General features: G+C 37.8%; 1 protein-coding gene and 1 non-coding gene across 2 annotated transcripts; one reads left to right on the forward strand and one right to left on the reverse strand.

Moving 5' to 3' along the window:
- The first annotated feature begins 2,589 nt into the window (after positions 1-2,589).
- Positions 2,590-2,693, forward strand: LOC124906356 (small nucleolar RNA U13). Its single transcript, XR_007096324.1, has one exon. It is a non-coding gene; the product is annotated as a small nucleolar RNA U13 (small nucleolar RNA).
- IMPG2 (interphotoreceptor matrix proteoglycan 2) lies at positions 23,304-121,333 on the reverse strand. The gene is made up of 19 exons (NM_016247.4): positions 121,046-121,333; positions 120,342-120,590; positions 104,904-105,070; positions 92,237-92,268; positions 77,422-77,471; positions 76,421-76,503; positions 74,339-74,500; positions 70,273-70,331; positions 68,269-68,289; positions 58,287-58,531; positions 54,454-54,539; positions 46,560-46,863; positions 44,287-45,545; positions 43,446-43,665; positions 33,539-33,749; positions 31,715-31,903; positions 30,138-30,348; positions 29,555-29,634; positions 23,304-27,739 (listed from the first exon to the last, which is right to left on the reverse strand). The coding sequence occupies exons 1-19, from the start codon at positions 121,128-121,130 to the stop codon at positions 27,727-27,729; spliced, it is 3,726 nt and encodes a 1,241-aa protein (NP_057331.2). The 5' UTR covers positions 121,131-121,333; the 3' UTR covers positions 23,304-27,726.

The raw sequence follows: 121,896 nt of genomic DNA on the forward strand, positions 1-121,896 counted from the left end.
CATGCCTATGTCCTGAATGGTATTGCTAGGTTTTCTTCTAGGGTTTTTATGGTTTTAGGTCTAACGTTTAAGTCTTTAATCCATCTTGAATTAATTTGTGTATAAGGTGTAAGGAAGGGATCCAGTTTCAGCTTTCTACATATGGCTAGCCAGTTTTCCCAGCACCATTGATTAAATAGGGAATCCTTTCCCCATTGCTTGTTTTTCTCAGGTTTGTCAAAGATCAGATAGTTGTAGATATGCGGCGTTATTTCTGAGGGCTCTGTTCTGTTCCATTGATCTATATCTCTGTTTTGGTACCAGTACCATGCTGTTTTGGTTACTGTAGCCTTATAGTATAGTTTCAAGTCAGGTAGCATGATGCCTGCAGCTTTGCTCTTTTGGCTTAGGATTGACTTGGTGATGCAGGCTCTTTTTTGTTTCCATATGAACTTTAAAGTAGTTTTTTCCAGTTCTGTGAAGAAAGTCATTGGTAGCTTGATGGGGATGGCATTGAATCTATAAATTACCTTGGGCAGTATGGCCATTTTCATGATATTGATTCTTCCTACCCATGAGCATGGAATGTTCTTCCATTTGTTTGTGTCCTCTTTTATTTCATTGAGCAGCAGTTTGTAGTTCTCCTTGAAGAGGTCCTTCACATCCAAAAGGAATGATTTTCTAACAGAGCTCTCCAGAGTGAGAATGATCAGCTTGATTCAACCCTACCCCAGTAAGTGAACTCTACATTTTATAATATCTGAAGTATCATCACAGCTAAAAATAGGAAAGGAAGAAAATGTTCTCAGAAACTCCCTGATAACAAAACAATAAATCTTAACCAATCATTATAAAAGTGTACTATTATTTTACCATTTGCCATAGCTTACACATATAAATCACAAGGAATAATTATTGAGTTGAAAGTGCCTATGATATTTAAGACAAGTGTAATCCTTAAGTAATACAGTGATAATTCTATTCTTAAAAATCCATTTGAGTATCATTTGACGTTGTACCTGCACTTTAAAAGTTTGAGTCTTTTTAACTGGTTTGTTGAACAGGCTTGAGACAGTAGGTAAAACATAAAATAATTTCACTTTACTTATTTTACTCCATGTCATGAATGTATGAATGTGTGCATGCCCTGTATCTCCCATTAGCTTTAGAGAGAAAGCACCCCCCCTTACACATATCCCCCACCACACACACGAACACAAACACACACACACACACAGGCTAATGGCTCAACTCTAAGGATTTTCCCTCCTCCAGTATTCAGACTAAAGAGATTTGGGTTGGGGTGAGAAGAGTCTGTATTGATTTGGGCAGAGTCAGATTTGTCCCCCCTTCACAAGCCCTAGAGGGTTATCTTCTCCAAAGCTGTGTTTTCACAAGCCCTAGAGGGTTATCATCTGCTTCAAAGCACAACAGAATTTGGCAACTGAAGTGTCCAAACTGTCAACTATGAAAAACGGTTTTAGGCAATACTTGAATTGCCATGTGACCTTAACACAGCAAATAACATAGGAAATGTAAAAAATGCATTTTCTGACATTTACAGCTATTAAACTTTAAGTTTAGTAACAAAGTGATTACAAGTGATTGCGACCGTCTTTAGAGGCTTTTAAGATCAGAAAAAAAGTCTTATCTATTTGAGCAGAATATTCCTTTTGACAGCAATAAAACTAAAGAAATTATCTAAGCTCCTTCTGGCTAAAATTTATGTTGCTAAGTTATTTCATGCAGACTTTCAAAGAGTGAGAATCTTCTTATCTTTAAGAATCTTTTCTTAAGGGTATTTCTTTCTATATTAGGGTGCAGAATTTGATTGGACTGCTGAGATAAGCGCTGTTCTATCAGTTTTAGGGCCAGGCACTCCAGGATACCTAGTTTGATTTCCTAAAGAAAGAGCAAACAATTCATTCTTTTATATGAGTGGGGAAACACAGCAGTGAGGTTTCTCTGCCAGGCACATGACCAAGTTCTCTGACCACCTGTAATCACAGTAGAAGTAGAGACTTCTCCTCATACTGTTCTACCAGAATTTGGCCCAACATAATTGAATAATTTTTAAAAGTTTGATACAATGTAGCTCTTTGGTTCTCACACTTAGCAAGCATCAGAATTACATGGAAAACATATTAAAATACACAGTGTTTGACCCCATCCCCCTAGCTTCTGATGCAGCAGGTCTGGGGGACATCTGAGATGTGCACTTCGGGAATGGACCCAGACAATGCTGATGCTACTGGTCCAGGGACACAATTGGAGAACGACAGATCTACATACAGATAATTATAACGAAGAAGTGCAGAGAGAAACCTGAGCAAGAGCTGTTCTTTGAGAATTCTGATTGAGGACTCCTTTCCAAATACAGATTTAAACAACTTATTGAGGTCATTCTGCAAACTATTAAACCTGAGCATAAAAATATGGCCCAGAAAGATGGGTTTTCCATGCCTGATTAAATGAATAACTTGCTAATGTGGAGCATAACATTTGACTTAAAATATAGCCATTATGCAGGGTGATCATTTCCAGCAGGGAAAGCCCTAGAAAAACAAACCGTATTCCTCAAACTTCAATCAGTGTAAAAAACAATTCTCAATTCTTTTGTGGTTTATAAGCATAATGGTTGGGTTTTTATATGCATGTGTGAAATGTACTTCCCTCAAACCTTGTTACAATGTCAGCACATTACCCACCTGACATGAAAATAATAAAGTAAAATAATTATCCTTTCATCATTCAGTGGCTCTTTTTGTTTCCGTAATATATATTTTATGCTTAAGTATACTTAGCTTCAAGTATCTTCATTTTTTCTTTTTAATAACTTAATCAGTACCAATGCTTCAAGTAACTTTACAAGAATAATTTTGCAATACTATCAAATACCTAGGATTTATATTTAAAATCTGGTTCACCTTGAAAATCTAATGATCTTCTAAATTATGTAAGTTTTTGCAGTGGTAGTTAGGATAGGACTTGTAACTTTTATAAGACTGGATATTCAAGTTTTTAAATCTTAACTATCACTAAAATATTTACACAGGTCCCAAATGAATATTAATATGACTAATATCACCAAAGGAATCTCTAATTAAGGCTTAAGCAATCTTTCTAAAATGGTATTAGGAACATGCCTTTCAGAATAAGGTGAATTGAGCATGTTCCCAAAAATCCTGCAAATAATGTATAAATTTAGTTAAGGGCAAAAAAATTAGCGGGGAAAATAGACCTATGAGCTTTCTTGACAGCAAATTGAAAGTCAAGAATGTGATGTGGCTGCCACTAAAAATGAATACTTTCCAGGTAAAGAGATGCGACATCCATTTTATTCAGTGGTAGACAGACCACTTCTGAAATGCTGTATTGATTCTGTAGACATCTAAGAGACTCATCAACAAACGGGAGGCTTCAGAGATGGCTAGGATGGTAAAGGGTCTGAAAAACATGTCTTTTGGGGAACATTTGAAAGAACTTAGAGTGAATGACTAGGGAAGAGTTGGATGTCACAGGTAAGGGTGACACAGACACACGAATGATCTCTGGAAATATTTGAAGAGCTGTCAAAAAAGAGAGAAATTTAACTTCCTCTTTTTCTCAGCAAATGGCAGAATAGAAACACATGAGTGTATCAGGAAGGTTAAGAGCACAGCTTTGAAGTCAGACTGTGGAATTAAGACTTGGTTCCAGCCATTGTTGGATATGTAAACTTGGCAAACTAGTTGTTCATTAGGAAAAAAGCAATATTAGAAGTACCCATCCTTAGGTAAGGACTAAATGAGATGATAGATGTGGCAGACTCAGAACAATGCCTGACAAATGTTCAGATAACCGTTTGCATCAGTTAATTTAATAGAGACGCCTGAAAATGCATTGAGCCACTTCTAGAAGGAAATTTAGCAAAGACTAAATGACCATCAGCCAGGGATGCTGTGGTAAGTATCCCTGCATTGGGTAGAAGAACTAGGTAACCTGTAAAAACCCTCTCAACTCAAAAATTCTTCACTGTTGTTAACTAGTGCTTCACTCTCCCTCCCCTGTGCTCACAGCACTTTGTTCAACCAGTATTACAGAATTTATCACACTTTCTCATCAGTAGTTATGAACATGTCTGTCTCCCACCTAGTTGGTGAGCTCCTCAAGGTCAGACTATGCTTCATCCATCTTTGTCCCCTGTGCATCTTGCCCAGTGCCTGGCATACAGCAAGATTCAATAAACACTTGTTGAAGAAAGAAGATGCTCAGGGCTCAGGGCTAATGTGGACTCCTGGCTGCTTCTCTATCTGTGTGACAATTCCTCCAGGAAAGGGCCCAGCTAATATTCAATCCAGGAAGCTTTCGAATTCTTGTGGTTATGCTAGAAATATGACTTGGCGGGCATGACTTTTCTAGGTGAATAAGCATTCTAACTGCACAGCGTTAAGTACATTGTGAATTTATGACATTTGGACCGATTCCTGATCCCCAACATGTGAAGTCTCCTCCTGGCCGCAGGCTGTGGCTCTTTCAGTTGATGCACATACTCTCTGCTGTCCTGTTCTCCAGCTGATGAAGTGGTTCAGTCCACACTCATGGAGATCCTTATGGACATCTTCCTTTTTCTGTACTAGAAGTTCCTAAAAGTGGTAAGAGGCTTAAAATTGCACTCCAGCTATAATATTCAAAATTAAAAAGACACCTGGTCATCTATCAGGAAACTATGCTTGCATGATTACTAACTCTGATTCTTGTAGTGTCTAACTTCTTCTCTGGATAAAACTGAGGCATCTTTCAGATCCCAGATTTATTGATCTTTAATGCTTGCTCAAGTACTTACCAAAATATTATTGTTCCTTCAGCCACTCAATAAATACTTGATGAGTAACTAAGAAGTATCCTAATGCCATGACAGCTTCCAAACTTGCCTAAATTATAACCATGGAGGAGCTTATGTACTCAGAGAAAGTGGTTTAACTGTCATTCAGTGGAGGAAAAATGTTTTAATACTTTATACATTGAATTAAACCTGTTCTTAAAGAACCAAAACTCGCCAAACTACCTAAAAACTCAGGATGGGAGATGAACAGAAGTAGCAAATGAACTGCCTGCCCTGGTAACCCACAGCGTTTTGCCATGTGATTCTAAACAAACTGACAGTGGGTCTGTTCCAACACCATGTGCTCCCCTGTTCTGGAATGTAGTGAAGGGAAAATCTGAAAGGAAAGCCAATCTTGGCAAAACCTCTTTTGTTCTCTCACATATTCCAAAGATGTGAGGCTCAGGGAGCACTCAAGTCCCCAGACCTGGGCATGACTAAACCTGACTTTTACAAACTTCACAACAATTTCCCTTCTGTTTCCAACAGTGTGTGCAGCACTGAGAACACAGAACCTACCCAAACTGCAAAAACAAGAAAGTACATGTTTTCCATCAGGACCAGCTTCTTCAGTAATAATTGGTTATTTCTTTCTGATATTCTTAAAGCCCGTTCTCTTTCTATTAGCATGTATGAGGTTTTTGGTAGGAAAAAAAATATTTCCCTATGCAGCATTCATCCATACAACTTTTTAATTCTTTCTGTCATTTGTTTTCATTTTTTATGTGATTTACATCCTAACTAGTATATTGTCTACCCCCACAGGAGTTCATATATCTATATACAGTCCATTACCTTTGACCAGTGAGGATCAAAAGGACTTTTATATACTTTCCTGATAATTAGCAAAAGAATGGGTGAGGAAATGTAAGATATAATGGTAACCACCCTAGTACCTAGCGATTCTTGTTACTATTTATTACTTATTATTGTGATGTATGCAGTGAATTGTTTGTAGATTTAACAGTTTTTACCCCTGTTCCTCAGTGCAGTGAATTTAGGTTTGGATTGCTCACAGTAATTTTTGCAAAACTGAGACTTTCTTAGAAAATATTGTTAAGGGGTTATCTTGTATCCAGAGTTCATCAGTCATGGCCACTTGGCTAAACAATCTTGACATTTGTAATGACCTGAGAAAAAGCCCGAACAAACTTTACACCTCACAGAAATTAAAGGGGAAGGACCTAACATAAATGTTACCCAAAAAGCCTGGTAAAGTGCTTTTCTCAGCAGGGTGATCAGAACAGAGGAACTGCAGGATATCTGAAGATCAATTAAGAAACACCATCCCTGTTCCAACTGAGCAAAGTCATAACAGTGTTCTGCTTACATATGCAAGGAAAGGAATCTGAAAGGAAAGGCGACTCTCTGAAAGACGACTTTCAGAGAGGTATGCTCTTTACAGTCACCGAAATGATGTCAAGAATTTTCACAGCCAGCCGTTCACCTGACAGATAGTGACCTTGAATGTGGAGAAGCAGACTGGGCCCAGCATGACGTGGAATTTGTAACAGTACTCATAAATGTCCATAAGTAAAATAGAAGTCACTCCAACCGTGGTAAACACTAATAAAGATAACTTTCACAATATTTTTTCACAAAACGCTGTATATCCAAAATGTTAAGATCCCCAGCCATGCTGCAAGATGATAAAGATCTTTATGTTTACATGGCCAAAACTGGGTGTGCAATTATATCATATGGCTCGTCTGAATGGAAGAGCCTCCTTATAAAGGGTGTTTCCACAACTCCCTTGAGAAGGATCAATTTCATGATAGTAGAACTAGTGCCACTGTGTAGATACTGCTGAGATAATCCAGCTACAGAAACTAATAACAAATTCCCCATGGTATTCGAGAAGGAACTCCAAATATATAAAAGAAGGAAATGGTGTCAACCCATGAGAATCAAACTTTTTCTTCAATCCATTTAATTTTTTAAAAAAGGGAACAAAAAAAAGACACTGAAGCAAAGCCTGAACATCAGCTGTATACTTAGAGGATCCCACTGGTTATACCATCAACAAATAATGATGGTAAACAAGACTGAGGGAATGAGGTGTGCTCTGGTAATGTGGCCCTTAGGTAGTAGACATTCTCAATGCACCAAATCTAGATTGTTCTCCTTGGAATCTGCAAAACCTGATCATGCCCAAGTACATCAACAGATACAGGACACTATATTGAACAAAAATATTTCTAATTCTGTGAAGAGCATTCCTAGTTAAGGAATGCTTCACTTGCAAATTCTTATTGTCCCTTAAATAAATTTCATTCCTTTATAGAGACCTTGCTTTCTAGGATTCCAGATCTGCTCATGATGTAATGAATAGTAATTATAACACAGCATTTATAGTTTAAGATATAATTTTTCATAAATATTATCTCATTCAATATCTTTGAGGTTGGACTTACTGTTAATTTTAATACAGAGATGGAGTCTCACTCCATCACCAGGCTAAAGTGCAGTGGCATGACCATAACAAACTGCAATCTCAAAAGTCTGGGCTCAAGCAATCCTCCTGCCTTAGCCTCCCGAGTAGCTAGAACTACCTGCATGCACCACCACACCTGGATAATTTCTTTAAAAATTTTTTTGTAGAGACAGGGTCTCATGATGTTGCCCAGGCTTGTCTTGAATTCATGGCCTGAAGCAATCCTTCTGCCTTGCCCTCCTAAGGTGTTGAGATTATAGCATGAGCCACACTTCTGGCCAGGACTTATTATTATTCCCAATTAAAAGATTAGGACATTGAGGCTCAGAGGGGTAAATTTTCTTCCCCAATATGACACAGTCTATGAAGAAGCCCAGATTTGAATTCCTATCTTCCCAGACTTTTTTTTGCCTTTTTTCTATACCATATTGTCTCTGACCAATGATGACATGGATCGGAAGGTTTAAAAAGGAACAAGTTAGAAGCAGCCATACAATGTTTCAAAACACAGGTGAAAGCAAAAGATATATAAAACCATAGCTATGCAACTTGTATTTTCCTTTCACAAAAGGCAGCTACTACTGAGTCTTCATCACCTATAGGAAAGGCAATCCTTGACAGGTCTTTGTCTAAAGACAGTCTCCAAAATGTCAAGTAATGTTTACTTCAATTTTGAGCTAGCACATTAGCATAAATATAAATTTCTGTTTCTTACCACTGACATTTTATCTAATTATTTTGGAACTGAGCTTAGCCATAAAATACCAGCTGTCACAGAGCAACCTGTGTTTACTACTCATTTATTATGTCCCATAGAAGAAAGATTTGCACTCAGATTAACAAAGAAGCTTTGGGGGTTACCATGAAAGGCAAGAATTTCCAAAATAATTATAATATCAAGCCTTGACAGTTTTTTCTATCATCAAGCTATTGTTAGATCTTTTTTCCAAATATAAGCCTTTTTAGTATCTTTGGTTACTATGTAGGTTGCCCCTAGAGTTTAACTCAGTGCCCATGACTTCCTGCTTATAGGTAGAATTGCTTGCTGATGCTACTAACTACTGCCATAAGTGCAGCCTTTTGTGAAGATTTATATAAGAAACACTATCCAACTCACCTTTGCAAGCTGATCAAATCATTGGTTGACTTTTTCATATCTTAAGCTGGGTGTGGATGGAGGGATCTGGACGAAAAACTGATGGAAAAACTTAAGTTTTTACAAATAGTGAGCATTAACCATCTATCCATAAAGGGTACCTTCCCTCCAAGTCCCCAAAGTCCATTGTATCATTCTTATGCCCTTGTGTCCTCGTATCCTTGCTCCCACGTATCAGTGAGAACGTACGAGGTTTGGTTTTCCTTTCCTGAGTAACTTCACTTAGAATAACAGTCTCCAATCTCATCCAGGTTGCTACAAATGCCGTTAATTCATCCCATTTTATGGCTGATAATCTCCTTACTTTTTATATGAGGAACTCAAAATTCAGAGAAGTAACTTGACCAAGATTACTTAATTATTTTGGGGTTGATCTATGGCTCCACAACTGAAAGTTAAGTCCTAACCACCCTCTTTCCTCAAATAGTGCTTTTTCCACTCTGCCCCACAGCTCTTGCCATTTGTAGTATGAATGTCAGATAGTTTCGTGTTAATAGGAGTCCGTATTTCTCACCATGAACCCTGGACCCCATTTGAATGGAAGGGATTTATGGTCAGGAAATTTATCTGGACTGTCACTACTGTATCTCTCCATTACCAAGCAAAGAGCCATTATTAATGAATGGTACAGAAGATTAAGGACACCCTAGTCTGGATGGTGAAAACACCCTGGCCAACTAAGTTATTCAAGATGCCCCTCTATGTTTAGCAACAGGAAGTAATTCTGTTGACATATTATAAGGCAGTTTTGCAAAAGTTGTCTTAATATCTTTTCAGATCGAAGAATATTTAACACAAATCAGAATACCTTATCCTGTTTTGTTTTTGTTTTTGTTTTTCTACATCAACTCTTTACTTAATTTTAACACACATCTGGAACTATGGAATCTAACCGAGGTAGCATTATGTCATTAAAATAAAGTTTCTGAGTCTTGTGTTGTCCATCCCATTCTTTAAATTATACCAAACTGCTCATGCAGCATTCAGCCAGCAGCCCATAAAAGCAGGTCACAGGCAATCCTACTCTGTAAACCTGGAATCCCCTTGTTTTGTCCCTAATCTTGCTCTTGCTCCGCTCTATCCTAGTTTGGTCCAATTTCCAATCCCTCTCTTATCATTTGCATTCTATGACTCACTTCGTCTTTACCAATTAATTTTTGTTGCTCTATCAAACTGTCTTTACTGCTCTTTAAAGTATCAGCTCCTCCTGGCTCCAAATGCTTCAACTCACCTTCTCTCTTGCCATTCCTTTGGACCCCAAAACTGCACAGACAAGAATCTAGAAATGTGTCATATGAGGTCAAAGCTGCAGACAGGTCAGTGTGTGGCAATGCCATGTTTACAAGCTATGAAGTCACTATTCCCTCCCAGGGAAACTTGGCTACCATTGCTATTCGATGATGCTTTTCTCTTAGACCAACTAAGAACTCATGTGTCTGAAAAACTGAAGAAAGATATCATTGTTTTCTGAACTTTACAACTGTTGAAGGTGATGGAAATACTTGATGCCTCTTTTATACTCATCTGAGGACCTAGGAACAGCTTTGAAAATGGATTCCAACATGCTTATTGAAAGAATGCTTGTGCTAGTTAATTTCCCTGCCAAAGGGTTCAAAATTAGTAGTTTTGTTCCTCTTAAGTTTATGCAATGATATGCTACGGTGATTTAAGGTAAAATATCCGAGTAATGTTTACAGCAAAAGAAGACTTGTTTATCCTTATCTTGTCTTCTAAAACCCAGGTCAACATTTTGAACATTGAGACACACTAATCTGTTCACTTTTAGTCATTTATTTTTTCTTTGACATTTATTGTTAAAGAATAAATTAGTGCATAAAGAAATATATGGTCAGGGTCCTAAGAAAGCATGAATCTACTATGGGCAAGGCATGGATCTGAAGGAGTGTGTGTGCACATACACATATATGCATGTTTTAATAGCAGAAACTGATTTGCATCGATCCATTCTCTGAAATTCCCAATACCCCTGGTGTCAACAGCATGAATTTGCAAACTGGTGAGTTCACAATTAGGAGCAAATTCTGTTACCAAAGAACAGAGCAAGTTAAGTAGCTCATATTTAAATAAAGGGAAATGAAATTTGTGATATTTGTCTTAGTAACATTATGCTAATTAGCTAATTAGGCTTGAATATAAACGGCTCATGAAACTTAGAAGAAAACTGTATATTCTTCAAGACTAAGCTATTAGCCCACCATTCAACTTTCTGCCCACCCTCAAGTTTACCACCTAGCATTCTAATACCAACAAAACAAAAGAAAAACTCAGGAGAGACCCACGGAGAAGAAAAAAACATTTCTAAAACTGGATATGTAATACTTTCTGCCATAAAGTGAGAACAAATCTAAGCTTCCTTGTTTCTTTTTTTTTTTTTAATTTTTTATTTCCATAGGTTATTGGGGAACAGGTGGTGTTTGGTTACATGAGTAAGTTCTTTAGTGGTGATTCGTGAGATTTTGGTGCACCTGTCATCCAAGCAGCGTACACTTCACTCAATTGGTAGTCTTTTATCCCTTGCCCCCTTCCCACCCTTTCCCCCTGAGTCCTCAAAGTTCATTTTGTCATTCTTATGCCTTTTAAGCTTCTTTGTTTCTAATTAAAAACTCCTTAATGTTCCTCGTGCCGGGTGTGTAATAGGCTATACCATCTAGGTTTGTGTAAGTACACCATAGGATGTTCACACAATGACAAAATTGCCTAAGAATGTACTTCACAGAATTTATCCCCGATGTTAAGCGAACGTATGACTGTACTTAATTTTATTCTCTGAATCATTTCATGCATTTGTGTCCTGACTTCCCAACTAGATAATGAAAGTTATTCATCTTTCCATATAGATATTAAGGTAAAATATCCAGAGTAACGTTTACAGCAAAAGAAGACCTGTTTATCCTTATCTTCTTTTCTAAAACCCAGGTCAACATTTTGAACATGAAGACACACTGATCTTCTATTCACTTTCAGACATTTATTTTTTCTTTGACATTTATTGTTGAAGAATAAATCACTGAATAAAGATACATGTGCTCAGGGTATTTATATAATAATTACCAGCTTCTCATTTTGTGTAGTATTGACAAATCTCTATTCAATAGGGACTTTTATCACATAAAGCAAATATTTTTTATAAGCACTAAAGTATAGTAATACACTGAAACAATCCCCCAAAATTTGTAACTGAGAATAAAAAGAATATCTTTAATAATTAAAGTAAAAATTCATTGTTATAGTGACATTATATTCCAGTACATTGAATAAACATCACAAAACTCACTTGTGGCTGGGTACAGTGGCTCACGCCTGTAATCCCAACACTTTGGGAGGCCAAGGTGGGTGGATCACCTGAGGTCAGGAGTTCAAGACCTGGCCAATATGGTGAAACTCCAGTCTCTACAAAAAATACAAAAATTAGCCAAGCGTGGTGGCACATACCTGTAATCCCAGCTACTTGCAGTGGGTGGGGGTACTGAGGTAGGCTTGAGCCCAGGAGATCGAAGCTGCAGTGAGCCATGATCACACCACTGCACTCTAGCCTGAGCAACAGAGTGAGACCCTGCCCAAAAAACAAAACAAAACATAAAACAACCTCACTTGTACTAACTCATCTTTGATTTTTAAAATAATAAAGGAGACCCTGGCCAGATTAGTTTGAGCAAAGAGGTGAGTGGAAAGCCAGGCCTGGGCACACTCTCTTGCTGGCTGCTGAGAGCCCCTCCATCCCAGACAAGCAGAAGGCCTGGTCCGGCTAATGCCCATGCAGTCAGTCTGAGACCCAACTTAGCTGACAGTATGAACAGATTGGCCAAATGGAAAGAAGGCTGTTGTCAGGTGAATGTCCAGAAAGTATAATTAAAAAAAAAAAAAACACTTGAAACCTCAATGAAATCAATCTACTTCTGAAATCTTTCTTAAGGAAACATTCAGAAATGCAGAAAATATGATAATATTCCTTATAGTGTTCATTCTGACAATTTAAAAATTGAAATAATCTAAAACAGATCACTATATGTAAATAGCTAGAGTAAGTTTTGGTAGGGCCATCTCAGAACTCTGAAAGAATATGCCAAGGGGGGCCAAACCAGTCACCTAGACTAGTGAAGTTGGCTAGGGGATGTGAAATCTCCCGATTTTAAAATACTGACAACTAATTCAAACATTTTTAATATTTTAAAGTCCAAAGAAAATATGTCTATGGGCCATACTTGGCCCCCATATCATCAGCTTGCTACATCTGATCTATGTAGTGAAATGTTTTTGAAAATTGTTAAATAATTTTAATGAAAATGCTCTTTGTATAATATCTGGAGAAAATGAGTATTATTCTAATTACTTAAGATACATATGGGTAGAAAAAAAGACTAGCAGGAAAGACATCAAAACAATAATAGCTATATGTAGAGAGAGACTATTGATGATTTGTTTTCTTCACACTTTTATGTAATTTCAAAATTAGTTTCAAATGAGGATTTCTTATTTTATAATAACTTTTTAAAACCATCATAAAGAATGAAAAATACTTTTGCTCAGTCTTTCATCAGGGTTCAGCATTAATGCTGCATTACTGATTGGGTGATGTTCTTAAGAAGGGGCACCTCAGAAATGATAATGTCTATTCATTTTTCCAATCAGTAATGCTAAATTTTGTGTGGAAACAACTGTGAGGCCCCACAGCTGTGAATTGCTGGAAGACAAATTTAACATCTTTAACAGATTGAGAGCACTGCTGAAGGCAGTTGTAAAAATAATGCCATGAAATATTGCATATAAAGTACTTAACCCATAGACACACTCAATAAATGGTAATTTAAAAATAAAGTATTCAGAATTAGTAGGAAGTACTGGTGCCTCGTTCTCAAATGAAAACTAAAAATGAGGGAACACATTACTTTTTTAGTCCAAAAATAGGCATTTAAGAGTGAAAACAGAAATAAACTTGTAAAATGGATAATTGACAACAAAAATACAATTCCTATAAACATAAAAGCAATCATTCTCACTAAAAAGAGAGTAGCAACAACATTCAGTGGCAGTTTGCTCTTTATGCTGATATGGTTTGGCTCCATGTCCTCACCCAAATATCAGTTCTAATTGTAATCCCCACATGTCGGGGGAGAGACCTGGTGGTAGGTGACTGAATCATGAGGGTGGACTTCTCCCTTGCTTTTCTCTTGATAGTGAGTGAGTTCTCATGAGTTCTGATTATTTGAAACCGTATGGCACTTCCCCCTTTGCTCTCTGTCTTGCTCCAGCATGGTAAGATGTGTTCACTTCCCCTTTGCCTTCTGCCATGATTGTAAGTTTTCTGAGGCCTCCCAGTCATGCTTCATGGTAAGCCTGTGGAACTCTAAATCAATTAAACCTCTTTTCTTCATAAATTACCCAGTCTGAGGTAGTTCTTTATAGCAGTGTGAGAATGGACTAAACAAAAAATTGGTACCAGGAGAGTGGGGCACTGATATAAAGATATCTGAAAATATGGAAACGACTTTGGAACTGGGTAAAAGGCAGAAATTGGGACAGTTTAAAGAGCTCAGAAGAAGACAGGAAAATGTGGGAAAGTTTGGAACTTCCTAGAGAATTGTTGAATGTGTGTGATTAAAATGCTAATAGTGATATGGACAGTGAAGTCCAGGCTGAGGAGTTCTCAGATAGAGATGAGGAACTTATTGGGAGCTGGAGCAAAGATTACTCTTGCTATGGTTTAGCAAAGAGACTGGTGGCATTGTGTCCCTTCTCTAGGGATCTGTGGAACTTTGAATTGGAAAGAGATGATTTAGGGTATCTGGTGGAAAAAAATTCTAAGCCCCAAAGCGTTCACGATGTGACCTGGCTTCTCCTAAGAGCATATAATCATATGTGTTCACAAAAAGGTAGTCTGAGTTTGAAACTTATGTTTAAAAGGGAAGCAGAGCATAAAAGTTTGGAAAATTTACAGCCTGACCATGCAGTAAAAAAGAAAAAACTATTTTCTAGGGAGGAATTCAAGTTGGCTGCAGAAATCTGCATAAGTAATGAGGAGCTGAATGTTTCTTTCTTTCTTTCTTTCTTGCTTGCTTTCTTTCTTTCTTTCTTTCTTTCTTTCTTCCTCTTTCTTTTTCTTCTTTGTATTTTTGTTTTTTTAGGAGCTGAATGTTAATAGCCAAGACAATGGGGAAAATGTCTCCAGGGCATTTCAGAGATCTTCATGGCAACACCTCCCATCACAGGCCCAGAGGCCTAGGAAGGAAAAATGGTTTCCTGGGCTGAGCACAGGGCCCCGCTGCTCTGTGCTGCTTCAGGACATGGCACTCTGTGTCCCAGCCACTCCAGCTCCAGCCATGGTTAAAAGGGGCCAAGGTACAGCTCAGCTTGGGATGTGGCTTCAGAGGGTGCGAGCCTCAAACCTTGGTGGCTTCCATGTGGTGTTGGGCCTGTGGGTGCACAGAAGGCAAGAATTGAGGTTTGTGAACCTCCACCTAGATTTCAGAGGATGTATGGAAATGCCTGGATGTCCAGGCAGAAGTCTGCTACAGGGAAGAGCCCTCACGGAGAATCTCTGTCAGGGCAATTTAGAAGGGAAATGTGAGATCGGAGCTCCCACACACAGTCTGCACTGTGGCACTGCCTAGTGGAGCTGTGAGAAGAGGGCCACTGTACTCCAGACCCCAGAACAGTAGATCCACCAACAGTGTGCACCATCTTCCTGGAAAAGCCACAGGCACTCAATCCCGGCCTGTGAAACCAGCCATGGGGCCTATACCCTGCAAAGCCACAGGGTCAGAGCTGCCCAAGCCCTTGGGAGCCCACCTCCTGCATCAGCATGCCCTGAATCTGAGGCATGGAGTCAAAGGTGATTATTTTGGAGCTTTAAGATTTAATGACTCCCCTGCAGGGTTTCAGACTTGCATGGGACCTGTAGCCCCTTTGTTTTGGCCAAATTCTTCCTTTTAGAATGGGAGCATTTACCCAATGCCCATACCCCCATTGTATCACAGAAGTAACTACTTGTTTTTTTTTTTATTTTACAAGCTCACAGGCATAAGAGACTTGCCTTGTCTCAGATGAGACTTTGGGCTTGGACTTTTGAGTTAATGCTGGAATGAGTTAGGACTTTGGGGAACTGTTGGGAAGGCATGGTTGGTTTTGAAATGTAAGAAGGACATGAGATTTGGGAGGGCCCAGGAGTGGAATAATATGGTTTGGCTCTATGCCCTGACCCAAATCTCATGTCAAATTGTAAACCCCACATGTCAGGTGAGGGGCCTGGTAGGAGGTAATTTGATCATGGGGGCTGATTTCCCCTGTGCTGTTCTCATGATGGTGAGTTCTCACAAGATCTGATAGTTTAAAAGTATGTGGCAGTCTCTCACTCACTCTATCTCTCTCTCCTGCTCTGCCATGGTAAGACATGCTTGCATCTCCTTCGCCTTCTGCCATGATTGTAAGTTTCCCCAGGCTTCCCAGCCATTCATCTGTACAGCCTGTGGAACTCTGAGTCAATTAAATCTCTTTTCTTCATAAATTACCCAGTCTCAGGTAGTTCTTTGAAGCAGCATGAAAACGGACTAATACATATGCCATCAAGTAGACATTAAGCTGTGTTTACTTTTCAATACTATGCCTAGAGGTTATTACTATAAGGCAGAATTATATGCATATACTGAATGTTTTCCATTGCATTTCAGAGACTGCATTTGGTATGGTTTTATGTAGACTAATTTACAAAAAAGAAGAATCATTAGACCAAGTCTATGTATATAGCCTAATATAAATTTCAGAATTAAAAACCAGCTGAGTAACTAGGTGGCCAGCACAGTAGGGCTTCCCCTGGGAAACTATGCATCCCTGGGTCATTTTCACACTACCATTCCTTTCCTTCACCTCCCAGCTCCCACTAGGCCCTTCCAATTGCCTGCTTCTAATGCAGAGCCTAGGCAGCAGCAGGACAGAAGTTCTTGCCTCTCAGCAGCCATTTAAACCTGGGAGCAGGAACAGGAAACTTCCTCATGATGAAAGCCAACCTCTACAGTGTGCCTTTTGCTTACTGATTTTTTATCCGTTTACCTGCCATGGACTTTCCATACCAGGCCCCAATTTAGACTTCAGTACTCCTGTGTTGGACTCTCGCATTCAGTAGCAGCTTCTGGCACCCACTGACTTGACTTGAGAAATATTCACCTTTGTCTTGCCTGCGTTGATGCTGACCTCGGCCCACCCTGACTTTGAAACCATTATCTACAGCTCAGTTACTAGCGTTTCTGAACCCTCTCCCTGCCTTCTTCTGCACCACAAACCTACCTGTGTCTCAGATTCTCATCAGCATTGTTGACTGGAACCACACCCTCGTCCCTCCAGGTTCTCCTTGACCATGCCCCTAACACCTGATTTCTTACAAGTCAGCAATAAAATGTGAATCTAAATGTAACTCATTAAGGAAAGCATAGGTCAAATAGTGGTTTTTAAAATATATGTTTATCATAACCTATTTCCCCTCTTCTCTTTCTGATCCCTATTTAGCCAATATTTGTGGTTCATTGTAGCCTTTATTTTTACACTCTGCACTGTTCTAGAACTGTCTGGAGAAAAGGTGTTTGGAGACTTAGAAGAGCATGCTCTCTTATGTAATCAGCCCCAGAAAGTAATGAGTTGAAATATTAATCGTGAAGTAATCAGGTGACTTTTAATGAAGCAAATTCACCCATATCTACTTTTATGTTTTGATTAGCCAAATATGAAAATTATTTTGCATTCTCCTAACTCAGATTAAATAACAGTGAGAAGAAATTGACCTCCCTGTCAAGAAGATATAAAATTTTACCATGGGTAAATGAGGGGTGATTGTTGTCATATTTTTCAATAATTTCAGAATCACATAGGATACCCAAGCAAGTAGCAGACCAAAGATAGGCATATAAAAAAGAATAACAATATCCTCATAAAAATTTATCCCTTTGGAAATGTAAATTTGATAATATTCACAAACAAACAACTGCTTTTATTTAGCTACTCTTCTTAACAAGAGTGTCTAGCTTCTGGACAAGGAAGAAAGAAGTGGTATTGTTTATCTGCCACTTTCCACTGGCCACTTTAACAACAGATTGTACCTTCAGCCTCTGTTTGTGGCCACTCAGTCCAATAGGCATTGGGCTCTCATCCACTCAGCACTGTGTTGCACAACCTCAGACACAGCCTTTTGAGAAGTTATGACTTTGAAACTCAGACACTGAGCTCACATAGTAACCATGAGTACACACAGGTCACCATGGCCAGAAGAGAAGAGGATGCCAGAGCTGGAAGCCACGAGCAACTCAAAACATGCAAAGCAACAAGACGTCACTTAAAGGGGAGAGGCAAGATAGAGACATTGCATGTGCCCATCAACACAACTCACTTCCCTGCTCAGTAGCAGCTGGAATAGGAGTTAAGTTTCTAGGCCTGAGTGGGCTTGTGAGTTCTATACCATCACGGCTTAGGTTTTAACAAGTAGATTAACACTAGCAAACTGAGTCTTACCTGACCACTTCTCTTGGATAGAATTACCATATTTTCCAGTCTTCTAGATAACAGAAGGAAACTTGAAGTGGAAACATTTTCAAGATTTTTCACTTCCTCTTTCTGCTCCTGAGGCACAGTTTTATAATCTGGAAAGAAGTACTATTATCTCCTCCTTAAATCAGTATAAAAGTTGAGAGGTTAAAAACATTATGTTTTGGTTCACATCATTTGGCCATAAAAGATGATCTCAACAGTGAATATTTTAGGTAATAATTTAACTCAACACTATTCTCTAAATCAAACAGTACTGGGGACAAAATTTTCTAAGACACTTAGATGGAAACATTAGGGCAACTGAATTGCAAGTTAACATGTTTATCTCTGCAGGTTGCCATGTAACTTTCTCCTCTGTATCCAGAGAGTTCTGAAACAGATAGCAAGGACTTTCACTTGGTGCACTGTTGAGACATCTCAAGAGAGGGTCACTGTGAGGTACTGATGTAAACGTGTCCACAGAGAGCAGCACAGTATATCACAGGCCAGGAACAAGAAGAAACGATTCAATGCCGTCAGTCAGTGTGGCTCCTGCCTGGACAGCACAGAAATACTGGCAAAGCTAGTGTTTTATAGCATGCTCATTAACATTATCAGATTCCTACTCTCTCCAGCATGGTTTAATAAAACTGAGAGGAATCATTTGATTTTATAGATCTTTCCAAGCTATCACTTTTATGTTTTCAAGCCAAAATTAAGACTGTCCTCAAAATAGAATGTCTAAACCTGTTCATTAATGGAAAGTCCATTTAAGCTTGAAGCTTTGCCATTCCAAGTTGAATTTTGACTTTGAAACATCACTGGCAAATCTGAAAGTAAAATAAGAAAAACTGAAGCAATGGAAAAATCTCCCCTGGCCCACAGTATTGAATGGAAGGTATTTCTAATCCTCAACATGTGTTTTAGAGCTTTCTTTTATGAAGAAGAAAGATCATCCACTACTGTGTCATGGATATCATTTCATAAGGAAAATAAATTTCTGTAGAAATAAAATTACCTTTACTTTTACATTTTTAAAAGAAACAGGCAACGTTTTAAAAAGGCAATTTCAACCTAACAGTCTCCTTCTCTTCATACTTCGAAGAATATCATCTGCTCTGGAAATAGGCCACTCAATACTTTTTCCTGGTAAAAACTGCAACATGAATTATTGATTATTTGCCAGAAATAAAATTGTCACTAAATGACAGAAGGAGATGTAGGTGCTCATTTTATTTGTGGCATCCCAAATTCAAATAGTATTTCAAAAAGAAAATGTAAAAAATAAATTTTTCTTTAATTTAGATCATTAACCTTCCCTCATTTATAGTAAATATGGTACTGAGATAGCAGAAAGCATAAATTCTTTGAGGAAAAAATTATTTCTCAAAAGTTTCCTATATGATAACTTTAAAAGTAGAAAAGTGGTGTCCATGGCAAAAGAAAAAAGGCAGGGGAGGAGACATCCCAACCAATTATCACTACAAAGCAAGTAGAAAATTAAATCAGGCTTGGTGCAATGGCTCACACCTGTAATCCCAACACTTTGGAAGGCCGAGGCAGGCAGACCACTTGAGCTCAGGAGTCTCTCAAGAACAGCCTGGGCAAAATGGCAAAACTCCATCTCTACAAAAAAATACAAAGATTAGCCAGGAGTGGTGCCAGGTACCTCTAGTCTCAGCTACTTGGGAGGCTGAGGTGGGAGGATCACCTGTGCCTCAGAGGTCAAGGCTGCAGTGAGCCCTGATCATGCCACCGCACTCCAGCCTGGGTGACAAGGTGAGAGTCTGTCTCAAAAAAAAAAAAAAAAAAACCAATATCTGTTTTCAAATCACTATAATATAGTTTTCCCTCAAATTTTGAAGAATTTCTAATCTATTATATTTTCTGTACCTTCCAAGCGAGAGCAATTTAAAATCTGAATCAAAAATGGGTTTTCTTCATTCATTATAGAAAATAGTTAACAATTGTTATTACACAAACCTTTTTATAAAAAATTTTTACATCAGGCAGCCCTGCTGATCCAGAATATGTTCAGAGTGCCTCCCTTACATAAACCTTTGATGGTTTCATAGTAGCAGTGACAGTGACAGGAGGCAGTCAAATGCCTAGGCAGATAGGGGCGGGTCCCCAGTGAAACCCCACCTTCAAGCCAAAGACCGTTTAAAGCCTAGATACAAGTCCTGGGTAAATCCACAGACCGGATTGAGAAGCTGTCTTCCTGTTTGGCATGCTTTCCTCTGACTGATCCCCACCCTTCACCTATTTTACGTATACTTACCCTTTCCTAATTGGTTTTCTGCATTGTTGTGCCCACCTTTGAATGGTGTCTTTACTTTAACCTTTTTTGCATAGTCGCAAACCAATCAGCATGCACTCCCCATTCTGAGTCCATAAAAAGCCCCAGAACCAGCCACATTGAGAGAGAAACCACCCAACTGTGGGGTTGGGGAACCACCCCTACATCCCATCTCTGCTGAGAGCTGTTCTGTTGCTCCATAAAATTCTTCTCTGCTATCCTCACCCTTCAAATCGTCAGTCTATTCTCATTCTTCTTGGACATGGGACAAGAGCTCGGGAACCACCCAACATTGGGTACAAGCTATAACACAGGTGGGCCAAGTAGGCAGGGTGCCTCCAGTGGCAAGCCTGGTGTTCCGTGAGGCCTGAGTGGTTGGGGGGCATCACTGGCCATGGAGGTCGCCAGTTGGCAAAGTGGCTGAGAAGAATCTTGTGTCAGCACCAATATAAGTCTTGTTGAGTATTTGCCAATTATCTAACACTGAGCAAAACTAATACCTGTTCTCTAGGAGTGTAGAATCACATAGATGCTTCCAAATACCTACATCACATTAGGAGTAGTATGTCCTGGACAAACCTGGCTTGAAGGCTTCTCTCTTAAGGGCCTTTCCTTTGGAGCACCAGGATACCTGCCACTATGTGAGGGTAGAGTTACAGAAATAGGAAGTCAAGCAATTTTCCCCTTAGGGAAAACCCTGGGAAACTGAGGGGAAATACCAAAATCAGTTGCTGCTATGTTCAGGACAAACATGATCAATTTTGAAGGCACATCGTCACTAACTTTCAAAAAAGGTAATTACAGAAACTTGAATAAAACTGAAAGGTGTAACCAACTACTCATCTCTCAGGTTTTTTTTTAAGAAAGGGAAGAACTGAGTCACACCTTGACCCATGTCTTGCTTTCTGATGCCTTTTTTCTGCCCTACATGATAAAGAAATAGACAAAGCATGAAGTCACTTTATAGGAACATTTTTCAAGATTAAACAAACGCCTTTATATGCCTCATACTCCAAACTCTACAAGCAGAAAATAAGTTGATTATTGTTCCCATCTATCCCCACAAGCTCCTCAGTTTTTACCCCTCTCTGAGCCACAGCACCTAAATTTTTCCTACTATCCTACCACCAGTCCCCAAACCATTCTACCTCTTCATCCTGCCTTCTTCATTGAGTCTATGGTTAGGAAACTCGGAAAGGTTACTACATGTGGACATACAATGTATGGAATGTAGCAGTCCATACATTCTATGAATTACCAGAGGAGAATAAGGTAGATATAAATGTATCAATTTTATCTCGTGAAATATTTAGTGCTATTTTTAAATCTCTGTAAACCATCTCTTTAAAAGTGATTTTTAAACCATTCAGGGTCCACCTAATTTGTTCCTGGTATACAAGGTAACCATTTGCTTGCTGGTGATAAAACAGATACCTCCCATTATTTCAAGCTAACTGAATTGCTCATTATTGTAAACCAACTCTACATCAAGTACTCTTTGGTTTTGCAAATAGCAAATGAATAAGGCATGGCCCTAACATCAAAAAAAACTCAGTTTAGTGGGAAGTTAATGACATGAATAAAAAATTATAATACAGCTTTAGTGAATAACAGAATGGAAGCATATACGTGTACAGAAAAAGGCATGAACGAATAATTTTTTGAGGCTCATTGAAAGGCCCACCTGATGAAAATATGCACACTCTTCCCGAAACCTACCATGGTGTGTGCAATATTGACAATGAGAATTATTAATCTGAGATAATGAGCTGTTTCCCAAAAGTCCACACACAATGTTGGTGTTACTTGGAAAAGACTGATTTCTGAACACCTATTATCATATTAGCATCAATTCATTTGTTCTTACAGACAGGGGGTGCGGCGGGGGGACAAGATATGTGAGTTTTGGTGAGAAGATAATTTCAAGATTAGCTCATGAAGCACAGCCCATAAGGACTAGTTCATATGGGACATAAATTCAGAGGAACTAGAAAGTGGACCAGCATTGTGAGAGCATGAGCTAAAAGTGACTAGGGCTTGTCCGGACCAGACTTCTTAAAAGCAGGGTTATTACTCACTGTTTCTCCTAAAACCAGGTCACTTATTAATCAATCAACAGATATTTATTAGGCATATTTCCCCTACTTTTTGTTTTTATAATATGGTCTTTGGAGTCAAATCAAGACCACCCTCCTATTTTTTTTCTTTTTTTATATAATACTTTAAGTTCTAGGGTACATGTGCACAACGTGAAGGTTTGTTACATATGTATACATCTGCCATGTTGGTGTGGTGCACCCATTAACTCGTCATTTGCATCAGATATATCTCCTAATGCTATCCCTCCCCCCTCCCCCCACCCCACGACAGGTCCGGGTGTGTGATGTTCCCCATCCTGTGTCCAAATGTTCTCATTGTAAGACCACCCTCCTATTTTCTAAGACTGATTTACGATTTCTTCATGTCCTGTTGCCAGCAAGACATCATGCAAAGGTAGGAAGGAATAAAACTGAAAACTGAGGTTTCTGATGGCCAACGCACTGAGGAATCACCTGCTTGGATAACTGGTAGCTGATTTTCCTCCTGCCCCTCCCATGCAAGATTGCTTTAGATCGTTGCTACCATGTTTATTTCTTCTCTTTTCTCTTTAGACAGGTCACCCATTTCGCCTCTCCTTACAGACAGCTGGTGCTAGCTATACCATCAAATCTTTCTTTAATCAGCTTCATCAGTTTTCCTTCCATTCCTACCTTAAGCAGATGAGGGGGAAAAAAAAGAGAGTTTCTAACAGTTTAAAAGAGTAAAGTTTAAGAACGGCCAAATAATGACCCATCATCATTAAATACAACAAAATTTGAGGCAAGACTGAGGCTCCAAATTCATCTCCAGTTCTCCTAATCTTCACTTCGCAAAGATAAATCAAAGAAAGATTTTCATTTTCACACAATGCTTACATAGCATGTGTCTTTAAATGGTCATTACAATTCAACTGTTGCTAAGATCTACAATTTTCCTCTAATTGACAAAAACAAATGTAGACAGGTTCTTGAAAGTGATGTTTATTACTAATGAAAATAGTACAGTTGTATACATAGGAAAACATCCTTATTTATTCATAAAGACTTTAAAATGTTTATTTCTAATTATCCAATAATAAGACTAGAACATTTCAATAAAATAGTACAGTTAACATGAATTTATTTGATTCAAACCCTGGATAAAATGTCATTATAAACAAGGTGAAAAAGAAAAGTCCTTCATTATCCATACTCGATATTAAACATATATTACTGTATGTACACTATTGCTTAAGTATCATCACATAGTCCTGATATATGAAAAATTATACCTGTATTCTCTGATACCACAATTATTTTTTCTATATATAATCTTAATCTTTAAAGAAGTAATTAAACATGAGAATAAAAACACCAGGATGAGGAATCATTTAACCTAGGCTGTAGCTATAACTGTGTGGGCTGAGAGCAGTGTTTTTAACCAGTCTTACTATCCTGAGGGGAGTGGTTTAACCTGTCTCTTATTAACTCATAGCAGTAATGTAAGGTTTTACAAAATGCATGACTCAAGGAAATTTCCAGGCAATTCTTTACATCATGGTACCCTCCCATATTTCCACCTTCCGCCAGGATATCCTTTGTGGAATACAATGCAATGGATTTGAGAATAGTGACCGTCACATCATTTTTCTGCATTTATTACACAATTGGGAGAATAAGCTAGGATCTTGACTCACTGCAGCTGGATTGTAAATGAGGAAGGCTGGCCCCACCCATTCCTACTGGGAATTGTTAGAAATGTTTTAGAAAAAAATAAAACAAAACAACCCGTTTGGGGTTTGTGTTTTTGTTTTTTTGCTAAAACATCTCAATTTAATAGTTATTCTACTTCATTAGCTCTTTCATTATGGAATAAATATGTTGTCTTCTCTTCCGTTGCAAAATGAAAATTCAATTCAGAGACAGAAAGATGTCAAAGTACCCATTGCTGAAAACAGAAATAACATAAAGCTACCAAAAAAATCATGAAATGGAAGTCAAACTTATAAAACAAGCATACAAATGAATAATTAGTTCAGGTATCATACTTCAGCCAACCTACTTTTAGAGCCTACAAAGAATATTTGTGCAGTTTCCAGCTTTTTGTTAGAGGTAATATTAAGTCAGAGTTGTTCAAACACATTACAATTTAGTGTGGCAAAAAAGAGAGAAAAGAATAAAAAAGAGAAAGTGGGGAGGAGCCAACCCATGGTGACAGATAATGCAGAAGAAGAAAACAGAAGGTGAGAATAAAATCAGGTAAAGCCTGCACTTGTTTTATTATATAAATTAAATGGGGCCAGGTGCGGTGGCTCATGCCTGTAATCCCAGCACTTTGGGAGGCCAAGGCAGGTGGATCACCTGAGGTCAGGAGTTTGAGACCAGGCTGGCCAACATGGTGACGGTGAAACCCCATCTCTACTAAAAATATAAAAATTAGCTGGGCATGGTGGTGGGTGTCTGTAACCCCAGCTACTCAGGAAGCTGAAGCACGAGAATCGCTTGAACCCAGGAGGCAGAGGTTGCCAGGAGCTGAGATCGCCCCATTGCACTCCAGCCTGGGTGACAGAGCGAGACTCCATCTCAAATAATAATAGTGATAAAAATGGGACTTCAGGCCACATAAACGTGAACAAACACCCTTAAACCATTGCAATGGTGAAAATGGAGCCCTATTTATCAAATAAATTCCCCTTTATCCATAACCCATAAAAAAGGATAGTGTATATAATTCAATTATAAAGGCTACATCTGTAAAACACCACAGTATCTTACAACCTTTTATAATAACATTTTTAAAATGGTTATTTACCATGCATTTTATTGCTAACTGCATTTTAGTATTTTCACATAAGGTGATAGTCTTGTTGAATATTATATTGCTAGGTTAAGAAGAACGTTCTAATACTCAGAAAATTTCATTCCTCAATTGTGCAGTGTAAATGACAGTTCAGCCTAAGACTTTTAAATGATGACATGCCATTAAATCACCTTCGAGGAAGGTCTTTTAGAAAGAAGCTCTTTAGGGGTAGTTTTTTCCATCAAACTAATAGCTCCTTTAGTGCTTTGCTTTGTACATGAGTGGATGGATCTTTGCTGGGCAAACTGTGTTCTTCAACCTTTCAACAGTGGTTCAGCTATAGCAAAGGCAGGACAAAAGTTGTATTCCTCAACTGAGGCCTCCTGTTCTTTCCCTGATAGTTGAGGGGCTCCTTTACTCTTCCATTTCATTGGTGTGGAGCAGACATTCATGAAGAGCTAAGTGTTTTGCTCTTGCATGAAAAGGTCACGCAAAAGGAAATCAGAGATGGTGACGTGTGTCAGAATTCCCAAATTCCCACTTCACTGCTTAGTTTGTGGAAAACAACAACCCTCCTCTGGCTCAGTTCGTGCTTCTCCTAAGTGTTCTGCATGGTGACCTGCCCTAGAGGGATTTGTGTCCATCTGGAATTCTTCCAGCAAGCACACATTCAAAGAGTTGCATTCTAAGGTTAATTTGTGATAAAATACACTTTCATCTAACACGTAGTATAGGAAAACAGTTTACAGTCTTAAACAGAAAACTTTGAAAGTTTTATAAATAAAACTAAGCACTTAGTAGTGACAAATATCATTAACACTTAAAATGTCTTAAAGGTAATTATCAATTACTTTTCAAATGGGCCCAGTGGAAAGTGTCTAATTATCCAATATTAAGACTAGAACATGTCAATAAAATAGTGGAAAGTGTACCTATACTGAACTGTTAGAGGATCCATTATGTGAGTAGGGAATGAAAGGAAATGCTAGGATAAGGGAGCCACCTTGGCGCGGGCGCACATGCGCATTAGCGCGCACACGCACACACACATACACGCACACACACATTCACACATACACACACACAACCTGTTATCCATACATACTTTGCAAAATACCTGGCCATCTTCAAGGCTTTCACTAGCTTTACTGTGGCATGCACTGAGCCCAGATATTTAGTTTCCGGTGTCCTCATAATGAGCAGAATTGGCAGTCATCAAGTTGAGAAAAAAAAAAGTGAACCAAGTATTTTATCTTATGGTCAGTTTATACTGGTTATTTATATCTGGTCAGAAATAAATCAAAATGTTCAGAATTGGTTTTGGCAAGCATGAAGACATCTAGCATAAAGTATCTGCATTAATAATAACCTATTGCATATGCAATTTAATATCATGATGATGATGATTTGGCCTCCTCCTCTCCCCCTCCAAAGCAACCCATTCAAAAAAAACACTAGGGGGAAAGAGGAAAATTTCCATTTTCTGTCAAAATTTATATAAGGTATGGACTTCCTATCTGTTCAGTTTTTAAAATATTTTAATTGTAATAAAAGCTTTGCCCTGTTTTGTATAAGCAGGAGTTAATTTAGACAGGAGGTATTACACAAAGGAGAAGCAATGAAAATGAGCTCATCTATATTATGTGAGGTAGTTAAGTGCTGTTTTCCAAATTAATACACCAGGAACTAGAGGAGAGACAGGATTTGCCCAAGACATCTTTAGATTTCAGAAGCAATCAGGGAACCTCAGTCCAGCAATCAAGAAACAAAATATATTCTCAGCACTGGGGTCTTGACCCGACACTCACTCCCTCCCTGCCCATGTGATTAAATTTGTCTTTAGATTAATGGGAATCTTCTAAACTTTATATATATATATATATATATATATATATATATATATATATATATATATATATATGCATTCATCCTGAAAACTAAGAAAAAAAGGATATTAACATAGTTAACATAACAATAACATGGTCTTGATTAATATGCTCAGGAAATGCAAGACACTGATAGAAGCATAAAAATACAACCCGAATTCTATCCTGCAGCAAAAAAGTTTGCTTTTTCTTTAGCAGTTTGATCAAAAAAAAGAAAGAATTTTATTTAGATGAATGCCTGATTATAAACTATCCATTAAGACTATTTCAAAGGTTTCCCCTTCTACCCAACAATAACAAATATGCTCCAAAATATTCCCTTACTAAGCCAGACTTCTCCATGGAAGAGTCTCACCTTATTTTCCTATTGAAAAACCCGAGGCACAGTTCTTAGGAGACACCCCCAGTGATTCAGAAGCAGACAGCAACTGCAGCCCTAAATCCTAGGTCCAGCTTTTTCTTATAGAATACTTTCCAGAGTTTACGTAGTTTTCAATTTATTTAAACACAGCATTCAGTCTTTATAGAAATAAAAATGGTAACATCTCTTACTACATTCTGAAAACTTAAGCTGAAAAAAAAACAGTGTGCCCTATATTTAATTTTTTCATAGAAAACTCTTCTTCCAACAGTGTTTAAAATCCAGGTTAATTATATGACATAAGTAACAAGTAATCTCCATCTTCTCCAGGCTTCTAATCAGTTTCAGAACAGGAGTTTTGGTTAAACCTCTTCCCTGCCATGAAAACACAAAGAGCAATTCAGTAAAAAAAAAGCAAGAATGTAATAAAATGCAATTACTGTCATACATCACTAAGCTATACTCCTAAAATCATGAATACTTTCTATTTTTTTCTTTATTTGAAGGAAAGTTGTTCTGTTCTGTGCTAAAAATTTTTTTAATCCACTCTACAAAGATCATGTGATGCTTTAATCCTGAATCAACTCCATTAACATTTTTTCGGCTACCTGATAGATGAAAACTCTGAAACTAAGTGAAAACTGAAAATGCTGTTTGGATTACATGCCTGACATCTTTCCAATGTCTTATTCCTTCTGTGAACCTCCTAAGGTTACAGAGCCTGTGTATACTTTCTTTTGTCTCACAGGGTCTTCTAGTTCAAATCTTCTTTGTTTCATAGACTCTGTGTGTGTATTTTAATGTTAGACAGTGCACCAGAAGAAACAGAAACATGTAGTCAATCTGCCTATTCCTATAAGGCTCTCCTGAATCCTTCCTTTGCATGTCTTAGCCTAGAAAAGATGCATTTTTAATTCAGTGAACACATTCAGGCAGGTAGCTTTGAGAGGCTTCTAAAGGGTTGAAACATTCCTGTTATTTCTATTGGATACTACTGAAATGGAGCCGTGGGTCATCTGCTGGCTGAAGATGCAGAGATGAATGGATTCTCTGGTTTAAAAGGCAGACGCCTGGTGATATTGCTCTGGCTGCATTCAGCAAGACTGGCAGCACCTCCTAGGAGCCAAGTCAGATGTTCAGAGATTTTTAGAGTTATCTCTACCATGCACATGGAATTAGAAAAGCACCTTTCTCAGTTTCCTCAGTTATCAGTTTGTCCCTTCTCTTACAGAGGAACCACGAGCAAAGGAGCCACCTATCAGAGAAAAAGAATTTTGAGTAAAGGGGCAGGTGTTCCACTCAGGGCCATGGGTGTTATTGTGACCCTTCATTAATTTCTCTTATAAGCATGCATGAATTGCTCTGATTTTTCTCTTCTAAAAGCCAAGCCAGAAGATACTTATCTGGCCCTCCACGAACAAACACTTCCACGAAGGCAACAGTAGGACCAAATATCAATACCAAACTGTAATCCTACCCAATACACTCAGCTAACGCCCATTATGGCCTCTTTTCAAGATAGTTTATTTTGTAACCTATGTCTAGTTATGGATTGTGGGAACAAAGAAAAAAAGTACAGACATTTGCCCAAAATGCATCCTGAGAAAAGCAAATGGGAAAATTAAGATAAACTTGATAGAGGCAAGAGATACAGTTTAATGAGATTTGTAATTCAAAGCATACTGAAAAGTATCTACAGAGATAGAATTGAAAGAATATGTTGAAATATGTGAGGACTTATGGCTACTCAAATGTTCTTCAAAGGAACTATCTATGAAAAATATTTTATGGCATCAGATCAATCAGATCACTAGTGAGATCTATGACAACAAGAGAGAAAATATGAAAAGACTATGTGTAGTCCAGGCGTCTCTAGTCCAAAACAGACAGTATCTTAGTTTTAAATCTTCTCTGCCACTGGCTATCACTGTCATCTTAAGTAAGTCCCTTCATGTCTCCAAGATTTCCTTTCCTCAAATAAGAAACACTCAATTTACAAAGCCCTTATAAGGAAGAAATGAGATAATCTGCCTGGACATGCATAAACTTTGAAGAACTCAACAAATGTTGGTTATCACGGAGACTCCTGTCACATGGACAGGAAATTATGTGCTCACTCAGGTGTGACATTACTCTAGAGTAAACTGTTAAGTCTGTAGGTCGGGGTGGGGGGCTGTTTCAAAAGCTTACACTTGTTGCTCTCTCACAAAAGCTGCAAACTCAGGATCATTGGCATACAGTTCCAAAACTCTCATTCTCTCTTGAATTTCCTTAAACAAAAAAGAAACAATAGGCCACACATTGCATTAGAAAAACCTCAACAGCCTTTTAAAAGGGGTTCTAATTTTCATAAGGAATTGTTACATTCTGGGCTATTCAGAAGTATGCTATAAGAAAGAAGTGCAGGAGTGTGCACTTTCAGAGAAATGGAAGGATCTACATACACTACTCTGGATATTACATGTCCTGCTCTAAATCAGACATATTTCTAAGGAAGAAAGGGAGGAAGGAGAGAGTACCAGTTAATAACGCAAAAAAAAAAAAAAAGCGCCATTGTGGGGGAAATAAGGTACCGCTTAGAATTTAATACTCTGTGCATATCATAGACTAGGAGATACGAGGTAAAAACCAATTACTAAATATTTTTTACACTTTCTTAAAGTCCATGTGCATGCACACATACACTCATACACACCCCCACCCACCACCCCCTGCTCCCCCACACACACACCAGCAGTAGCTGCGACAGCAACATAAATGCAAAGTTTCCCACCTCTCTGGAAAGCTCACTGCTCTCATACATCTGTCTGATTTCTTCTCTGCTCAGCCCACCAATCACGTCTCCGCTAGCAGAGCTGTAGAAGGGATGCTGAGGATAGGGTCCCTCATACTTCTCACATCCAGCCCTGTGACTTTCATACACGGGGTTGTACTTCACAGCATTCTCAATAGATGAGAGGCTGTCAGGCTGCCTGCTGGAGCCACTAAAAGAAAGATATGATGGATTCAGGCTCTTGTTTGGATGCTCAACTATGTGGAAGACTATTTACCTGGGACAATATTTCTGTTGAAGAAAAACAGGTGCACTTTACACAAATGGTGGGACATAACTGTGAAAAACATCTAGATCAACCTCAAAAATTATTTGTCAGGTGTTATCATTATGATTTCCTCACACCCATGGCAAGTGCCCTGTGGACTTGTTCCATGTCTCATTCATCTTATTTGCCATGGCGCCTGGCATTCATAAATGTTGGAAACTATGTCTGCCAGTAGATGGTGCTTCATAAACTGTAGCTTCATCATTCCCAGAGTTATACACATTGAAAATCAGTGTGTAGCCACGCAGCAAATCTGACTGAAATATAAATATTACGGTCTAGGGGAAGCAGAGCCTCAATTAAATTCAACTCAGGTCTACACATATTTACCGAGCATTGATCATGTGCATAGGACTGTTCTACACACTGCTGACACAAATAATCTTTTATCTCTGCCCTGGATGAGGTTACAGTCTAATGAAAAGTCAGACACAATAAGAATATAATAACAATGACGGAGGTATGTCCCAGGTGCTCCAGGACTTAGCCAAGTTGATGGTGAGAGAAGTAAACTAGACCTCAAGTTGTAGCTCTTACAGACTTCAGACGCACAGAAGCAAAGTACAATATGTGATTATGATCCTTGCATCCTGAGTCTAGCAAATGGACCAGGTTTTATTTCCCCATCAATGAAGCAACACCTAACTAAACAGAGAATGAGATTTCATTTATTGACAGACCCTTACCTAGATTTAAATTCTGGCTTATTACCACTAGCTTGAGCCAAAGAGGAGCAAGTTGTAACAGATCTGGTCCTCCCTGAAGGGAAATTCACCTCTTCTATCTCATCTCCAACATTGCTTCTCCAAATTCTTTCTGGCCATGAAATAGGCATTCTGGTCACACTCAACCATGCCTTTCCTTCGATGAGCCTTGAAGTTCACGCATGCCTCCCTGACTTTGCTCATGCTCATTCAACCAGCTAGAAAGCATCCCAGCCCAAACATAGCAAATGTCTACTCTTTCTCTCCAGCAAATTACCACAGCCATCATTAAAACTTTTAAGACTCTTTCCCCAGGCAAAACTTATTTGTACCTCATCAAGGCTCCTTAGCATCTTATTCTTAGTGCTACTTCTGTTTTTCTTCAATTTGACACCCCTTTGAGGACAAGGACCATGTGTTTATTCAAATTCATAGCTCTCTTCCACCCAGCCAGCTCCTTGTCCAATATTTGGCACCTGGTAAGTACTAAATAAATGTGTAAATGGAACATTGTATTCCATTAGAGAGCTCTTTTCCTTATTTACCTGAAGGGACTCTCTCTTTCACTCCTGTCATGGTGTGCTTGGAGAGTCCTGATGAAGAAGTAGATGATAGCAGAAAAGATGACAAGAAGTCCAACCACGGAGGCAATAGTGATGCCTATGATCACGGGCTCAGACACAAATTCCTCACAGTGCTTGCCTCGGTACCACCAGTTCTCACCCACCCGGCACCTGCAACCAACAGTCACCAAGTCCGATATCTGAATCACTCTGCTCACACTGACAATTAACAGCAGAACCTTCTGAGGGACTAGAGGAAAGTAGAGAAATAAATGCTGACCACGTGAAGCTTCATAAAGAGTTGAATAGACAGATTAAAAGATCATACAATTTAAGGCAGTGAATAAAGCCCAGCACAGACCTAGTAGGTCCTCAATGACTGTTTGAAAGAAAACTGAATAAAAAGCTAAATAGGTTTAAGGAAATTATTCTACTTAACATCCTTATTTATAGATAACCAAAAAACAAGCCTAGGAAGGAAAGTGACTGGCATTAGGCCATACAATTAGTCTGCTGCAGAACTGGGCCTAGAACCCAGGCCTCCAGACGCCCCATGTCCTTTCAGTATGCTAAAGATATCCTTCAAACCCTAAGGCCACAGGGAAAGGAAATCACTGCTTTTCTAGGTAATATTAATTTCTCTGGACATGAAGGGACTGTTTTTCTCCTTATAAACTTTATCCTTCTTCATATAGAAGAGTCTGGATTATTTCTACTTATTTCCTGTTTCTGGCATCTATGCCAACATTTGCCCATTTTGACCTTGCAGACTGTCCTCTACTTTCTGTTTCTCCTCCTTATTCTCAGCATCCTCTCCTCTTCAACCACGCAGCTTTGGTTGTGTATGGTTGGAAAGTTGATTTGTTTGACTTTGTTTAAGGGGAGTGGGCAGATGACAGTCGGGCTAACTGAATCTGCTCATCTTCTCATTGGTTCTACCTTTAGAAAATGGATCTCAGATGTACTTAAAGAAAAATATTTTTGTCACCACTTTGAAAACTTTAAATACTTTAAAGTTTTTAAATGTTTGTCTTTATTTTTGAATGAATACTAAGTATGAATAAGAGGGGCCCAAAACCTTTAAAAATATAATTCAAGTATAACAATAAAACTCATTTTCACTTTCAGATATAGAGGAACGTGATCTTATGCCTAAACCTCATTTGAACACCAGTTTCCTTACCATCACCATTAAAAACTACAATACAAAGATCTCCATCTGCTCCAAGTAGTCTCAGTAGGATTTTTATTTTTTTTTTATTTATTTTTTATTTTTTTTTGAGACAGAGTTTCAATCTTGTTGCCCAGGCTGGAGTGCAGTGGCACGATCTCAGCTCACTGCAACCTCTGCCTCCCGGGTTCAAGCAATTCTCCTGCCTTAGCCTCACAAGTAGCTGGGATTACAGGTGCCTGCCACCACACCCAGCTAATTTTTGTATTTTTAGTAGAGATGGGGTTTCGCCATGTTGGCCAGGATGGTCTCAATCTCCCGACCTCAGGTGATCCACCCACCTTGGCCTCCCAAAGTGCTGGGATTACAGGCGTGAGCCACTGCACCCAGCCAGTAGGACATATTTAGACAATTTTTTTTTTGCAGTTCCCTAACAGCATAAATTACTGAATTGAAATTCAGGCCTGTTAAACAACTCATCCTCACATGACAGTTAGATGGCTCCCATCTATTGCCTAGATATAACTTCTATAATGCATACTATAATAAGTATCCTAAAATTATAGGTGCAGGCCCCTTTTCTTTAGAGGAAATATCTATAGCCTCTAAAGTCAAAATCTGTAACTACAACATACCTACAAATGGCCCCGTGCCCAGGCATAATGTCACACTTTCCATCATTCAAGCAGAAGTCAGGCTGTAGGTCACAGAGACTCTGACAGGGCCGTTCTTCCACACTCAGGTATCCAGGGAAGCATCTGCACTTTGCTTCTCCACTCCAGGGGTTGACCAGACACTCTGAAAATTCATTACAGGCCTGAAACTTGCAAGGGTTGGCTTCATCACCTAAAACATTAAACAAAGAATAATGCAAGAAAAGGCAAAACACAGAAACTGGGGTATACAAAGCCCTTCATTAAAGTTCTCCCCCAAAGTATATGGGACAACTCCTTTCCAGAACCATTAAAGTACACCATCGCCACCAATACCACACACAAAAACTCTCACTCATCATAGATCAATAAGCTTTTGTCAAATTTTTGTGCAACTCAGAGCCAAATCATAAAACCCTATGACCTATCTAAGCCTTAACATATTTTATCTAGGGAGCATGTAGAAGCTTTAGAAATCCATGCCATGTAATTGCAGATCTAAGTTAAACACAATAGTAATTGTAGATCTAAATTAAATGCAGTTTTCATGGACCATTCATTTCCACCAACCCCAACCTGCTGCAGTTGACCTCCACTCTACATACACTGCTACATGCCTTGCACAACACTGAGAACATGAATGGGGAGAGAGAGCTCAGAAGAGAACTGGTAGGAGCCTCAGGGATGGGTATAGCCCAGTAAGAGCAGCCTAGGAACAGTCAAGATTTGTGAAAATCAATGTTAGGAAAATAAGTCAGCCCTGCACTTCCTGAGGCCATTTCCAACAAAATATTTTTGCCTTCATAACTTAATTTTTCATTGATAGGGTGAGGGAAAATGACTATTTTTAAAAATGAATTAGGATAGTAATCAGTCAAAAAAGATATGACATTGACCATGAATGGGCCTTCCATCCTGCCACAGTTCCCACATGTTCTTCACTGGTCAATGGTAATCTGTGAATGGTAAGTGGGCAAATGGTGACACAGACATTGAAAATAGAGAAAACAGGTGGAAATGATCCATAGACTCATCTGTATTAAAAAGTATAAAGTTTAGCTAGAAGGCTATAGGGAATAAAAAGAAATAGCATAGCCTCTTGGTTTCCAGAATAATGGAAGGATCTACATACATAATGTTTTGAAAAGCAATGATTTCCTTGCTGCTCTGGAAATTGAAGACAATTTTGCACAAGTCTGTGCCCTTGGAGTTTGGAGATCACTGAAGTTGATCTCCTTTGGCTGCATGTGGTAACAGGGGAAATGTACTGAGTTGAATAGTGTCCCCAGAAGTTCATGTCCATCCAGAACCGCAGAATATGACCTTACTTGGAAACAGAGCATTTGTATATGTAATCAAGTTAAGAAGAGGCCATACGAGATTAGAATGAGCCCTAATGCAATGATTGGTGTCCTTATAAGAAGAGGGAAATTTGGACACAGACAGAAACACACAGGAAACAAGGCTATCTGGAGACAAAGGCAGATATTAGAGTGATACACCTATAAGCTAAGGGATGCCAAGGGATTGCTGGTAAACATCAGAAACCAGGAAAAGGTAAGGAAAGAGTCTTCCCTAGATCTTTCAGAGGGAACAGGGCCTGGCCAACATTTTGATTTTGGACTTCTAGCCTCAAGAACTGTGGGAGAATAAATTCCTGTTGTTTTAAGGCACCTAGTTTGTGGTACTTTGTTACAGCAGCCCTAGGAAACTAATACAGGGGACCACTGCCAAGATGCTCACATAACAGGAAAAACATACAAATGTGTTGACAGGTGGGAAATTTCTACAAGGGAACTGCATGGCCAGATTTCACTGTATATTTCCTAAGTCTTCACATCTTTATCCGGGTATTCGTTTTGTGACTTTGTAATCAGAAAATAATCTGATCCTTACCCAGCAGTGAGGGATAGGAGTGTCTATAGGGGTGAGGAAGATGGTACTGCATAGCTCTCCTTTGTTAATGGAAGTTCAAGAGCTTCTGAGACACTGCATGTTAAAGTAAGTTGGGCAAGAGTCAAGTCAATCTTGTCTCTAGCCAATCTTGAAATAAAGTACTTTAATCTGAAGGCCTTTAACTAAAAATATAAGATTGAATATCCCTTATCTAAAATTCTTGGGAGGAGAAGTTTGGATTTCAAATTTTTCAGATTTTGGAATATTTGCCTTTACATAATGAGATATCTTGGGGATGGAACACACGTCTACACAAAAAACTCATTTATGTTTCATATATACCTTATACACATAGACTGAAGGTAATTTTATACAACATTTTAAATAATTTTGTGCGTAAGACAAAGTTTGTGTATATTGAACCACCAGAAAGCAAAGAGGTCACTATTTCAGCCACCCATGTGGACAATCTGTGGTTGTTCGGCATCACCATCATGCTGTGCATGGAAAAACTGTATCACTCCGAAGGAAAGTGTGAGAGTCTTTTTTCCCCTGGGCCCTCTGAATAAACTGTTGTGCATCTGTGTTTTGACTGCAACCCATCCCATGAGGCCAAGTGAAGAAATTTACCCTTGTAGCATCATGTCAGTGCTCAAAAAGTTTCAGACTGGAGCATTTCAGATTTCAGATTTTCATATTAGGAATGCTTAACCACTATACATGTAGTAAAATGATTCTATTTAAAAATTTTGAAACTTTGTAACCATTCTGCAGGTATATGTGTCTGAGGTGAGAAAAATAGAGTCTATCTTTTCTATACATTAGGAAAAAGATATAGCCATAGGAAAAAGATAAAATATAGCCTTTTTGCTTCCAGGCCAAGGAGAAAGACAAAGCCTAATATTTTAATAATGTAAATAAAAGGCTGTGGTTTCAAAGTCTCTTTCCACTCCTTTGTGCTAGTTAAGAAAGGGTGCCCAGGTAGCTAACTGTATGTTTGGAAAAGTGCCTTAATGATTCTATTGGGGAAACAAAGGTAGAGTTGGAGGTAAATTTAGGATGGGAGACAGGGATCTAAATGGTGGAGTTAATTACAATCTGGTTTTCTAGGAGCAGCTTAAAACAAGGATAGATGGGTCTAGAAAAATGAGAGTAGAGGAAAGATGTGTAGATGGTCTGGAAAGACAGCTTTATGGCCTGAGCAACATCATAGCTGGCTGGGTCCTGGGAAAAAAGTTGGCCAGTAAGAGATGCCCTTGAGAGGGTGGCAGAGGAATTTAAGGATGGTTATGCCTAACTAATATTTTTAAGCCATCTGCCGTGCTGAGATAAAGCCTTCTCCATTACCTTCATTCCATTAGCAAATGCCTGATAGAATCAACTGCCTTATGTTGGAGGTGCTTTGAGCAGATCAAAAACAGGATTGTGATTTGCATTAGGTTAACACCACAAGAGTCAAGACTCCCGTGAGACTGAAAATCCAGCAAAGAAAACTCAGAACTGGGGAGGATTAAGAGATATTTAAGTTCCTTAACAATGCCCAGAAATACTGAGGAGTTGAGGGAACATAGATGCAGGTTTTATACTGCACAGGGGTGGGGCTAATGCCAGCTAATTTGAATATTAAAAGTAAAGGTGAGCTTATAAACCTTGATGATATTGCATGCAGCTGACATGTGAGTTACATACAAAACTGAAGTAAGGTGGTGGCTGCCAAGATGGCCAAATAGGAACAGCTCCAGTCTGCAGCTCCCAGCGAGATCAATGCAGAAGGTGGGTGATTTCTGCATTTCCAACTGAGGTACCTGGCTCATCTCATTGGGACTGATTGGACAGTGGGTGCAGCCCACAGAGGGTGAGCCAAAGTAGGGTGGTGCGTCACCTCACCCGGAAGTGCAAGGGGTTGGGGTACTCCCTTCCCTAGCCAAGGGAAGCCATGAGGGACTGTGCCATGAGGAACAGTGCATTCAGCCCAGATATTATGCTTTTCCCACTGTCTTCGTAACCTGCAGACCAGGAAATTCCCTTGGGTGCCTATACCACTAGGGCCCTCAGTTTCAAGCAAAAAACTGGGCGGCCATTTGCACAGACACCAAGCTAGCTGCAGGAGTTGGTTTGTTTTTGTTTTTGTTTTTCATACCCTGGTGGCACCTGGAATGCCAGCAAGATAGAACCGTTTACTGCCCTGGAAAGGAGGCTGAAGCCAGGGAGCCAAGTGGTCTAGCTCAGCGAATCCCACCCCCACGGAGCACAGCAAGCTAAGATCCACTGGTTTGAAATTCTTGCTGCCAGCACAGCAGCCTGAAGTCAACCTGGGGCGCTCGAGCTTGGTGCAGAGAGGGGCGTCCACCATTACTGAGGCTTGAGTAGGTAGTTTTCCCCTCACAGTGTAAATAAAGCCGCCCGGAAATTTGAACTGGGTGGAGCCCACCACAGCTTAGCAAAGCCTCTGTAGCCAGATTGCCTCTATAGATTCCTCCTGTATGGGCAGGGCATCTCTGAAAGAATGGCAGCAGCCCCAGTCAGGGGCTTAGAGATAAAACTCCCCTCTCCCTGGGACAGAGTACCTGGGGGAAGGGGCAGCTGTAGGCGCAGTTTCAGCAGACTTAAACATTCCTGCCTGCTGGCTCTGAAGAGAGCAGCAGATCTCCCAGCACAGCACTCAAGCTCTGCTAAGGGACGATTGCCTCCTCAAGTGGGTCCCTGACCCCTATGTCTCCTGACTGGGGGACACCTCCCAGCAGGAATTGACAGACACCTCATACAGGAGAGCTCTGGCTGGCATCTGGTGGGTGCCCCTCTGGGACAAAGCTTGCAGAGGAAGGAACAGGCAGCAATCTTTGCTGTTCCGCAGCCTCCATTGGTGATACCCAGGCAAACAGAGTCTGGAGTGGACCTCCAGCAAGCTCCAGCAGACCTGCAGCAGAGAAGCCTGACTGTTAGAAGGGAAATTAACAAACAGAAAGGAATAGCATCAACATCAACAAAAAGGACGTCCAGACACAGAAACTCCATGCAAAGGTCACCAACATCAAAGACCAAAGGTAAATAAATCCCTGAAGATGAGGAAAAACCAGCACAAAAAGGCTGAAAATTCCAAAAACGAGAATGCCTCTTCTTCCACAAAGAATCACAACTCCTTGCCAGCAAGGGAACAAAACTGGATGGAGAATGAGTTTGATGAAGTGACAGAAGTAGGCTTCAGAAGGTGGGTAATAACAAACTCCTGCGAGCTAAAGAAACATGTTCTAACCCAATGCAAGGAAGCTAAGAACCTTGAAAAAAGGTTAGACGAATCGCTAACTAGAATAACCAGTGCAGAGAAGAACATAAATGACCTGATGGAGCTGAAAAACACAGCACGAGAACTTTGTGAAGCATACACAAGTATCAATAGCTGAATCAATCAAGCAGAAGAAAGGATATGAGATTGAAGATCAACTTAATGAAATAAAGCATGAAGACAAGGTTAGAGAAAAAACAATGAAAAGGAACAAACAAAGCCTCTGAGAAATGTGGGACTATGTGAAAGACCAAACCTACATTTGATTGGTGTACCTGAAAGTGATGGGGAGAATGGAACCAAGTTGGAAAACAGTCTGCAGGATATTATCCAGGAGAACTTCCCCAACCTAGCAAGACAGGCCAACATTAAATTCAGGAAATACAGAGAATCCCACAAAGATACTCCCCAAGAAGAGTAATCCCAAGACACATAATTGTCAGATTCACCAAGATTGAAATGAAGGAAAAAATGTTAAGGGCAGCCAGAGAGAAAGGTCGGGTTACCCACAAAGGGAAACCCATCAGACTAACAGCGGATCTCTCTGCAGAAACCCTACAAGCCAGAAGAGAGTGGGGACCAACATTCAACATTGTTAAAGAAAATAATTTTCAACCCAGAATTTCACATCCAGCCAAACTAAGCTTCATATGCAAAGAAGAAATGAAATCCTTTACAGACAAGCAAATGCTGAGAGATTTTATCACCATTAGGCCTGCCTTACAAGAGCTCCTGAAGGAAGCACTAAATATGGAAAGGAAAAACCAGTACCAGCCACTGCAAAAACATACCAAATTATAAAGAACATTGACACTATAAAGAAACTGCATCTACTAACGGGCAAAATAACCAGCTAGCATCATACTGACAGGATCAAATTCATGCATAACAATATTTACCTTAAATGTAAACAGGCTAAATGCCCCAATTAAAAGACACAGACTGGCAAAATGGATAAAGAGACAAGACCCATCAGTGTGCTGTATTCAGAAGACCCATCTCATGTGCAAAGACACACATAGGCTCAAAATAAAGGGATGGAGGAAAATTTACCAAGCAAACACCAAACACCAAAAGCAATGGCAACAAAAGCCAAAATCGATAAATGGGATATAATTAAACTAAAGAGCTTCTGCACAGCAAAAGAAACTATCATCAGAGTGAACAGGCAACCTACAGAATGAGAAAACATTTTTGCAATCTATCCATCTGACAAAGGGCTAATATCCAGAATCTACAAGGAACCTAAACAAATTTACAAGAAAAACACAAACAACCCAATCAAAAAGTGGGTGAAGGATATGAACAGACACTTCTCAAAAGAAAACATTTATGCAGCTAACAAACATATGAAAAAAGCTCATCATCAGTGGTCATTACAGAAATGCAAATGAAAATCACAATGAGATACCATCTCAAGCCAGTGGAATGGCGATCATTAAAAAGTCAGGAAACAACAGATGCTGGAGAGGATGTGGAGAAATAGGAACACCTTTACACTGTTGGTGGGAGTGTAAATTAGTTCAACCATTGTGGAAGACAGTGTGGTGATTCCTTAAGGATCTAGAACTAGAAATACCTCCCATTGCTGCCTATATACCCAAAGGATTATAAATCATTCTACTATAAAGACACATGCACATGTATGTTTATTGCGGCACTATTCACAATAGCAAAGACTTGGAACCAATCCAAATGCCCATCAATATTAGACTGGGCAAAGAAAATGTGGCACATATACACCATTGAATACTATGCAGCCATAAAAAGGATGAGTTCGTGTCCTTTGCAGGGACATGGATTAAGCTGGAAACCATTATTCTCAGCGAACTAACACAGTAATAGAAAACCAAACATTGCATGTTCTCACTCATAAGTGGAAGTTGAACAATGAGAACATATGGACACAGGGAGGGGAACATCACACATGGGGGCCTGTCAGGGGTGGAGTGCTAGAGGAGGGATAGCTTTAGGAGATATACCTAATGTAGATGACTGGCTGATGGGTGCAGCAAACCACCATGGCACACGTATACCTGTGTAACAGATCTGCACGTTCTACACATGTATCCCAGGACTTGAAGTATAATAAAAAAAAAAACTGAAGTAAATGTATTTATTGTAATTCTCTTTATTTTTTATTTTTTATTTTTTTTTAGAGACAGGTTCTCACTATGTTGCCCAGGCTAGAGTGTAGTCGTGTGATCATAGCGCATTGTAATCTCAACCTCCTAGACTCCAGCAATCTTCCCACCTCAGCCTCCCAAGTAGCTGGAACTACAGGCATATGCCACAGTGCCCAGCTAATTTTTCAGTTTTTCTGTAGAGATGGAGACTCACTATGTTGCTTAGGCTGGTCTCAAACTCATGGCCTCAAGCAATCCTTCTCCCTCAGCCTCCTAAAGTATTGGGATTACAAGTGTGAGTCACAGCACCAGGCCTGTAATTCTGTTTAAAAATAAGTAGATTGACCTTCGCAAAAGTTTTATAAATCATAACTGTTTGCATTTGTATAGTTAGTCAAATGTTTTATATATACTACTTGTTTATGCTTAGAATAGTCTCATAAAATACAGAGGCCAGGCAATATTACCCCCATTTAATATATGAGGAACTAAGGGTCAGGGATAAAATAGCCCATCTAGGGTCACACAAATAATAAATTGTAAAGCAGAAGAAGAAATCATTCCTTACAAATTATAATTAATTGCCTCTTCCACTATACCACATGACAAAGAATGTGCAAATGGCCTTAGAGAACTCAAGTGGTAAGAGATTTGGATATGAAGGATTAGTGAAACCATTTTCTTCACTTTCAATGAGTAATGATTCTTAAAGATTTCAGAAGAAAGTTCACTTCTTTCCTAAAGAATAGGGCTGACTTTCAAACCAGTTTGAGATTCAAAGGCACTGGAGAAATACAAAGCCAGGCATTCCTTCTCACTCCTCAACCTCTGTCTCTGGTATGTAGAAAGGAAGGAAGAAGAAAATTTTACATTTCAACAGTGTTCTCTGCATCCAAGGCTTCCAAATAAAAGCAATGATTCATTTCACTCATTCACAGTATTTTTGAGTACCTTCTGTGTTCAAGACACTATCCTAAGTTCTGGCTAAAAAGTATTTAATAAAACAAACACATTCTCAGTCCTTGTAAAAAGCTCATCTGGAAAAAATAGCCATTAAGCAACTATGCACATAAATTAACATTATTACAATGATCATAACTCTCTAGGGGAAAAGAACATTGTACTGGTAATATAAAAACTGACAGGAAAGACTCAGTCTAGACTACAGGTGAGTCAATGAAAAGTCCTGAGGAAGCGACATTTGAACTGAGGCACATGGGTGAGCAGGAGTCAGTAAGAAGGCAAAAGTGGACAGTGTGTGCAAAGACTTTAAGGCAAGAAGAAGGTTTTGTATCTGAGTAACAAAAAACAAGCTGGTTTGACTAGAACATGTTGAGCAGAGGTTAGTTACATTGGATATCGGGGAAGAAGATGGGGACCAGGCCTTGTGGCTACTGAACCAGACAGCCATTCAAGAGTACCATGGGGGCTATATGGAGGATGGATAGGAGGAGGAGCACGAGAGGATGTGGGGAAACTGGTCCAAAGGAGAGATCATGGTGATTTGGATGGAGTCGTACCAATGGAGATAGAGAAAAGAGCATGGATTTGAGATATACTTAGAATTCAGAATCAGTGTAAGTTTGGTGAGTGACTAAAAGCTCCAGGTGTTAGGAATTGAGGTATCAAGGATGACTTCTCTGGCCAGGTGCGGTGGCTCACACCTGTAATCCCAGCACTTTGGGAGGCCGAGGTAGGTGGATCACCTGAGGTCAGGAGTTCAAGACCAGCCTAGCCAACATGGAGAAACTCCATCTCTACTAAAAATACAAAAAATTAGCCAGGTGTGGTGGCAGGTGCCTATAATCCAAGCTACTCGGGAGGCTGAGGCAGGAGAATTGCTTGAGCCCAGGAGGCAGAGGTTGCAGTGAGCCAAGGTCACACCATTACACTCCAGCCTGGGCAACAAGAGTGAAACACCATCTCAAAAAGAAAAAAAAAAAAATTATCAGGTTTCCAGCTTAAGTAGCTGAGTAGATAAAGCTTACATTTATGGAGAGAGAGAGAGAGAGAAGCTGAGAGAAAGAGTAGATTTAGCTGGAGAGTGGTGAGATATGGAAAAGAAGAGCTCACTCATAGCTATCTTAAATTTGATATACACAGAATACATTCAAGTGGAGACTGTCAAGTAAGTAGATAGATATTGATTCTGGAGGTTATGAGAGATGTTTGGTCTGCATATAAAAAATGTGGAGAGTTATTGACATTTATATAAGGCTTAAGACAATGCACATGGATGCAAAAACTTAAAGGGAAGATGGCCCAAACCTTGCAGTGACAACATGAAGGCATAGCAAGAATAGATCCAGTAGGTAAATAAAAACCAAAGCCAGATGTAGTGGGTAGAGAAAGGAATGGAGGTGAAATAATAAAGTAACATGTTTGGACGATGTTTTGAAAAGGGAATGATATTGATGTTCTTGGGAGAAATATTTTACTAGTTACCAAGATGTGGAAGATTTGTCTGACATAGTACTCTTTTTTCCTGCAAGTATTGGATTCACCTTAATGCAATGAGGAAGAAAACACACAAGAATAATCACTGGATTCTACTAAGAAACCACCATGCTAGGCAATATCATACCTGATTCCACATCAAGAGAGTATTTATCAATAGCCAAGTTCATGGTATTGTAGGCAGTGGTACAAAAGTCTTCCAGAATCATGTACACCGCATTGTTGACGTTAGGAGGGACAGAATTGGCAAACTTCATTCGACTGTTCACCACAATGCTGCCATTTCTGAAGTTGAGGATTTCTAAGTTCTGGAACCCCGTGAGATTTGACTGGAGATAGGGAACCAGCTACAATATACAAAAGTGGTAAGTTTATTGACAGCGTGTCACATTTTGTTCAATACATACCCAAACAAAACAAAACAAAAACACAGGTAAGACCCTGCCTCACTTTTCCTAATTGTATTTTATCTACACTTAAACTGTTAATTAACAAAAGTACAAATTAGGAATGATTTGACAGTATAAACTAGAAATGCTATAAGATTTTCATAGTGATATTTAGGAACCCCATGGAATTCATACATAGTTTTAGACACTCAGAGAGTTTATTCTCTGTTTCACTAAAGGATCACAACAGTGGAGGCAACATAGGTACCCACAAAACATTAGCTTCACAGTAAAATGTGAAGAGAAATGTCAAACTTACTGTAGTCCCATAATTCATGGAAAACAATCTTCCTTGTAAATTATCACATCACTCTCATGCCACTTTTGTGTTTTCCATTTCTTGTATGTCTTACTGTTTTCTTACCAACCCTAGGCCATGATACTATTTGTGAATGATAGGAAGTGAATGTTCACAGCAGATCACACTTTCCCTGGCTCAGACCTTATGTGCTAGAGGGGAGGAGGAGTCGGTCATACATGATTATTCACTAGTGCCCATGTTTCACTTTTTATGCTTACCAATTCTAAGAATCTTTGCTCCAGGGCTTTATACTCCAAGGAGTTTTTATTAAACAGATCTTCTGAAAACATCATGTTAGTCACTCGGAGGCTGAAGAAAACCACCAAAGCTCCTGAAGTCTGGGTATAACTCAAGTCATCTCCTCCTTCTGTGGGCCAAGCCACACTAACCATCTCTGTGGAGTGAACACTTGTTGACATTTCCACATAACTACCAACCTTGCCATTTTGCTCTTGGACTTGCTCAGGCTGATAGTAATCTGTGCCTATCCGGTCCAGTTCTAACGAAATATCCTGTACACCCATAATTACTTCATCCTCTAGCAGGGTGGAGATTGTGGTTGGAGGCAATTTGGTAGACTGTGTCACAGATAACCAGAGCCTGTCAGCACTCTGTGGTGTACTTGCCAATATGTCTCTGGACAATTTCTCTAGGGAAGAAGTTCTTGTCCAAACTCTCTCTGATTCTGGCAATATAGTCCACAAAGTTTGCATATCTGGCTTTACCATTGAAACCTCACTGTCAAACCATTCATAGTTGGATGACTCAGTAATTTGTTCCATATCCTCCCTTAGGATGGCATCTGCCTGATCTGATTTATCAGTAGAGGCAGAGATTGCTACAGATGTCAGTATAAGAGGTGCTTTGGTAACTGAGTAATCATCAACACCAGGTACTTCTGATATGTGCTTGGGGAGGGTTAGAGACGCAGATTCAGCTGCAGTATCTGCGAAGATGGGCACAGCAGGCCCACTAAGAGGCTCTTCCTCTGGAAAGTGTGTGGATCTGTCATCATGTTCATATTTTGAGTGCTTACTAATTTGGTCTGTGGAATCCATTTTGTCAACTAAAACTAGTTTCTTGTCTTCAATCTCAGCTGGCAAAAGTGAATCATCATCTTCAAGCCACGGCTTGGACAGTGGTTCAGCGCTCTTCTCTGATGAAGTCTCACTCCATGGCCAAGTAATCAGATCTACCTTTTGCCCAGACCCTGAACCTAAACCACCGTCAAATATTAACTCTTTTTCCATGGATGCATCTGGCAGGAAAGGGCTCACTTTTAATTGGTCTTTGACTTTGGAGGTCAAGGAGTCCAAGCCAAAAGGTATAGAAGAGGTCAGATATGGTGAAGATGTTAAGGACACATCAGAGTCTTCCATGGATGGTATTGTTTCTTTTGGCACAGGTTGAGTGAATGAACTTGAAGGCAATGAATCAATAGAAAGAAAATCTTCTGACTCTTCAACATTGGCTAATCCTAAAAATAAAGTTTTCCATTAATTAATCTACAGAGTTGCCAAAATGTATTCCTAGTTCTCCTAATAAAACTAGTTGCCTGTTTTTTCCCTGTGAAGTTAAGAGGGACAATTGTTGACTTTTGCTTTTCTATATCTAGCAAACAACAAGAAGATCTGATCATGTGTTTGCAATATGGGACAGTCACTCATGAATATTATCTCCTTCTCGAGGATAACAATACCTTGACTATTGAAATAATCTTCAAACACTTGTTTTTTTTTTTAATTCCACGAAAATAAAGAACTGCTGGTAGTAATTTTGACAACAAATACTAAATCCAGCAGTAATTTAGGAAGAAAATTCCCTGAACATTGTGTTTCTCTTTGAATTCTCATTTTGCCTGTTATGTTTATTGTCCATCATCCTTCAGATTCACTCGATGTTCACAATCCTGAACTCATTATTTATATATTTCTTCATCTTCCTCATTTCACATGTAAACTCCATTCCTAAGTCACATTTATTTTTCCTTTCTTCCACAACATCTAGATTATCTATTTCATTTTCACTTCTTTATCTCTGCTGTGGCTCCATGATTTCGCTTCTTCCCTTCACAATACTACTACAAGTAAAAATCTTTAGACTTGGCCCCCACAACTAATTGTATTATAACCTAGTTGAATAATCTTCTTTGGTGCTATTTGTTTATTACTCCAATATTTAAGTAAAGTGGCTCTTTAATAGTAGTAGCAGTAATTTAACTAAACTATATACCCTTCAATATGACCTTCAAAATGTCTGTTAATTGATCCCCACCCCAGCTCCCCAAGTTTATTTCTTATTATTTACCTATTTGGATTCTCCATTCCAACAAATTAAATTTGATTGTTTCCTCTCACACACAATTTTACCAAGACATTTTCCCCCTAATGAATGCTACCATGTTTTTTTCATAGCCATAGTCTCTTCCTCTCTTTAAAACCCCTGTCATCGGATACAATAAGAAGTACGAAAAGCAATTAAAGTTTCTCACCATCTTCTACCAAGTGAGATCCAGAAGTCCTTTCCTCAGAAGCCACAGGCAAGCCAGTCTGAAGCACTGCCGGGGTGACAGAATGAAGAGTCAAGCTGCTAACCTCTAAAACCTCTGGGGAAGAGCTGAGGCCCATCTTCGAGGGAAAGGCTAATTTGTGTGTAGACACTAAATCACCCAAAGGACTTTCTGACCAGAGTTCCCTGCCAGTGGCTGAGGGAGGACCAGAGCTGAAATCAAGTGGTGGAATACTGCTGGTGATGGATTCATCTGCTGAGGGCCATGCAGCTTGAAAGGTATTATCCTGGGGGGAAAAAAAGGCTAAATCATATCATAGATAAAAGAAACATATAAAAAGTGATTTTAAATACCACCTATCTGTCTATATTCCCAGATCTTCTAGGGACAAGGAGGCGGTGTATTAATAATATTAGGAGTAGGAGGAGACATGGGCTCCAGAATCAAACAGATTTATAGTCAAATTCCAATATCTAGAGAAAAAGTATATCACCTCTCACCTGAAAACCAAGGACAGATGAGGTAACATATTTAAAAGCCCTCAAACAAAGTGAATTTGTGAGAGAAAATTTTTTTTGCTTTAGATGGTTCATTTTCCTCTGTGTTTTTAGCTTAAATGACTTTAAATATATAGAAGTTACTGTTATCTGTAACTTGTTGGCAAAGATCTAAGTACATTGCCCACAGCAGGAAAGAACAACTGGCAATTTTATTCATCATTCTGAAAAGATAATTAGTTAATGAAGGCCCTCTAGTTTGGTCAGAAATGTCACCACATCAAAATGTAGTCTGGTTACCTCAAATGAATAGCCACTCCTGTGAAATGGTATCACACTTAGGAAACATTAACAATTTCCTCTTTCTAGTGATGTTTTACTAATGTACTACTAATATTATCTTAAAATGTAGCTTCAGAAATGGAGAAGAATACAGAAACACAATCCTTGAACATGTTAATTATTTAATTTTATGAAGAACTGTCTATGTAAATGTACAATGATCAGCCAGGCACAGTGGCTCAGGTCTATAATCCCAGCACTTTGGGAAGCTGAGCCAGGAGGATCACTTGAGGCCAGCAGTCCAGACTGGGCAATATAGCAAGACCGCATCTCAACAACAACAAAAAATTAGCCAGGCATGGTGGCACACACCTGGAGTTCTAGCTACTTGGGAGACTGAGGGAGAAGGATCACTTGATCCTGAAAGTTCAAGACTACCATGAGCTAAGATCAACCCACTGCACTCCAGCCTGGGCTATAGAGCAAGACATTGTCTCTTAAAAAAAAAAAAAATGTTTAACAATAATGCTAAGAGGTAAAACGACCATGGTATTTGGCAGAAGTTTATATAGTTCAGTCTATTCTGGATTCTGAATAACAAAGATAGATAACTACAATCCACAGGGAAAAAACTCGTAAAATATTTCCTGGGTGTATGAAAACTGAAAAAGGAAAAGAGAAAAGAACAATCCTTTTCAGTCCTAAGAAGGTATTTGAGGCCGGGAGTGGTGGCTCACGCCTGTAATCCCAGCACTTTGGGAGGCTGATGCAGGCAGATAACCTGAGGTTGGGAGTTCGAGGCCAGCCTGATCAACATGGAGAAACCCCGCCTCTGCTAAAAATACAAAATTAGCTGGGTGTGGTGGCACATGCCTGTAATCCCAACTACTTGGGAGGCTGAGGCAGGAGAATCACTTGAACCCGGGCGGCGGAGGCTGTGGTGAGCCAAGATTGTGCCATTGTACTCCAGCCTGGGCAACAAGAGCAAAACTCCGTCTCAAAATAAAAAAAAAAAAGTAGGTATTTGAATAACATGGAAGCTTTTGAAAAACACAAATTCCCAGGCCTGACACTCAGAAATGTTAACTTAATTGGTCTGGGAGGGGAACCTAGACATGGGTACTTGTAAAAGTTCCCTAGTAGAGGAAATGGTTGGATCATGTTCTGGGCATAATATTCCAGCCTGTGTTTCTAATGTACTTCTTCAATTGCTGAATGATTTTATTTCTTATCAACTGGAACCTTTAAGAAATTTCCCATATTTATAAGTCTATCAAAAGACTTGAATTCATGCTATAGCTATGAACAAAATGAAAACCGCAAATAAGAAATGCTGAATCGAACCTCCTCCCCCTCCTCCAGGAGACTTCTATCAGCAATATTAAATTTGCACTGACAGTCTCTAGTCTAACATGCTTTTTGAACAAAAGCACACAATTTTAGGGTGGCTAACTAGAGTTTAGTCTATGGCCGTGAAATAAAACAGAACATACTGGCCCATGAAGAGAGCTAACCCAAAACAAGGTGATATGGTTTGACTGTGTCCCCACCCAAATCTCATCTTGAATTTCCACGTGTTGTGGGAGGGACCTGGTGGGAGGGGATTGAATCATGGGGGCAGGTCTTTCCGTTGCTGTTCTCGTGATAGTGAATAAGTCTCATGAGATATGATGGTTTTATAAAGGGGAGTTTCCCTGCACAAGAGCTCATCTCTTGTCTAACACCATGTGACACGTGCCTTTCACCTTGTGCCATAATTGTGAGGCCTCCTGAGCCACATGGAACTGTAAGTCCATTAAACCTCTTTCTTTTGTAAATTGCCCAGTCTCAGGTATGTCTTTATCAGCAGCGTGAAAACAGATTAATACACAAGGCCTAATTAGTCTTTTATGCTTTGTCTTCACAGTGCCCCTTGTCTCTCTGTCAAAGATCTGTGTGAGAAGGCTTTGAACTACACACTCTCCCAATCACAGAGGAGGGACCATGAGGCAAGAAACCACCAGGCATGTCCTACTTTGTCCCTTCCCCTAGTGACAAATGCACAGGAAAGATGGTAATAACAGAAAGTCATTGGCTCTATAGAGTGTTACCCACAGTTTCATCTACCATCTTAAAACTAAAAGCACTCTGTCTAACAATCTTATTTTCTTTTGTGGAACTCAATTACAACATCATTTCCTGCCTTGTCCATGTTGTTTTCATTGGTTCCTATTTTAAGTGGGTCACCATGCTGATTATTCTGTATTTGTCACCACCACTTCAGATCCTTCTCTTCCTGCCCTCTGCCCTAGGAGGCTGACCCCTGTGATCTGCACCACCCCTGCTCCCTTGCATTTGTTTTCTGTTTGAGTTTGGCCAATGGGAAACATAAGCAGATCAAACGACAAGAGGAAGGAGAGGTCAGGGTATTTCTTCCCTGCTTCCGCCAAGCCTCAATACTCTGTGTCTAGCATAGCTGTGCTTCTCCCTCCACAATTACAGCTCCAGCTGTCAGTGGGCTCTAGTAACAGCATTTCCTCTCCTTCCTCTGTAATCCAATGGATGGTAGTGGCAATTGCTTCCCACTGTTGTTAGTCTCTGCATACCTCAACATTCTTTTTTTGCTCCTTTAACCCTATCCACATCTCCATTGGTAGATTCTTCTAGATGATTCTGTTACTGTTGAGACCCTGGATGAGTGATATTATGCAAATGTGCCATCATTTTATAATACAGTGCATTTAAAAATCCATTAAAGTTTAAGTCATTTCTGTCAAAAAGTGATTAGACAATCCAAAATGAAATATAAATGCCCAGCAAATAAGGAATGAGAATCACTTAAAACAACAACATGAACCAAAAATGATATCATTCTGGCTAAATGTAAATTTAGCCAGAAAATAAAAATCTGGAAAGGGAAAAGAAAAGTGATAAAAAGTATATGATGCAATGTTAGCAAACATTTTTGGCAATGTAGCTTTGGTTAAAAAAAAAAGAAATAGAAGCAAGATATATCTAGGAATTAGACTGGAGTCTAATAACCAAATCTTCTGAATCTGTTGACATGAAATGTATGAGAGAAAAAGCAAGACATCTGTAAAGAAAGAGGAAGCCAGAGGCCATCATCAAATGATCTGAGGACACAAAATTCCCTCCTGGGGAATCCCCTAACAGAAGTGACCCTGAGGATAATATGACATGTTTCATGATTCATGTCAAAAAAAAAAAAAAAAGATCTAATTGGAGAGATGACTTCTCGCACTTTTCTAGTAAACTTTAGGAGCACGCAAGTCTGGGAAACAGAGTAAGACTCTGTCTCTACGAAAAACATAAAATAAAAAAAAATAGCTGGGTGCCTTGGTGCACTCCTATAGTGCATTCCTATAGTACTCTGGAGGCTGAGGCAGGAGGATCACTTGAACCCAAGGAGTTTGAGGCTTCAGTGAGCTATGATCACACCACTGCACTCCTGCCCAGGTGACAGAGCAAGACGCTGTCTCAAAAAAACACCATGGAATTACCAGGAGTACTGTTAACCTTACATAACTCTATTCAGTAGAGGTGGCTTGCAATTGCTGACCTGTGTGCAGAGTGCTCCTACATAACTTAGCACCAAATAGACATAAAGCTGGTTCATATTTCTGCCTAGAGGGTCTAAGTTATTCTGAGTCCTCAAGAACATAGGAGATAGAGCAAGAGTTCATTTCCAGAGAAATGGAAGACAACAAATTAAAGTCCAGAAAGTGAAAGGCAAAAAGTTAAGTAAAAACATCAGCTCTTGTCTTGCTCATGTGCTTTATGAGGCCATCCTTTGGCTTGGAAAAATCTTACGTTGGGAAGAGGGGCTGAGCATGCACATGTATGTGAACATAACAAAATTATCACATTTTACACTTAGAAGGACTCAAGAACACATGTAGTACAACCATGCCTGTTAGAGAACTGAGGATCATAGAAGTGAAATGCTCAAGGACACACAAAAAAAGAGAAAAAAACAGACTGGAAGCAGCCAAGTCTCTAGATTTCTCAGTGCCAGTGCTTTTCCCACTAACAGCTATTCATCCAGAGGTCTCTACAAGTATATATTCCCAAGTGATAAAAGGATTTTCAGAGGAGAAACTAGAGCAAACAGACTTGGCAGTCCATGCTCTCATTTGGGTTAGCATATTCCACAGGTTTATAAGACCCAGGTCAACACAGATAGGGAGTGTGGGAGGCCATCTCCTAATATTCAAATACCTGCTCTATGGAATATGGAGCCTATTTACATAGAAAAAACTTTCCAGCCTTCCCCTTTATTTTTCTAGGATTGAAAACTACATATGTAGTCAGGGGAAAGAAGGCCATTTGCTCAATACCAAGTTCTGTTCTTCAATAAAGTAGTTACAATGATGATGATCATACCATAAGAGGGAATTAACTTTTTTCCTTTTAATTGTCTAAAACTACTTCCAGAGATGTGTTAAAGCTACTCATATATTCTTGCAAATTCCAAATGTACCTTAAAAAAAATTCATGTGAGATAGCTTAAGCCCTTCAAGCCATGCTTAAGAAATTGAGTTTTATCAGACAGAGCGCATAACCTGGCACACATTAGGAAAGCAGCTGAATCCTCAATGAAAAAGAAATCCTCAAGCAGTAATATACCATTTCAGTATATCTGTAAACAAAATGCCTTTTCACTTCATAAAAATTAAAAGTAAAACAATACATAAAATCTTTTAAAAAGTCAAGTCACTAACAGGCAACATAAAATGTGAAAGTAAACAACTTGACTTTTCAAATAAAGAAGAAAGACCATCCCTTCCAGGATAAATATTCCCTAAAAAATGGCATGGCAATGAAGCTTTCCTATACATTTTGAAAGGTTAACACATACATGCCAGGAATAGCCCTTCATTAATTTTTCTATCCATAGATGTTCCCGTAGTAACAAATTTAACTTGTGCATTCTTTTAGTTCAATGTAGTATATTGACAACTTTATTATATTGGCCAGTTTCATTTCTGCTACCGCCAATTGAAAAGTTTGTTAGTCCTAAAGAAAGCACACTGTACAAGTGATTTTCCAAGTCAGGGTGCCAGAAAAGTGTCAAATTCAATTTCCCAACATTCCTAGCTCTAAAATAACTTTTTTTTTAACTCTTTGAATAAAGCCTTTATTACTAATAATAAAAACAATAAAATGACTAGTAATACAATTATGGCAGCTCTGTATATAAAATAATTTTTAAAAATAAGATCTGGGGGGAAAAAACCCACCTCACTTCTATGGTAGAGTAAAATCTTGCTAACAATTGGCAAGGGCATGAAGAAAGGGAGGGAAGGAATAAATTAAAAAGAAAGTAGTAACTAGACATTTCTAATTAATCATTCCTTGTTTTCATGTCTTATCTCCCATTAACGTTCTGATGTCTCCTTCAATTGTTAATGATTGTCCTACAGTAATCACTATTCAAAAAAGAAAGGAGTTGGCGTCAATGCAAATGAAAGCACTGCAACGTAAATGAACAAGTGAGCCCTATTGGTGCTTGCCATCATTAAGCGGCAGCCACAAGCTCCAGCCACTTTCTGCCACAAGGGAATATGAACTTCAGAGTAGCAGATCTTCCTGGTGTTCAAAAGAAGCCAGAAATCTACATTTTTATGTAAAAATCTCCTAGTTTTAAAATATTGACTTATTTTTTAAAATTTGGTCCCAAGCTGCGTGTCTATAGTTGGATCCAGCTAGTCTCCAGTTTGCAGCCTCTGGCTTATATACAAATTCTCATCTTTACAATATGATTCTAAAATATCATCACAAAGCTCCTCCTGTGGTTAGAGAATGTGATTAAAAGCAGAGAGTAGTGGCGCTGTCATCACTCCCTGCCACTGGACCCTGGATGGACCTCTTGGACAATATCTGCATCACCTTGTTTAGAAATCTGTCTACTACCACCAGACTAGAAATTTGTGTAGGCAGAGCCACACCTTATTTGTCTTAGTTTCACAAGCACTTGGCACATGGAAAGCACAAAACAAACATATTTGAATGAATGAATAAGTGAATGAATAAATACACACCAAATGAATGTACTCTCTGTAAATCTCTTCTAACCTATTTTGTCTAATATGTAACTCAGTGAAAAGATTGTTTTTAGTAATTCTACATTGTAATATTGAGTTGCTCTATAACCTAGTAGAAGAAATGGCTGCAGAGATTAATGGTTACATGAATTAAGGGCAGGCTTTCTGAATTTCCATCGCTCCATTAAAGTCGAGAAACAAGTAATTCAAATAGCTGATATGAGACAGAAAATAAATTTTAAGAGGGAAGAAAAGCAAGGAATGTAGATGACAAGGGAGTCCCCCTACTGTTTGTATATGATAACAAAAGATTCCTGTATTCATTGTAGACAAGTAATTCTGTAGTGGTTTTTAGTTGTAGATGTTATCATTGTTGTTTAAACTATGCTGTTTCTTTTCTACTATGTAACTCCCTACAAGTGAAGTGGCAAGTGGAGGTTTAGAGGGGGAAGAGGAATTCCTGATGCATCTGGGTGGTAAGAACAAAAAGGAAAGTTCATCCCATGCTGTTTCTATGCAAGCGGGAATGTTTTCAGTCCAGGTTACAAGGAGGCCTGATTTAGAATCCCTGTCATCTGTCAGCTAGTGGATGATATTCTTTCTCTCCCTTCCATACACACACTGTTCTATGTGTTTTGGAGTTTAATCATTTTTTCACTATAATCCTTGAAACAAAAAATCTACGCTCTATACCTAGTACATCAATTTATCATGTTGGCTATAAAATCTATTTCTGGGTAACTCTCAGAGAACAATCAGTGGGCACTTAATAGCCTAATTATCACTGAACAAGTAGGAACCATAAATAAGGTTTCTACCCTGTGTGGAGTTTGGCAATGCAGACTTTATTTAATCACTGCAGAAGGCTTAAATTTTCTGAACCAACACTTGGTACCCATGAGCTGACAGCTATGAGTAATGGTCTAGGGATGATGCAAGAGAATAATTGAAATGAGAACAGCTTGGGAAATTTATAATGCCAAAGTAAGCAGGTGCAGGAAGAAAGAAGAGAAGCTTGAGGGCCTGGTTCTAGCATAAAACATAAAAACATACCAGAATAGATGACGGCGTTGCCTGAAGACTTGAACTTTGGGTGTTCCAAACTAGATCTTCAGTTTGGTGACGCAAAACTCCTCTCACTGAGGAAAGAACAATATTAAAGAACATTTTTAGATGAGGCCCTATTGTATTTGAGGTGCAGGGACAACTGAAAGTCAAGTTCTTTCTCTTCATTGTTTAGATTTTGGCAGAAAATACGGGACACACTTACTTAGAAAATGTTTGTTACTTTATTCAGATATTTTATTTATATTAGCACAATCTGCCTGAATTATAAGAATCTAACATAAAATAAAGATTCTTCCCATTATCACATTTAGGACACTCCTCTATTACTTCCTTTCCTTTCTCAAGTTAGTTTTTATTCTGTTCAAGATTCCTATGAAGCGCTTATTTTTAAATTAATTTTTAAGTAAAAAAGTTGTACTGAAATTTCAATTCCTTTGGTTTATGCTAAGAATGGTAGAAAAGCATGCAAAAATAATTGCCTTTTGGGAAGAAAGTACCTTTGAAAACTGAGCTAGGACACCAAAAATCTTTGTCACTGTAATGATATTAAAGAGCAACATAGAGAGTAGATTATATCATTTATTTCAACAAAAATTTAATGAATCCTTGCTAGTTACCACAGGCTTTGCCAAAGTTGAGGCTATAAACATCAATAAAGCCAAGTTTCTCTTCTAGAAGCATTGCATATATCAGAGAAATAAACACAAATTACAAAACAACATGAGGGGCATGTATACAATGTATGGTAATACAGACAAAGAAGTAGCTGATTTTGCCCACGGGGGAGAGGGAATCAATAAAAGCTAAAAAGAAGGGATTGCCAGGAGAGTGATCTGGTGTATGCAACCAAAAACAGAAGTAGAGTCTCTTTATCCACCTGTTCCCACTGGCCTCACATAGAGATATCAAGCAAAAGTCAAAAACCCTATTTGGCTTAAGTATTTTCCAAAACTTTTAAAAACTATGTATACAATTATCTTGTCTTCTATGAAAAATAAGCTCCACAAGATCAAGGAGTGATGTGGTTTGGCTCTATGTCTCCACCCAAATCTCATGTTGAATTGCGATCCCAAGCGTTGAAGGTGGGGCCTGGTGGGAGGTGATTGGATCATGGGGGCAGATTTCCTCCTTGCTGTTCTCATGATAGTAAGTGAGTCCTCAGAGATCTAGTTGTTTAAAAGTGTGTGGCACTTTCTCTCTCTCTCTCTCTGTCTCTTTCTCTCTGACTCTCTCTCTCTCTCAGTCTCTTCCCCTACCTCCCTCCTGCTCCACCATGGTAAGACGTGCTTGCTTCCCCTTCACCTCTTCACCTTCTGCCATGATTTTAAGTTTCCTGAGGCCTTCCAGCCATGCTTCCTGTACAGCCTGTGGAACTGTAAGTCAATTAAACCTCTTTCCTTCATAAATTACCAAGCCTCAGGTTATTTATAGCAGTGTGAGAATGGACTAATACAAGGAGGATCATATCTTTTGAGATAGTGATCAAGTTACGTAGAAAGCTGCCGCCATTCAGAACTCTGAAGTTGGCCTGACAATAGCAATAAATTTTAGGGACAAAATTCTGAGTAATTGAAATATATGTCTAATGAAAGCCCAAGACACTTGAATTAGTTGGTACTAGATATTGTAAAGCTTTTGTTGAACTTGCTTACAAATTCTAAGAAAGTTGTTTACCTCTTTTTAGGATACCTTTATGAAAGTAGCTCCACCAACAGGCTCCACATAAAAGGAAGATCTTGCAATACTGTTTGTGGATATAGTTTCCTAAGCAACCTCTTTGTTTATTGTAGACCTTAATCTTCACGCCATTCTCCTACCACTCCAGTTACTGACCTTGGTGTTTGCACCTTCTGCTCAATGTAGGTTCTTAACTCCCTTAGGTCATGATCTCCTAACTATATCTTTTCTCTGTCTGATCCCAATATCCTGATTCCTAGAATCTTCTGCCCATATGCCATCTCCATGGTTAGCCCCGGCTAATCTCTATTAGCATTGCCAGAGGGACTTCAGCAGTTTCAGATTATAACAAGCTTCTTATCTGTTCACTATTTTATCTAGCCCTAGTATTCCAACAGAGATTCAACAATGACAAAGAAGTATATAAGGAAGTGAGCCCAGGATAACTGCTCCAAAATATAAAGCCTCCCTAATGTTTAAGAATGAATAGTTCTATAATACTCTCATTCACTGAAGAGAGCATTTCTCCATCTTAAAGTCCTATGTAATTCATATAAAGCCCAGACCACTTTGTGACCCTGTCTCAGCAGAGTGTCACATTAAAAAAAACGTTAGTCCAGCAGCCAAAATAGTTGAAAGCAATGTAAAGTTTTAGTCTGGCCTCTCAAGAAAAAGAAAAAAGAAAAGAAAAGAAAAGAAAGAGAAAGAAGGAAAGAAAGAAAGAAAGAAAAAGAAAGAGAGAAAGAAAGAAAGAAAGAAAAGAAAGAAAGAAAGAAAGAAAGAAAGAAAGAAAGAAAGAAAGAAAGAAAGAAAGAAAGAAAGAAAGAAAGAAAAAAATATCTTATTTGGGAAATAAGAGATTAAATCACACACAGTAAAATCTTTTTAAAAGTTTTTTTCTCTCCCTTTCTCACTTTCTCTGTCTCTCTCACACACACACATACACACAAATGCACACACACATGCACATATGTGCACACACACACATACACATATAACTGCCTGGAAAGACAAGACTTTTCTTTGTCTCTCTCTAAAAATTCTCCTTCCAAGCCCCAACTCAAAAAAATCTTGATTCCTATGTTCTTCCCTACCTTGCCTTTTAAATCTACTATTCTCTTTCATTATTAATTTTCTGATCTTCCTATGTAAATCCAACAAGCCTCTCTGGCTTCTCTATTTTTGTTTATTTATTTGTTACACACACACACAGAGAACTAGGTAGTAGCTGCCTGGAAGGACAGGACAGAGGCTCTTTCCTCTTTAAAATGTGTGGGAGCTAGAGAGGCTGTAAAAATGCATCATTAGCATTGCCTCACATGAAGATTTTCCTCCTCAGCAGCTGGTACTTCTCCCATGCTGTCACTTCCATAACGTATATTCCACTGAACATTTTAAAGCTAAGTTACCGATGAGTAAAGAAATCATGGAGAATAGAAGCAAATGCAAAGTAGCAAGTGAGTTAGCAGGATACCGTGGCCCTGATGAGTTAAGATGCTGCATACTGGTAGCCAGAATCTTAGCAAGTTTTAAGTCCCAGGTTGACTGGGCACCCTGTAGCCTCCAAATCCAGGTTAAACACCCTCTTCTTCATGATCTGTCATATCCACCTGTTCATTATGGATCATAACAGGATCTCCACAGCAATCTGAATTTAAAGTCAGTATTGAATTATCTGAGATTCTGCATGGCAACCATTATCACTTCTTCTTTGACCTAGATCTCCCATGACCTTTCTTGAGCTCTTCCTTTTTCTCTACACTCTGATTTTTAAGCCTTTACTAGCTGACTTACCTCAGAGAGGTCATGTCTCGGTTGTCAGGGAAGTATTATAGCCTGTTTCAATGCACACTTCCAAGTACTACTTTCCTTTTTCTTATGCTTTGCTCCTATTTCTCTAAACTACTTCTAACTGCCACTTTCCACACTCTGTGGCCTTTTGTCTACAAATATTCCAGAAAGCCCCGGATTAATCTATCCAAAATAGCTGCATGGCTAAAACTCCATTCATATCAGGTTGGCTCCTGTCTCATAAAGTCTAGAGAATGGTCAGAACCTTATATATTTCAGGAAATTAGTTTACACCAGAGCATACTGGAAAAGAAACTATACAAGGACTTCATGATGGATATCAAACTCACCATTGATAAGCTGCAGGGAATCAGGATCTGGATTCAAGGAAGAGTTCCCCAGCAAAAAATTCTGCTGCAATGTCTCAGCAATATAATCTCTGAAGTTACTGATTGTATAAACAACAGTGGGTTTATCATCCAGTTCCACAAGGCCATGGTTTTCCACCTTGTTGGAGTGAAGGCTAATGAGGTCCCAGGTGGTATTGCTGATGGCCTCACCATTGAAGGTAACTGCATAGTAAACATCTACGCCACTATGGATGGAAAGAGAGAACAGGTTAGGTTCAGCTAAGGAAGCACAAAGAAAGGAGCATTGAACCCATGAAGAACAAACATTGGACCTAGAGGGGGAGTCTCAAAGAGCATGGATTCCATCACTTTTCTCTGAAAAGCCTGGACAACATTTTGCCATCCTCTCCTCCTTCCCAGAGAATGAGGGGTCATAGCTCTAAGAATAGGGAAAAGAATTCTAAGGAGGCCACAGAGGCAACCCTGCAGGATGATCTGAGCATCTTCTTCCCCTATGTTCTCACTTCTCCTATCCTCTTTCAAAGGCAAGTCCTCCCTCTTCACTATGAGCCTACTTCCTTCTTTTCCTATTAGCATTTTCCCCCTAATTTTTAAAAACAGTCTTTCTAATTCCTCCTCACAATGCAAAATCACTTCATTATTGTTGTTAGACAAATTATGTACTGGAACATAGTTATTTATTGTGGTAGGAAAATTATGAAAAACTTGGTACTAAAGCAAATTGATGATTATTTTCCTTTAAAATGTTGTGCTGGAGTATTTTCTAATATGACAGTTCTTTCAGGAGACATACTTTTGTTTGATAACCTAGACAATTTACAGTTCTATAAAGTTTAAGACTAAATTGTAAAAAAACTATTATGAAGTAATTTTTTTCTTGGCCTGGTAGGAAAAATATCTCTAAAGTTATATTTTTACCACCCTCCAGGGCATTAACCAATTTTGTATGTAACTTAGTAATCTGTTCCCAATTAACTATGTGAATTTCTCTTTTTCAGATACTCTAGAAACAAGCTCTCTCTCTCTCTTTTTAAAGCTAACTCCCTCATTAATGAATTATGTAAAACCTCAACAAGTACTAACAAACAGCACTTGTCTGGGAATTAGGCTTTTTCTCCATCAACCTTTCCACAAGCAAAAAAGAGGAGACTTCTTGGAACACAGGACAGAAAGACAGAAAATAAATAAGCATGAGTTGATGTGTTGACATTTTCTTAACTAGTCTTTTGGAGAAATAACATCAGAATATAAAATTTTAAACCAAATAAAAATATTCCTCTAGACTCCAACTCAGATTCCTCTAACTAAAAGCTAACAGTTTGTAAGTGCTGATAATGTGATAGGTATTTTACATGCTTTATCTCATTTAATTTTCATAATAACCTGATGAAAGATATTTTAGCTTCAGAATATTGTTGAGGAAACAAGCCCTTAGAGCAGTTAAAAGACTTCCTTTAGATTTCTTAAGATGTAATATGTGGCAGAGTCATAATTTCAACACAGATCTGTCCAACCCCAGCCCCTACATTCTGAACTAGTATGTTACCCTCTCAGTAGCTTCAATTAAACTATTACCCAAAAAAGTAATTATGAGGGCAGCTCAATACCACTCATCACTCTGGCTTCCAGCCAGTCTCTGCAGGACATCCATCATAGGCAGTAAGAACCCAGCAAGTCACACCAAGATCCCTCCAGAGGAAAGGAGAATACTACCTTCCAAGAGACAAACCACTCAAGACAGACGTGCAGTAAAAGTAATTCACCACTTTCAGACATTCCACAGCAGCAAACTATTCTCAAAACAAAGCATAAAAATAAATTAATGAAAAATTGAATAAAATTTAAAATAATGTGCTTCTTCCTCTGAACTTATATATTCTTATCTACTTCTTTACTTTAGCCTTCGTTGTTTTGTACAAAGATTTTGTTCACAGTGACGGTGTCTCAGTCTCTCCTTGAGTTTCTATCCCCAGTGCTCAGCTTGGTACCTAGCACAGAGAGGTACCCAGTGCCTACTAGATGAACAGAAATATATACTTGTCTGAAGGCAGAAAGAAAACCGCAGCACAATCAAGGTATTTACATATCTAAAGGAAAGTATCAACATAATAAGGATGATATCATAGAGTCTAGGAAAAAAGATATTAGTCAGCTAATTTATGTTACTAGTTAGTGGAAAGCTTCTGACCAGTATATTGGGAGTTCCTTGTGAAATAGATCCCTAGATTGGAGATGGCTACAATAAGCTATCATGGCTAGATGATACTGGCTGTTGAGATCATCCAACTTCCTCTTTTTGATTTCAAGCTTGTAAAAGAAACTTTTGATTATAACTCCCTACAGATTTTCTTATGAGGAAAGAATGCATGAGCCAGTCAATGCTATAATAATTGATTGGTCTGTTGGCACATATATTTCTCATTTTTAAGTAGATCAACAGGCATCCTAGAGAATTCATTGTCTTTTATGGTTTGGTAAGCATGAATCGTCTCAAGAGACTTCTTCCTGGGAGCACTGGTCTGGACCTGGCCTGGCCTACATGGCACAGATCACACACCCTGGACTGCAGGGAAAGCCATAAACGTGACACTTCCACCTGCCATATAAGGAAGCAGCCAGGCCTCTTGGATGTTCCTGTCTTACTCTGAGTGACTACAATACTGTTTTCCTCCCAGATATAACAGGATACCTCTTCTAATGCAGTGGTTCAGAGCTCTTAAAAGTAGTAACTGAGCACTTTGACACCCTGATGCTCTAAGTAGTAAGAACATCTGCTTGTCTCTAGAACTTTCCTCAATCCTCTAAGCAATTAAAGTATTTCAATTTTGCACATCTGAGTATGTTGATTCATAGGTAATTCCCAATATTATTTATAAAGAAATCAATTCAGTAAAATATGCTAAAATATCAAATGATGGTTCCAAGATAGAATAAAACAATAAGAGGGTCACCTACCGATCAGAACTCACCACACCATAGTCACCCTTGCTCTTTATTAGCCTTCAGTCATTCTGATAGACTGGCAGACCATAGGCACCTGCTCTGGTTCTGGATCTTTGCACATACATTTCCTTCTCTCTCCAATTCCTGTTATTACCTCCCAACCCTTATATCTTCCACATACACATGTACACACACATACAGATACCTTCTTCACCTGGCTATTTCTATTTTACTTCAGCTTAGCTGTCATCTCCCAGGGAAACTTCTTTTTAACATGAAGACGTGGTTGGTGCTCATGTTCTATCTCCTCACCAACTATACAGGCACAATTACTTTTTGGCTCTATGTCCCCAGCATCTAGCACAATGCCTGGCTCATAGCAGTTCAATACATACTTGTGAAAATAATGAAGAAACAAATGGTCAATTTTGTTCCCTAATGAAGGCAGATAAGACAATTGAATTTATGCCACTTAAACAACAGTACATGATATGCCTGACTTAATCTGAAGCATCTTCAGACTCTAAATATAACAGAGCAATTTTTAACCCTAAAGAACGTTCGTATTAGCTTCATATATTTGTATCTTCTGGTTAATCATTTTAGAGACATTGTTTCCTGGCCACAGCCCAGCTCTGTGAGGATGTGCATGCTCTTCCAAGTCTTAGCGTGATAGACCATATCTACCTCTCCAGAAAGGTGAGTTTCTTTTTCGGATTTTTGCACAACCTATTAAACTTACTTCTAGTGTAAACATGACTCTAAGATAAAAAAACTTTAAGAAAAAAAGAAAAAGGAGGAGGAGGAAAGGCTATGTCAGTTAGCACTTCAGTTGGTTCTTAGGCTATGCAGAAAATCAGACAAGGAGAGTCAAGCATTTACTGGGAGCCTACCATATGCCTTGCATGACTTTTAAATGTAATAGGGAAAAGATCAAGAGAAATGTTCCTGGATCAAGAAAGCTATGCAAATCAAGCAGTCTGGAATAGATTACTAGTGTTACTCTTTATTGGCAAAATATTTGCCTCTCAATGTTTCCATTGGACATCTAAATATAATACTTCTATTATAATCTACCTTGTCTAGTACAGATAAGTTCATTAAAGAAGATAAAATGCCTCAGAGAGATGTTATAATTTGTTACCATGTTTTTGTTCTGGAAAGGGAACTCAAATAAGTGCTTGAGATACCAGAAAACCATCTATTTTGAGTGCCAAGAACATCACTGTGACTCAGAACAGACAGAGTTCTGGCATAGTAATGGGGTACAAATATATCTCAGGATGAGGTACAGAATAAAAGAAAACCAAGAGGCCAAGGAAATACATGAGAAGCAGAATACACATTGGTAGATAAAATGGTATGTGATTGAAGAAAGCTGTGCTGGCTCTCCATATTCAGCAACTCCAAGTTAACTAACCACCACTGGATCATCATCTTTCATCTTTTGAACTGGACTCATGCAGCTGCTATACAGAGGAGAGTTTCTGTGTCTGACAGCTATTTCCAAAGACATTAATCACATGGAAGTGAAGTTTATCCTTTCTTATTCTTTCTCCTCAGATGCCCTGATTGACTGTTTGATGCATATATTTTTAAAAAATTAAAAATAGTGCTATCACATTTCATCAAGATCAACCAAAATAAGGATATTTTGGAGAAACTCAGACATCTCTTCTTTTATAGCTTCTTTTAGGAAGAAGATACATACTGAAAAAGCCTGAAGCTAAATATATAAATTGGGTATACCAGATGGATATGTTGTTGATTCACTTCAAATGCATACTACTGAATTAAAATAATGAGTACATTTTAAAAGAGGTACAGAGCAAATAAAAAAACTTCATGTGCATATAAATGCTTACAGAGAGAGAGAGAAACGGTATGTTATATATCTCATAGACTATTTCTGTGCTATACATTCATTTATACACAGCTCAGAATATAAGTACACCCAAAAGTTACAAATAAATTTTATCAGCTGGTTAATTCCTGACAATGCTGAATAATTTTGAAAACTATACCTAGGTTAGCAATTCTGGGTGACATCACTAATATGGCTGACTAGAGACACCTGGTACTCATCCCCACACTACAAGAAAGGATCAAAGCAACCACAAAAATAAACAATGAGAGAAGAAATAAGGAACAAAGAATATACAAAACAACTAGAAAACAAACAACAAAATGACATAAGTTCTCTACTGTGAATTATAACCTTGAAGTTAAATAGGTTAAATTATCCATTTAAAATATATAGACTGGCTGAAAGGATAACAAAAAAAAAAAAACAAACTATATGCTGCCTACAAGAAACTTACATGACCTATAAAGACACATAAATATCTAGAGTGAAGGGATAGAAACATATATCCCACACAAACAGAAACCAAAAGCAAGTGGGAGTAACCATGCTCAGACAAAACAGACTTCAAGTCCAAAGTTGAAAAAAGAGACAAAGAAGGACATTGTATAATAATAAAGGAATCCATTCAGCAAGAAAATAAAACAATTATAAATATGCCTGCACCCAAAATGGAGCACCAAGACATATAAAGCAACTATTATTAGATATAAATGGAGAGATAGACCCCAATACAATAACAGTTGAGGACTTCAACACCCCATTATCTCCCTAGAACAAATCATCTAGAAAGAAAAATCAACAAAGGAACACCAGATTTAAACTGCACCACAGACTAAGTGGCCCTCACAGATATTTACAGAACATTTCACTGAACAGATGCACAGCTGCAGAATACACACTGTTTTCATCAGCACATGGAATATTTTCCATGACTGACCATATGTTAGGACACAGAACAAGTCTCAAAAAATTTTTTTATCAAAATTATATCAAGTATCTTACCTGACCACAATGGAATTATACTAGAAATCAAAACAAGAGACAAATTTAAAACTATACCAATAAAGGAAAGTTAAACAATATGCTCCTAAATGATCAATGGGTGAAGAAATTTAAAATAAAAACAAAATATTCCTTGTAACAAATGAAAATAGAAACACAACATACCAAAACCTGTGGGACACAGCAAAAGCAGTAGTAAGAGACAAGTTTATAGCAATAAATGTCTACATCAAACAACTAAAAAGATTTCGAATAAACAACTTAACAATGCATCTCAAAGAACTAGAAAAGCAAAAACAAACCAAACCAAAAAATTAGCAGCAGGAAAGAAATAATAAAGATCAGAGCAGAAATAAAAGACATGGAGACCAAAATAAATATACAAAAGATTAACAAAACAAACAGCTGATTTTTTGAAAAGATAAAAATCAACAAACCATTAGTTAGACTTATGGTCTATAGCATTCTACCATTACTCAAAGCAATCTACAGATTCAAAAAAAAAAAAAAAAGAGAGGACCCAAATAAAATCAGAAATGAAAAAGGAGACATCACATCAAATACCACAGAAATGGAAAGGATAATTTAGAGACTACTATGAATAACCATATGCCAATAAATTTGAAAACCTAGTGGAAATAAATTCCTGAACACATTTAACCTACCAAAATTGAACCAAAAAGAAACTGAGCAAACCAACAACAAATAACAAGATTAAATCAGTAACAAAAAGTCTACTGAAAAAGAAAAGTCCAGGACTGGATTGCTTCACCACTGAATTCTACAGAATCTTTAAAGAAGAATGAATACCAGTTCTTCTGAAATTATCCCAAAAAATTAAAGCAGAAAAATTTAATTATTCCAAAACAAGACACGTACCTGACAAAAATTGAAAACTACAGGGCAAAATCCCTGATGAACACAGATGTAAAAATCCTCAACAAAATATTAGCAAATCAAATCCAATAGCCCCTCAAAAAGATAATACACCATGACCAAGTAGGATTTATCCCAGGAATGCAAGGATTGTTCAACATATGCAAATCAATAAGGATGATACATCACATCAGCAGAATGAAGTATAAAAACCATATGATCATCATAATGATGCAGAAAAACTACTTAATAAAATTCAACATGCCTTCATGATTAAAACCCTCAAAAAATTAGGTAGAGGAAAAGCACCTCAATACAATAAAGTCCACATATGAAAATGCCACAACTAACATCATACTGCATGGGGAAAAGTTGGAAGCATTTCCTCCAAGAACTGGAACAAGGCAAGAATGCCCACTTTTACCACTCCTGTTCAGCATAGTACCAGAAGTCCTAGCCAGAGCAATCAAGCAAAAGGAATAAATAAAAGACATACAAATTGGAAAAGAGGAAGTCAAATTATCCCTGTTTGCCGATCATGTGATCTTACACGGAGAAAAACCCAAAGACTCCATTAAAAAAACTCCTAGATTTAATGAATGAATTTAGTAAGGTTGCAGGATACAAAATCAACTTAAAAAAATCCAGTGGCATTCCTATACACAAGTAACAATCTAGCTGAGAAAAAAAAGGCAATCCCATTTACAATAGCTACAAGAAAAATAAAATACGTAAAAATAAATTTAACCAAGCAGGTGAAAGACCTCTGCAAGAAAAACTACAAAACACTGATGAAAGAAATTGAAAGGGATACAAAAAAATGGAAAAACATCCCATTCTCCTGGATCAGAAGAATTAAAATTGTTACAATGACCATACTACCCAAAGCAATCTACAGATTTGAAGCAATCCTTATCAAAATACCAATGACATTCTTCACAGAAATAGAAAAAAAGTCTTAAAATTTGTATGGAACCACAAAAGACCCCAGATAGCCAAAGCAATCCTAAGAAAAAATAACAAAGCTGATGATATATATCATACTACTAGACTTCAAATATAGTACAAAGCTGTAGTCATCAAAACAGCCTGGTACTAGCAATAAAAACAGGCACACGGATCAGTGGAACAGAATAGAGAATCCAGAAATCAATTCATATCTACAACCAATTAATTTTTGGCAAAAATATCAAGAACATATACTGCAGGAAGGACACTCTCTTCAATGAATGGTGCTGGGAAAACTGGATATCCATATGCAGAAGAATGAAACTAGACCCCTCAGCTCTCACTCTATACAAAAAATCCACTCAAAATAGATCAAAGACCTAAATGTCAGACTTGAAAAACTATTAAATACTAGAAGAAAACATTGGGGAAACACTTCAGGACATTGGTCTTGAAAAAGATTTTATGAATAAGACCTCAGAGGCATGGGCAACAAAAGCAAAAATAAACAAATGGAATTATATTAAACTAAAAAGCTTCTGCACAGCAAAGGAAACAATCAACAGAGTGAAAAGGTAACCCGCAGTACGATAGAAAATATTTGAAAACTATTTATCTGACATGGGATCAATATCCAGAATATAGAAGAAACTCAAATATCTCCACAGCAAAATAACAAACAATCCAATTTAAAAATGTGCAAATGATATGAATAGACATTTCTCAAAAGAAAACATAGAAATGGCCAAAAAATATATTTTAAAATGCTCAACATTTTCATCAACAGGGATATGCAAATCAAAACCAAAATGAAGTATCATCTCATGCCAGTTAGGATAGCTATTATCAAAAAGACAAAAAATAGCAAATGCTAGTGAGGATCCAGAGAAAAGGGGACTCTTACATACTTCTGGTGGGAATGTAAACTTGTATAGCCACTGTGGAAAACAATATGGAGGTTCCTCAGAGAACAACAAATGGAAGTACCATATGATCCAGCAATCCCACTACTGGGCATTTATCCAAAGGAAAGGAAATTAGTATATCAAAGAGATATCCACACACCCATGTTTATTTATTTCAGCACTACTCACAACAGCCAAGATATGGGGTCAACCTGGGTGTCCAACACAGATGAATGAATTAAGAAAATGTGGTATACATATGCAACCAAGTAGTTTAACTTCCAAATGCATTTTAAAACATTTTTTCTTTTCTCCTTTCTTCCCAGTCTCAAGTTGTAACCTTGAAACAAACTGTAGGAGCCTTTTCCCCCTTAGTTTTAAAATATAGCCCTGAAACATACTTTGAAACTTAACTCCCTCCTACCATCTCCCACCATGTACTCCTTTACCCCATGCACATTTATTAAATTGCGTGCTTATATCTAATTATATGCTTACTTAGAAGTTCCAGGGGCTAATCTTGAGACAGACCAAGCATGGAGACCCAGCTGCAAAATTCCAGAGATTATCTCAAGACAGTTAGTCAACAACCCAGCCATTGTTGAGATGATGCCAGCTGTGCTCCTGTGGACCATGGCTTGAGATAGCCACTGGAACAAGACATGCAGACCTTGTACCCAGCACCCCTCCTGCATGCCTCCCATTCCAAGTTTCCTTTTTTAATCCCCTCTTCCCAGCCTGAAGTTTGAATCATTTCTGGAGGTTAAGCTGGCCACTTCCCCCACTGCTAGCTTTGGAAATAAAGTCACTTTCCTTTCACTGCACATTGTCCTTGTTACTGGCTTTGCAAGCAGTGAGCAGCCAAGCCTCCATTCAGTTACACATACACAATGGAATACTATTCAGCCATAAAAAGAAGGAAATCCTGTGATTCACAGCAACACGCATGGACTGGAGGACATTTTGTTAAGTGAAATAAGCCAGGAACATAAAATTAAACAGCCTGTGAGCTAAATCCAGCCTACTACCCAAGAGTTACTGAATATTACATTTTTTAATAGTTGAAAAAAATCAAAAAAAGAACAATATTTTGTGACATGTGAAAATTATATAAAATTCAATGTCCATAAAGTGAAACACAGCAAAGCTCATTAGTTTACAATATATTGTCTATGTCTACTTTTACCTGATAGTGGCAGAATTGAGTAGTTGCAACAGAGACTATATGGCCTACAAAGTTTAAATTATTGGCTACCTGACTCTTAATAGAAAAGTTTGACAAACCCTGATCTGAAAAAGTCAGACAGTGATATTGGAAGTGATATAATATTTGAGTTATGCTCCCCTGGACCTACGGCCTGCTATATTTACTAAACTGTCTCCCAATTCAATGGACATTAGAGAAAGTGCCAAAAAGTACCTGTCATTTTCCTTGGGGGACCTGAAAACAAAAATTAAAAATATTAAACAGAGTTTGAGACAGTTATTATTGTCACATCATTCATCAAAGTGCAAGTTATTCATGTATTTCCTCTGAATTTCTTTGAAATGCTTCCTTAAATAAAAATGCTGACAAATTCCTATGGATTGAAGGAAGTGAGCAAAGGTGAAAAAAGCATTTTATTTTAAAACCATGGTCTTTATTTTCTTCTAAATTTTAAAAATACTTTAAAATAATTCACATATGGTTATTTCTTCATAAAGAAACTTTTTTCAGTAAATCAGCAGAGGACTCCAGTTGTTGGCTTTAACAAAATTGGGAACCTTCTTTTTTGGGATACAACATGTTATGCAGTATTAAAATCAGATGGTACACTGTAAAGTAGTAAGGGTATAGGTAAATGTCAGGACTGACTAATCCACAGTATACTGCATAACCTTTAATATTTATTATTTTATGTAGCAGATGCTTAAATAGAACTTTCCATGTGCCAGGAACTATGCTAAGCATTTTATAAAAATTGATTTAATCTTCATTAAGATTTATTAGTATCCTCATAATATAGGTATAGAAACTACAGACCAAAGAAGATAAATAAGTTGCTGATGGCATTTCAAAAGCATTTTTTTAATAAAGCAGGATTAAGGTAAATTGTCTTTTTTATACAAACAAAAAGTTAAATCCTGGAAATACACCCAAAAGCATCCAGCCAGAAGTGCAACGGCAGGATCTGAAGCCAGGCAAGTTGGCTCCAAAGACTGTGTTGCCCTTCATGTGCTGCCAAATAAGGGAGGTCTTCAAAGGCCTCACATTCTCAGGTTCTCATCTGAGCATACAACTGGAGGCAGCATCCTGTTTGAAAACTGCTAAAGTTGAATGGGGGCGACTGGTCATGATATGAGACTAGGTAAGTAGGACAACTTCAAATATTTGGCCTCTTTCCACTAAGCCTGCATCACTAACTAGCTAAACAACACTGGGAAAATTATTTAAATTCCCTGTGCTCTGGTTTCCTTATTGGAAAATATGAGCATAGTAACTATCTCATAGCATTGATGTTGGAATTAAATAGTGTGTGTGTAAATATACATATATATATATATAAAGCCTGGCACACTGTAAATGCTATATAAGTGCTTGCTGTTATTTCTGGTAAACTCAGAAGTTTTGTCAAGAACAAGCCAAAGTTGAGATGGATAACATCTAAACTTGGGCTAGAGCATCACCTAAATCATGGCATTGAGTCTAGCATGAAGGTTCAGAGCAAGAAAAGCTATAAAGTCAGCTGCTCTGTTTCAAAATTCCTCCTCCACCCCAGTTTACAAACTCTTGACTTTGGGCTAATACTTCATCCCTTTAAACCTGTTTCCTCCTCTTAAAAATGAGTATTAATAATATCTATCCTGAGAGGGCTGAAGATTAAGTGAGCTCAGCAATGTGGCATACCCAACACAAAGTATTCACTCAGTAAAGTATTCATTCAGTAAATGTTCACAAGTGTTACACTGTGAGTCTTAAGCAGGGAATAAATGTCTTTAAAAGAGGTGTCTGGTTTACTCAGAACTGTTATGTTTAAAACAAGGACTAATGCATCCCTTCCAGAGTGGCCTCATACCAAGATGTCAAAATCACCACACTGACAAGCTTTAGGAAAACACTGGGGCCACATCTCGTCTGCCTCCTATCAGTGCCAAATAAGACCTACGTAACTTGTCAGCAGCAAGCTGGGGACATGAATTCCTGAATTCTTAACCTAGCCAATTTTAGACCTAATATATCTCTTTGAGTTATTATTTGGTCTTTTTCTAACTCAATTTTCTCACCTGAAAAACTAACATCAAGAATACTAATTTACCAGAAATAGCATTGAGTTACAGCATTCAAACCATTTATTGTTAGAATATGTGTGATAAATATAATGGACATTCCATTCAGAATAAAGAATACTACTGAAAATGTGCATATTTAGATAAGTCTATTTACCTAAATTCAAGTACACGAATTTCCTTGTAGCCTGGTAACCCAGTAAATGCATTTTCAACCTGTTAAAAGTACAAATAAAAATGATAACTATGTAAAAATATGGAAAAATATATAGAAAATAATGCTTTTAAGAGTAGAATAAAAAGTGAACTGTTCACAACTATTAGAAGCTTATACACTTAGCTAGGCATACCCAGGTCAGAAAATGAAAGAAAAAATTTTACCTAAACACTGCCACATTTTTCTTTTTCATTTTGTCTTTCAAGGTTTCAATGTGCTTTAATATTAATTTTTCCAAATTATAAAAAGCATACTCCTTGTTGGCAAAGCACTGTTTTTCCCTTATGTGATGAAATGTGAAAAAAAAATTGTTTCAAAAGAAGCTGTAATAGCATTTTATTTTATTTTATTCTTTTTTTTTTTTTTTTTTTTTTGAGACAGAGTTTCACTCTGCCGCCCAGGCTGGAGTGCAGTGGTGCGATCTTGGCTCACTGCAAACTCCACCTTCCAGGTTCAAGCAATTGTCCTGCCTCAGCCTCCTGAGCAGCTGGAATTAGGAATTACAGGTGTGCGCCACCATGCTCGGCTAATTTTGTATTTTTACTAGAGGCGGGGTTTCACCGTGTTGGCCAGGCTGGTCTCGAATTCCTGACCTCAGGTGATCCACCTGCCTCAGCCTCCCGAAGTGCTAGGATTACAGGCCTGTAATAGCATTTTTAAATGATATTGTTTGGATTTGGAATCTGGCCACAGCACACACACTGAAAAACAGTCTAGTGTTTGTTTTCTGTAAGTGTGAAAGTGGCTGCTGGCATCTTTTTCCTGCTCCTACAACGAAAGAGAACCACAAACACACTCAACACCCAGACGAGAGGCCTTGTGGTCAGGTAACTCCGCTGGTCAAAAGACCAATTCATGAGCATCACATTTGCAGGAGCCAGTTTTATTACTGAGTCTTTAAAATCTAGCCATGTAACTCCAAATGAGCTTAGTGACTGGAGGTGGAAAATAGTATGCCAGATTGGACTAAAGATGTAAAAATAATCAGGTTGAGGCGGGTGGATCACGAGGTCAGGAGATGGAGACCATCCTGGCTAACATGGTGAAACCCGTCTCTACTAAAAAAATACAAAAAATCAGCCAGGCGTGGTGGTGGGCGCCTGTAGTCCCAGCTAGGCGGGAGGCTGAGGCAGGAGAATGGCGTGAACCCGGGAGGCGGAGCTTGCAGTGAGCCGAGATCGCGCCACTGCACTCCAGCCTGGGCGACATACTCCGTCTCAAAAAAAATAATAATAATCAGGTTAGGCAAAAATGCATATTTTAACAAAAATAAACATTTAATCTGTAACATTTCAGAAGGTGACAGCCTCACCAGATGGGTCATGATGGGGCCAACATCAGAACAAAGGAAATAAATTGATGGACCTTGGCAACATCTCTGGGCATCTGCTTTTAACCAAGTCCTCATATGAGGAGAGTGGGATTTTTAAAAAATCTTGGTTGACTGAAGATCTTTATGCCTTAAGAATAAAGATCCAAAGCCAAAGAATGAAACTCTTTGGCTATAGTAATGTGCCCTGTTTTACTCTCTGAAAGGAAATAAAAAACTGTTATAATTCTTGTAGGGTGGTGGGGAGGGGTAGAAGACACAGGACTAGAAATCAGAAGGCTGAGGGTTAGTCTCAGCTCTGTTTCTGCTGGCAGACAGTCCATGCACAGGCCTTCTTTTTTCAGAACTAATACTTCCCTGCTCACCTACCATATTGATTTTAAGATTAAAAGAAATGTACCTAAAAGCACTCCATTAACTGAAAAAAATCATTACTACTAAACCCATCTTAGTGTAGGCTTTGCAATCTCTGGAGTCTAAACATGTATAGATATCCAGTTGCATGAAGTCATTCGACTTCAACATTGATATTAATAGTCAGTAAAATTTATTGAGGACTGCAATATATCTGGTGCTTTGCTTTACTTCAAATCTCTGTGACAATCCCAAGAGATAATATATTATTCCTGTTTTATGGATGAGAAAATGGAGATTGTAAGATATTAACTAACTTGGCCAAGGTCACACATTTGGTAAGTGACTGAATCAGAATGCATTCAATCCCAGATCTCTCTAACACTGAAGCCCATATTCTTCCCATTGAATTACATTGCCCCTGCCTCATGATAAATGTGCTTTAGAATTGGGACCAAGACTGGGAAAACTAAGGTTCACTATAACTTCTCCCTTGAATTAAAAGGAAGGGGACTCTGTAGAAGAAGGAGTACTTTGAAAGGCAGTAGGAGACCTGATTTTCATTTCTGTTCCTAGAGAGACTGAATGACAATGAACAAGTTATTTGGCCTCCTGAGCCTCATCTGTAAATTAGAGATGCTTGAATACATGACTGCTGTGAGCAAACAAATAGAAAGTCGCCTGTGGAGCATAAGGAACTATGTGAGGATCACACCGACACTGGAACTGCCCTCAGGCACCAACCCTCCCAGGCCCATCACACTGACCTTTCCCTCTCTGATGTTGTACTTCGTGTTATCCCAAGCCTATCATGCCCCCACTTCTTATCCTTTTACACACGCACACACACACACACACACACATACACACACACACAGACACACAAAGACTAATAGCTCCTAAACCTCATCCCCTCCAAGCAGGCTTTCTTTCTCCCTGTGTGTCTTCCAGTAATACCCAGAGAAGCTGAGGGAAAAATCCATGTGATGGTGTCCTAAGGGGAGGGAGCTGGAGGATCCCCTTCAGTTTGAGACATGATCCCCTGCCTCTGCTGTTTCATGCAAAGTGACTGTTGGTAGACATTTCATTCCAGGTAAGGGGACAGGGAGTACAGAGATAGGCCAGAGAAGGAGGTCTTCCATGGTAGGCCCAGAACCTTCAACACCCTCTAATCACCTCAATAGCTACCTACCTCATCAAGTCCTTGATGAAGATATTTTTCAGAGTGTTTATTGGACTTCTCTAAATCTGCAGTCATTCCATGCAATTGTTTACCTAAACACTAAGCTATATTAAAAGTTCCTTAATCAAAGGACAGAGAAAACCAGACAGCCAGCCCAAGACACTCTTTGATGCCAGGTGGCCACTGGCCTGGCTGACATTTCTTCCACATACCATATAGCCTTGCAACTTGGCCACACCACTAGGAAAATAAATTGTCTGGCCTCCCCTTCCCACATCTGATGGCTACAATAATGCTTTGGCTGAGAGATGCACATTTTTATTTCTCATCTGGACACAGTATCTGGGGAAGAAAATTAATCTAAGGTAATGGAATTGATAAACTTGGCTAAAGAGAACCCCATCAAGAAGGAATGGGAAAAAATAAACGAAGGAATGATGTGCCCTGTCATCTGACAGACAGGGGTAGATAAGCATTCAATGTCTTACTGCACAAAAGCAAAGGCAAACTAGACGGGGACTATGGGTCATTTTTGACTGAAAAATTCTTGAGTTTAAGTCCTATATAGAATTTTCCCAGAAAGTGAAGTTATGGGATGGTCTAATCCACAATTCTTTAAAGAAATCCCTTTTTAAAAATACCTCCAACCAAGGATAGGAGAAACATTTATTTTTCACTGGATGCCCTTTTATGCTTCTAAATTTTGTACCAGTTATTACCTATGTGTTAACTATTGAAAATTTTTCAATTAAAAATACTAAAGATGAAATTAAAAGACATTAAATGTAATGTTCCCTTAAGAAAAACAATACAGTGTGTGTAGTTTCTTAGAGAAGCTTATTTCTCCAAATATTTTCAAGTCAAAACCATGCCACAGAACACATTCTTTCTTGGCTGTGCAGCAAAAGTTGGAAATTGCATTTATTTTTTAGCAGATGGCAAGATTTTTCTTTCTGTGAAAGAATTCATCTGTCCTATGACTTTTCACAGAGTTTTCTGAAGAAATGGCTAAGTAACCACTCCAGGAACCAAGTAGACAAACAATTTGAAACCTAAACCTATCTTTAAACAGTGTTGTGAATATAGGAAACTAACATAGCAGGCATACTGCCTTGTTTGTTTTTTTTTTAATCACCCACCTCTGAAATAAATTCTTCTTCAAGGTGCTGGTGGTGAAAGCTGGAGGAATCCTGTAGTTCTTCCCTGTACTGCTTCCCCAAAAGGTGGATACTGAATTCTGCAATCTGTTCACCTGCTGGTTTTGTGGCTTCTTCTATCACATTCTCAATTTCATTGCTAATCTGAATTTTTAGAGAAAGAACAATAAATGTCAAGGCTTATTCATTCAATCAACAAACATTTATTGATTGTTTCAATGTGTCAGAACTGTGCTAAAGGCAGCTTCTGAAGATAATCTTATTATTTCGTATTTGACTTTGGAACAAATTGGGTAGACTTTAAGACACAGGCTAACAGCCAGGAGAAGTGGCTCACACCTGTAATCTCAGCACTTTGGGAGGCCGAGGTGGGCAGATCACTTGAGGTCAGGAGTTCAAGACCAGCCTGGCCAACTGAAACCCCATCTCTACTAAAAATACAAAATTAGCTGGGCATGGTAGTATGCATCTGTAATCCCAGCTACTCAGGAGGCTGAGGCAGGAGAATCACTTGAACCTGGGAGGCGGAGGTTTTAGTGAGCCAAGATCCACTGCACTCCAGCCTGGGTGACGGAGCAATACTCCATTTCAAAAAAATAATAAATAAATAAAATAAATTAATAAAATAGTAAACATCTGGGTAAATCTTAAACAAATTTTAGCTGTGTAAGTAGAATATAATACAGTCTAATTAGTAGAATAAAAAGAAAGAACAAAAATACTGAAAAGCAGCATACAGGTCAGCAAAATGATCATTTGAATTACAATGTTCTAATGTTCCTATGTTGCTCAGGATAAGAATAAAGATGTTGAAAAACTTAAAATTTGTTAGGTTGAATACACATTATAATTATAGGATAAATCCCAACAGAACTGAAATACGGTATATAATTTCTAGAAGAGTAGATGGGAAAATGCATTAGGAAAATAGGTGCACAATAAAACTACCTTGGGCTTCATTTTGAACCAGAGCTACAGCAAACTAATTTTTGTTAGGTATCTCTATATTGTTTTGTTTTCCTACTGGCTCTATAAATTGGCTTAAATCCTCTGTTTTGGATATTAACGTTCCAATTGATTGCATACAATTCCTTAATTTCTATTAAAGTGAATTATATCTCATTCTACAAATGTTTCCAGATCTAAATCATAGCTATTCTGCCTCAAGTTCAGAGCTGCAGTATCACTTTTTATTCATTCATTCACAAATATTTATCAAATGCCAATATTTGCTAGCACCATCTACTTGGAACACGGTTATACTTAGGATAAAAGTATTGATTCGGGTATCCACTCTAGGGATTACCACCAGCCTTGTTCAGTGACAGGGAGGGTGATGAGGCAGAGTGGAGCGACTTAACCTGATTTCATGTAAGTTAAAATGTCCACGTTGGGAAGTGAAGGTGCAAGAGAACTAAATTGCATCTTCCTAGTGGATATGTTTTGTCAGAGTTAGCTCTATATTAAAAAAAAAAAAACAGGATTTGTGAACCCCCTAATTTTTTAAATTCAGTATTTAAATATCTTATCTAACAAAATGTTTCTATATTCCTGGGCGATGTGTAAATTTTTTGTTAACCTGTATGTATCTTTTGTGATAGAGACTCACCTATAGGATTTAGTGTTGTTTAGTGGACAGGTTTCTATTAATAATGGTACATTCACAATGCATGGTACTTTTTGACTTTTAAACTACATAAAATGTATATTATTACCCACTAAAGAAGGCTAAGATCTGGTCTATTAAGGGTGAGAAGAACATAGGCAAAACCACCATAGAAAATCATGTCACAGAGGCCACAAGAGGCAGTGGGCTTACCTCAATGACAGTCCACTTCATTTATAATTCGAAGCTCTCACCAAAAACTCACCAATAAGAGCAGATTTACTCAGTTCTCCAAGGAATCTCAAAATTGTTTTTAATGTACTGGTTTTAGGATCCATGTCATTTTTCTAACAGGACACTACATGAAGTCCTGTGTAGTCCAGCAATGGGAGATAAACTCTCTCTTAATCTCTATGTTCCATGTTAGAAACTAACTAACAAAACAGAGCATCACTCACACTCTCCTCTGGCCTTTCCAAGCTGCTCTCTGAGGCACCTTCATAGGCGTCCACCTCTGGATGTGGAACACTGAGAGTAGTGTCTAAGAAGAAAAGCAAAAACATATGCATGAATTCAGTCCTCGATTAAGTCAGAATTCCTATCAGGAAATAAGGAACTGACTTCAAAAACCATTCCTATAAATAGTTTGTTTTATTGTCCTGGAAATTCGGTGCATTCTAACCTCAGGACATATTTGTATGGAGCCTTCTCAGAACAAGAAATAATTGTGGTACGTTCAACAAGCATATATTGAGCACCTACTATATGCCAGACTCTGCACAAGACACTAGGAACACAAAGACAATATTCCTCTACTTAAGGAGCTATCTAGTAAAGGGGACACATACTAAAAGAAGTAACTCCTCTACCAGAGAGGAGAAGTGGGTAAAGGTTGGAAATTGGTTGTGAATTGACAAGTGTTAAAACTGGACCTTATCATGTTATTCTATTTTTGTAGATGTTTGAAATTTCTAACACAGAGAAGTTTGTGGGGTTTTTTAATTAAAAATAAAGAAATGAATTACCAATTTACAAGAAATATACTGGGCAAAGGAACATGTTAAACTATACCACAGAATGCAATAAGAAAATCCTTACTCTGGGAACCTCTCATGGGACGAATGACAAATGGTGGCGTTAGAATGGTTCTACGTTTTGACATTAGTGGTGGCTACAGAGTGTTTGCCTTAAAATAATTCATTAGCTCATACATTTGTTTTAAGTGGTGTTCTGACTTGTATTATATACTTAATGATTAAGGAGTTTTAGGTACCCACAACATAATGCCATAAAATAAATTTTTAAAAATTACTTTTTCTTGAGACTCTTGAAAAACGTATTAAAAAAGAGAAATCTGATATTTTTAAAAGGTAAGCTGCAAAAAATGTACTTGTTTGTGAGCCTGTCTTAAACCATAAATAATTTTAAAAGAAAAGTGAATGAAGACACAAAAGTATACCTCCCAATGTTGAAGTATCACCAACAGGAACTGGAGAAGACAGTTCAGAGCTAGAAAAAAAAATGTTTGCAGTTAATAAAATGACAGACACATGAGAGTTTATTTTGGGATTTTTGGGGTTGTTTTCCAAAAAGGAAAGCACTAGATCACCAAGTAAGGGCTCCCAAGCAAAAGTACCAAAAAGCAAAGTTTTTTAAAATTAAAACTTCATAATTCATTTATTTTATATTTATTGATGCCTACTCCACTAGAATCACCCTACCTAGAATTCTTCCCTAGTTATCTTTGCATCACCCTGTTTTCTCTCTTCTCAGTTCTTATCACTATGTGAAATTTTATTTATCTTCTTATTTATCTCTGTCTCTAATGCCTTAGTCCTCTAGCACAATATTGCCCAAAATGGTAGCCACTGGACATGCATAGCAATTTAATTAAAATTAAACCAAGTTAAAAACTCAGTTCCTCATTTACACCTGCCACATTTCAAGTGCTTAATAGCTGCATGTGGTTAATGGCCATCATACTGGACAAGATGGTAAAGAACATTTCCATCACCACAGATGTTCTGTTGAACAGGAATGTATTAAGAATCTAAACTGCATGAGATTGGAGACCTTGACTAATATATTCCTGCTGTATTTTCCAGTGCCTAAAACAGTACCTGCCATTTAGTAGGCATTAAAAATATATTTTGGGGATAAATGAATACTATGTGCCAGGCAATGTAGAAGGTACTTGGCATATAATTGTGAGCAAAACACCCATTGTATATGAAGGTTACAGTCTTATAGAAATTATACACACTAAATCAATAATTACAGATGAGACAAGTAGTACAGACAAGAAAGTAGTGGCTGCTAGAAGGAACATAAAACCACACACCTGATCTCATCTGAGAGATCATTGAAATCATAAAACCTATTTATATAAAGAAAGTCAAGCTTAGAGAAATTATTTGCTGTAGGCCCCATTGCTAACAGGCATCAGGTCTCCTGGCTGTTGTTTTACCATGCCACTCTGCAATTGCAAGCAAAGATAAGAAGAGATCAGAAGATAATCTAAGAAAGCCTCTCCTCCTAAAGGAAAGAAAATAGGTTTCCACAAGTCCATATTTTCACATATCCCAAAGCTATAAAAGTTAAATTACAGTAATCTGGGAACATTTTAGAATTTTCAAGTTTGTACACATGTCCTAAGAGGAAAAGGGCTATTCCCTTAACCTTTTCCAAAGATATTGGATCAGTGGTGATTGTCTGTTTTCAACTCATAGCAATTAAAAACTCTCTTCAAGTTGGGCACAGTGGCTCATGCCTGTAATCCCAGCACTTTGAGAGGTCCAGGCGGGTCAATCACTTGAGGCCAGCAGTTCGAGACCAGCCTGGCCAACATGGTGAAACCCCGTCTCTACTAAAAATACAAAAATTAGCCAGGCGTGGTGGCACATGCCTGTAATCCCAGCTACTCAGGAGGCTGAGGTATGAGAATCACTTGAACCCAGGAGGCAGAGGCTGCAGTGAGCCAAGATTGTGCCACTGCACTCCAGCCTGGGTGACAGAGGAAGACTCTGCCTCTAAATAAATAAATAAATAAAAACTCTTCAATGCTACCAAGTCAACTTCCTAAAGTAATTTGATCAACAGTCAAAAATATCTCCCTCATAGACGTGCCCAGGTCTGTGATGTGCCCAGTAAGTCACATCTTCAGAGCCACACACTTTTAGATCAACCTACTGCTCTAAAGTAGATTACAGAGGTACTCAAAGCCTGGAGATAAACATGGCACACACTTTGAGGCATCAGTTTTACTACAAGCTTAAACAGGTTAGGAGCTAAATAAGAACTGATGTATAATTTAAAACGTTTTAATATTATAACAAACATAGCTATATTATGGAATAGAATATAAAGTTTAAGTGAATATGAAGATAAAATATGATAATTCAAAGACATTTTATGATTGGAGCTGGTATGGGAGGGTAAATTAGGGGCATGTTTTCTAAATGCCCAGGCTTTGGCAGAAAATTTGAGAAACATAAGTTAAAAAAAAAAAACAAACTTCACCATAAAGATCTTTCTGGTTTTAAAAATTCTATCTAAAAAAGTAAGATGTTAAACTATTACACAAAACTCATCAGTATTGTTTATTTAGAGCACATTTGCATAAAATTGCTTATTAAGTTTCATCTAGAAGAACCTAAAGGGATATGACATCTGGACAAGTTATTTTGATGAGCAGAGGACAGCATGAGTGATGAGGAAGCATTAAGAGGCTTCTTGGGTTACAGAGGATGGAGCTGAAAAAAATGGGATTCAGATGCATTCAGAAGAAACATTAACATAATCAGGCCTGAATAGGGTCCATCAATTGTCCACATGGCAGTACTCCTTCCCAGTACCTTCATTTCATAGATGAAAGAAATAAGGTCCAAACAGGTAAAGCAACTTTCCCAGGCTCACACAAAAATTCCTAATTGTATCCAGTTCTCTTTCAATAATAACAGCAAGAATAATTACAACTAACTTTACTGAGCCCTCATCATGTGTCATACACTGCTAAGTGCTTTATTTAGGTTAACTAACTTAATTCTGGCAACCACCTTAAGAAGGAGATCCTATGATCCCATTTAGACTGATGAGGAAACTAATGCTAGAAGAGGTTAAGAATTTGCTCAGGGTCACACAGCTAAGCCAATGGAGAAGCTGTTATGTAAAATAGGCCCACTGGATGCCAGAAACCTCATTCTTACTCATCTCAAATCACTGCTTCACAACATGGCCCTTATGTGATCCCTACTCTTTAGAAGGGTTTCACTTGGCCTTCATGATACTGGCCTATAAAAACTAAATGACCTAAAAGTCAGTGTGTAAGGTCCCAGAAAGAGGAAGGGGAACCTGGTTAGAGTTGCTCTATGGAGAGCAACCAGATATAAGGATCACAATAAGGCAAAGGTATGAAAGCACAACACAGCAACTCGAATAGGATGTTGCAATGAGGTAGCAGAGAAACCGGACTTCACCTGGGGTGAGTTAAATTGTCTCCGACGTCAAATCAAATTTACGCTAATTCTCTAACTAAGCAAACATTCAGAATGGAGAAGTTTACTTCAGTTGAACTAGATTTCACCTTGCTGAATTCAAAATAACATTATTTTAATAGTGATAAGTAGGAAACTCTTAGTAATTTAAATCACTTGCCTACACTCCAACTCTTAATCCCTCAACCACCCACTCTCCTTTCAAGAGACAGTAAAGAACACTTAACAACAAGAATCCTTTTACATGTTTTCATTAAGTATTCCCCCTGCAGAGATCCTTTAAAATGTCACTCACCACAGCACTGGAACACAGAGGTGTATTGAGCTTGGAAAGAGAAATACTACTTAATTTCTAAGTCAAACCACAAAGTTGAAGCTGTTCAGCTAAGATCTTTAGCTTAATACTAATAACATACAACCCCTTACTATCTCCTCTCCTCATTTCATCCAGCACATTATTCATTCTTCACCACTACTACCTAATCATGTCAATGGAATTCAGGTGGGATCATGTCAACAGCTGCTCATAGCCACATAGAACATATATTTAAAGACATTGTAAAACAAGCCAAGCACAGGTTCATATGCAGATTCCTGCTCCCCTTGATATCTTCTATACTTTGCTTTGCTCTCGAATATGTTACTATAATCACATGTGACCACAAAAGAACTCAAAGAAAGGAGTTAAGAAACCTGAGTGCTAGTCCTAGATGTATCATTAACTTTGTGTATGATTTAGGGAAATACCTTAGTTGCTCTGGGCCTCAAAAACTTACCCTTTAAAACAAGAACACCTCCACGTCTGCCTATTTCAAGAAGGTGTTGACAAAAATTAAATAAAATATTATATGCAGAAGCATCAGAAAAAGTATGAAATGCTAAACAAATATAAAACAGGGGTTAATGGGACAGTGACATATATCATCCCAAACAGAATAAAACATTTGCTGAAAATATATATATATAGGCCAGGCACAGTGGCTCATGCCTGTAATCACAGCACTTTGGGAGGCCGAGGTGGACGGATCACCTGAGGTCAGGAGTTCGAAACCAGCCTGGCCAACATGGCGAAACCCCATCTCTACTAAAAAACATACAAAAATTAGCCGGGCATAGTGGCACATGCCTGTAATCCCAGCTACTCGGGAGGCTGAGGCAGGAGAATCGCTTGAACGTCAGAGGTGGAGGTTGCAGTGGGCTGAGATCGGGCCACTGCACTCCAGCCTGGGTGACAGAGCGAGACTGTTGCAAAAAAAAAAAATTATATATATATAGTGATCCATGATGGGTATTCTCAACTACAATTCTCAACTACAAATGTAAATTAATTGAGACACACACACACACAATCCCAAAGAGCAGTCCTTATACTGAGAATATCACCAGAGACCTGATAATAGACTTGGGTGATTAGGTAGAAATTCTGTTATTAATTTAACAAATATTTAGTAAGCACATATCCTAGGATGAGCCTTGCACTCGTTATTGGGGATGTAACCGTAAAACCAGATGGCAGGAGTTTAAGGAGTGATTGGAGCTAAGTGGACATTCTTTCAAGATGTCTGGCTATAATGGAGATAAATGCGGGCTGTTTTAAAAATAGGTAACATGAGAGGGACTTCAGCATGTTTAAATACTAATGGGAAAGAGTTAGTAAAGAAGGAAGTTGGAGACTCAGGAGAAAGAGAGAAACAATGACAGGCAGAGGTTTCTAAGAGGAAAGACAGAATTTAAGGTCCTGAATACAGGCAGAAAATGTTCTTTTTAAGAGTTGGCAACTGATAGCAGGAGATGTTTAAAATAGGATATAGCAGAGTATTTGGTGCAAGACATACATTAGCAGATGTATTAGAGTTTGCATAGAGGTCTGCAATTTAAATTACAGAGAATTGTGATTGGCAGAATACTAGCCTCCCAAAGAGGGCCATATCTTAATTCCCAGAGAGGGGAATTAAGGTTGCAAGTAGAATTAAGCTTGCTAATCGGCAGATCTTAAAATAGGCAGAGTATGCTGGGTTATCCAGTAGGCTCCATGTAATCACAGGGACCCTTTCATGTGGAAGAGAGAGACAGAAGAAAGTCAGAGTGACGGAATGTGAGAGAGACTCCACCGGCCATTGCTGTCTTTGAAGATGGAAGTGGGCCATGAGCCAAGAAATGTGGGTGGTCTGTAGAAGCTAGAAAAGGCAAGAAAACAGATTCTCCCCTACAGCTTCTAAAAAGGAACATAGCCATGCTGATACTTTGAGACCCAAAGGAGGCTTTTGAACTGCAGAACTATAAGATAATCTATGTTGTTTTAAGCTGCCAAGGTCAGACTAATTAGTTAAAGCAGCAGTAGAAAACTAATACAAGAATCTCTTTACACAGAGAATACAAAAATAATCTCAAAAAATTTATAAAAATAAATTTGAATAGTGGAAATGGGAGTTAATGGAGTAGTGACACATGTCATCCCAAAGAGAATAAAATATTTGCTGAAAAAAATATATATTTGGCTTTGTGGTCCATGGAAATCGTGGGCAAATAAGGGTTTTAATGGATGATGGTAATATTCAAGCGGAGAAAGATAGGCTGAGTAAATTCTTAGGCCACTCCTATGGTATCACTCCCAGTGTGAGCTAGCCCCATGTCATCCCCTTCAGCATCTCCCACAGTCGGCAGTCTCCACCCCACTTCAACCTCATCTGCCCTAGTTTCAGGCAGAATACAAATTTTTAAATTTTCAAAATTAACTTATATTTTAGTTATGTATTGTTATTTCTTTATATGCCTTATTTTCTAAGAATAGTGAATATCTTGTATCCTCTATTATTTATACCTAGTACAGGCAGTGACTTATCAATAGAGATACATGATACATACAGTCAGTTCTGCTATGCTATTTATTTGTAAATTTGTTTCAACATGATTAATATATTAAGAAACAGTTGAGCATAATACAGATTTCTCCTTTACCTATACCCAATTTCATTGTGAGAAACACTAGATGAACAAACAAAACCACCCAGATGAATAGAGACCATGTAGGAATACACCAAGCACTCTCATGCCCAACACTTCAGACATCTTCCAGCTACCTTAGTTCACCCATGAGTTATGAACCACACCTACCCTCGTATAGTGTTACAACTTTCTGTCCTTCTTCACATAACTCTCCTTCCATCACTTTACAATAATTTATAAGCTACAATCTTTCCAGTGTCCAATTTTACGAACAAATGTCAGAAATTCATCAAGGTTAAGTGACATATTTATTATGGTATTTGTGTATTTCTTAACCACATGGGACATGTAAACTGTGCCACCATTTTTATTAGTTTACTTTTTGTTTGTTTTTGAGATGGAGTCTCACTCTGTTGTTGCCCAGGCTGGAGTGCAGTGGCGCAATCTCGGCTCACTGCAACCTCTGCCTCTCAGGTTCAAGCTATTCTCCTGCCTTAGCCTCCCGAGCAGTCAGGATTACAGGTGCACGCCACCATGCCTGGCTAATTTTTTTTGTATTTTTGTAGAGACGGGATTTCACCATGTTGGCCAGGCTGGTCTTGAACTCCTGATTTCAAGTAATCTGCCTGCCTCAGCCTCCCAAAGTGCTGGGATTACAGGCGTTGAGCCACCATGCCAGCCACTAGTTTCCTTTTTTTAAAAAATGTATTGTTGACAAAGTTTTTGGGTATTGTGCCCCAACTTTATTATTCCCATTGCCCCTGTAGTTTTTATTGAGTGATTTTCAACAATTTTTAGGAAATAATATATCATGTTATAGTAGAACTAACTATATGATGAAGGTGTTTTGTTTTCATAGAAAGTTTTTGAATAAACCCCATAAATTTGTTTGTTCTAAGACTCTTTCCAACATGGTACATATATACAGAGTATACAGTAGATGGCCAGAAGCCACAGAGTAGACTTGGCTCCATTTCCAAAGCTTCCATTTTGTGTGATATTTGAGGAAATAAATCAATTTATATAAAATTTATACATACTGATATACTACATAGCAAAATACAAAAGAGTGCATGAAGTCTTAAGAAAAGGAAGTTTGGATTTGCAAAAACAAAACAAAACAAAAAACTCTGAGCTATACTGCCCATATTTTCTGCCATTGAGGACTTTGGGAGAAAAGTTTGATAAACACTGTTCTAAGCAAATGTTAAAATCCCCTTAGCTGACGAATATATAGACTAATAAGAAAAATAAAAAATAACTCTGGCTGCTGTGTTGAAAATGTACTGTAGTTGGGAAAGGGTTAGACATGTTAAGAAGCTATTATAAGAATAAAAGATGCTGGTGGCTCATACCAGGGTGGTGGCAGTGAAGATGGTGAAAAGTGATCAGATTCGAGATATATTTTGAATCTACAGGCAACAGAATTTCTTGATGGATTGGATGTGAGGTGTGGGAGAAACGGAAATATAAAGCATGATCACAAAGTTTTGGTCTGCATGACAGACACAATAAAGTTGTCACCAATAGAAATGCAGAGTTAATTGGGTTGGGGGCATGGGAGAACCAGGAGTTCAGTTGTGGATGTGTTGAGTTTGAAATGTCTACTTGACATTCACATAGAGATGTCATCATAAATGAGTTGTCTTCCATCTTCTCAGTTTATAGATAAAAAACATTGCATCAGATTGTTTGAGTCATTTATCCAAAATCAAAGTAGCCAGGTAGAGGCAAAAAGAAAAAGTCTCTTGATGCCCAGTCCAGTGCTCTTCTTAGTAAACCTTCCCAGAGAGTAGAGAACTTTCCAGTAAAAGAGACTCATTGTTTTAATGAATCCAATGAATCAATATTTTTATTGGTAAACAAATTCTAATATTCAATTCAAGAAACTAAATCAAGATTTATTTATCAATATGAACAACAAAAAAAAACAAAATCATTTGAATGGCAAAAGGAGAATGCATAAATATCCTTAGTAGGTATTAAACAAACAAATTCATGTATATTTAGGACAGACTCAAAATCTGTGCCTAGCAGTTTCTAAAAGAAGTAATATTCCTTGTCCTAGCTGTGCACACAGGATTTCAATGCACTTCCAATGCCATCTGCTTACTGTAGTTACCATCATCTCCTGCAGCACAAGTTTGAGAGGGCCAGAGTCAGAGTAGGCTTAATATTTGTCTCTATGTCTGAGATATTTCATAATTTAACCTTTTTTTTAAAGAAACAAAACTGTAAAAAAAATAGAACCATTACTGAATTCTTGCTTTCTAATAAACCACAACCATCAAATTAGTTAACTTTCCTTTTGCTGACATTGCTAGAATGTCCCAGAGACTGTTAACTAATTTGATAGCTCCATTTTTCTGTCACTTAACGACTGGAATTGTAAACAAGTCTCATTAAGTTTTGTGAACTCAGAGAATTTCATCCTGTAAAAATTTCATAGGGTAATTGTGACAATTAAATGTAAAAAATCTTGTTAAAATGTAAAGCTCTATATGTCTATAAATGCAGATGTGTAAGGGATGATGGTAGGGTTGGAGATATGTCATCTCATAAGAGGTCAGGGAGTAACACCACTATCCATTCCTCTACTGGTCCATCTTTGCCCCAAGAGTACTGCCAGTGTGCACCAAAAGGATAATGCTGCGCTAGGCCACATCCCTGACAGAAAGACACACAGGGATCAGTACATTCTGCCCCTACTCTCACTGAATGTGCTACAGACACAGAAAGACATAGACTTCCTGCTCTTCTAGGAATCCTATTCTTGATCATTTGATGTTTTCCTAAAGCCTGAGAAACAGGTATTTTTATTTAAAGTGAAACAACCAAGATTTAGCACAAGTTGTTGATAAGAGAAACACTAAAATTTCAATATCTCTCCTGTCTACAGCTCTGTCTCTCTCATATACTGCCTTATTGCATGGACTCACAGCCAGGCCACATGGTACGTATTCAATATGCTGACAACTGATGGTTTGAGAAACATTATCATGGAGAAGTCTGTCTAATATAAAGTAGTTACTTTCTAAATCTTTCTTCATTTGAAGTTAGTGCCTTTGAATTTCAGCAGATATGATTTTGAAATTGGTACAAATATCTACAGAAAAGTTCATTATATCATTTTTAATTTTAAATTTTTATAAATTTTGGTAGATTTACGGGGTACAAGTGCCATTTTGTAACATGGATACATGGTGTAGTGATGAAGTCTGGGCTTTTAGTATGTAAATTATAGAAACCATTTAAATACTTCTTTTCATTCTTCATGTTTGTCTTTCTCATTCACACACATATATGTACAACAAAGAAAACTGATTTTTTAATCTCTGAATGATGTAAAATATCCTAATAATTTAAATACATATGCATTATAGCATAGGGGTTGAATACTGGCTTTGTGACCTTGGACAAGTCCCTTAAATTCTCTACGCCATAATTTCCTTCTCTTTAAGAGAAGGATAATATTAATACCTACCTCATTATATTGTTCAGAGGATTAAGTAAATTAATACAAGTAATAAAGTACCTAGAACAATGTCTGGCCTATAACTAATACATTAGTATTAGCTAATATTTTTAATTTTATTAAAATGACTCTAATTAGGTGATTATTGAGTATGGTTATTCTAAAACATTTAAAAGGGCAAATATCATTGTCCATTCTTGTGAGTAAGAAGCTTTTTACAATATTCTAAGTAACTGCTGATATGTTAGTATTTTTAGTTATTAGGCCCAGATTTACAGTGAAATGGCATGCTTCAATATCCAATCTAGAAAAATAAATTATGGTCTACCTCTTATAGTGGTCTACCATGAAGTCTACCAGCCTAATTCTATGACAAGATAATGAAGAAAAAGTCTCATCTCTCTTCCCCTTGGCATCTTTATGATGTTTTAACATTCAAGTGCATATCAGTACTTTGAATGCTTGGAAATTATACTGCCTCAACATTTGTAGATATATGTACTCACACTATATATGCCTCGCATTACCAGTCTAGCTTCCGATGGCATGTGCTGCATTATAGGCTAGTTCTCATGATGGAAAACCTTCTCTTCACATGAGCAGAATCATTCTACCTTCTCTGTAAAAATTCCTCTTGGGAGTTGGGATGGTGAAGGAGAGAATGAAGGTGTTTGTTTCCAGCTGATGCACAGAAAGATGGGACAGTTTGAATCAGCAGGCAGGAGAACCCAAGGAAATGAATGAGATGATCAATTTGGGGCAGCTCCAGAGAAAACCCATTATGCTTTAGCCAATTAACAGACTTTCATTCATTTCCCCTCCTTCTCTAATCACCTCCTAGTAGTTGTGAATGAGGTGCACTGTGATCAGGTATTTATTAGTTGATACATTATGCAAGAAATAAATCTCTTAGCAGGAAAAAAGCACAGATCTAAATTTTTCCTCTTTGAATGATGAAATCCAGTAAGGTCTGAAGTTAGGTTTTCAGGAATATTGTGTTACTGTCAGGGTATAGTAACACAGAATCTATTGGAACAAAATGTACTTAGCTTGTAACCATGATTAATTAATATGGAAACATAGCCTTTGCAAAATTTACAGTGTGGCAACCTTGGCCACACCCAAAGCTGAATCAATCAAAAGAGTCTCATGCTCATGGATTGGAAGAATCAATGTCATTAAAATGACCATACTGCCCAAAGCAATTTACAGATTCAATGCTATTCCTATCATACTAGCAATGTCATTCTTCACAGAATTAGAAAAAGCTACTTTAAAATTCATGTGGAACCAAAAAAGAGCCTGAATAGCCAAAGTATCCTAAGCAAAAAGAACAAAGCCAGAGGCATCACACTATCCAACTTCCAACCACACTATAAGGCTACAGTAACCAAAACAGAATGGTACTGGTACAAAAACAGACAAATAGACCAATGGAACAGGATAGAAAACTCAGAAATAAAGCTTCACATCTACAACCAACTGATCTTCAACAAGTCTGACAAAAATGAACAATGGGGAAAGGACTTCCCATTCAATAAATGCTGCTGGGATAACTGGCTAGCCATATGTAGAATAAAAAAAACTGGAACCCTACCTTTTATCATATACCAAAATTAACTAAAAATTGATTAAATATTTAAATGTAAGACCTCAAACTATAAAAATTCTAGAAGAAAACTTAGAAAATATCTTTTTCAACATTGGCCTTGGCAAAGAATTTATGGCCAAGCCCCCAAAAGCAATTGCAACAAAAACAAAAATTGACAAGTGGGACTTCATTAAACTAAAGAGCTTTTGCACAGCAAAATAAACTATCAACATACTAAACAGACAACCTACAGAATGGGAGAAAATATTCACAAACTAGGCATCTGACAAAGGTCTAATATCAAGAATCTATAGGGAATTTAAACAATTCAACCAGCAAAAAGCAAATAACCCCATTAAAAAGTAGGCAAAGGAAAAGACACTTCTCAAAAGAAGACATACATGAGGTCAATATATGAAAAAATGCTCAGCATCAGTAACACTCAGGGAAATGCAAATCAAAACTACAATGAAATACCATCTCACACCAGTCAGAATGGCTACTAAAAAGTGAGAAAATAACAGATGTTGATGAGGTTGCAGAGAAAAAGAAATGCTTATATACTATTAGTAGGAATGTAAATTAGTTCAGCCACTGTGAAAGCAGTTTGGAGATTTCTCAAAGAACTTAAAACAGAGCTACCATTCAAACCAGCAATCCCATATCATTATATCAAAAAGCCACATGCACTCATATGTTCATCATTAGCTATTCATAACAGCAAAAACATGGAATCAATCGAGGTGCCCATCAATGGTGGATTGGATGAAGAAAATATGGTACATATACACCATGGAATACTATGCAGCGATGAAAAAGAATGAACTCATGTCCTTTGCAGCAACTTGGATGGAATTGGAGGCCATAATCCTAAGTGAATTAATGTAGGAACAGAAAGCCAAATACTGCATGTTCTCACTTATAAGTGAGAGGTAAACATTGAGCATATATGGATATAAACATAGGAACAATAGACACTGTGGACTACTAGAAGGCGGGTAGGTGTGGGTTGAAAAACTACATATTGGGTACTATGCTCACTACCTGGGTCCAATATACCCATGTAACAATCCTACACATGTATCCTTAATATCTAAAATAACAGCTAAATTTTTTAAGTCATCCTTTCGAATTGATTTCTCTTCCCTCTCTCTATGTATGGGTGTGTGTGCACATATGCTACACTACGAACACAAGTATGTTTTGATATTGGTCTGATTGGTTAAACAAAGTCAACCAAAGCAATATAAACTGTACATATTAAGATTATACTACATACACGCTTGGTGCTAGTTAATGTAGAGCTTACAACAAATCCTAAAACACAGTTCATTTCCTCAAGAATGTTACCTATTAGGGTTACAAAAATGAGTAAGATACTTTTTTTATTCATTCATCAGGATCCTACAGAAACCTGCTAAAGGCTACATGGTAGGTTTTTCAAGAAGAGTCAGGCTTTAGGTATTTTGTGCAATTACTGATTTTATTCATATTTTGGATTCCTGTAAGGGTATTACTAACTTAGGTTTTTGGTTGTTGTTATTGTAATAATTAAGTGAGGTGACATATTTTACACAGTAAAAGGCAGTATTAATAGAGGTTAAAAATCAGATGCTTAAGAATCAAATGACCTGGATTACCTTGAGTTATTTAAACTCTAATACTGCTTCTTCATCTATCAAATAAAGATAGTAAAAGTACATAATTCAGAGGGCTAAACTCAGAGGATTAAATAAATTAATACATGTAAAATATCTAGTATACTGTAAGCAATCAATAAATGTTAAAATGCTATTACATGTTTGATAATGTTAGTCAGGCAACAAATATGGAAATATAATGGCTCAAGGGTACTCTAAAAAACTATGGCTGAACCATAGAGTTTGAGAAGGAAACTGAGACAGATGAGGCTGGGCACAGGCCTAACTGTGAAGAGCCTTGCGGGTCATGTTAATTTTGATCTTAAAAGCAATGAGGAACTATTAAATTGTCTTACAGAGGAGAGGCACATGATCAAATTTATTCTTTTGAAGATTTCTGGCCAGGGTGGAGAGGAGGGCTCAGAGGGAAGTAGAGAGACCTCTTGGCAAGCCTTTGTACCAGCAAATAAGTGTTGATTATATGAATTAGTATAGGGACTGTGGGGTCAGAGAGAAATGGATGGAATCAAGAGATAATTAGAAAATAGGAGAAGAGAAGGAAGGGAGAAAGAAAGAGAAAAGAATATGGGCAACTAGATGGATGATAATGCCATTCATTCACTGATGAGAGGAACGTAGAAAGAAACAGATTTGTGACGAAATGATTGATATAGCTTCGGGCACGATGAACTTAGAGAGAGCTTAGAGAAGTTAATCGAGCCAATAGACTGTGAAAGTTGGATGAGGTGACCTCTAAGGTTCCTTCTAGTTCTATCAGTACAACTATAGATTTACAGATCCACTGTCTGTTGCAATGGCAATCACAAGGAATCTCTGAGCTCTGCCTCTCTGTGGTGAAGAAACCACACCCGGCCAGGCATAGTGGCTCACACCTGCAATCAATCCCAACACTTTGGGAGGCTGAGGCGGGCCAATTGCTTGAGCCCAGGAGATCAAAACTAGCCTGGACAACATAGCAAAACCCTGTTTCTACAGAAAAATACAAAAAAGTTAGCTGGGCATGATGGTGTGTGCCTGTAGTCCCAACTACTTGGGAGGCAGAAGTGGAGGATCACTTAAGCCTGGGAGCACGAGGCTGCAGTGAGGTGTGATCATGCCACTGCACTCCAGCCTGGGCGACAGAGCAAGACCCTGTCTCTAAATAAATAAATGTAAAAAATAAAACAGAGTAAACCACACCCAAGAGACCACTTGGCCCATATTTAAGTAAATGCTCAATCCCACACCCTGGTATAGACTCAGTGCCATTGGCTGTTTGAATAAGACCACACAGAGTCCCACTTCTTTCCTATTCATTTGTGTTTGATTTGAAACCTGGATATACCCCACTACCACCCACATATATATTCCATTTATGGTTTTGCCCTGACTCTGATGCCCAGGTTGGATCTCTGTACACTGACTCACCTACTTGGTTTTTTCAATCTGTCCTTCCCTCTAATTTGAGGCAAAATTCTGAACTATGACCTGGATTGCATGCTCTAGTGGTACCTTCCTATATAACTACCCACATGCTGTTATAATTTAGATGCTCCGAGGATGAATAGAATTGGAAAGCTTTAGCCCCTGTAGGCTCAAAATCCCTTACCTTCTGTCATCTTCTTTGTACTAATACTTCCCAGAAGCCAGAAACGACCTTAGCTCTAAGCCCACAGTGAACAGAGTCAAGAATCATAATAGGTTATGCTATTCCTATGTTTCAAGAACATAATCATCAATAGTCAATAAATTGATCCATAGCACCACCCATCATTTAATAAACTATTCTCCACTGTGGTGTACAATTTCATAACAATTTCATCATTAGCCTTTAAACCTCAACAATAGGTCACTCCATATAAACCATAAATCTGTTTTCTTATCTAAGAGAGGAGCAAGTTTGCCTCATAATAAGTTCAGACAGCAAATGCGCACAGTGGCTGTGGTCATGGTCTGAAAAGAAAGGTGGCTTGGGAATGAGGAAAAATATTTGGGACTTATCCACAGGCCTGGTCATTGCGAACTGGCAAGAAAATAGAAAGGCACCATTAAATTTGGGGTGAGTCTTGAATTAGGCTATGACACATCTGTGTTGCCAAACATGAATTTTGGGAAAAAGAGACACTCACCTGCTTACAGTTTCCTTTGCATAAGTCAGTTTCTAAGGAAAACAAAGATATAAAAATGACTGAGTTAACAACAGTTATTAAGGAGTAAATAAAACTTATTTCATAGAGACCACTACTGCCCTACCATGGTAGAATCTATGTTAGTACTCTCTATGGTTAGACAAGTGATTAAAACAGGTAATAATGATACCAAGTTTGTTTTGTGACTATAGCAACACCCTGACATTCAGTCTCTGCTTATATGCACAGAAGTTCCTATGTTCTTTCTTAATGGGCTCAAATAACAGGCTTGATCTGCCAATCATCTTATGAACATATAAAAGTTACAGACTTGCAGAGTTTTACATAAACCTGCCATGGATTTAGAATCAAATAATTTTTTATCTAATGTATTTATAGTAATTCTCATCCTAGAACAATGTAAACATGTGGATAAAACAATTGATGTTTGTTTCTACAGAATTCAGACAAAAAAGACATATCATATCAATAATTGGATTATTCCCCAGGGGCATTCTAAAGCAAATTTCCTGCAAGTTTCCCCTAAATTAGGATTGTTATTTTGAGATCAATATGATAGAAGGAATAGTGACTTGGAATCAGGAGACCCAGTTTCAAGTTCCAGTTTCCCCTCCTTAGCTATACAGGAAAATCCCAAAATCTCTCTGGTGCCAGGCCTCAATTTCCTCATCAGTAAAACAAAGAGACTGTTATTCTAAATACCTCTCATTGCATTTAGAAATGACTCACTGCTCTTCTTGCTCTACAGACTCTCCCAGAATAATCTCAGCCACTCTCATGGTTTCAGTTACAGGCATACCTCTGATATATTACAGGTTTGGTTCCAGACCAAATAAAAGCTCAATAAAGCAAATATCCCAATAAAGCAAGTCACATATTTTTTGGTTTCCTAGTGTATATAAAAGTTATGCTTACATTATACTGTAGTCTATTAAAAGTGCAATAACATTACATCTAAAAAAGGTATATACCTTAATTTTAAAATACTTTATTGCTAAAAAATGCAAACAATCCTCTGAGCTTTCAGCAAGTCATCATCTTTCTGCTTCTGGAGGGTCTTGCCTCCAAGTTGATGGCTGCTGACTAATCAGAATGATGGCTGCTGATGATTGAGGTAACTGTGGCAATTTCATAAAAATAAGACAACAATGAATTTGGCCCCATCAATTGATTTTTTCTTTCACGAAAGAGTTCCCTGTGATATGTAATGCAGTTGATAACATTTTATCTAAAAGTCCTCTTAAAATTGGAGTCAATCTTCTCAAATCCTGTCACTTCTTTATCAACTGAGTTTATCTAATAGTCTAAATCCTTTATTGTCATTTCAATACTGTTCACAGCATCTTTACCAGAAGTAGATTCCATCTGAAGGAACAACTTTCTTTGCTCATTCATAAGAAGAAATTTCTCATTCATTCAAGTATTATTATGAAATTGTAGCAATTTAGCCTCATCTTCAGGCTGTACTTCTACGTCTAGTTCTCTTGCTATTTCCACCACATCTGCAGTTACTTCCTCTACTGAAGTCTTGAACCCCTCGAAGTCATCCATGAGAGTCGGAATCAACGTCTTCCAAATCCCTATTAATGTTGGTATTTTGATCTCACCTATTGAGTCATGAATGTTGTCAGTGCCATCTAGATGGTAAATCCTTTCCTGAAGATTTTCAGTTCACTTTGCCTAGATCCATCAAAGAAATCACTATCTACGGCAGCTGTATGAAAAGTATTTCTAAAATCACAACACTGAAAAGTTGAAATTACTCCTTACTCCATGGGCTGCAGAATAAATATTGTATTGGCAGGCATGAAAACAACATTAATCTCCTTGTACATCCCCATCAGAGCTCTTGGGTGGCTATGAGCATTGCCCATAAGCAGTGATACTTGGAAAAAAAAAATTTTCTGAGCAGTAGGTTTCAAAGGTGGGCTTAAAAGATTCAGTAAACCATACTGTAAACAGATGTGGTGCCATCAGACTTTTTTGTTCCATTTATAGAGCATAAGTAGAGTAGATTTAGCAAATTTCTTAAGGGCCCTAGGATTTTTGGCATGGTAAATAAGTATTGCCTTCTAATTTAAGTCACTAGCTGCATTATCCCATAACAAGAAATTCAGTCTGTCCTTCATTGAAGCCAGGTATTGACTTCTCTCTAGCTATTGAAGTTCTAGATGGCATCTTTGTCCAATAGAAGGCTGCTTCATCCACATTAAAAGTCTGTTGTTCCATGTAGCCACCTTCATAAATTATCTTAGCTAGATCTTCTAGACAACTTGCTACAGCTTCTGCATCAGCACTTGCTTATGTTATAAAGATAGCTTCTATTCTTAACTACATAAACCAACCTCTGCTATCTTCCAACTATTCTTCTGAAGCTTCCTCGCCTCTCTCAGCCTTCATAGAATTGAAAAGAGTGAAGCCTTGCTCTGGATCTGGCTTTGGTTAAGGGAATGTTATGGCTGGTTTGATCTTCCACTCCGACCACTAAAACTTTCTCCATATCAGCAAGAAGGCTGTTTTGCTTACTTATCACTAATATGCTCACTGGAATAGCACTTTAAATTTATTTTTATTTATTTATTTATTTACTTTTACTTTAAGTTCTGGGATACAAGTGTAGAATGTGTAGGTTTGTTACGTAGGTATACATGTGCCATGGTGGTTTGCTGCACCTATCAACCCATCATCTAGGTTTCAAGCCCCGCATGCATTAGCTGTTTGTCCTAATGCTCTCCCTCCCCTTGGCCCCCACCCCCCGACTAGCCCTGGTTTATGTTGTTCCCCTTCCTTTTTCCATGTGTTCTCACTGTTCAACTCCCACTTATCAATGAGAACATGCAGTGTTTGGTTTTCTGTTCCTGGGTTAGTATGCTGAGGATGATGGCTTCCAGCTTCATCCATGTCTCTGCAAAGGACATGCTCTCATTCCTTTTTATGGCTGCATAGTATTCCATGGTGTATACGCACCACGTTTTCTTTATCCAGTCTCTCATTGATGGGCATTTGGATTGGTTCCATGTCTTTGCTATTGTAAATAGTGGTGCAATAAACATACATGTGCATGTGTCTTTATAGCAGAATGATTTATATTCATTTGGGTATATACCCAATAATGGGATTGCTGGGTCAAATGGTTTTTCTGGTTCTAGACCCTTGAGGAATCACCACACTGTGTTCCACAATACTTGAACTAATTTTCATTCCCACCAGCAGTGTAAAAGCATTCCTATTTCTCAACAGCCTCGCCAGAATCAATTGTTTCTCGACTTCTTAATAATTGCCATTCTGACTGGTGTGAGATGGTATGTCATTTTGGTTTTGATTTGCTTTTCTCAAATGACCAGTATTGATGAGCTTTTTTTCATATGTTTGTTGGCTGCATAAATGTCTTCTTTTCAGAAATGCTGTTATATCCTATGCCCACTTTTTGATGGGGTTTTTTTCTTGTAAATTTAAGTTCCTTGTAGATTCTAGATATTAGACCTTTGTCAGATGGGTAGATTGCAAAATTTTCTCCCATTCTGTAGGTTGCCTGTACACTCTAATGAGAGTTTCTTTTGCTGTGTGGAAGTTTTTTAGTTTAATTAGATCTCATTTGTCAATTTTGGCTTTTGCTGCTATTGCTTTTAGCATTTTCGTCATGAAGTCTTTGCCCATGCCTACGTCCTGAATGGTATTGCCTAGGTTTTCTTCTAGGGTTTTTATGATTTTGGGTTTTACATTTAAGTCTTTAATCTATCTTGAGTTAATTTTTGTATAAGGTGTAAGGAAGGGGTCCAATTTCAGTTTTCTGCATATGGCTAACCAGTTTGCCTAGCACCATTTATTAAATAGGGAATTCTTTCCCCAGCTTGTTTTTGTCAGGTTTGTCAAAGATCAGATGGTTGTAGATGTGTGGTGTTATCTCTGAGGTCTCTGTTCTGTTCCATTGGTCTATATGTCTGTTTTGGCACCAGTACCGTGCTGTTTTGGTTACTGTAGCCTTGTAGTCTAGTTTGAAGTCAGGTAGCATGATGCTTCCAGCTTTGTTGTTTTTGCTTAAGATTGTCTTAGCTATACGGGCCCTTTTTAAGTAGTTTTTTCTAATTCTGTGAAGAATGTCAATGGTAGTTTGATGGGAAGAGCATTGAGTCTATAAATTACTGTGGGCAGTATGGCCATTTTCATGATATTGTTTCTTCCTATTCATGAGGATGGAATGTTTTTTCATTTGTTTGTGTCCTCTCTTATTTCCTTGAACAGTGAGTGGTTTGTAGTTCTCCTTGAAGAGGTTCTTCACATACCTTGTTAGCTGTATTCCTAGGTATTTTATTCTTTTTGTAGCAATTGTGAATGGGAGTTCATTCATGATTTGGCTCTCCACTTGTCTATAATTGGTGTATAGGAATGCTTGTGTATTTTGCACATTGATTTTGTATCCTGAGACTGCTGAAGTTGCTTATCAGCTTAAGGAGTTCTGGGGCTGAGACAATGGGGTTTTCTAAACATAGAACCATGTTGTCTGCAATCAGAGTCAATTTGACTTCCTCTCTTCCTACTTGAATACCATTTATTTCTTTCTCTTGCCTGATTGCCCTGGCCAGAAATTCCAATACTATGTTGAATAGGAAGAGTGAAAGAAGGCATCCTTGTCTTGTGCCGGTTTTCAAAGGGAATGTTTCCAGCTTTTGCCCATTCAGTATGATATTGGGTGTGGGTTTTTGTCATAAATAGCTCTTATTATTTTGAGATATAGTCCATCAATACCTAGTTTGTTGAGAGTTTTTAGCAGGAAGGGCCGTTGAATTTTGTCGAAGGCCTTTTCTGCATCTATTGAGATGATCATGTGGTTTTTGTCATTGGTTCTGTTTATGTGATGGATTACGTTTATTGATTTGCCTATGTTAAAGCAGCCTTGAATCCCAGGGATGAAGCCAGTTTGATCGTGCTAGATAAGCTTTTTGATGTACTGCTGGATTGGGTTTGCCAGTATTTTATTGAGGATTTTTGCATCAATGTTCATCAGGGATATTGGCCTAAAGTTTTCTTTTTTTGTTGCGTCTCTTCCAGGTTTTGGTAGTAGGATGATGCTGGCCTCATATAATGGGTTAGGGAGGAGTCCTTCCTTTTCAATTGTTTGCAATAGTTTCAGAAGGAATGGTACCAGCTCCTCTTTGTATCTCTGGTAGAATTCGGCTGTGAATCCATCTGGTCCCAGGATTTTTTTTTTGGTTGGTAGACTATTAATTACTGCCTCAATTTCAGAACCTGTTATTGGTCTATTCAGGGATTCTGAATCCATTCAGGACTTCTTCCTGATTTAGTCTTGGGAGGGTGTATGTGTCCAGGAATTTATCCGTGTCTTCTAGATTTTCTAGTTTATTTGCATAGAGGTGTTTACAGTATTCTCTGACGGCAGTTTTTGTTGTTGTTGTTGTTGTTGAGACAGAGTCTCACTCTGTGGCCCAGGCTGGAGTGCAGTGGCGTGATCTCGGCTCACTGCAAGCTCTGCCTCCCAGGTTCACGCCACTCTCCTGCCTCAGCCTCCCGAGTAGCTGGGACTACAGGCGCCAGGCGCCAGCCACCACGCCTGGCTAATTTTTTGTATTTTAGTAGAGACAGGGTTTCACCATGTTAGCCGGGATGGTCTCGATCTCCTGACCTCATGATCCGCCCACCTCAGCCTCCCAAAGTGCTGGGATTACAGGCGTGAGCCACCACGCCCGGCCGGCAGTTTTTAATTCTGTGGGATCAGTGGTGATGTCCCCTTTATCATTATTTATTGTGTCTATTTGAGTCTTCTCTCTTTTCTTCTTTATTAGGATAGCTAGCAGTCAATCTATTTTGTAAATTTTTTCAGAAAACCAGCTCCTGGATTAATTGATTTTTTTTTTTGGAGGATTTTTTGTGTCTCTGTCTCCTTGAATTCTGCTCTGATCTTAGTTGTTTCTTGTGTTCTGCTAGCTTTTGATTAGCTTCCACTTGCCTCTCTGGCTCTTTAATTGCGATGTTAGCATGTCAATTTTAGATCTTTCCTGCTTTCTCTTGTGGGCATTTAGTGCTATAAATTTCCCTCTTAACACTGCTTTAGCTGTGTCCCAGAGATTCTGGTATGTTGTATCTTTGTTCTCATTGGTTTCAAATAACTTCTTGATTTCTGCCTTAATTTCATTATTTACCCAGGAGTCATTCAGGAGCAGGTTGTTCAATTTCCATGTAACCATGTGGTTTTGAGTGAGTTTCTTAAGCCTCAGTTCTAATAGGATTACACTGTGGTCTGTGAGACTATTTGTTATGATTTCAGTTCTTTCACATTTGTTGAGGAGTGTTTTACTTCCAGTTACGTGATCAATTTTAGAACAAGTGCCATGTGGCACTAAGAAGAATGTGTATTCTGTTGATTTGGGGTAGAGAGTTCTGTAGATAACTATTAGGTCCACTTGATCCTGAGCTGAGTTCAAGTTCTGAATATCCTTGTTAATTTTCTGTCTTGTTGATCTGTCTAATATGACAGTGGAGTGTTAAAGTCTCTCACTATTATTGTGTGGGAATCTAAGTCTCTTTGTAGGCATCCAAGAACTTGTTTTATGAATCTGAGTGCTTCTATATTGGGTGCATATATATTTAGGATAGTTAGCTCTTCTTTTTGAATTGGTCCCTTTACTATTATGTAATGCCCTTCTTTGTCTTTTTTTATCTTTGTTGGTTTAAAGTCTGTTTTGTCAGAGACTAGGATTGCAACCCCTGCTTTTTTTTTTCTTTCCATTTGCTTGGTAAATTTTCCATCCCTTTATTTTGAGCCTATGTGTGTCTTTGCATGTCAGATGGGTCTCCTGAATACAGGACACCAGTGAGTCTTGACTCTTTATCCAATTTGCCTGTCTGTGTCTTTTAATTAGGGCATTTAGCCCATTTACACTAAAGGTTAATATTGTTATGTGTGAATTTGATTATGTCATCATGATGCTAGTTGGTTATTTTTGCACACTAGTTGATGCAGTTTCTTCATAGTGTCATTGGTCTTTATATTTTGGTGTGTTTCTGCAGTGGCTGGTACCAGTTTTTCCTTTCCATATTCAGTGCTTCCTTCAGGAGCTCTTGCAAGGCAGGCCTGATGGTGATGAAATCTCTCAGTATTTGCTTGTCTGGAAAGGATTTTATTTCTCCTTCACTTATGAAGCTTAGTCTGGCTGAACATGAAATTCTGGGTTGAAAATTCTTTTATTTAAGAATGTTGAATATTGGCCCCCACTCTCTTCTGGCTTGTAGGGTTTCTGCTGAGAAGTCCACTGTTATTCTGATGTTCCTCCCCTCTGTTGGCAACCCTGCCTTTGTCTCTGGCTGCCTCTAACGTTTTTTTCTTCATTTCAACCTTAGAGAATCTGATGATTATGTGTCTTGGGGTTGATCTTCTCATGCAGTATCTTAGAGTGTTCTCTGTATTTCCTGAATTTGCATGTTGGCCTGTCTTGCTAGGTTGGGGAAGTTCTCCTGGATAATATCCTGAAGTATGTTTTACAACTTGGTTCCTTTCTCCTTGTCTTTTTCAGGTACTCCACTCATCATAGGTTTGGTTTTTTTTACATAGTCCCATATTTCTCAGAGGTTCCATTTGTTCCTTTTCATTCTTTTTTTCTAATCTTGCCTGCATGCCTTATTTCAGCAAAATAGTCTTCAAACTCTAATATCCACTTGGTCGATTCAGCTACTGATTCTTGTGTATTTTTCATGAAGTTCTCATGCTGTGTTTTTGAGCTCCATCAGGTCATTTACATTCCTCTCTCAACTTGTTATTCTAGTTAGCAGCTCCTGTAACCTTTTATCAAGGTTCTTAGCTTGTTTGTATTGGGTTAGAAAATGCTCCTTTAGCTCAGCTGTGTTTGTTATTACCCACCTTCTGAAGCCTACTTCTGTCAATTCATCCATCTTATCCTCCATCCAGTTCTTCACCCTTGCTAGAGAGGCACTGCAATCATTTGGAGGAGAAGAGGCACTCTGGCCTTTTGGGTTTTCAACCTTTTTTTGTTGATTCTTTCTCATCTTTCTAAGTTTGTCTAGTATCAATCCTTGAGGATGCTGACCCTTGGATTGAGTTTTTGTAGGGAATTTTTTTGTTGTTGATGCTGTTGTTGTTGTTTTCTGTTTGTTTGTTTTTCTTGCAATGGTCAGGTCCCTCTTCTGTAGGGCTGCTGCAGTTTGCTAGGGGTTCACTGTTCAGGCCCTACTCATCTGGTTCATTCCCATGCCTGGAGATGTCACTCGAGGAGGCTGGAGAACAGCAAAGATGGGTGCCTGCTCCTTCCTCTGTGATCTCTGACCTCAAGGGGCACCAACCTGATGCCAGTAGAAATGCTACTGTATAGGGTGTCTGACAACCCCTGTTGGAGGGTCTCACCCAGTTGGGTGACACAGGGAACAGGACACACTTAACAAAGCACTTTGCCCCTTGGTGGAGGGGGTGTGCTTCACTGTGGGGAAACCCACTCATCTGGGTTGCCTAGATTCCTCAGCACTACCAGGAGGGAAGACTAAATCTACCCGTCCGCAGAGACTGTGGCCACCCCTCCCTCTAGAGGCTCAAGCCCAGGAAGATTAGAGTCTGTCCCTAAGTCCCTGGATGGAGTTGTTGGAGTTCCTGCAAGGAGGCCCCACCCAGTGAGCAGGGACATGTCAAGGTCCGGCCTGAAGAGGCGCTCTGTCCGCAGTCTGCCACAGCTAGTGTGTTGGACTGTGGGGTATACCTCTTGGGAGCAAGCCGTCCAGCCTCCCTGGCTCCAGCAGGGGAAAGACATGGCCTGGAGCTATAGAGATGGCTGCCACCCTTCCCCCACCCTGGGAGCTTAGTGTGTTAGGCAGCTATCAGTCCCAGTGTTGGCTGTAGCCCCTCCTGCAAAGGAGTTCAAAGGGCTTAGACAGCAGGCAGCCACAGCGGTGGTGCTGGTTGCCCCTCCCGCGGGGAGCTCCGCAGGCTTAAGCAGATTCTAGCTTAGTGGCTGTTGAAAATCTGCTTGGTTCTGTGGTTGGGACCCTAGGCCCCGGAGGTATGGGCTCCCAAGTGAGATCTTCTGATCTGTGGGTTGCACAGTTCCGTGGAAAAAGCACGTTTTCCCAGGCTGGGTAGCAGGCTCACTCACTGCCTCCCTTGGCTGGGGGCTGCGGCACCACACTGCTCTTCCTTCCTCTCCGTGGGTCACGCCAGTTGCCTAGTCAGTTCTGATGACAAAACCTGGATACCTTGGCTGCCAGTGCAGGATTCACATGCTGTTATGGTTCTTTTAGATGGAGCCACAGATTGCCACTGCTTCTAGTTGGCCATCTTGGCCCCGCCCCCCACTTTTAATTTCTTTCAAGAACTTTTCCTTTGCGTTCACAACTTAGCTAACTATTTGGTGCAAGAGACCTAGCTTAAGGCCTATCTCAGTTTTTGACATACTTTCCTCACTATACTTAATCATTTCTAACTTTTGATTTAAAGTGAGAGACATGCTATTCTTCTTTTCACTTGAACACTTAGAAGCCATTGTCGGGTTATTAACTGGCCTAATCTCAATATTGCTGTAACTCAGGGAATAGGGAGGCCTGAGGAGACGGCTTGAGGCCTGAGAGACCAAGGAAAAGTCAGTCGGTGGAGTTGTTGAAACACAAACAACATTTATCAATTAAGCTTGTTGTCTTACATGGATATTGTTCATGGCACTCCACAACAATTACAATAGTTATTGTAATTGTAATAATCAAAGATCACTGATCACAGATCACATAAGAGATAAAGAAAATAATTTTTTAAAATTTCGAATATTTTGAGAATTACCAAAATGTGAGACAGAGACACAAAGTGAGCACATGCTGTTGGAAGAATGGTACTAACAGACTTGCTTGACACAGGGTTGTCATAAACCTTTGATTTGTAAAAAATGCAGTATCTGTGAAGCACAATAAAGGGCAGCACAATAAAATAAAGTATGCCCGCACTAAGTCCAAAATGGTGATTCCTATAGCAACATTGGCATCCCAGACCCCTATCCTTGGCTTCATACCCAAATAGCAAACAATTCACATTTCACACAGGTGGTTCAAATGAATACATCAAAAGTGAACTCATTCTCCCTGCCACATCTACAAAGCTGCTTCTTTGCCCTCGTTATTGGTCTTAGTTACCCAAGCCAGAAACTGGAAGGCTTCTTGGGCCATTCCTTCACCCTGTCTCGACCCATCAGTGTCCTACTAATTTTGTTCCTATTTACATCTCTCAAGTTTCCTTTGTCTATCTCATGGTCTGGTTGGTATCTTTATCCTCTTTGGCCTGGAGTACTGATGCAACACCCTACCTTGTCTCTCTGTTCCAGTTTTATCTCCTATAATCCATCCTATGCTATGTAGAAACCGTAACGACCTTTTTAAAATTCAAAACTGCCAAATCAGCTCCTGCAACTTACCTACCTACAACCCTTCAATGGTTTCCTGCGATCTACAGAGTTAAATCCAAGCTTGTTCAGTTATCCATTGTTTTAGTCTGATCTCCTGTCATTCCTAGTCTACCTCTTTGGTATATTGACCGAGGTCATTCCCTACAAACACTTGGCTCGTGCTGTCCTTTCTGCCTAGAATGTTTATCCCCAGCTCTTCTTCATTTAAGTAACTTGTACTTATCATTTACAACTCTATCTAGGCAACACATCATTCCCTTCATCTGCTTTTTCTATTAAATAATTATTGGAAGTATATTTTCTATGCCTTCAAATATAAATTTACTAAAAGTTCCACTTGTAAGAGATACATTCCAAGGTAACATCAGAAGATTCTGTTCTTCTGGTAATACTAACCCATCATATATATTTGCCACACTAATGGCTGATCCTATATTGCGGACATAATTAAGATAGGCAATGCAATTAGAAATATAAGTATGTATATGTGTGTGTATGTCTATATATTTTCCATTAAATAGCTATCCCATGTTAGCCACTGCAATTTGTAAAATTGGTAATGATTGAGAAAGGAGGCCCAATGGTGTGAAGGGAAAAGACATCAATTTTGGAAAAGAGAACTGGGTTTGGATTTAAGCTCCATCATATCTGGTTTTATGTTATAGAATAAAGAATTTAATAATTATATGTCCATATCTGTAAAATGGGGACATTACCACCTCCTTATAAGGTTGCTGTTATAACATCTAATAATTTATTGATGAGCTTGATACATGACATGGTACATGGTAGATACTGAATAAATAGTAGCTATCAACATAGTTATTAATACTGAGCAGTTAAAAATGTGGCAGGCAAAAAACACATGCAATACGTTTCATTAAAATGTGAGGTGCCATGATTAAAAGTTGCGTTCATTTTAAAACACACAAAACCCTGCACAGCTTCAAAACATTTATACCCTCGCAAAATTTGTCTTTGGTCCACCCACGTTTATCAAACCATCCTTCTCTCCCCAACGTCCCCCATTTAATAAGATCATTCCTCTCTTGGACTAAATGTTAAAAGAATATAATTCTTCTACTATAAATAAAATTTAAAAATAGAATAGGATAATATATTTTATTACCTTTACGATATACTAATCTGATTTGATTATACACAAAATAGCTCAGTGTTATTCAGTCAATAATTATTTCCTCAGTCTCTGTAAGGTATGTAATACTTAGAACCAGTACTTAAAATAATCTTCATAAAGTTTATAAATTGTACCAAGTAAAAAAATACAATGTGGTTATTGCTCATATACTCATTTAAACAAACATCTATTGCATATTTACTACCTTATGGGAATGCAAAAATGAACAAACAATGACATAATCCTTGCCTTTTGACTCATAGTCTAGAAGAGGAATTAGTCACATATACAAGCAATCATCATAAAATATAAACAGTACAGTATTAAAAATGAATAAAGAATTGTGGGAGCTCGAAGAATAATGGTAGCTAAATCTTCTAGGCTGAGGTTTGGTTCCTTGCAAGGGAAGTTACATATGAGGACACAGAGGAACTGAATAGATGGACAGGGAGATATACGGAATAACAAACAGCATGAACAATTTGCCACGTACGTCTGGACAGTTTCACTTTCTTGTCATGAATACATATGTGCTACACGAAAAGGGAAAAGTGGCAGGTAATTTGTCTTTATGCATGTTTATTTATCCTTTGCTAAGAGTAAAACAATGTCTAAAACAAGGAAAACAAGTGAGCACACTCATTATTAGAATCATACCTATGCCTCACTAAACATTTATTCAAATGAACTATGTCCTCTATCTTAATTAGAGTTATTGCTATTCACTCTGAGTTGATAACATGTAAAACTTTGGCAAAAATGTTTGACTCTCACGGATTTATATTCTTAACCTAAACCTTTGCTGAATATTATTTCCAAATATTTACATCTATAAACAAGGCTGAGGCTCTTGTCTGAGTTAATAATGTCTTCTTTTTCTTTTTGTGGACAGAATAACATGAAAATATTAATAATGTATATTATAGAGGCCAGAGCTAGGAATAAAAGACTAGGCCACACCCTAGGGCAGCTTACTCAGATAGCCCAATTCAACAAAAGAGTAATACAGGCATTTGCCACTTGCTTTTGCTTCCTTTAGGCCTTAGCTGTGTAAATGCTCCTACAATAGTCCAGGAATCCCTTCCTTTGTTGTGACACTTACCTTCATGATTAAGCTTCTATGTTCCACAGATTCACTAAAATTTGTGCCCATTTCAAATATACTTGTGACTCCATCCTCACACAAATTCATCCAGTAATGATATTCCTCACGCCCAGGAAGTCGATCCCAAAAAGTCCTGAAGGCTTCCCAGACAGCTTCCTGACACACTAGAAAATAGAGAGGTGTTTTTTTACAAAAAGCTAACATGCTCTGGGGTTCTTACAATGATCATAGACTGATTCGTACAGATTCCTTGAGACACTGAAGTGTCCTTTCTGGAGGGATGTAGGAATGATTCTCAGTCAAAGGCCTTCTGTATGTATGTCCAGTTTAAACTTTTCATTTCTGAAGAGAATTTATATTTCCCATTCCTTTCTCTTACAAAGAGAATTGATTCATCTCTTCATGAGCTGGAGTGTCTCTCCCATCTCTTAAAAAAGTCCATGTTTATACTTCACAAAAGTGGAGCTGATATTGAGTATACTGTATTTAATCCAATGTTTTCCTAATGGACACTGTGATTTTCAGTTTCCTTAATGTTTGCAGATGTTCTCCTGAAATCATAACTTCAAAAATCAGCTTCTTTGCTTTTCATGATCACTGGGGAAGGAGACACTGACGTTTATAAATGGCCTGGAGCTTTTTGGCTAAATGCAGTGACATAACTGCATTGCATCTACTTGCTCAAAAAGTCATCACATATTTCTGATAAAAAAAAAAAACAGGAGTATTCAAACTTTTCCTCAAAGCTTACAGGAAGCAGAAAGTACTACATAAAATCAAGTAGAAGATATCCACCTGAAATTATCACTCTCAAACTACTATATTTCATATCTGAGAACAGAAAATAATAATCTTTTTTATACATAAAAATTTATGTTCACACAAAAACCTGCATACGGGTATTTAAAGTCGCTTTATTCATAATTGCCAAAACTTGGGGGTGATGAAGATGTCCTTCAATAGGTGAAAGGATGAACAAACTGTGATATATCTAAAATATTATTCAATGATAAACAGAAATGAACTTTCAAGCCATAAAAGACATGGAGAAAACTTTAATGCACATTGCTAAGTAGAGGAAGCCAATCTGAAATGACTGCATACTGGTGATTCCAATATCATTCTGGAAAAGGCAAAACTATGGAGACAGTAAAAAGATCAGTGGTTTCCAGGGGTTGAGGGAGACAGGGATGAATAGGAGGAGCATAGCAGATTTTTAGGGCAGTGAGAGTACTCCATATGATACTATAATGGAGGATACATGTCGTTATACATTTGTCAAAACCCATAGAATGTACAACACAAAAAGTGAACCCTAATGTTAACTATGAACTTCAGTTAAGAATAATGTGTCAATATTGGCACATAAATTGTAACACATATGCCACAATATTATAAAATGTTAATAACAGGGAAAAGTGGTGGGGGAGTTGAGGGAATACATGGTAACTCTCTAAACACACTGCTCAATTTTTCTGTAAACCTAAAACTGCTCTAAGAAATATAGCCTATTAATTTAAGAAAAAAAAATATATATACACACATACATACATACACATGAACTTTAAAATGATATTCAGGAGAAATATATTGCTGTATTATAATAAAAACTAATCAATTTATTTGCTAAGTTATTCCAAAGCATCAAATCTGAAAGGCTGCTAAATAGTATCTCTGTGCTTTTTGTATAGTACTGAATGTACTGCTGTTCTGTAACCATTTCAGAGGCGCAGGACACTGTAGGTAACAGATACATCAGGATGGAAGGGAAAAGGAAGAGAGTGGTAAGAGAGAAAGTTAGATTTAACAGAGATTAAAAAAACTATTTTTCATAGCAAGAAGATTGAACACACATCAGGCAGGATCCACATTGAGGTGGAGCCTCTGGACTCCCACAGTCAGAAGATCTAAGTTCCCGCTCTAGCTTTCCAGTATACTAGTTTGATACCATGGGTAACTTACCTAACTATTCAAAGCTTCAATTGACTCATCTCTCTTTTTAACAGGATAAATAATTACTGCCTTATTATCTTATCTGTGAAAGTATTTTACAAATTGCAAAGTGCTACATGAATATCATATGTTATTATCGTGTTCAATTCTAATTGTCCAATAGTTATTTGGTAGAAGAAGATAGTCTAAGCCAAAAAAATTCTTAAGCTTTAACAGATTATGAAATGTATGAGTATTGAAAGTTTCTCTATCAATTGGGTTTTAGGGCTAAACCAAACCTTTCATTACAAACTTAATTTGTCTTTTAGTGAACTACCTGTATCCTTATTATTGTTATTAAGAACTTCTGACCATACAGCATACAGCGGGCACTGACTGAGGCAGAGCTGAACTATTTGTAGATCATTGTTTTTCATTTCTTCTTCTTAAAACTTCGAAATGAAAATTAAAGTAAATTCCAAAAGACAATGCAAAGGTGAAAAGTCTGGGTCAGTAAAAACTAACAAAAAGTGAATGTCTATAATGTCTGGTAATGAAATGAAGTGATTCAGAGAAAGTATAAAACAATGTTTGAAAAAAATAACTATCTACCCATAGGGAAAGAAAAAATAAATCTCAATGCCTTCTTCATACTATACACAAAAAATGATTTGAAATATTAGGGCTAATACTATGAAGTTTCTAAAATAAAACATAGAAGAATATCTACATCACTTGAGGATAGACAAAGATTTTATAGGCAGTACACAGAAAGCAACAATTATGAAAGAAAAAAACAATAAATTAGAATTCATCAAAACTAAAAAGTGTCTGATTATCAAAAGATACTGTTAATAAAAATGAGTAGGCAAACCACATATCTGGCAGAAAATATTCCAAATACATATATCTGCCAAAGAACTGGTATTTAGGGCACTGAAATAATTCCTACAACTCCCTAACAAAAAAACAAACAACCTAATTTTTACAATAGGTAAAAGGCTGGAATATATACTTCACAAAGGAAGAGATAAAAATAGCCAATGAGTATGTGAAAAACTGTTCACCATCATTCATTTTTCAGAGAAATTCAAATTAAAGTATCCACACACAAACCAAGAATGACTGAAATTTTTACATGGACAACACCAAAATTTGGCAAAAATGCAGAGCAACCAAAAGCCTCATTTTTGGTAGGAATGTATAATAGTATAACCACTTTGAAATAAATGTTAATTGTTTCTTATATAACAAAATATACACCAATCCTATTGTATTAGTCCATTCTCATGCTGCTATGAAGAAATGCCCAAGACTGGGTACTTTATAAAGGAAAGAGATTTAACTGACTCACAGTTCCACATGGGTGGGGAGGCCTCAGGAAACTTACAATCATGGTGGAAGGGAAGCAAACACATCCTTCTTCACATGGCAACAGGAGAAAGAAATGTTGAGTGAAGTGGGGGAAAGCCCCTTAAAAAGCTATCAGATCATGTGAGAACTTGCTCATTATCATGAAAACAGCATGGGGGAACAACTCCCATAATCTAATCATCTCCCACAGGGTCCTGCCTCCAACACATAAGGATTACAATTCGGATTAAAATTCAAGATGAGATTTTGGGTGGGGATACAGGCAAACTGTATCATTCTGCCCCGGCCCCTCCCAAATCTCATGTCCTCACATTTCAAAACACAACCATGCCTTTCCAACAGTCTCCCAAAGTCTTAACTCATTCCAGCATTAACCAAAAGTCCAAGTCCAAAGTCTCATCTGAGACAAGGCAAGTCCCTTCCACCTATGAGCCTGTAAAATCAAAAGCAAGTTAGTTCCTTCCTAGATACAACGGAGGTACAGACTTTGGGTAAATACACCTGTTGCAAATGGGAGAAATTGGCCAAAATTGGCCAAAATTAAGTGAAATCTTAAAGCTCCAAAATGATCTCTTCTGACTCCATGTCTCACATCCATGTCACACTGATGTAAGAGGTGGACTCCCACAGTCTTGGGCAGCTCCACTGCTGTGGCTTTGCAGGGTACAGCCCGCCTCCCAGCTGCCTTCACAGTGTGGCATTGAGTGTCTCTGGCTTTTTCAGGTGCATGGTGCAAGTTGTTGGTTGATCCACCATTCTGGGGTCTGGAGGACAGTGACCCTCTTCTCATAGCTCCACTAGTCAGTGCCCCAGTGGGGACTCTGTGTGGGGCCCCAACCCCACATTTCCCTTCCACACTGCCCTAGCAGATGTTCCCCATGAGGGCTCCACCCCTGCAAAAAACTTCTGCCTGGACATCCAGACATTTCACTACATCCTCTGAAATTTAGGTGAAGGTTCTCATACCTCAATTCTTGACTTCTGTGCACCTGCAGGCCCAACACCACATGTAAGCTGCCAAGGCCTGGGGCTTGCACCCTCTGAAGCAACAGCTTGAGCATTATGTTGGCCCCTTTTAGCCATGGCTGGCACACAGGGCACCAACTCCAGAAACTGCATAAAGCAGCAAGGCCCTGGGCCTGGCCATTTTTTCTTTCTAGGCCTCTGGGCCTGTTATGAGAGGGGCTGCTGTGAAGACCTCTGACATGCCCTGAAGACATTTTCCCCATTGTCTTGGTGATTAACATTTGGCTTATTACTACTTATGCAAATTTCTGCAACCAGCTTGAATTTCTTCTCAGAAAATGGGTTTTCTTTTCTATCACATTGTCAGGCTGCAAATTTTCTAAACTTTTATGCTGTGCTTCCCTTTTAAACATAACTTTCAATTCCAAACCATATCCTTGTGAATATATAAATCTGAACACTTTTAACAGCACCCAAGTCACCTCTTGAATGCTTTGCAGCTTAGAAATTTCTTCCATCAGATACCCTAAATCATCTCTCTCAAGTTCAAAATTCCACAGATCTCTAGGGCAGGGACAAAATGCCACCAGTCTGTTTGCTAAGACATAGTGAGTCACCTTTATTCCAGTTCCCACAAGATCCTCATCTCCATGTGAGACCTCCTCAGCCTGGACTTCATTGTCCATATCACTATCAGCATTTTGGTCAAAAACATTCAACAAGTATCTAGGAAGTTCTGAACTTTCCCACATCTTCCTGTCTTCTTCGGGGCCCTCCAAACCTTTCCAACCTCTGCCTGTTACCCAGTTCCAAAGTTGCTTCCACATTTTTGGGTATCTTTACAGCAATGCCCTACTCCTTGGTACCAATTTGCTGTATTAGTCCATTCTCATGCTGCTGTGGAGAAATATCCAAGACTGAAGAGTTTATAAAGGAAAGAGATTTAAATTATTCACAGTTCTGCATGGCTGGGGAGGCCTCAGGAAACTTACAATCATGGTGGAAGGGGGAGCAAACACATCCTTCTTCACATGGCATCGGGATAGAGAAGTGCTCTCTCTCAAGTTCAAAATTCCACAAAATTCCACTTAAACGTGGGAAAGCCCCTTATTAAGCCACAGATCTCATGAGAACTTGCTCACTATCATAAGAACAGCATGGGGGAACCACCCCCCATGATCTAATCTCCCCCCATGAGGTCCCACACCCGACATATGGGGATTATAACTCAGGATGAAATTTTGGGTGGGGACACAGCCAAACCATATCACCTATGACCCAGCAATTTCCTCCTAGGTATTCCTGTAAGCATATATCCACAGAAAGATTTATGTTCAATGCCAGAGCAACTTTATTCATAATAACTTAAAAATGAAAACAACCCAAGTATCCATCAATAGAAAAATAAACAAATGGCCATATAATGGAATCAAAAGGAAATTACTAATTCATGCAACAACATGGATGAATCTCAATGGGCTGAGTGAAAGAAGCATTACACAAAAGAGCACATACTATTCTATTTATATAAAGTCCTAGGAAAGTGAAAATAATCTATGAGTTTAAAAATGGTTCAAAGAGTGGTCACATACTAGAATGGGAAGTATCTGGGAAGGAGTATAAGAGAACTTTCTGGGGTGATAATACCCTAAAACTTAAGAGAGGTTGGGGTTAGTGTGTATTAGTCAAAAGTCACCAAGTAGTACATATAAGATTTATGCATTTCACTCTGTAAATTTCACCTTTAAGAAAGTAAACAAATATTGAGCTCTAGTTAATGATACTCATACTGAAATATCTAGAGGGAATTGCACTGATGTCTTCAACTTATGAAATACATTTAAAGGATTAGATGGTTAAGCTAGGCATGGTGGCTCACACCTGTAATCCCAGCACTTTGGGAGGCCAAAGTAGGCAGATCACTCGAGCCCAGGAGTTCAAGATTAGCCTGGGCAACGATATCTTGTCTCTACGAAAATTACAAAGAAATTAGCCGGGCATGGTGGCACGTGCCTATAGTTCCAGCTACTCCGGAGGCTGAGGTGGGAGGATCATCTGAACCCAGGGAGATCGAGTACGCAGTGAGGTGTAATCACACCACTGCACCTCAGCCTGGGTGACAAAGTGAGACCCTGTCTCAAAAAAAAAAAAAAAAAAAAAAAAAAAAAAGATGGTTACAGAGATAGACACATAATAAAGCAAACATAATAAAATGTTAACTGTAGAACTAAGCTGTGAGAATATGAGTGTTTACGACATCATTCTTTCACTTTTCTGTTTAAAATGTTTTCATAAAATCTTAGAAAAACATTATTGTGTGCCGAAGAAATGTAGTTGGAAGGAATATGGGAGAGCTTCCAGAAGTGATATAAATCACCAGGCTTCATAGCAGACCTCCCCTTGACCTCACTCCTAGCTTCACAGAATAGCACAAGCTGTCTCCTATAAATTATGCTTTGGGCAATGTTTCCCCACCTCCTATAAAAAGCTCTCTCAGTAGTTCAATGCTTTGTCTAAAATACTCCATAGAAATTCATTCTTTTAAGTTACATTTAACCCTTTTATACCTTGTAGTCTATTCAAATTCAATTGCCAGAGTCCCATTTCCAGCATGAAGAGTGAGGGGCTACACAGATCCACCCCCAAGAGAAATGGGCAAAAATCATTTTGAAAACAATCATTTAAAGCTCTGGAAATGGTCCTAGGGGCACATGACTAATGAAGAAACATTTGCTTAGGAAAATCTACTACAACTAGGTAAAAAAAAAAAAAAGTGAAAATCAGTGGTTCTAACCAGGGCAATTGGGCAAGAAAAGGAAATAAAAGGCAGCCAAATTGGAAAAGATGTAAAACTACATCTGTCTACAGATGACATGAGCTTGTATCTAGGAAAGCCTAACCTAAGGAATCCACTTTAAAACTATTTGAACTAATAAACAAGTTCAGCAGGGTTGCAGGATATAAAACTGATATACAAAAATCAGTTGTATGCCTGTATGATAGCAATGAACAATCAAAAAATGAACATAAGAAAACAAGTATGTATGCAAAAGCATCAAAAAGATTAAAATGCTTAGGAATAAACCTAAGTCTCCCAAAATGCAAAACATACTCTGAGAACCAAAAAATTATTTTAAAAAATAAAGACCTAAATAAATGGAAAAACGTCCCATATTTATAGACTGGAACATTTAACACTGTTGAGATGGCATTATCTCCAAACTGATTTACACATTCAATGCAATGTTATCAGAATACATGCTGACTTCTTTGTAGAAACTGACAACCTTACTATAAAATTTATGTGGAATTGCAAGGGACCTAGAATAGCCAAAGTAATCTTTAAAAACAACAAAGATGGTGAATTCATGCCTAATTTCAAAACATACTAAAAGCAAAGACTACAGAACTGGCACATGAATAGACATATAAATCAATGGAATACAATTGAGAGTCCAGAAATAAATCATGTGTCATGGTCAAGTGATTTTCAGCAAGAGTGCTAATATCACTCAGTGGAAAAGAATAGCCTTTTCGACAAATGGTGCTTGGAGAACTGGATAGCCACATGCAAACTAATAAATTTAGATCCTTACATCATATACAAAAAAAAATCAACTCAAAATAGATGAAAAACTTAAACGTACACACCAAAACTATAAAACTCTTAGAAAGAAATACAGGAATAAATCTTTATGACCTCAGGTTCAGCAATGGATTCTTAGTTATGACACCAAAGGCTCAAAAAAATAGATAAATTGGACTTCATCAAAATAAAAAACTTTTGTGCATGAAAGATACCATCAAGAAAGTGAAAAACAACCTACAGAATGGGATAAAATATTTTCAAATCATTTATCTGATAAGGGATTTATAGCCAGAATAAATAAATTACAGCTCAATAATAAAAAGACAAATAACATAATTTAAAAATGGGCAAAGTTCTGAACAGACATTTTCAAAGGAAGATATACAAATGATAAATAAGCATATGAAAAGTTGAACGTTATTAATCATTAGGGAAATGTAAATCAAAATCACAATGAGACATCATTTCAAACCTATAAGAATGGTTATACTTTTTTTAAAAAAAAGGAAAACATTGCTGGCAAAGATATGACTAAATCAGAACCCCCATACACTGCTGGTGGGATATAACACAGTACAATCACTTTGGAAATTAGTCTGGCAGTTCCTCATGTAGTTATAAAGTTACTATATGACCCAGAAATTCTACTCCTAGATAAATACCTAAGAGAAATGCAAACAATGTAAATGCCCATTGACTGACAAATGTGATCTATCCATACACTAAAATATTATTGGACCATAAAAAGGAATAAAGTACTGATACATGTACAACATGGATGAACTTTGAAAATAATATGCAAAGTGAAAGAAGCCAGTCACAAAAGACCATATATTATACGATCTTATTTTATGATATATCCAGAATACACAATTCTGTAAAGACAGAAAGTAGATTAGCGTTTACTTAGGCCTGGGAAGAGGGGGAAGGGAGATAAAAGGATAAAAGGATGATAGCTAAAGGGTCACATGTTTCTTTTTGAGGTGATAAAAATGTTCTTAAACTGACTGTGGTGATTTGGTATATCTGTGAATATACTAAAAAGCCACTTAATTTTGTAGTATGAATGGGTAAATTGTATCAAACTTGAATTACATCCCAATAAAAGCTGTAAAAAATGCAATTCCCTCTGGAAAGGGAATGCATGCTTAATCCAATGGCTTTTCAATTAGGAGCTATCTGACAAGAAGGTTCAACTAACTAACTTGGAATAACAGGATTCAGAATGGTTACATGTTCTGAAGCATTTGCACAGCTCAGAAAGGAGAAACCTAGATAGGACACTGTAGGCAGAAGAGAGAAGAGCAAAATCAGCATGACCTCCAGGCAAAGAGGTACTAAGGAAGGTAAAATTCCATCACTGATAAATACTGCATACTTCACTACTTGGCCTGTAACTAAACAGTTCAGAATTCCCATCCTTGTCAAATAAGGATATTATAGCCTTTGGTAACTTCTGAAGAGAGCTTTCTATTTTGAGAAGATGTACAAATGGGCTCTCTTCTAGCAGAAATAACCTGCCCTGGAAACTAGTGGTGGAAGGGAAAAATGTTATAATATTCTGAAGAAAATGCCAGCATTTAACCTGTCTTTAATCCTTCTACTAGATCTCCAGCTGTGTCTTATCTAAAACTTAGGAATCCAGAAATCCAGCATGGAATTATCTTTTTTTAGTGTAATATATTTTCCTTTCAGAATTGTGGAGCCCAAAGCATATGGAATAGTCCATTTTGGTGCAATAAGGCAAGAAAAAGAAATATAAGGCATAGAAATTGTTAAGTAGTATAACCATATTTGTAGATGAAATAATTATCTATGTAGAAAGCCCTAAGGAATATACCCAAAAAAGCTACTAGAACTGGTAAGTGAGTTCAGCAAAGTTGCAGGATAAAAGGCCAATATACAAAAATCAGTTGTATTTCTATATACTAGCAAGGAATAATCAGAAATTACATTTTTTAAAATATCACTAATAATAGATGAAAAAATGTGAAATCCTTATAAATAAATCTGATAAAAGATATGCAAGATCCATACACTAAACATTGGTTATATGTTCCTTCCATTCAATCAATAACATTGTCATTTATTTGGGATCTACAATGGCCCTAGAACTCTTAGCCAAATTCACTAAAACCTTTAAATATATTTTATATTATTATTATTCCCATTTCAAGGGTGAGGAAACTAAGATTTTAACAAATTGAATAATATTCCTAAAAACAAACAGCCAATAAACTTGTATCTCAGACTCAGATTTGCATAGCCCTGTGGCTCAAATATTGCATGGGACATACGTACACTAAAAAGATTATTTGTTGTCTATTTGAAATTGAAATTTAACTGGGTGTCCTGCATTTTTATATGCTAAATCTGGTAACCATATATATCAGTCAAGTATGGGCTGTGGATGGCTTCACTCCCTAGGACTCTAAACTTGTATAGTAAGTTTTAAACAAATGAAACTATACCCAGCGTTTGGGTCCTGAAACCTTCCATGGGCTGTTTCCCACTCTGATTCATTGGAAAATGCCAACTCATTCTTCGAAATCCAGGTTAACTAACTTCTATCACCCCAGGCATGGATGGCCATTCCCACTTGTGTCCTTCCCACATATACACTTTGTACAAACCTTTACTATTGCACACTCTACAGTGTTTTAATTATTGTGGTTAATACTATACCTGGTAGAATCAGTATAAATAAGATTTCATGTGTAAATTAACAAATGAATAAATGAATGAATAAAAATCAGAAAACATTCCTGAAAGAAACTGAAGATGACCTAAATAAATGGAGGGATATATCATGTTCATAGATCAGAAGACTCAATATAGGTTGAACATCCCTAATCCAAAAATCCAAAATGCTCCAAAATATGAAACTTTTTGAGTGCCAGCATGATACCACAAGTAGCAAATTCCACACCTGACCTCTTTTGATGGGTGACAGTCAAAATGCAGGCTCACTAGACAAGAGTACCCAAGGGAAAAAAGACTCTCCCAGCTCCCTTCAGCTGTGTTATATCTTTTCTGCCCATGTCCAGATTACTCCACCAAGCATACCTACAAGGGGTCATAAAATGGCACCCATGCAGACCAGACACACGAACAACAGTAATAAATAAAGTATGTTGTACAATAACCTTTAATCGAAACACAGAATTGTAGAAAGAAACTAGAAGCCTGCCATTGTTTGTTGTTACTGTTGTTTAACAGCTGAGGCAGGTATTCTGGTGATGCCACTGTTCTGTTTAGTACCCTGAACACATTCTTCTTCACTGTACTAACAGTATAGCATATTTTTTACTGTGAAGTACTGATATGTAAGTAAGTGTAAGAAAATTATTGTTTTTTTGTAGAATGTAAATTCAGAGTCAGGGACGATGATGATGCCAAACAACTACAGACTGTCCACGTGGGTGCCTGAAATAGTGACACCTTTGCTTTCTGATGGTTAAATGTACAAAAACTTATTTCGTGCACAAAATTATCAAAAATATGGTATAAAATTACTTCAGATAAGTGTATAAGGTGTATACGAAACATAACTGAATTCTGTGTATAGATTTCAGTCTCATTCTCAAGATATCTCATGTCTATGCAAATATTCACAAATCCAGGAAAATCTGAAACCCACAACACTTCTGGTCCCAAGCATTTTGGATAAGAAATAGTCAATCTGTATTAAGATGGCAATTCTCCCCAAACTGATCTATAGAATGAAACACAATCCAAATCAAAATTTCAGCAGCCCTTTTGTAAAAATTGGTAAGCTGATTCTAATATTTATATGGAATATAAAAGACTGCATAACCAAACAAATTTGAAAAAAAAACAGAGGTTGGAGGACTTGACTATCTGATTCAAGACCTATAATAAAGCTTACAGTAAATAAGACACTATGGTATTGGCATAAAAATAGACAAATAAGTGGAACAGAATGAAGAGGGCAGAAATAGATCCACCATATATAAACACTGATTTTCAACAAAGGTGCAAAGCCAAGAAAGGATAATCTTTTTTTAACAAATGGTATTGGAACAATTAGCTATGCATATAAAAATATTAACTTTGATCCATATGTCATAATCAAAAATTAAAGAAGATTACAGTTTTAAGTCTAGAACCTAAAAACTGTAAAAATTCTACAGGAAAAGACTGAGAAAGAAAAAACTTTGTGATCTTGGGTTAGCAAACTAAGATCAAAAACTAAAAGGATGCTCCCCCAAAAAGCCTGATAAATTTGACTTTATCAAATGTTAAAACTTCTGCTCCTTAAAATACATCATCAAGAAAATAGAAAAGGCAAGCTACAGATTGCAAGAAAAATGTATGCAAAATATATGTTTGACAAAGAACTTAAATTTAGAACACATTAAGAACTATTACAACTCAATAATAGACAAGCAACCCATTTTTTAATGGGCAAAATATTCAAATAGACTCCTCACTAAAAAAAGATATATAAATGACAGATAATTATGTAAAAAAAATGCTCAAAATTGTTAGTCATAAGTGGTTAGGAAAATGCAAATTAATACCACAATAAGATATACATCCACTGGAATGGCTAAAGTTAAAAAAGACCAACTATACCAAGTGTTGAGAGGATGTGAAGAAAACGGAATCCTACTACACTGTTGGTGATACAGTCATATTGGAAAACTTGACAATTTACTGGAAAGTTAAACGTATACCTATCACGTGACCCAGACGTTCCACTATTATTACTCAATAGAAATGAAAATATGTTCACAGAAAAACTTGTACCCAAATGACCATAATTTCTTTTCTTGTAATCAGTAATAACTAAAAACAACCCAAATATCCCATATTGTGGTATATCCGTAATATAGAATACTACCCAACAATAAAAGCTAACAAACTATTGATACACAAAACACATGCATAAATTTCAAAATAATTACACTGAGTAAAAGAAACCAGACCAAAAAAAGAGTATATACCAAAGAGTATATTCCATTTATATATAAAAGTATAGAAAATGCAAACTAATACATAGCGATAGAAAGCAAATTCATGGTTGCCTCAGTATTGGGGTAAGGAGAGGTAGTGAGGGAGGTGGGCATTATAAATGGTCATGAAGAAATGTTTAAGAGTGATTGATAGGTTTATTATCTTAACTATAATGATGGTTTCAAGGGTAAATTCGTCAAAACTAATGAAATGGTATACTTTAAATATATGCAGGCTGTATTTCATTAAAATATACCTCAATAAAGCTATATTTTAAAAAGTCCAACAACGAATATTTTTTTTAAAAAAGAGAGGGGCATCCTAGTATGCTGTTTAATTTTACAAAACATTAGGTTAAATATAGTTGTGTCTTGCTTAGAAACACTTTTCAAATTTGTTACAACAACTAGCAATTGATACCAAATTCTCTATGAAGGAAAAATTGAGCAAACCATTAGACTGAATTAGCTTGGTAGAAAGAGCTAAGATCCTTAATTGGATATTGAATAACTCCCTCCCTCTAAATTGCAAACATTTGGTGTTAAGGGCATAATACAAATTATCTCTTCAAAATCAAGCAAGACCTATGTTAAAATACTCATTTCTGTCAATTTTTAAAAACAAATGAAATATTTATTCTTTACCATGACCATAACAGCTATCTCAGCTATAATCTTGATGTGGTGTGCCAACCATCTTAGCTGTATGAGATCCCTTTTCAAGGATCCTATTCATAGCATCTGTATTTTAAAATCAATTATTCTAGGAATGCTTTATGTTCATTTTTGTCAGCTTCTTTTTCAACAGTATCTCTTGAATTTATAAAAACAAGAGCAAAGCAATCAAAAGGTATGACCAAATCCCTTACATGATTGGTTATTTCCTCTTCACTATTTAATCAGTTCCCAAAATACCAAGATATTCTTATTTTAAAATAATATAAAGTACGGTGAGACCCCATCTCTACCAAAAACACAAAAAAACAAAACAAAAAAAACTAGCTGGGCATGGTGGCATGTGCCTGTAATCCCAGCTACTTGGGAGGCTAAGGCAGGAGAATCACTTGAACCCAGGAGGTGGAGGGTGCAGTGAGCCGAGATCATGCCACTGCACTCCAGCCTGGGCGACAGAATGTGAGTATGTCCCAAAAAATAGTAATAAATAATAATAATAATAATAATAATAATAATAATAATAATATAAAGTAAAAATCCAGGTGGTAGAAATCGAATCTTGATAAATTATTAACTGTCATCCTCATTCACCTTCAGTTCCTTTATTCTCTTCCCACTGTCTTTGGAATTTTCCATTTCTGGCATATGGCCTATACTCAAAATGCCAGGTCTGTGGATCTCCATTTAAAAAGTAAAAGGAAAGCTTATTGCATAGTAATATTTGATAGCTCCCAAATACAATCAAGAAATAGAAATACACTCATAACAAAGAGCTGCCAATATACATTGTACTACTTTAACAAAAATATCAAATATATAAATATGTGTAATAGCTGGTATTATATTAAATTTTTATTGTGTTTTTAAAACTTTGATGAGAAGGGAAGAAGGGAAGGACAGGAAGAGGAAAAGAAGATAAAGTAGCAGCTCAGACAGAAGGTTCATATAATCCAGTGCCTGGAAAATTCGGGCTCAATAAACATTTGTTGAATGAATTAATGAATAAATGCATGAATTTAAAAGCCTCATTTTACAATCACTTCATCATCTAATTTCACCTTGTTTACTAACATCACATCCATATTATGGCTTTTTATTGGTTCTTGAGCAGTAAAAAGCAAAGTTTGGGAATCCTTCAAATGTCTAAGGGACATACTAAGGTCAATTAAGCAATTTAGTAAATATATGAGAAACAGAATTGACTTACATAAAAAGTATGAGATCAAGAATACTGTTTAAAGACAAAATAAAATGTGAGATTTTGAGAAATGCCATCATTTTAGATGTGAAAATTTTATGTGTACCAACTAGAGAGCAACCTGTGTGAATCTGCAGAATATCTAAACTATAAAATATAGAAACATTATATTTGTATATATAATAACTATTAATAAATAGGCAAGCAGGTGAGTATACTTTGGTAAAGCTATTTTGTGGGTATACTTAGGCATTTACTGTAATGAAGAAGTAAAAATTAAAATTAATGTAGCCCAAAACATAAACTGGTATTTTTGAAGTGCTTAAAAAGATTTAAGACATTTCCTCTCTGAATATGTTGTTGAAATTAATGAAAGACATCTTATTGTGACTGCCCTCATGTGAAAAAAGTTTCTTACATAACGCACCAAAAGCTACAAACTCAAATCATGAAAGCGTTCTTCCTTTGGTTCAAAGTGCATGTCATTATTAAATGATATTATTGCCTTAACTGGAGGGCACTGGAAAAAAAACAAACCTCCTCTCTTAATGTAAACTGTTCTCTGAAGTTACCATTAACACTATATTCTTAGCAGTAGAAAGGTAGTTTTGGCTCAGTCCTGTCTAAATTATCGTAAATTTTGATTTACAATGTTACCTAACAAATGATTAAACTATGTTTGAATTTCATTATGGAGCTGAAGGATTTGGATGTTCGCTTACCTCGGACTTTAAAATACTTCACATGATTTGCCACAGCCTCTGCAACACTTTCATCTGGGCAGATTTTCACTCCATTAGGAAACAGAATAGATCTCCGCCTTCTGATTAACCACTGTCTTTCAGTTTCTCTGCGGTCCAGAGGCTGTTTCTTTTTGGTAGCTAGAGAAAGGTCTGTTGATTCTTCAGGCAGGAGAAAAGAAACTGCACTCTTGGGTTCTTGGATCTCCTCTATAGATAAGTAGGTTTGTGCTACAGAGTGAAAGTATAGTCAAGTCTTCGATAATGAAGATACAGTACAAAAGGTAACAACTAAAGAAAAACTGACACTTGGGCTACATTAAGATAGAGAAGCCAGTGCCCAAATCATAGGCAGGCATGCATATCTAAGGAAAAGAGGAGTGAGGCAGTCCATCTTTTTCCATTTAACTCCCACTCCTTTCATTCAAGATTGTTATCAAAATCAAGTAAATACACATCCAATTTCAACAAAATAAATAAAAGTAAGGTTTAAACCAGAAATTACTAATGAGGGAAAACCAAAATTATTGGAGATATTTTAAAACGGTTTAAATGAAGCCATATCAAAGATTAATAAAGTAGTATTTGATTCCATTTCTTACAGCAATCACATCAAATAATCCTATTTTTGAAGAACATATACTACAGATATGGAAAGATAAAAACAAATGTAGATTTTTAAATACCTGTTAATGATGGAAAGTCTCCTTCTATCAGGACAAATATCAAAATACCCAGAGAAATCTTCCCAAAAAGAGGAAACATAATCATTTGGGCCAAAACCAAAGGAATGAGGAGAGGACAGAATCCTTAATTGAGTGTCCAAATCCTTGAAACTTCCAATAACAAAGAGTTATAGGAAAGACCTAACATTTAAAAGTCTATGTTTGAGAATGAACAACCACTTCAAAACCATTATAAATTAGCGGAAAGAAAAATGGTTGTCCTTTCAAAGTAGCTCTCACTTCTTTTCTGAAATAACCAGCATGCTATAAAAGCTGGTGAGATAAGCTAATTAGAGCAGATGGAGAGAGACAATTTCTTTATTCTAATCTACCTAAGCTCTTTACTAACACTCTCCTTGCCTTTAACAAGCAGTCCACTAAGAATAATGTGTTTCACATATAATTCACTGATTTTTCCAACTTTTCTGAATCTGTTAGTTCTGGGTTTTCCTAGGGACTAAGATGTATAAGCATAAAAAGTCCAGACTGACTATATCTACCTATTTCAATAATACAGAGCTACGTACAAATTTAGTTTTTGTAATGAAACTATTCTCTTGCAAATTTCCTTCCTTGATAGAAAAATCACTTACTTTGTCTCCTTCCTTACGTATAAAATGGAATAGAAATAGTAAACTCATGGTAGAGCTAATGTGAGGATTAAATTAACTAATTAACTAATTCAATCTTCACTTTGCTTAGAGTAGTGCCCGGAACATATTAAGCACTTAATATAAATGATAGCTGTGCGATAACTTTGTTGCTTAATTTGCCATTAAATGTGAGGCCCAGTGTGTTTATCTACATGAGGA

This window comes from Homo sapiens, chromosome 3 (assembly GCF_000001405.40).
Source record: "Homo sapiens chromosome 3, GRCh38.p14 Primary Assembly".
NCBI classification, from domain to species: domain Eukaryota; kingdom Metazoa; phylum Chordata; class Mammalia; order Primates; family Hominidae; genus Homo; species Homo sapiens.

Coding starts and splice junctions, on each gene's coding strand:
- IMPG2 (NM_016247.4), bottom strand. CDS start 121,130: ATGATTATGTTTCCTCTTTTTGGGAAGATTTCTCTGGGTATTTTGATA. Junction 77,472..92,236: donor GCAAAGGAAACTGTAAGCAG/GTGAGTGTCTCT, acceptor TTTTTTTTCTAG/CTCTGAACTGTCTTCTCCAG. Junction 45,546..46,559: donor ATCTCACTTGGTAGAAGATG/GTGAGAAACTTT, acceptor CTTTATTTTTAG/GATTAGCCAATGTTGAAGAG.